Source organism: Myxine glutinosa, chromosome 4, assembly GCF_964187855.1.
Source record: "Myxine glutinosa chromosome 4, kmMyxGlut1.1, whole genome shotgun sequence".
Lineage (NCBI taxonomy): Eukaryota > Metazoa > Chordata > Myxini > Myxiniformes > Myxinidae > Myxine > Myxine glutinosa.
In genome coordinates this window covers 88627131-88771309 of record NC_136264.1, presented here as the reverse complement: position 1 = coordinate 88771309, position 144179 = coordinate 88627131, and the positions used below count along the sequence as shown (strand labels likewise).

The 144179-nt window shown below is 46.0% G+C and overlaps 2 protein-coding genes across 2 annotated transcripts in view; both read right to left on the bottom strand.

The window, feature by feature from the left end:
• The window catches only part of LOC137424963 (uncharacterized), a 33654-nt gene extending 1213 nt beyond the window's left edge, over positions 1-32441 (bottom strand). The window contains exons 1-6 of the mRNA XM_068112889.2: positions 32180-32441; positions 4324-4464; positions 3875-4196; positions 2865-2992; positions 2157-2361; positions 1-1165 (exon numbers count right to left, since the gene is read on the bottom strand). The exon at positions 1-1165 is cut by the window's left edge and continues 1213 nt beyond it. Coding sequence (XP_067968990.2) covers positions 2161-2361; positions 2865-2992; positions 3875-4196; positions 4324-4464; positions 32180-32404 — 1017 coding nt within the window. The 5' untranslated portion in view covers positions 32405-32441 and the 3' untranslated portion in view covers positions 1-1165; positions 2157-2160. The remainder of the gene's footprint in view (positions 1166-2156; positions 2362-2864; positions 2993-3874; positions 4197-4323; positions 4465-32179) is intronic.
• Positions 32442-72125: 39684 nt separating this feature from the next.
• MAB21L4 (mab-21 like 4) lies at positions 72126-141673 on the bottom strand. Its single transcript, XM_068112888.2, has 7 exons — positions 141438-141673; positions 104973-105319; positions 103010-103131; positions 99349-99580; positions 91831-91981; positions 84242-84625; positions 72126-72553 (listed from the first exon to the last, which is right to left on the bottom strand). The coding sequence occupies exons 1-7, from the start codon at positions 141552-141554 to the stop codon at positions 72449-72451; spliced, it is 1458 nt and encodes a 485-aa protein (XP_067968989.2). The 5' UTR covers positions 141555-141673; the 3' UTR covers positions 72126-72448.
• Between the last annotated feature and the right edge of the window lie 2506 nt (positions 141674-144179).

Here is a 144179-nt window from a genome sequence, read left to right as displayed (position 1 = left end):
ACAAAAGTTTTGTCGTCAGATATTTACCGAAATGTACAAAAAAGATCGAAAATTTACAACTTTAGATGCATCAAAATCACGATTACATAACAAGACTGTACCAGCCATAATCATTCCACCTTCGCAAGGACCATTCCTGGTTAATTGCACGGCACTTAAACTACAGCCCAAGACTAGACATAGAACGAACAGGTATTCTGCATTTACAGCATAAGATGAGATAACCGTTTAAACCATATTAGTCCTTTAGTCACAAAATCAAATCTGGGGTAATGATGCCAATTCCTTTTAGGATCAGGGTGAAGGTTATGCATTTCTTAAACCATACTCTATCCTAATACCCTACTTCATGCCACAAAACAAGAGGAAACTCGAACGTTGGTGTTCGAATTTGATGAATTTGACAAACCCAAGAAGTTAATGAATTGTAGTTTTACAGCTATTCAAAAAAAGGGGAAAAAAGAAATAAAGGAAGTGCTTATGGGTTATTTTTAAAAGTGCTGGTTAAAGGAGTGCTACATGCATCCCCTGTACATCCTGAAGGTACCATGTACACACCACTTGCTGTTTTGAAACAAAATGGCCACAAATTGCTTCGGCCAATTTCCCACAATTTCGACGAGTTATTTTATGAAAGCGATCCAAGAGCTACAAAGAAGACAATTTGAAACCATAACGACAGTACAGCCAATCCTGTGCATGCGGCAATATTTTGGGCCCCAAATGAACCGCTTTTTGGTTTTGACACACATGACGTTATTACATCACCAAAAATAAAATAAAAATTACACAAAACCAGATTAAATACATGATGCGTAGTAAACATGCATTTCATTTCACCATGTACAGCAGCTTGTGTCATAGATCAAGAAAAGAACGTAATGCAAAGCAAAGCGATGGCAACCGGTACACTGGTCGAAGGAAACAAAAGTATTTGTATTTTTGTTAAGATTAGAATACAGATCTGCACTCATTTCAGAGCAAGCAGAAACCTTGGCTCAAAGAGCCCCTCGTACTCAAATCGCCTTGCTCACTCGACTCGGACGACCTTCTCGGTATAAAAACCGGCCGGTTATTCCTCTCCCAACGCAGTCTTCGCCACAGAGAAGTCACGTCGAGCTCCGACGTCTCCTTTTTAAAATCGAAATGCAAGCACAGGATGTTTCTGTAGCAACACAAGTCGCACAAAGTTAGCGGACACTGAAAAGTCGCAAAGTTAGCAGACACTGAAGCGAGAGGGGCGGGCAAGCACATCGTCGAAGCGGAAACTCTCAAAATGCTCAGGTTTTTGAATACACCTTCGAAGTACTTTGCAATGTTCAAATTCACAAATAACTTTGGGGGACAGGGAAGGGGAGGTATCGAAAACATTTTAATATAATATATGATTAGCTTGTGTTTGAGCCTGGTGTTGGCTTAGCAGTTAGGGTGCTGTCTTGGGATCCCAAGATCCTGGGTTCAAATCCCAGTCGATCGCTGAATTATCAACAGGGGGGTTGACTCAGCCTGTCATCCTTCTGAAGTTGGCAAATTGAGTACCAGTTCCTTGGTAATTCCCTGTGTGTCGCAAGAGGCGACCAACAGGGTGGGCGGCAGGAAGAGCATCCGGCCATAAAACATAGCTTCAAAAAAGGGGACCAAGGTTCCCAAAAAGGCCAACCCCCACTCTGCAGGGAAAATGGCCTCTAAAAGTGGTTCTTTTCTTTTTTTAGTAACGATTTACAAAACAAGCAATTCGTTTATCAAAAACTTCACCATAAGCAATCCTATTGATGTAGAAAACTTTACACAGCAACATTTATTTTCCAACACAGGGCTTTAGCCATTCATTTAAATGGACAGAAGTCAGACAATACTCATTCCTGCGCATCACCTTTTACATCTGATAATTGAAGCATCACATTATTCACTATATCGGTAATGTTAGTCAGCATGATAACTGGATGAGCTAAACTCAAACATAAAGGTGAATCACCTATTGGTGCCAGGGTGAGACAACTCTATCCATACAGTCGTCTCGGGTTACCACGCTAGTGTTTGCCCGCACGAACTCGGCACTAGTAAATAAATTATACAGGCGACACAAGGCAAGGCGTACACCCACCACACATACAGCCGACAAATATAGCAGAACAATAGTTTCCTCCTCAGCATACCTGGTCATTCCTTCGACAGCTTGCGGTGGAGTTTTTTGAACATCATTTCACGTTTCCATTCCGGAATGGGTAAGCCTTTGTGGTCCACGGTGGGCACCTTGGTGATCAGTTCCTCGGGTTTCGTATGTGGTGCCAAATTGGACCCGTTGATCTCTGGTGATTGAGGCTGGGACCCGGGTTCCTGCTTCACAAAGCTCGACTGGCTCTGTTGGTCAGGCAAGCAGTCAAATAGTGAGAGTAGTCATTACGACTGTGCTATTGCAGAATAAACCCACTTGATTGAATTCTCCCAAACTATAAGTACATATTCCCCCCCTTCCAACCCTACCCACAACGCAGGGCAGCATGTACTTTGAAAGTGTGCAGTAAGAGTTGAAACAAAGTTGTAATTCAAATGTCACGAGGTAAATGACAGGTGTTAAACATTAAATTTGTATTAGGTGCTGCCAGGGTTTTGGGGTGGGGAGGAAAGGATGGGCCTTCATTCATCTACGTGCAATGTTTTTGGAATGCAGGAACACAGGATGTTGTCCAGGGACAATGTTAATGATCTACAATGACCATCCCAGAGCCCTTGTTAGAACTTAAATCAAAGCACTGAATTGTCATGTGATGCATTTTGTGGCTGGTATGACAGCAAGTTGGAGGGGCCGTGGACAAGGAACATGGGGATGGGGTGTCCATGGTAGCTCCAATTTCAAAGTTTACCTTGCGTCCACTTCCAGAGAATACTCTGGTAAAACCCTTGCTCTGTTGCGTTGGCTTTAACTTCCGCTTCGTCTTCAACTCCTCCAGAAGCTCGTGGTTTGACCCAGGATTAGCCATGTTGAAAACAGCTGTTCAGAAAAAGAAAAAAAAGACCACAAGGTCAAGCTCTATCGGACACGCACAATCGGACAATTTATACCTGAAGTTACCTGCAGTTGAAAAGTAGTTTTGAAAAATCAAGAAACAAGTTGCTCAAGTTTATACTCCACAACATTCCATACGAGGTGACAGTACCAACAGCAAATTTATTGTCAAGTCGTTCATTGGAGATTAAACAACAAACGAAGACGAGACATTTGGGAAGTGTTTAAAATGATTCCCAAACAGAACCACCTGGCAGGCAGGATAACCTACAGGTATGCACACTTGTATCTGAGCCTCGTTTTGAATCCTGACAGGGCCTAGCTACAAACTGGCAATGCAGGCAAATCCATTAACGTGGATGTTGTCCCTCGGATGTACGGTCAACTGTGTCACATGGCAAATTATACTACTCACAGCCAAGTGCTGCATACAAACAAAGAAGAAACAAGCATTCTGAGTATTGCGCTGCAATACATGTCCCCTACCGGCAGTCTGTCGTCCGGAAAACTGTTGGGGAAATTACCAAAGTTCAAAGTGCCATAACTTTGTCAAAAATGATCGAAACGTCGTGAAGTTCGAACTTGATCTGTAACTTATCATGAGGAAACCATGTACCAAGTTTGAAATCATTAGCATTAAGAGTTTAGTAAAAAATTCCATAAAACTGTTCTTTGCGTGACGGACTGACAGACGGAGGGACGGACGGAGTGCAAACCTGTAGTCCCCTCTGGTGTACACCGGTAGGGGACTAATAAAGGAGAGTTGACAGGTGTGCACGGATAATCAATCAGGAAATTGTTTTTCCTTCTACCAGCAAATGTACAGCAAGCAAATACAACGGTTCGATGAAAATAAGTTATACTCACAAGACACTGAAGACTGACGTGAGTGCTGCCTTGATGTTCCTCCATGTGGTGAAGACATGGAGCTATATGGCGAACCGACCCTATCTTCTGGAGAAGAAACATTGGCCCGGGATACACAATTGGGGGAGAAAACTGGCGAGGGTGAAAGCGAGGGAGATTGTGGCGGGGTAACCGACGGTGTTGAGCTGAGGGAAGACGGCAGCGAAGGTACCGTGGAATGCGGGGGTGAAACCCATTTTCTTGTACCATCGACGGAGTCTCTTGAGGGAAGCGTTCCACAATTAGTCCTTCTCTGTGGAGAATCTATAGGAACCGAATGATCCTGTTTACAATAAAAACAAAATACCGTACAGGTGAGGAGATTGTTCTGACACTGGTATGAGGACACCGTGATGGAATTACATTGATTACAGGGAAAAAAAAGGAAAACTTGAGGCAGACAGACACACCTGTCCATTTACGATATTCTCTTCCTCAGCCTGTGCTGCTAAACGGAGCTCTTTCAGTCCGGCAATCCTGCCCAGCGTTTTGGGTTTCTGGTAGTTTGGGATGCACCGAAGCCTCCCTGGATCGAGATCATCAGGATTCAGCTGCGGAGAATGCGCAAAAAAAAAAAAAATTCTCAGAAGTGCAAGGAGAACTTGAAATCAATATATAACCAAGGAGAACACAACTCAATACTGCAGCAATTGCAAGAGGAACCTCTGGTTTACATTTAAGCAGCAATTTTGATTTATCTTCCGAGCAAAGTACGTCACCTGCCTGATCCGACGTCCCACGAGCACCTCTGGTGGTCGTTGTTTGGTCAATAACCAGGATGGTAGGAAATCAAAGAAAGCCAAGTGGAACAAACTCCACTCTAACACTTACGATTAGCATTTGAAGCAGATATCTAATAGTTACCAAAGAGAAATTAAAAACTTTTTCGTGAGATTACAGCATTTGTCAGTACTTGGACTTTAACCCTTTGAATCCAATGCCACACAGGTCGTACACAAACATGCGACACACCAATAGCTCTTTAGCACTCTGTCATGCCCATTCTCACTTCAGTCCATAGCGAGGCAGCCAGATTCCATTTGTCATGCAAAGTACTTGGCAGCCGCGGATAAAACTAGCACCAAGGACAGGCTCGGCAGCAGAAAGGGCTGCAGAGCGGCAGATTTACAATACCACGAGCAATTCTGCTTACGTAGAGCAACCGTTAAAACGGAGAAATTTAGGCCCCAAAGCCTCAATCTACTGGAAAAAGACCAACCACAAAGAAGAAGAAGAAAAAAATTGCTTGCCAACAACTAGCGAACAATTTGGGGAAATTGGTATTGGAAGCACAAGATAATCTCCAATTGTGTCTTTGCAAAATGGTAGAGTACACAAGAAAATTCAACAAGTGGACGTGAATCTTTCCTCACAATCTTCGACCGAAAATGTGAAAATATGCAAATTGCTCATAAACAATCTTTCAATGTTTCAAACAAATTGATTTTCAAAGAAATTTCAAATCAATTTTCAACAAATTGATTTCAAACAATTTCAAATCAATTTTCAAACAAATTCAAATCAAACAAATTCAACAAAATTGAAAAAAAAATTCAAACAAATACAAAGATTATATAGCATCGTATTAAAAAAAGATTCTCATTCGCATCTTGGAAAAACATGAAGTTTGGACCCAACTTGCATTAAAGTAACCTTTCCTCATTTATTTGAATCAAATGCAACCCAAAAGACCCACAGTCCAGTGCAAAAATGATGACCGGCCACCAGTGGTGTCGAACATTGGTCCAGGGAGATCAAAGCACAAATCAGATCGGATACTGAAGGGTTGAAAACCAAAGTAATCATTCAATCGCTCCTGGCCTGTGAATCGTGATGCTCATTTCCCACTTTTGAAGATCGATTCCAATGCATTTGTTGCCACGTGTTCACATCAAGCTTAAGGAAAGCCTTTACACATCTCAAATACCATTAACATCATCATTAGTCTTTTTTTCCCCCCATAATTGTTTCTTCATAATTAAGACCTGGCAGTGCCAGAACCATTTTAGTTCTCAATATCTTTCATGAGCCATGCTCTAATGGGTCCTCAAAACTTCCAAGGTGACCAATACTGGCATCAATCAACCAGCAACCCTCTTCTGGTGAAATTGCCAAAATCAAGACTCTCTGCTCACCTTCACTCCTCCATTCCTCCATTCCTCTTTTCTCCCGCCTCTGGAACAAACTGCCTCACTCTCTTCAATCCCACTCATCCCTTCAGGTCTTTAAAGCAGCTGTTCATCACCATCTCTTATCTTCCCCCATCCAAAACCTTGATCTCTTCTACCCCCGTTAATTCACCCCAGATCCACTTTTTTGAAATACCAACTTCTTTCCTGGAAGTCCAAGCAGTGTCCATGTGTTTTATACCTCTCCCACCCCCACCACCACCACCACCACACGCCCCTTCCCATGCTTCCTCCCCCCAAGCCCTCTCCTTCCCACAGATCTCCCGATGTCCCTGTTCTCTGCTGTTGTACTTGTGTGCTTCCCTCTCCCCATCTTGTCTCCCGCTCCCTTTATTGTATGTTTTGTGTGTCAGTTTTTTTTTTGTGATTGATGTTAGCTCTTACACGAGCCTCGATGTTGTACACAAAAAAAAAAAAAAAATGTAACCAGGTCAGACTTGTTGAAGGTGAGCATTACCGCAACTCAAGCATATAGCCCTTGCGTATATGTGTCCTAAGATGCCATTTGGCCTGCACATTACCAACTGCCAAAGGGTTTTGACAAGTCATTCCCAAACTACTCCGATATTATTCCTGGAAAGTTTTACTCATCCCTTCACCTTTCACTTCTCTCGTGCTCTGGTCTCCACAAATCACCTTCATTCTTCTTTTCCACCCTTTCAAATCCTTCATCCTGGTCGAGTGGCCCTGGCAGCCTTTTTGTTGTTGTCGTTTTAAAAGTTGTTCAGCAGCAGGTTGCAGCCGGGTTTAGCACATTTTTACTCCAACTTCATCCATTTGTAAAACTAACAACGGTACCCGCCCTATGGGCGGGGCTTCAATTGGGAAGCCCAAATGAAAAGGCAAAATATCAGAAATTGAAGGCTTTTTTTATTTTAAACGATTCATACTAGTACCCGACTGCAAAGCCGCAATGAGCCGGCGAAGCCAAAGCCTCTTGCCACTATTTTACCCATCACTATGGCATCAGTAGGTTAGGTAGTTGGTAGTAGGTAGGTGTAGTAGGTACCGTACCTAGTTCAAAATGACACCATTTGCATTCTGGATGAGATTAAAATTTATAAAATTTCCTTCTTGATTAATTCGGTTTTTCCGTCTCAACTTCGGATATTTCCGGCCGTGAAAAACTATCCCCTACGGCCGCGAGATTTCTAAAAAATAATTCTTCGTCAATTTTAGAATATTTGACGCCGTTTTCAGTGTCCGAAATGTGGTAAAAAGCTTTTTTGAAATATGTTTTCAAATGCTCGAATCTCATTGGTTCCGGGGTTTGGTGACGATTTTCGTTGAAGATAACCAGGGCCCGTGTGGGCCTGGGGAACGAGGTTGGTCTTAAAGTATTTTAATTACAAATTAGAGGTGCATAAGATTGTGAATCAAACAAAGACGGGTGAAACAAACTCCTATTGAACTTTTTCGCAATTATTTTATGCATACTTCCGCATCCAGAAGATGGCGGCCTCCATTGAGCGATTTGGTTTTTGAAATATTTTTTCAAATGCTCGAATCTCATTGGTTCCAGTGTTTGGTGACGATTTTCGTTGAAGATAACCAGGCCCGTGCGGGCCGAGGTTGGTCTTAAGGTATTTTAATTACAAATTAGAGGTGCATAAGATTGTGAATCAAAAAAAGACAGGTGAAACAAACTCCTGTTGAACTTTTTCGCAATTTTTTTATGCATACTTCCGCATCCGGAAGATGGCGGCCTCCATTGAGTGATTTGGTTTTTGAAATATTTTTTCAAATACACGAATCTCATTGGTTCCGGTGTTTGGTGACGATTTTCGTTGAAGATAACCAGGCCCGTGCGGGCCAAGGTTGGTCTTAAAGTATTTTAATTACAAATTAGAGGTGCATAAGATTGTGAATCAAAAAAAGACAGGAGAAAAACTCATATTGAACTTTTTTCAATTTGTTATGCATACTTCCGCATCCGCAAGATGACGGCCTCCATTGAGCGATTTGGTGTGTCAAAGCTTCGAAATTCTCAAGGGATCCAGCAAAATCTGGCTTTTCAATATAATACGTACGTGTTCATTCACAACACCGGCTTCACCGGCTATAAACATCCGTTGAATCATATCACACGCAAATCATCAAAATCTAAACAGTACATGGCGCCCATTTTAAAAGAAGATTGAATTCTGCAAAACGGAAGCGGCCGCAACACGTCTTTCTCAGTCGCACGTTTATGTGTGAAGAGTGCGCACCGAATCTGTAACATGGAAGCGGCCGCTACACCTGTTTCTCAGTCGCTTTGCACACGCTGGCATGTTACTTCGGAGCCGCACGTTTATATCGGAAGAGTTAGTCAGGAGCCGATCTACTCTCTCCTGGTACGTAGAATAAACAGTATTTGTGGAATTTCAACTAAAGCCACATCACTGTTCATATCGGTAAATATTATTCCATAGTGTTTGGTAAAACTGGAAAATTTGGAAAAACAATATAGCCTATTTTACTCCCAGGGGTCCCAGGAATACCCACCCAAAATATCATTGCGATCGGTTCAGCCGTTTTTGCGGGATGTTCGAACGGACGGACGGACATTTCGTGAATTAAAGTAAGATAAAGGTTCCTCAATCTCCACCTTGCAGATTGACATGTAGCAAGCTTCAAATACTGTATGCAGAAAACCCCAAAAGTGACGAGTTTAAAAACTGTCCAATGCATTTTGATATCTACTTGCATCCAGTTGACTTTGTGCCGTACTGTACGGAACAACCGATACGGAGTGCAAGTGGTTTGGACTTGGATACAGGACTGATAGGAACAAAGATTATACGTAGCACGCCATCCAAAGGCACTAGAAACATGTCAGGCTCATCACATATATCATGTGACCGTGACATATTTTACCCTTTCTTTCAAAATGGTGTCCACAGCTCATCGGGTAGTTTATACAATATACATGCAGGACAAAGACATTAGGAGACTTACAGTGTAGATCTACATCAGCGGACAGGAAAGACAATGGATGAAATAAACATGACGTTGATCGGGTATGCAAACCACCATGGGAAGCTGATGTTCCAGGTGTTAACTTTTTATCTTTGCTCCAAGGAAGGTTTAACAGGAAATTCAACGGCATTCACCTATTCCACAACTCAACCCAATGTCGGGGCTCCATTTGACCACAGAAATGCATTCCGTGTTGAAGATAACCAGTGGGAATGTCATTCTGCACATCAATGAGCTCCAAGCAAACAGCCCACAAATATGGCCTGCACAACATTACAGAAACAATTTTTGCTTTCAAGAAAATGCAAAACCCACCAAAATAATTGTCCTTTAAAATTGATAAACCAAATGAAATAAACAACGTTATCAACAATCTGCTTGGCTTTGTTGGTTATATTGCTCTGGAATAGACCAATCAGACAAACCGATATTATGCACAGAGTTGTATTCCGTTGCCTACAAGAGGCAGGTAAACAAGAATCACGTGGGATATTAGCCGAGAGATCAAAGTACAACTGAAAATTTTAGTTTGCTCATCTACATCTCAAAAACACTATTGTTTATATGCTTGGAAAACCTTTACCATTCATGTCTGTGACAACAGCTACTCCATTATGACAATGTCATTATAGTCACCTAGTTCGGTCAAGTAGTGTCCGACTTCTGGTGACATCCATAATCGGATTTTTCCCAAACATCCATATGCTGAACTGCTTCCAAAAGCTCTGGCAAGAGACAGCTTCGTTGCAACCTTTACCCCATCCATCCAGCATAAACAAGTTCTGCCTATTCCTCTTCTTCTGAGCATGGTTGATTTCTCCAGACTTAAATTTTCTGTGCACATGTGTACAAAGTGCGACAGTTTCTGTTTTAGCATCAGCACTTATGTACATGATGGTCCATTTCTTCAAGGATTTGTTTTTTTTTACCTCTGCAATCAAGGTGGACGGAGGTTATGTTTTCACCACTACCTCTTTGTTGGTCTGTGAGCAGGATATCTAAAATACTTAGATGGATTCGGATGAAAATTTGTGGACGGGTTTGGTGTGTGGCAAGAACAAATCAATTAGAATTTGGTGAAGATCTGGATCCGGATACAATAATTGAATTTTTAAAGTGAGGTTTCATATTTGAGACATCGGGCTAAAAGTGATGTATAGCATGATGTTTCAAAACGTTATGGACAGATTATGACAAAACTTGGTGAATTCGTTGTGTAGGTGACAAGAACAAGTGATTCGATTTTGGTTCAGGTCCGGATTCAGATCCAGTCTATCAGTGGATACAAAACATTAAAATGTTTGGTATGTGCTCGAGGCGCATACCTCTGCTAGGTATGCCTAGCAGAGGTATGCGTTCTATTAAGTGATGTTCTTGTTGTTCTTACAGTCCATATAAATTTTAACATTTGTATCCAACACCACATTTCAAAACTGTCAATCTTCTTCCTTTCTTTTTCATTGTCAACAATTCACATCTATACTTTGCAACTGGAAATACCAGAGAATTCAGCAGCCTCCGCTTGGTTCGTTTTGTCACATCTGTTTTTCCAGGTCTTTGTCAATCCTGATTTTCCCCTCCCCCCCCCCCTTCGCCCCCCAACAAAAAAACTTCTATTAGTTTCTCCTCCACATTCTCCACTCACTTTAATGTTAGAATCCAGTCCAACGAAACTTTCCACTATTTCCACACAATCATCTCCCAATCTGAGTACGTCTATCTTCTCAGTTGACAAGATTTTGGTCTTTTTGAGGTTTAAATAAAGACAAGCTTTTTCACTTTCCCTCGACTGTCATCAGCAGATTTTTATGTTGAAGGCCTCAGTCACTGACTATATAGCCCTCAGAGGCCAGGCCTTAAATAAAAGAGAGGAAAAGTGTATGATGAAAAATGTGTGATGATTGTTTGCGAGAAAGAATAAAGCTAGCTGTAGTTTGAGTGAGACAAAGACCAGCAGTCCTGACATGGAGAGCACAAGGTGGTTCCGAGCACCGCTTTAACGCTCCCAATTCCGAACGGTAGTACTACCCTGGGTAGTTGCCGTCTACAACGTACTACCTAAACATTTGAGTTTCATCAAGCCATCTTTACTTTCTGCCAACAGAGTAGTGTCATCATCATATCTTAGATCGACACATCTTCCTCCAATCCTAGCTCCAACCTCGACGTCACCCAAGCCTGAGTCTCATTATGTACTCATGCAGATAGAACAAGCAAGGAGAGAGAAGGTAGCCCTATAGTCTGACCCGTTTTAGTCTCGCCCGAAGGGATGCGAGACTATTGTAATACCCTTGTGTCTGTCTGTGTCCGTATATTTTCGCTTTAAAAATGTTTTCCTCTGTAACTGCTTGTCTGATCGATACAAAAACTTTAAACATAGGAGGGACTCCCCATGGAGAATATTTTATTACCAATTATGCTGTCATATGTCACATGGTGACACATGGTATGTCACATGTCACATGGTATGTCACATGGTAGCCATATTGGATTAAAGCAATAGAAAATTGACATCATTTTCTCCGAAGCCTTTCAATGAAAATTATTTTTTTGGAAACTTGCCACATATAAACTCCCAATGGGTTATATAGAGTGATAATGACAACAATCGGTGAAGTGGTATTCCAGCCTTCATTGGATGAATTGAAATCTTCATCCAAAAAAATCTGAAACTTCATATATTTGATCTATGACCCAATGTGAGGAACCACCTTTAGAAGCCATTTTCCCCCGCAGAGCAGGGGTTGGCCTTTTTTGGGCACCGTGGTCCCCTTTTTGAAGCAATGTTTTATGGCTCTTGAGAGCAAAACCTTTGAGGAATTTTTCTTTTAACAAAAGGGACTTCAAACGAGTAACTTTTGGCACAGAGAGCGGTTCAAACTAGACCAACCATCAACAGACCTTATCATGCTTGTGCTCGACATGTTTGAGAGAAGTAGTTCAAATTTGTCAATAGCTAGAAATCTATCTATAATTCCAGTAATCTCTGTGTGTATGTATGTATGTATGTATGTATGTATGTATGTATGTCTGTTTGTCTGTGACCGCTGTTTCTCGACAACTACCGGTCCGATATACTTTAAACTTGCCAGGTATATTGCTGGGGACCCGAGGATGTGCCTTTTCAAGGTTTCATATTAATCGGAGAAGTAGTTACCGAGCTATGTCCAAAAAACGATTCAACCAATCAGAGAGCAGCGAGCTATCACGTGTGCCGAACGTGGCGAACAGACTCTGCCTCGGATGGCACATTTGAGAGCGTATTCATTTATTTCACGTTGGCAAACTATGTTGGCGTTCAACTATGTTTTAAAACTAATTAAAACTAATTTGCGATTCATCGTAACTGCGATATGCGACCTTCCGGACAGTGAAGACTGCACTTCCGGCAGCCAATCACAGAACACGTTGTTACATAGGCGTGGCCGATGTGAGAGCGAGCCGAGCCGAGCGCGTGCGCCATTACGGTTCGTAATTCGATTTCTTCCGGAGAAAATAATAATTTCTCGATTTCTTATGCGCATTATTTCTCCCAATTCAGTCAGAGCGAAGGGCGGAAGCGAAGAGCGTTGTTTTTTTTGTTTACGGGCGTACGGGCGTACGGGCGGGGTAGAGCGTACGGGTAGCGTTTTTTTTTTTTTTTGGCAAAGAACGGGCACCCACGTACGGGCATGCCCTAGTTTTAATAATAAAGTTTGACAGTTGTTCTGCAAAATCAAAAAAGCAGCTTGGAAATTTGAGAGAGCTCATACCATCTCCAAAAGGGCCAAATATCCCTTAATGCAACCTAACTAGATCTCCTGGTACTACATACGCTTGGAGCCAATTCCGTTGATCTTGGACCTTGATTTCTGCAACAGAATTTAAATTTTTAACACAACAGCGGAATATCATTGCAGTGTTTTGTCAGTCCCAAAATGTATGATATTGCAAGGCCAGGACCAAGGCAGATTTTACATTTTTGGGTAAGAAAAGGGTCATTAAAAAAATAGAATTAAAAAAAAAAACCCATTGAGGAAGCAATCCAGGCTCCAATTTATCAAATCAAGAGGCCACATTTGGGAGCAATCTCGTTTGTAATTCTCTTCCCAGGAGGGTAATCATACATCCAGGAGGCAAATATGGTGTACTCAAGTCACCCACCACCTCACACCCAATCCCACTCCATTGTGTCACAAACATCCCCTCCTAAGCCCAAGCCTCTATTTTAATCCCTCAATTTTTGTTCCCTCAAATATTCCTTTGAGTCTTGCAATGACAGTGCCTCGTGCTATGATCATGTCCCTCTCTTCCCCCAAACCAGCAGGTACATCAATGTTTTCTCAGTATATGCAAAGCCGATTATGATCGAGTGACAGGTTTCGTGACTTGCGAGGAAGGATATGTAATATTCATCTGGTCCATAATTCCCTTTGACGCACACAGTCCAACCAACACAATTCCCTATTGTGATTGAAGAGCTTCACAGATGGCTCTCGAATGACCATTTGTTGCAAGTACACCTGTTGGTATGACGTCAATTCACTTCCCAATGCAAAGCAACTGAAAAGTTCATTTCCGATCCAAAATTTGAATACCAGCCAATTTAAAATGATGTTGCTTTTGTTGCGGTGGGAATTAATTAATTAATTCAATTAATCACAATTGTGGTGGGATTAGTGTTGGCTGTGAAAGTCGGAGCAGTAGTCGAAGCAAAAATAATGAAGTAAACAAAAAATAAATTAACAACTCTGCAATTTAATTGCAACCTGTAAGTAGAGCACACCTGCAAGTAAATTAAAGTAGCACGTAAAGTAGAACACACCTGTAAATTGCACACCTGCATGTTACCAAAGTAACACCTCTTCACACATTTGTCCACCAAATAATCAATTGTACATCCTCAAAATACATCACCATAATTTGTGGATTGAAAACCCTGTCCAGATTCAAAAGTAGAGCATGACAGATCTATAGATTAAAAAAAACAAAAACATTATGCTTTGGACACTCACTAAGATTATAAAATATCCATCGCAGGTAATGTCAAAGTCAGTCAGGATTGATGATCCTTAGACAATGGGAAAGCCAAGTTAAAAAACCCCACAATTTACGACTCCTTTGCCCTTCAAGCTTGCGTGCTCGGCCATTGTTAACCTTTAACACTTTCGCTATTATTCCCCCCACATGGCTGGGTACTTCAGATATTAAATCCTCCAATGTGCTTCACCCACCCCCACTACCCAGTCATTTAAAAGGTAGTGGTCGTTTTAGAGTCTCCACCAAGTACTGTGATCTAGGTCTCGAGGGCTTCAGGAAGTTGTTACTTTCAGGGAGTTGTGAGAATGGCCTTGTGGAAAAGTCATCATAATGTTCATGACTAAGCTTAATTTAGAATTTAATTGTTTAGCTCTCGTCCTTTTAGACCGTCTCTTTCATGGCTTTGCTCTGCAAGGTCACAAGGACAATGCCATGTACATCTGGATGATTGCTCCAAGCATATTATCCCAGCAGGACTTGCTGGTGGATAGGTAGGGTTAGTGATCCACAGAACCAATATTACCAGGTGCCGTCCCATAGGTCCCATTGACTGAAATGGCACACTTGGCTGTAACTCACCCCATACAGTGCATTCGCACCCCTTGACTTTTTCAACATTTTGTTGTGTTACAGCCTGAATTTAAAATGAAATTGAATTTTAAAAAAATTGTTACCGATCTACACATAATACCCCTGTAATGTCAAAGCAGAGTTTGTTTTTTTAAGAAAATTTTACAAAATAATTATTAAAAATGAAATACAGAAATATCCAATTTAAATAAGTATTCAACCCCCCCCAGTCAATACTTTGTAGAAGTGCCTTCGGCAGTGACTACAGCTTTCTAGTCTTCTTGGGTATGTCTGTATCAGCTTTGCACATCTGGATTTGGAAACTTTATCCCTTTATTCCTTGCAGATTTGCTCAAGTTCTGTCCAGTTTCTATGGGGAGTGTCAGTTAACAGCTCATTGCCCTTTTGGAACATAAATATTTGCCACAGCCTTTGGTCTTTTTCACTCTGAAGCAGGTTCTCCTCAAGGATTTGCCTGTATCTGGGTCCATTCATTGTTCCCTCTATTCTTACAAGTCTTCAAGTCCCTGCTGCTGAAAAGCATCCCCATTGCATGATGCTGCCACCACCATGCTTCACGGTAGGGATGTTGTTAGATGGGTGATGAGCTCTGCTCGGTTTATGCCAGACGTAGCACTTTACATTCAGGCCAAAGAGTTCAATTTTTTTTGCCTCATGCTCAGTCTTTCTCGTGCCTTTTTGAAACTCCATGCGTGCTGTCGTGTCTTTTTCTCAGGAGTGGCTTCCGTATGGCCACTCGCCCATACAGTCTATATTTGTGAAGTGCCGTAGAGACTGTTGGCCTTCCGGCAGGTTCTCCCATCTCAGCCAAGGAACTCTAGTTCTGTCAGTGTGGTCATGGTATTTCTTTGTCACCTCCCTGACCAAAGTCCTTCTTGCCTAGTTGCTCAGTTTGGTCGAACGGCCAGCTCTAGGAAGAGATTGGGTAGTTCTATATTCTTTCCATTTCCAAATGATGGAGTTCAATGTGCTCTTTGGAACTTTCACCACGATAATTTTTTTAAACCCTTCCCCAGATCTATGCTCCTCAATTATATCTCGGAGTTCTACGGACAAGTTCCTTGGACTTCGTGGTAGAGTTTCTGCTCTGACATGCACTGCCAACTATGGGACCTAATGTGGAAAGGTGCGTTTCTTTCAAAATCATGAACAAATCAAATTGATTACTCCAATCAAGTTGTAGACATCTCAAGGATGATCAAAGGAAACTGGATGCACCTGGGCTTAATTTGGAGTGTCGTAGCAAAAGGGTTGAATACTTGCTGACTCAATACATTTCAGCTTTTCATTTTAAATTATTTTGTTTAAAAAAAAAATCCACGTTGACATTATGGGGTAATATATGTAGTTCAGTGACAAAAAATTTTTAAAAGCTCAATTCAATACATTTTAAATTCAGGTTGCAATAACAAAATGTGCAAATAAGTGAAGGTGTGAATACTTTCTGAAGGCACTGTACATATTATAATCAGCTGGCATAAAAATGTGAGTCTACAGCTGTGAAGGACGAGGTTCTTTGCAGAACAATAAAATAAAATTTGCAATGTCAGCACAAACTGTCAGTGATGTGGCCGACTCAGCAGCATCTGCTACCCTAATGCTGTCTGCAGTATAAACCAGTCATTATAAACACCTTGTCTTCGAGCCTTAATAAAGAACATTCCAGATTAAATTAGACCAGCACAATTCAGTTCTTACGCATTGAATCGCCCTTTCGACATAGCAATTTATCAACTGCGATGGGAAGGAAGGCAAGGGAGCAGGTTCGAGCGGTGACATTTTACTAAAGTGTGCAGAAGTGGCATTTTGCATGCACATCACAACCTGGCCTTACCTGTATTCTTGTGCTACCTACGTCAATCGCACAAGGCACTTGGGATTTCGGAACCTTTTCCAATTTACCGCCATGCGTTACAAACGATGCCACTGCGGACAAGTGGTAGTATATTTTAGCTACTGAAAAACTCATTACAACAAACTTGCAAAACAGAAATTATCCTTCAAGATCACAGGAAGACCAGGAAGATAAATTTAAATGTCAAATAAATAAGTAATTATAACTAGAAAGCATCTGAAAATGCAAAGCCCATCCACGTCTGTTTGTATTCAGATTTCTTCTTCCGTATGCTCTAAATAACGTAAACAGTTTAAACGAAATACAAAATGAAAATTTATGATTTTATGCAGCCTTGACCTTTGAGCTTGAGAACTTAACAAAAAAACCCCCAAAAAAAACAAAAAAATAAACCACAGCTTCTAGCCTTTTTATTGGTGAACCAACTCAATGTCCCAATATGCAAATTCTTAAAATTTCAGGTCAATCGGATGAAAATTCACGATTTTATGTGATGCTGACCTTTGACCTGTCGACCAAATTATTAATTTGCCTTCTCAATATTCTCATAATAAATCTTTGGTGAAAATTTGATGACAAAACTCAAATGGTTAAAAAAAAAAAGAAGTTGTGGCAGAAAGACAAGACAAGACAAACACACACGATTGTAAAACCCTGTCTCCTGCTGCGCAGAGGACGGGCTAGTAATAAAAAGACAAAATTGAATCAATGTCTAGTAGTCTAGTAGGAAGACTAGGTCCCCCTGCACCCCCCGGAGATATACTTCTAATCAGTGTTTCTAGATTGGAAAAAATGTGTAGAAAATGACTAGCTATGGCCCCAAGCTGAAATAATGTCCCACATACCATTTTATGCAAATTACTGCTGCCATTATCAAAAAAAGACCAGGTCCCCCTGCACCCCGCGGAGATATACTTCTAATCAGTGTTTCTAGATTGGAAAAAATGTGTAGAAAATGACTAGCTATGGCCCCAAGCTGAAAAAATGTCCCACATACCATTTGTATGCAAATTACTGCTGCCATTATCAAAAAAAGACTAGGTCCCCCTGCACCCCCCGGAGATATACTTCTAATCAGTGTTTCTAGATTGTAAAAAATGTGTAGAAAATGACTAGCTATGGCCCCAAGCTGAAAAGATGTCCCACATACCATTTTTATGCAAATTACTGCTGCCATTATCAAAAAAAGACTAGGTCCCCCTGCACCCCCCGGAGATATACTGAAACTGGCAGTGACTGGTGATTGAAATGCGGTGCCTTTTTGTGTTTCAGGTCGAGGTACGTGAACTCCCCACGATCTACAGCAACCAGGAAGAGACTGATACCAGGGTGGTTCTGTACCTCCATCATGCTGCTACCATCGGATACAAGAACGCTGTAGTCAGAACACCGGACACAGACATCCTCCTGATCCTGCTCCACCATGCCCACAACATCAAGCTGACGGTGTACCTGGATACAGGGTCAGGGAAGCATCGCCAACTTGTCAACGTCTCTGAGCTGGCAGAATCCCTGGGAGAGGACTACTGTGCCACTCTCCTGAGGTACTATGTGTTCAGCGGAGAAGACTGCACCAGTGCCTTCAAAGGGAAGGGAAAAGTCGGGCCCTTGAAAAAGCTGGAGAAGAATCCCAGGTTTCACAGGGCATTCGGTGAATTTCACAGGGTATTTAGAAAAATAAAACTTTGTGTTAACGTCTGTGTAGACGGACCTTAATATGAGTCTATTATTTCGTAAAACTGTGATTATTTTGTAAATAAAGCACTAATTAGCATACTAGTATACCATAGACACATGTAATCATGTTATGAATAGTTCTATCATGATCTATGCCCTTCAAAACATGGGTCTAGACACCTTCATTTTTCAATTATCTGCAATATTGGCTGAGATATGTCAAAAATCGTTTTTTTGATAATGGCAGCAGTAATTTGCATAAAAATGGTATGTGGGACATTTTTTCAGCTTGGGGCCATAGCTAGTCATTTTCTACACATTTTTTCCAATCTAGAAACACTGATTAGAAGTATATCTCCGGGGGGGTGCAGGGGGACCTAGTCTTTTTTTGATAATGGCAGCAGTAATTTGCATAAAAATGGTATGTGGGACATTTTTTCAGCTTGGGGCCATAGCTAGTCATTTTCTACACATTTTGTCCAATCTAGAAACACTGATTAGAAGTATATCTCCGGGGGGTGCAGGGGGACCTAGCCTTCCTACTAGACTATAGCAATCGCTCAAATCACCATGTTGATCAAAAGCCAGTATGAAGTTGTTTTCCAGGAATCATCTCATTTGTTATCAGTATGGCGTGCACCAACATTTAGAAAACATGGAAAGGCCCACAAATCCATGCAAGTTTTTTTTTTTTAACTATCCATTCGTACTGCGTTCATGACAAAACACAAAAATGTATCCACAGTTTCACGTTTGAAAGGCACTTTAGCCAATGAAAGTTTGAGGTCAAACAGGATGGTGCAGAGGTGGCGGGGATGGGGGGGGGGGGGGGTACTTGCCTCACACAGAGTTTGATTCCCAGCTATAAACCGTCAGATCGGTGCTTCACAGGTTGCAATACACTGTGCCGTCCCGATGATGGATGGTAACCTCAGTGACCCATGTGATAGTATTATTTGGTGGCCGTTAAATATCCCATGTGTCTAGCTAAGAGTAGAGTTATCTCTAGCATCTTTAAAAATTGACAAATTTTTGCCCAAACAACCATCAGCAAACACCAGGCCTATTTATTTATTTATTTATTTATTTATTTATTTACCTGGTCGACCTCAAAAATGGTGTTATCAAGTTTAAAATTTGATAGCAATACAGCCAACGAAAGGTACAACACTCCGCAACAACAGTAATGTCGTTCGACCCCGACAGAGAATTTGGTCATAGGACAAGCCCAGAGGTGTATTTTTATGAAGATCCCATAGATCTTAAGCATTTGTATAGCAAAAGGAATGATCAATTTAAAAGTCTCCATCAAAGGAGGGAGCAATCTGTGATCTATAACTCGTACAAGAGTTTGGGCTGAAATCAGGATATTATGGAAATTGAGCTCCGAGTTAAGATGGTCAACCTGGTGGCATCAAATTTCAAGCCAGTTCACTATAATCCAAATTAGTGTTATATTATCCACCATGACGTCATAACAAATACGTCATAGCCATAGGACAAGAGATAACATTTCTAATACATACAAGCAAAGCGAGACATCACTTAGCAACACAAGGCAGTTGGGAAAGTAAAGACATTACATGATGCTTTGCAGCACGCTTCCATAGGAGGAAAAAAAAAATATGCGTCTTTGTGATGCAGATGTCAGCTCTATAAAGTAATTGGTTGATCCAAAACATGCCAGAGGGTTGTAAATAAACACCCAAATGGAGAAATATAAAAACTGGAAGGATAATCTGAGATACATAGAAAAACAAGAAAGAGCAATCAGATTGCACACCCTTGCCAGGATGAATTTTCAGTGGTTAAGGCTTTTGTTTTAAAACAAATATGGCGGCCGAACCACGTGACCGATGACATTATTTTTTCTCCACCAATTTATGCTGACACGATGCTCAATAAATTTCATCTTGATAGGATGAAGTTTTGTACTTGTCGATTATGACGTCATAATGGAGGCACCAATGACATCATTAACATATTTTATTCCTCATGGAGAGTTCTTTACAATGTGCCATGTCTCAATTTTTTTCTATTCAGAGTTTTCGGAGATATGGAGGTGCAAAGTTTTTCGATTTTTCCAAGATGGCGGTGGAACAACGTGACCTATAACATCATAATTACATTAAAAAATATACAGGCGGAGTTGCACCTATGGTGAAAATTTCCTGTCAATCGGACCAATGGTTGCAGAGAAAATCATATTTATTCTGTGCGGACAAACAGACAGACAAACGGACTCAAATGCAATACCCTCTCCTCAGATGAGGGTAACAATGCAAATTCTCAAAGTAAAAACTTAAATCTGGCATTTCGAGCAATGAGGTCTGCAATGGGAATCCGCAACGATCCAAGAAACCAACTACAGCTCCACCAAGGATGGCACAAGAGTCGGGTCTGATGAGAGGAAAGGGAACAGATCTCCACAGGGCTGACAACCACTCAAAAGAGGGTGGCGGTGTGCAATGGTCACCCGGATTTGCAAAACTTTATAAGCCCGGTTTTAAATTGGTGTTGGTTGCAATACAATGGCTGAACCAACGCTTGAACAGGAAAAGATTTGACACCACAAAGGCTGAAGGACACAGCCAAAGCAAGGATGATGAAATTGCAAAACCGACTGGCAGATAGATACAAGGGAGTATAAAACCACCTTTAGAGGCCATTTTTCCCTACAGAGTGGGGGTTGGCCTTTTTCGGGCACTGTGGCCCCCTTTTTTGAAGCAATGTTTTATGGCCGGATGCCCTTCCTGCCGCCAACCCTGTTAGTCGCCTTTGCGACACACAGGGAATTATCAGTGAACTGGTACTCAATTTGCCAACCTCGGAAGGATGACAGGCTGAGTCAACCCCCCTGGCGTTAATTCAGCGATCGACCGGGATTCGAACCCAGGGTCCCAAGCCGGCACCCTAACCGCTAAGCCAACAACACCAGGGTCTGATACAGGGGAGTATGAAAGGACAAAAAGAGTGGAAGACATGGACGTTACATGTGATTAGCATAATGACCAAATAAACGAAGACTCGTCTGGTGTTAGATGGTCTCTGCATGACAGACTCGTCTGGTCTCTCCAACCACCATGTATGTGACATAAACCGGGGGTCAAATCCAAAAAATCGTTGCACCTTTCATAGGTCTCCCAATGTTGATTACATATACTGTGCAAAGTTCGATTTAAAAAGTTTTAAAATGTGCCCATAATTGAATTTTTAGTATTTCACCTTTTGACCACAATGCTCTTGCACCTTTGTGCCATGTGGGGATCATAATTACCAAGTTTGGTGAATTGCTGCCCCATCGTTTTGAAGACAGATTGACGACTGGGCGAACAGACAGATAGACAGGGTTACAATATCCCTTACCACCGCACGTTTTTGTTCAAGTGTCGGGATAACAAGTGGTTACCCTCCAGGTCCTCATCTGAAATCAAACCTTGCAGCTTCAGGATCCACATGTTGTTTGGTACCCTTCAAGTGTCTGCATCCCTTACACCTGTTGACAACCTAACCATATCTGTATGTCAACAAAAAGGGCTGATAGTGTAGTTCAGAGGCGACACCCGACCTGAGGATAAACTGCCAGATTGGTAGTTTGTTAGCGGATCATTGCATCACAAAGTGTACCATTCATCGGATGGACGCTAAGCCGGGTGTCCTATGTGATAGCATTAGTTGGTAGATGTTAATTATCCCAAAATGGCTTTCGTGAAGAGTTGATTTGAGGGGCACCATTTTCAAATATCGTGCGGGGGGTGTGGGGGGGGGGGCACGGCTATGACCAAGCTTTAGCAATGATTCAACCAACAGACAGCGAGTCAGCAATCACACCACCCTGAACAAATTTGTTCCAGAAGGATTTTTCACAAATATTTTGCGACAAATAGGATCAACTGTCGGACGACGGCTAAGATATCAAAACCCTACCAACAAAATGTAAAATATTTCAGAGACGTGACTCGGGTCACATAGGGGACTTTGCCAGCTTAGCGATTATGTGGGGGCACCGTCATCAGCACTCGTGCCTCAGAAGCTGCAACCAACACCTAGGCCACAAGGTAATACAGAGGACCAATAAAAGCAACACCTTGTGCAGCTCAACCACAATCCAGCGCTCAATATGTTTACCTCCTATGGGGAAGGAATAATCAAAATCTGATGCCAGGAAAGTACCTGGATGAAGGAATAATCAAAACCCGATGCCACGAAAGTACCTGGATGAAGGAATAATCAAAATCTGATGCCAGGAAAGTACCTGGATGAAGGAATAATCAAAACCTGATGCCAGGAAAGTACCTGGATGAAGGAATAATCAAAATCCGATGCCAGGAAACTACTTGGATGAAGGAATAATCAAAACCCGATGCCAGGAAAGTACCTGGATGAAGGAATAATCAACACCTGATGCCAGGAAAGTACCTGGATGAAGGAATAATCAAAACCTGATGCCAGGAAAGTACCTGGATGAAGGAATAATCAAAACCTGATGCCAGGAAAGTACCTGGATGAAGGAATAATCAAAACCTGATGCCAGGAAAGTACCTGGATGAAGGAATAATCAAAACCTGATGCCAGGAAAGTACCTGGATGAAGGAATAATCAAAACCTGATGCCAGGAAAGTACCTGGATGGAGGAATAATCAAAACCTGATGCCAGGAAAGTACCTGGATGAAGGAATAATCAAAATCTGATGCCAGGAAAGTACCTGGATGAAGGAATAATCAAAACCCGATGCCACGAAAGTACCTGGATGGAGGAATAATCAAAACCTGATGCCAGGAAAGTACCTGGATGAAGGAATAATCAAAACCAGATGCCAGGAAAGTACCTGGATGAAGAAATAGTCAAAACCTGATGCCAGGAAAGTACCTGGATAGAGGAATCATCAAAACCTGATGCCAGGAAAGTACCTGGATGAATAAATAATCAAAACCTGATGCCAGGAAAGTACCTGGATGAAGAAAGAATCACACCCCGATGCCAGGAAAGTACCTGGATGAAGGAATAATCAAAACCTGATGCCAGGAAAGTACCTGGATGAAGGAATAATCAAAACCTGATGCCAGGAAAGTACCTGGATGAAGGAATAATCAAAACCTGATGCCAGGAAAGTACCTGGATGAAGGAATAATCAAAATCTGATGCCAGGAAAGTACCTGGATGAATGAATAATCAAAATCTGATGCCAGGAAAGTACCTGGATGAAGGAATAATCAAAATCTGATGCCAGGAAAGTACCTGGATGAAGGAATAATCAAAACCCGATGCTAGGAAAGTACCTGGATGAAGCAATAATCAAAATCTGATGCCAGGAAAGTACCTGGATGAAGGAATAATCAAAATCTGATGCCAGGAAAGTACCTGGATGAAGGAATAACAAAACCCGATGCCAGGAAAGTACCTTGATGAAGGAATAATCAAAACCTGATGCCAGGAAAGTACCTGGATGAAGGAATAATCAAAACCTGATGCCAGGAAAGTACCTGGATGAATAAATAATCAAAACCTGATGCCAGGAAAGTACCTGGATGAAGAAAGAATCACACCCCGATGCCAGGAAAGTACCTGGATGAAGGAATAATCAAAACCTGATGCCAGGAAAGTACCTGGATGAAGGAATAATCAAAACCTGATGCCAGGAAAGTACCTGGATGAAGGAATAATCAAAACCTGATGCCAGGAAATTACCTGGATGAAGGAATAATCAAAATCTGATGCCAGGAAAGTACCTGGATGAATGAATAATCAAAATCTGATGCCAGGAAAGTACCTGGATGAAGGAATAATCAAAATCTGATGCCAGGAAAGTACCTGGATGAAGGAATAATCAAAACCCGATGCTAGGAAAGTACCTGGATGAAGCAATAATCAAAATCTGATGCCAGGAAAGTACCTGGATGAAGGAATAATCAAAATCTGATGCCAGGAAAGTACCTGGATGAAGGAATAACAAAACCCGATGCCAGGAAAGTACCTTGATGAAGGAATAATCAACACCTGATGCCAGGAAAGTACCTGGATGAAGGAATAATCAAAACCTGATGTCAGGAAAGTACCTGGATGAAGGAATAATCAAAACCTGATGCCAGGAAAGTACCTGGATGAAGGAATAATCAAAACCTGATGCCAGGAAAGTACCTGGATGAAGGAATAATCAAAACCTGATGCCAGGAAAGTACCTGGATGGAGGAATAATCAAAACCTGATGCCAGGAAAGTACCTGGAAGAAGGAATAATCAAAACCTGATGCCAGGAAAGTAGCTGGATGACGGAATAATCAAAACCTGAAGCCAGGAAAGTACCTGGATGAAGAAATAGTCAAAACCTGATGCCAGGAAAGTACCTGGATAGAGGAATCATCAAAACCTGATGCCAGGAAAGTACCTGGATGAATAAATAATCAAAACCTGATGCCAGGAAAGTACCTGGATGAAGAAAGAATCACACCCCGATGCCAGGAAAGTACCTGGATGAAGGAATAATCAAAACCTGATGCCAGGAAAGTACCTGGATGAAGGAATAATCAAAACCTGATGCCAGGAAAGTACCTGGATGAAGAAATAATCAAAACCTGATGCCAGGAAAAAAGTACTTAGATGAAGGAATAATCAAAACCTGATGCCAGGAAAGTACCTGGATGAAGGAATAATCAAAACCTGATGCCAGGAAAGTACCTGGATGAAGGAATAATCAAAATCTGATGCCAGGAAAGTACCTGGATGAATGAATAATCAAAATCTGATGCCAGGAAAGTACCTGGATGAAGGAATAATCAAAATCTGATGCCAGGAAAGTACCTGGATGAAGGAATAATCAAAACCCGATGCCAGGAAAGTACCTGGATGAAGGAATAATCAAAATCTGATGCCAGGAAAGTACCTGGATGAAGGAATAATCAAAATCTGATGCCAGGAAAGTACCTGGATGAAGGAATAACAAAACCCGATGCCAGGAAAGTACCTTGATGAAGGAATAATCAACACCTGATGCCAGGAAAGTACCTGGATGAAGGAATAATCAAAACCCGATGCCAGGAAAGTACCTGGATGAAGGAATAATCAAAACCTGATGCCAGGAAAGTACTTTGATGAAGGAATAATCAAAACCTGATGCCAGGAAAGTAGCTGGATGAAGGAATAATCAAAACCTGAAGCCAGGAAAGTACCTGGATGAAGAAATAGTCAAAACCTGATGCCAGGAAAGTAGCTGGATGAAGGAATAATCAAAACCTGAAGCCAGGAAAGTACCTGGATGAAGGAATAATCAAAACCTGATGCCAGGAAAGTACTTAGATGAAGGAATAATCAAAACCTGATGCCAGGAAAGTACTTAGATGAAGGAATAATCAAAACCTGATGCCAGGAAAGTACCTGGATGAAGAAATAGTCAAAACCTGATGCCAGGAAAGTAGCTGGATGAAGGAATAATCAAAACCTGATGCCAGGAAAGTACTTAGATGAAGGAATAATCAAAACCTGATGCCAGGAAAGTACTTAGATGAAGGAATAATCAAAACCTGATGCCAGGAAAGTACTTAGATGAAGGAATAATCAAAACCTGATGCCAGGAAAGTACTTAGATGAAGGAATAATCAAAACCTGATGCCAGGAAAGTACTTTGATGAAGGAATAATCAAAACCTGATGCCAGGAAAAAAGTACTTAGATGAAGGAATAATCAAAACCTGATGCCAGGAAAGTACCTGGATGAAGGAATAATCAAAACCTGATGCCAGGAAAGTACTTAGATGAAGGAATAATCAAAACCTGATGCCAGGAAAGTACTTAGATGAAGGAATAATCAAAACCTGATGCCAGGAAAGTACTTAGATGAAGGAATAATCAAAACCTGATGCCAGGAAAGTACTTAGATGAAGGAATAATCAAAACCTGATGCCAGGAAAGTACTTAGATGAAGGAATAATCAAAACCTGATGCCAGGAAAGTACTTAGATGAAGGAATAATCAAAACCTGATGCCAGGAAAGTACTTAGATGAAGGAATAATCAAAACCTGATGCCAGGAAAGTACTTTGATGAAGGAATAATCAAAACCTGATGCCAGGAAAAAAGTACTTAGATGAAGGAATAATCAAAACCTGATGCCAGGAAAGTACCTGGATGAAGAAATAGTCAAAACCTGATGCCAGGAAAGTAGCTGGATGAAGGAATAATCAAAACCTGATGCCAGGAAAGTACTTAGATGAAGGAATAATCAAAACCTGATGCCAGGAAAGTACTTAGATGAAGGAATAATCAAAACCTGATGCCAGGAAAGTACTTAGATGAAGGAATAATCAAAACCTGATGCCAGGAAAGTACTTAGATGAAGGAATAATCAAAACCTGATGCCAGGAAAGTACTTTGATGAAGGAATAATCAAAACCTGATGCCAGGAAAAAAGTACTTTGATGAAGGAATAATATAATCAAAACCTGATGCCAGGAAAGTACCTGGACGAAGGAATAATCAAAACCTGATGCCAGGAAAGTACTTTGATGAAGGAATAATCAAAACCTGATGCCAGGAAAAAAGTACTTTGATGAAGGAATAATATAATCAAAACCTGATGCCAGGAAAGTACTTGGATGAAGGAATAATCAAAACCTGATGCCAGGAAAGTACTTAGATGAAGGAATAATCAAAACCTGATGCCAGGAAAGTACTTAGATGAAAGAATAATCAAAACCTGATGCCAGGAAAGTACTTGGATGAAGGAATAATCAAAACCTGATGCCAGGAAAGTAGCTGGATGAAGGAATAATCAAAACCTGATGCCAGGAAAGTACTTGGATGAAGGAATAATCAAAACCTGATGCCAGGAAAGTACTTGGATGAAGGAATAATCAAGACCTGATGCCAGGAAAGTACTTGGATGAAGGAATAATCAAAACCTGATGCCAGGAAAGTACTTGGATGAAGGATAACGATTCCAAAACAGGTTTTCTTCCTCTTATCAAGGTATGGCTGTAAATTGATCAGTCCTGCTGGGGTTATTACCTCCACCACCGAAGGTCCACACCTTTTTTGCGATATCGTGCTGTACATAGGTTTTGGCCCTCCCTCTCAATGGTGAAGAATCACCAAAATTCTCATATTCTGCTCTTCACCAAAATCTAATCAATTATTCCTCGTCACATCCAACCACCTGCCCACCAAATTTCATCCGAATCCATCCATAGCTTTTTGAGACATCCTGCTCAGACAGATAAACGAGAAAACATAACCTCCGTCCACCTTTTGTGGTTAAGGTAATAAAATGGCTGCCACAGACCAAATTTGGCCCTTTCATCGACATCAGGAAATCGATGGACTTCTATGGAGAAACAAAGACATTTTAAAAGTTACCGGCGATTAAGATTCAAATACTTGTGACCATATCCTACAAATATTTATCCCAAGTTTCCTCAAACATTCTGTAGAAACCAAGGCAGCAACGACTATTTCGACAACGGCAGCTTTGTATCTGTTTCCATCGTTTTGTCGATTTTAAGTAATACTACATTGGGAGGTGTCTTGTGATCCCTTCAACCCGGCTCTATGTATTGCTGCTTGGAAATCGTAATGGTTGCTATGAAACTCTAGTTCAGCTTTTGTTATTGTAATTTGGACAGAACCTTGCTCCTCCAGCTCTCTCTGCGCTCTGTCCCCCAAATATTCCGACAGGTCGCACAAGATCTGCCTAAAACCCTCTTCAGGTGAAACTGCCAAAATCTAGGCTCTCTGCTCACCTTCACTCCTTCATTCCCCATTTCTCCCACCTCTGGAACAAACTCCTTCACTCTCTTCAATCCCACTGCACCCTCCAGGTCTTTAAAACAGCTGTTCACCACCATCTCTTATCTTCCCCCATCCAAAACCTTGATCTTTTCTACCCCCGCTAATTCACCGCAGATCCACTTTTCTGAAATACCGACTTCTTTCCTGGAAGTCCCAACTGTGTCCATGTTTTTTTTATTTCTCCCACCCCTTCCCGTGCCACCTCCTTCCCCCAAGCCCTCTCCCTCCCACATATCTTCCGATGTCCCTGCTCTCAAATGTTTCCTTCCTTCTCTGTTCTGTTTGCTTCCCTCTCTCTCCCCATCTTGTCTCCAGCTCCCTTTATATTGTGTTTATGTGTCAGCTTGTCTTTTTGTGATTAATGCTCTTACACGAGCCTCGATCTTGTATACAAATAAAAGAAATTATTTAATTTTAAAAAAACCAGACTTGCAAAACTTATTTTCAAATATGGCCAAAAAACTACAACAACAAATGATTGTTTAGTAAACAAATGGCAAGAAAAGCCGAGTTTAAAAAAGCTTTTCAATAATACCAACTCCAAGCAGCATTGGCACAGTGTGTTGTATAAACGGCGAACAGCTGCTTAGGGATTTCGGAGGAACCCACGAGTCGGGCTCGGGTATCTCATCTCACAGCGCTTTGTGTCTATTATTCAAATTTAAATATTCATGGCACAATGCACGATTGCACGTTGCCTGAACAAACTTGGATAAATAACAACATGAGGACGACTGCGGTGTGCTCCATTACCAATCAGCTTGTAGAGCGTTCACCAAGTGGGCTTAAGCACTGAAGCAACAAAATGGTTCATAAGGAACGGCCAATTGGTAATGGAACACACACCTGGTTCAAGGTTCGAATCCTCAGGAGTTAAAAAGCAACTTCTACAAACTCAATCTCAGCAAGGTAGGGGTGGAGGTACAGTGGGTACTGTACACCTGTGCGTATAATGAAGTCATCTGCACTTGTTCTACAAACAAGGTCTAAATTCAGAAATGAATACGATCTACAGTTGCCAAGCAACGAGCATCCCAATAGCTTGCAGGTGACAACATCTGCTGTGCCGAAATAAGGTAAAAAACGGTTCGCAAACATCATCCTTGAATTGTCAAGACTTGAGAAACAAGTTTCCAATTATTGGTCTTCAGGGATACATTTGGTTCACTTGATGATGTGTTCACAGGTTCACCTGCGCCTGTGAAACACCAGGACGGGAGTTTATAGCTGGGTTCGGATTCGAACCTTGATCATATGGATTGTAAATAGGGTTCACGTCAATTTGATCGTCGTGCAATTCATGAATCTCTCTACTAAATATGAAACGAGCAAACACGAGGCCGTGGCCTTCATGAACCTCTCGGCGCGAAACCACCTTGAACCTTGACTCGGTTGGGACGCGCACAGGTCCTCCAATGATTAGATTTGCCATTACAGGAGCACAACAGCTTGTTTTGCGGCAGATCGTGGCCATGTCCGTGTCCATGTCCATGGGTTGCAGACGAGTCTGAAACAAAACTCGCTAATAGCATTTGCCCATCATGTTTACACCTTAAGGTGCACGCGCTGGCTCGCGTGATTATAGGTATGCATGGCCATCACGTGGTTACGGGGAAACAAAGGTATTATAAATGTCATAATAGGTGGTCCATAGCAACCGTTCACGATCGGAAGGTTGTTCTACCAAACGGTGGATACAAATTAGGGACATTCGATACAAACTCCCATTCCAATGTTTTGATCTCATGCGAAAACAATAACAAGTTTATAACCTATAATTAGACATATTTTATTTTATTCCTTCTAATGCTCCAGGTAAAAAGGTAACGAATTGGCTTTGGGGCCACAAGTTGGTTCAAGCAAAGGAATGAACGAAGGAAGGAAAGAATTACTGTGACCTGCAAGTGGATCACGAGTTATGGCGGCTAATAGGGGTAGATGAGCTTGGTGAAGGGAACAGGGCACACCTTGGTCACATCACGGGGTCACGCCACGACGTCATGCCACATGTCACAAAGCCGAGTTTAAAACACCACGATGTCACAAAGCCGAGTTTAAAACACCACGATGTCACAAAGCCAAGATAAAAACACCACGATGTCACAAAGCCGAGATTAAAACACCACGATGTCACAAACCAGAGTTTAAAACACCACGATGTCACAAGCAGAGTTTAAAACACCACGATGTCACAAGCAGAGTTTAAAACACCACGATGTCACAAAGCCGAGATTAAAACACCACGATGTCACAAGCAGAGTTTAAAACACCACGATGTCACAAAGCCGAGTTTAAAACACCACGATGTCACAAGCAGAGTTTAAAACACCACGATGTCACAAACCAGAGTTTAAAACACCACGATGTCACAAAGCCGAGATTAAAACACCACGATGTCACAAGCAGAGTTTAAAACACCACGATGTCACAAAGCCGAGATTAAAACACCACGATGTCACAAGCAGAGTTTAAAACACCACGATGTCACAAACCAGAGTTTAAAACACCACGATGTCACAAAGCCGAGATTAAAACACCACGATGTCACAAACCAGAGTTTAAAACACCACGATGTCACAAGCAGAGTTTAAAACACCACGATGTCACAAAGCCAAGATAAAAACACCACGATGTCACAAAGCCGAGATTAAAACACCACGATGTCACAAACCAGAGTTTAAAACACCACGATGTCACAAGCAGAGTTTAAAACACCACGATGTCACAAGCAGAGTTTAAAACACCACGATGTCACAAAGCCGAGTTTAAAACACCACGATGTCACAAACCAGAGTTTAAAACACCACGATGTCACAAGCAGAGTTTAAAACACCACGATGTCACAAAGCCGAGTTTAAAACACCACGATGTCACAAACCAGAGTTTAAAACACCACGATGTCACAAGCAGAGTTTAAAACACCACGATGTCACACCAAATCAAAGGATGAAACCACGTTGGTGACAATCTCAGAATTCCTGTTTGAACGTGAATACATCACACTATTGGTATTGAGTTGTGGCGCGTCGTACATACTTTGTGACGTCATACATATTGTTCCAATGACGTTTCTATAAAAAATAAAAAGAGGGTCAGCTCATGCTTTACATAGTTTCGGAGTTGCATACCTGTTTCGTTAATCAGCATATCTGACATACCTGACAAACAAAGGACAACCGTCTGAATAAACCAAGTGTGCCGAGTTTTCGGTTTAATATAAACTCGTTGTATCGCACCTTGCTCTTAAATAAATAACAATAATAGGATACCTGCTATCCCTCAATCAAGCATTTTTTAAAAAAGAAGTAAGTATTGCAGCAGCTCACCTGTGGCCTATCGCAATCTGCATGTACTGTACATCAATATTCCCACGTACAAGTATGATAAAATAAATAAATGTAACCCGCAAACATTTCATTCCCTTTGTACCTGCCATCGAGAATTGGAATCACCTTTGGATTTACCAGGGATTGACAGAGAACAAATGGACAATCATTTTTTAAAAAGGTCGACCCATCATACTCCATTAATCATGATGTCATACGAAAGCGTTAACCTCCACATCTCAATATGGTGTAACAATGTAACACAATCTTCAAAACCCGACATCATTGTTGAGGTGATGAATGAACATTACTATATACCTGCATATAGACGAAAAGGTAAATGGGGATAGAGTTCGCAGGTTCAGATGGAATCATGATGCGAGGTGCGAGATCAGGGTGGGCGAGACCAGGGTATGCAAGGTGCGAGACCAGAGAATGCAAGGTGCGAGACCAGGGTATGCAAGGGCGAGACCAGGGTATGCAAGGTGCGAGACCAGGGTATGCAAGGTGCGAGACCAGGGTATGCAAGGTGCGAGACCAGGGTATGCAAGGTGCGAGACCAGGGTATGCAAGGTGCGAGACCAGGGTATGCAAGGTGCGAGACCAGGGTATGCAAGGTGCGAGACCAGGGTATGCAAGTGCGAGGTCAGGGTGAGCGAGGTCAGGGTGAGTGAGGTCAGGGTGAGTGAGGTCAGGGTGAGTGAGGTCAGGGTGAGTGAGGTCAGGGTGAGCGAGGTCAGGGTGAGTGAGGTCAGGGTGAGCGAGGTCAGGGTGAGCAAGGTCAGGGTGAGCGAGGTCAGGGTGAGCGAGGTCAGGGTGAGCGAGGTGCGAGACCATGGCGAGTGAGATGCCGATCGAGGGAATTCTCACCTTGAATCCGTTGCTGTTCGCGGAACGCATCATTTTCGCACTTTGATCGGCACAAAATAAAGCAGCCGAATCGTAGAAAACAAGAGAAATCTGTGCTAAAACGCAGCGGGAACGAAAACCTAACAAATCGAACCACCGTCCATGAAACCGCTCGATTCTAGCTCGACCATTAAATGCACCTGATAACCGAAACAGGATTACCCCGCAGTTACCGACATTATTCATAAACACCTCAGCCACGCCCTCCTACATTATTCAAATTGAGCTCCGCCCCTTTGGAAACGTCACGACAGCGTGACGTTTTAAAGGGACACGGTATGTACCTTTTCTGCAAGGAGGTCCGTGTAAATCTCCGATCTTGGGGCTCATAAAATTTCCTTGAGACGTCTATCGAGAAAGAGACATTTTTTCGCTCATGTTTTGTATGTTACCTGTCTGTAGCAACCTGGCAACGATGTTCATGAGCTTTGTTTTGTTATTAACAAGGGAAAAATGACCACAGTGTGGTCACCAGCTGCGACGTGTAGAATCATGAGGATATCCGTTGCAATATGCGCTACCAAATTCGACCAGTCATTAAATTATACGCATGCACTAGCGTCCGAGTGTATGCGCGTGCGCTATTCAATAATTACACCTAATAGTCAGGTTCACTATGTTTTTTCGTTCAAAATGTTGGTAGATTAGCAAAACTATACATTTTTGGAATATTCAGAGCAGGAGGAATCCAAAAATTAATGTTTACATTTGCGTAGACACCTTTGCGAAAATGACACTCAGGACAGTGATGAAGATCTGTAAAAGCATATTCCTGAACGGTATAGACCTCGTAGATCCTGTGTATAGGACTTATAGTTCAATCTGATACTACCTATAACTTCCTATAACAACCTATAACTTCAAAGGACTTGCAATATCATGTATTATGTAATACAGTTATATCACAAATATAAAGCCAATGGTTTTCAATTACCTTTGTTTGTTGCTTTTCTATAATCCTGAGCACTATTTTCAGGCCTTTATTGGATTCCTTGACCCAGAAAACATAGGATTAGCATATTTAATTAAGTCTCTAGGTTGACTAGAAGCCGAGATCGCGCAAAATATGTATTTTATGGCGACCATTTTCAAAATCCAAAATGGCGGCCATGCAGGTGTCTGTGCAAATGCCAACATTGATTTTCAGATTCTCCATGCTCTGAAGATTCCAAAAATGTACAGGTTTGCTAATCCCAAAATTTTGAAAGAAATTATATTTGTTAACATAGTGAACCTGACTATCTTCATCACTGTCCTGAGTGTCATTTTCGTAAAGGTGTCTACGCAAATGTAAACATTAATTTTTGGATTCCTCATGCTCTGAATATTCCAAAAATGTATAGTTTTGCTAATCTACCAACATTTTGAACGCAATTATATTTGTTAACATAGTGAACCTGACTATAATTTGTGTCAAGTTCTGTGAAGGTTGTCTTAAAGAGGGGTCTTAAACCCTTTTTAAATTGGAGGGTCTTAAAGAGGTCTTTGGGGGGTCTTAAAGAGGTCTTTGGGGGGGGCCTTAAAGAGATATTTGGGGGGGGGGTCTTAAAGAGGTCTTTATGGGTCTTCAAAGAGGTCTTTGGGGGGGTCTTAAAGAGGTCTTTGGGGGGGGGTCTTAAAGAGGTCTTTGGGGGGGGTCTTAAAGAGGTCTATGGGGATCATAAAGAGGTCTATGTGGCTCTTAAAGAGGTCCATGGGGGCTCTTAAAGAGGTCTATGGGGCCACATAGACCTCTTTAAGAGCCACATAGACCTCCTTAAGAGCCGCATAGACCTCTTTAAGAGCCGCATAGACCTCTTTAAGAGCCTCATAGACCTCCTTAAGAGCCGCATAGACCTCTTTAAGAGCCCCATAGACCTCCTTAAGAGCCGCATATACCTCTTTAATAGCCCCCATAGACCTCTTTAAGAGCCCCATATACCTCTTTAAGAGCCCCCCATAGACCTCTTTAAGATCTGCATAGACCTCTTTAAGAGCCCCCCCATAGACCTCCTTAAGAGGCGCATAGACCTCTTTAAGAGTCGCATAGACCTCTTTAAGAGCCGCATAGACCTCCGTAAGAGCCGCATAGACCTCTTTAAGAGCCCCGTAGACCTCCTTAAGAGCCGCACAGACCTGTTTAAGAGCCCCCATAGACCTCCTTAAGAGCCGCATAGACCTGTTTAAGAGCCCCCATAGACCTCTTTAAGAGCCCCATATACCTCTTTAAGAGCCCCCCATAGACCTCTTTAAGAGCCCCATAGACATCTGTATGACCCACATAGACCTCTTTAAGAGCCGCATAGACCTCCTTAAGAGCCGCATAGACCTCTTTAAGAGCCCCCCCCCATAGACCTCCTTAAGAGCCGCATAGACCTCTTTAAGAGCCCCCATATACCTTTTTAAGAGCCGCATAGACCTCTTTAAGAGCCCCATAGACCTCCTTAAGAGCCGCATAGACCTGTTTAAGAGCCCCCATAGACCTCCTTAAGAGCCGCATAGACCTGTTTAAGAGCCCCCATAGACCTCTTTAAGAGCCCCATATACCTCTTTAAGAGCCCCCCATATACCTCTTTAAGAGCCCCATATACCTCTTTAAGAGCCCCCCATAGACCTCTTTAAGAGCCGCATAGACCTCTTTAAGAGCCACCTAGACCTCTTTAAGAGCCCCATAGACCTCTTTAAGATCTGCATAGACCTCATTAATAGCCCCATATACCTCTTTAAGAGCCGCAAATACCTCTTTAAGAGCCCCATAGACCTCCTTAGGAGCCCCAAAGACCTCTTTAAGAGCCGCATAGACCTCTTTAAGAGCCCCAGAGACCTCTTTAAGAGCCCCATATACCTTTTAAAGAGCCGCATAGACCTCTTTAAGAGTCCCATAGACCTCCTTAAGAGCCGCATAGACCTCGTTAAGAGCCGCATAGACCTCTTTAAGAGTCCCGAAAGACATCCTTAAGAGACCCATAGGCCTCTTTAAGAGCCGCATGGAGCTCTTTAAGAGCCACATAGACCTCTTTAAGAGCCCCATAGACCCCTTTAAGAGCTGCATAGACCTCTTTAAGAGCCGCATAGACGTCTTTATGAGCTGCATAGACCTCTTTAAGAGCCCCATAGACCACTTTAAGAGCCCCATATACCTCTTTAAGAGCCCCCCATAGACCTCTTTAAGAGCCCCATAGACATCTGTATGAGCCACATAGACCTCTTTAAGAGCCGCATAGACCTCCTTAAGAGCCGCATAGACCTCTTTAAGAGCCCCCCATAGACCTCCTTAAGAGCCGCATAGACCTCTTTAAGAGCCCCATATACCTTTTTAAGAGCCGCATAGACCTCTTTAAGAGCCCCATAGACCTCCTTAAGAGCCGCATAGACCTGTTTAAGAGCCCCCATAGACCTCCTTAAGAGCCGCATAGACCTGTTTAAGAGCCCCATAGACCTCTTTAAGAGCCCCATATACCTCTTTAAGAGCCCCCCATATACCTCTTTAAGAGCCCCATATACCTCTTTAAGAGCCCCCCATAGAACTCTTTAAGAGCCGCATAGACCTCTTTAAGAGCCACCTAGACCTCTTTAAGAGCCCCCATAGACCTCTTTAAGATCTGCATAGACCTCTTTAATAGCCCCATATACCTCTTTAAGAGCCGCAAATACCTCTTTAAGAGCCCCATAGACCTCCTTAGGAGCCCCAAAGACCTCTTTAAGAGCCGCATAGACCTCTTTAAGAGCCCCAGAGACCTCTTTAAGAGCCCCATATACCTTTTAAAGAGCCGCATAGACCTCTTTATGAGTCCCATACATCTCCTTAAGAGCCGCATAGACCTCGTTAAGAGCCGCATAGACCTCTTTAAGAGTCCCCAAAGACATCCTTAAGAGACCCATAGGCCTCTTTAAGAGCCGCATGGAGCTCTTTAAGAGCCACATAGACCTCTTTAAGAGCCCCATAGACCCCTTTAAGAGCTGCATAGACCTCTTTAAGAGCCGCATAGACGTCTTTATGAGCTGCATAGACCTCTTTAAGAGCCCCATAGACCACTCTAAGAGCCCCCCAAGGACCTCTTTAAGAGCCGCATAGACCTCTTTAAGAGCCCCATGGACCTCTTTAACAGCCACATAGACCACTTTAAGAGCCGCATAGACCATTTTAAGAGCCCCATAGACCTCCTTACGAGCCGCATATACCTCTTTAAGAGCCCCCAAGGACCTCTTTAAGAGCCGCATAGACCTCTTTAAGAGCCCCATGGACCTCTTTAACAGCCACATAGACCACTTTAAGAGCCGCATAGACCATTTTAAGAGCCCCATAGACCTCCTTACGAGCCGCATATACCTCTTTAAGAGCCCCCAAGGACCTCTTTAAGAGCCCCATAGATCTCTTTAAGAGCCCCATAGACCTCTTTAAGAGCCGCATAGACCTCTTTAAGAGCCCCCCATCGACCTCTTTAAGAGCCCCCCATAGACCTCCTTAAGAGCCACATAGACCTCTTTAAGAGCATCATAGACCTCTTTAAGAGCCCCATAGACCTCATTAAAAGCCACCTAGACCTCTTTAAGAGCATCATAGACCTCTTTTAGAGCCCCCATATACCTCTTTAAGATCCGCATAGATTTCTTTAATAGCCCCATATACCTCTTTAAGAGCCCCATAGACCTCTTTAAGAGTCGCATATACCTCTTTAAGAGCCCCCAGAGACCTCTTTAAGAGCATCATAGACCTCTTTAAGAGCCGCACAGACCTCTTTAAGAGTCCCATAGACCTCTTTAAGATCTGCATAGACCTCTTTAATAGCCCCATATACCTCTTTAAGAGCCGCAAATACCTCTTTAAGAGCCCCATAGACCTCCTTAGGAGCCCCAAAGACCTCTTTAACAGCCACATAGACCACTTTAAGAGCCGCATAGACCTCTTTAAGAGTCCCATAGACCTCTTTAAGATCTGCATAGACCTCTTTAATAGCCCCATATACCTCTTCAAGAGCCGCATCGACCTCTTTAAGAGCCCCATAGACCTCTTTAAGAGCCGCATAGACCTCTTTAAGAGCCCCCCATCGACCTCTTTAAGAGCCCCCCATAGACCTCCTTAACATAGACCTCTTTAAGAGCATCATAGACCTCTTTAAGAGCCCCATAGACCTCATTAAGAGCCACCTAGACCTCTTTAAGAGCATCATAGACCTCTTTAAGAGCCCCCATATACCTCTTTAAGATCCGCATAGACTTCTTTAATAGCCCCATATACCTCTTTAAGAGCCGCATCGACCTCTTTAAGAGCCCCATAGACCTCTTTAAGAGCCGCATAGACCTCTTTAAGAGCCCCCCATCGACCTCTTTAAGAGCCCCCCATATACCTCCTTAACATAGACCTCTTTAAGAGCCCCATAGACCTCTTTAAGAGTCGCATATACCTCTTTAAGAGCCCCCCAGAGACCTCTTTAAGAGCCGCATAGACCTCTTTAAGAGTCCCATAGACCTCTTTAAGATCTGCATAGACCTCTTTAATAGCCCCATATACCTCTATAAGAGCCGCAAATACCTCTTTAAGAGCCCCATAGACCTCCTTAGGAGCCCCAAAGACCTCTTTAAGAGCCGCATAGACCTCTTTAAGAGCCCCAGAGACATCTTTAAGAGCCCCATAGACCTTTTAAAGAGCCGCATGGACCTCTTTAAGAGTCCCAAAAAACCTCCTTAAGAGCCACATGGACCTCTTTAAGAGCCCCATAGACCTTTTAAAGAGCCGCATGGACCTCTTTAAGAGCCGCATAGACCACTTTAAGAGCCCCATAGACCTCCTTACGAGCCACATATACCTCTTTAAGAGCCCCCAAGGACCTCTTTAAGAGCTGCATAGACCTCTTTAAGAGCCCCATGGACCTCTTTAAGATCCGCATAGACCACTTTAAGAGCCGCATAGACCACTTTAAGAGCCCATATAGACCTCCTTACGAGCCGCATATACCTCTTTAAGAGCCCGCAAGGACCTCTTTAAGAGCCGCATATACCTCTTTAAGAGCCCCCATCAACCTCTTTAAGAGCCGCATAGACCTCTTTAAGAGTCCCCAAAGACCTCCTTAAGAGACCCATAGACCTCTTTAAGAGCCGCATGGAGCTCTTTAAGAGCCGCATAGACCTCTTTAAGAGCCACACAGACCCCTTTAAGAGCTGCATAGACCTCTTTAAGAGCCGCATAGACGTCTTTAAGAGCTGCGTAGACCTCTTTAAGAGCCCCAGAGACCACTTTAAGAGCCCCAAGGACCTCTTTAAGAGCCGCATAGACCTCTTTAAGAGCCCCATGGACCTCTTTAACAGCCGCATAGACCACTTTAAGAGCCGCATAGACCACTTTAAGAGCCCCATAGACCTCCTTACGAGCCGCATATACCTCTTTAAGAGCCCCCAAGGACCTCTTTAAGAGCCGCATAGACCTCTTTAAGAGCCCCCATAGACCTCCTTAAGAGCCACATATACCTCTTTAAGAGCATCATAGACCTCTTTAAGAGCCCCATAGACCTCATTAAGAGCCACCCAGACCTCTTTAAGAGCATCATAGACCTCTTTAAGAGCCCCCCTATACCTCTTTAAGATCCGCATAGACTTCTTTAATAGCCCCATATACCTCTTTAAGAGCCCCCCAAAGACCTCCTTAAGAGACCCATAGGCCTCTTTAAGAGCCGCATGGAGCTCTTTAAGAGCCGCATAGACCTCTTTAAGAGCCCCCATAGACCCCTTTAAGAGCTGCATAGACCTCTTTAAGAGCCGCATAGACGTCTTTAAGAGCTGCACAGACCTCTTTAAGAGCCCCCCATAGACCACTTTATGAGGTCCCAAGGACCTCTTTAAGACCCGCATAGACCTCTTTAAGAGCCCCATGGACCTCTTTAAGAGCCGCATAGACCACTTTAAGAGCCGCATAGACCACTTTAAGAGCCCCATAGACCTCCTTACGAGCCGCATATACCTTTTTAAGAGCCCCCCAAGGACCTCTTAGAGCCGCATAGACTTCTTTAAGAGTCCCATAGATCTCTTTAAGAGCATCATATACCTCTTTAAGAGCCCCCATAGACCTCCTTAAGAGCCCCATAGACCTCTTTAAGAGCCCCATAGATCTCTTTAAGAGCCCCATATACCTCTTTAAGAGCCGCATAGACCTCTTTAAGAGCCCCCATCGACCTCTTTAAGAGCCCCATATACCTCCTTAAGAGCCGCATAGACCTCTTTAAGAACCCCCATATACCTCTTTAAGAGCCCCATAGACCTCCTTAAGAGCCGCATATACTCTTTAAGTTGTTCGGGTTAGGGTTAGGGTTAATTTTGGCTGAATCTTTAAGAGGTCTTAAAGAGGTCTTTGGGGGTCTTTTGGGTCTTAAAGCGGACTTTGAGGGTGTTAAAAAAGTCTTAAAGAGATCTTTGGGGGTCTTAAAGAGGTCTTTGGGGGTCTTAAAGAGGTCTTAAAGAGGTCTTTGAGGGTCTTTGGGGGGTCTTAAAGGGGTCTTCAAAGTTCTTAAAGAACTCAAAGGGTCTTCAAAGGTAGAAGGGGTATAAGCAGTCGAAAGAGTTAAAAGGTGCATTTCAATCGCGCGTAATACGTAATTAATTAATACACGTACGTAATTAATAGACAAAAAAAACTATGCCACACACACACACACACACACACACACACACACACACACACACACACACACACACACACACACACACACACACACACACACACACACACACCATCCATTTACATGTATAGGCCGCCGTGCCGGGGGAGGGGGGGGGGGGGGGGGGATTCGGACGAAACCTCGTTGGCAGGTTGGATGTATGGCAAGGAAAAATTAATTAGATTTTGCTGAAGTTCGGAATCCAGATCCCGATACTATAATTTTTTAAGGGATTCTTCACCATCAAGTGATAGGGCCAAAACGATGTTTCGCATGATATCTCAAAAAGTTATGGATAGATTGTGACAAAACCTGGTGGGTGAGTTGAGTAGGTGACAAGAACAAGCCGATTAAATTTTGGTTAAGGATCTTCAACGACTGCCACACCGCCCGGTGGGTATGGGACACCAAGGTCTGTCTCTCTGGCTGCCGTGCCTGGTTGGTATGGGACACCAAGGCCTGTCTCTCTGACCACCGTGCTTGGTGGGTATGGGACACCAAGGTCTGTCTCTCTGGCCGCCGTGCCTGGTGGGTGTGAGACACCAAGGTCTTTCTCTCTGGCTGCCGTGCCTGGTGGGTTGAGACACCAACGTCTGTCTCTCTGACCACCATGCTTGGTGGGTATGAGACACGAAGGTCTGTGTCTCTGGCCACCGTGCCCGATGGGTATGGGACACCAATGTCTATCTCTTTGGTCGCAGTGCCTGGTGGGTATGGCGTATGGGACATCAAGGTCTGTGTCTCTGGCCGCCGTGCCCAGTGGGTATGGCGTATGGGACATAAAGGTCCGTCTCTCTGGCCGCTGTGCCCAGTGGGTATGGCGTATGGGACACAAAGGTCCGTCTCTCTGGCCGCCGTGCCCGGTAGGTATGGCATATGGGACACAAAGGTCCGTCTCTCTGGCCGCCATGCCCAGTGGGTATGGCGTATGGGACACAAAGGTCCATCTCTCTGGCCACCGTGCCCGGTGGGTATGGGACGCCAAGGTCTGTCTCTCTGGCCGCCGTGCCCGGTGGGTATGGGACAGCAAGGTCTGTCTCTTTGGCCGCTGTTCTTGGTGGGTATGACACACCAAGGTCTGTCTCTCTGGCCGCCGTGCCTGGTCGGTATGGGACACCAAGGTCTGTCTCTCTGGCCACCACGTCCGGTGGGTACGGGACACCAAGGTCTGTCTCTCTGGCCGCTGTGCCCAGTGGGTATGAGACACCAAGGCCAGTCTCTCTGACCACTGTGCTTGGTGGTTTTGATCATTACCAATTTTCATCATTGCACTTGATTTAATGTAAGCTTTTGTGGACATACCGTACTTGGTTAACCACAGTTATTTTTTCAGAGGTTATTGCATCATTCCTTGGAAGATCTCGCGAGATCTTGGAGACGGTGGCGGGGGTTTTCGACGGTCCACACGGTCTCCACGTTTTTCAAAGTTAAGTCTGTTCACAATTGTATTTTGTCGAAACTGTATTTATCGTTCGGTGTGTGAACTTATAGTGTCCCCCTTGGAAGTTTCTCGGTGTTCATCTTTCATAAATTAATCGTTTGTTTGCCGTGTCACGAGCAAGGCCTTGCAGCCTCAGCTTCCCCCGTCGAAGGTTGTTCCTTCCTTCGCTGTTTTGCTAGCTTTTTTGATTTCCCCTTCTCCACCAAGCTTCACCAAACATCTACTATTTGTCTAACGTTGTAACCCCCCCCCCCCCCAAAACAAACAAAAAAACAAACAAAAAAAACTTTTATTTCCCTTTCTCCTCGTGTGCTTTTGCCTCTGCCCACATGAGCTGTCTCGCCCCGCCCCCATTTTCCCCTTGCCTTCCACCTTTTGCCCTGTTCAAGTGACTCATGGTCGTCGCTCTAGGCTTCCTCTCCCCATTGGTATTTTTGTGAATATAAGATTGTTCTTCACAGTTCTGTTTAAATATGTTTCAACAATCCCCTTCAGTGTTTTATTCAGTGGTTTATTACAACACGCTGTTTTTCTTCTTATTTAAAAGGCTCCTTTCAATTTCCTCTTCAACTCATTCCATTTCAAAAAAATATTCAATCTCTTATGATTCCAAATCACTCCATGCTCTAAATTCTCATTCATTCCATCCCTCCTCCATCGTTCTTAAACGAATCGCTAACTTGAAAATCACAACAAACCCAATTTGTTATACATGTTCATCTTTCATTAATCATCCACTTTCTAAACTCCCCCCTTGCCCCTCCCCTTCAAATCTCCCCCCCCCAACCATCCCTCCCAAATTCTCCCTCCTCCCACCTCCTTCTCAAAGCTGCCTCCTCCCCACTTCCTCTCCCTCCAATGTCATACCTCCACCTACCCCAACCTTCTACTTTCCTCTGCCCCCCCTCAAACAAACTCTCACTGTGCCTCATTCCATCACCATCAAACCTTTCGTCCTCCTCATCCTTCCCTTTCTTGTAACTCTTCTGTAATCTCTGACACACTATCAACTGTTCTTCCTACATCCCCCTCTCACCCTTCATCTGACCCTACCCCTCCCCTCCCCTGTCCTGCACCCGATGCTCCCCCTCTCTCCTCACTAACGGTATGGACCTCAAACATCCGGGGCCTTCGCTCAAACCTGATTGATCTCTCCCTTCAGGTTGCTTCTGAAAATCCAGACTTGATCTGCTTAACAGAAACTTTCCTCCTTCAAGATGTCTCTGATTCCTTAACATCTCTTCCTGGTTACTCCCTCCTCCGGTACGATAGACCTGATCCTCGTCCTGGTGGTGGGGTGGCTATCTTTATCAAAAACTCTCTTCCTCACTCTCCCTGCACTGCCCTCTCTCCACCCCACCCACAGGAGTACCTCTGGCTATGGCTTCCTCTCCGCTCCCACCTTTTGTTCATATGTGTTCTGTACCGTCCTCCAAACAGTGATGACTCCATTTACATTTCTCTGTCGGACAACATGGACCAACTTCTATCAACTCATCCAAACTCTCTCTTCCTCATATGTGGCGACTTCAACTGTCATCATGCCAGCTGGCTGGGTGTGGGTTCATCTCTCACCAGCCATGGCACCTCAGCAAAGGACTTCTGCGACTCATTGGGACTGACACAATCTGTCAATTTCCCGACCCGGATCTCAGTCAATGGAGTATCTTCTCTTCTGGACTTGGTTATGACTAACTTCCCTGCAAATGTCTGCTGTTCTTCTTCTGCTCCAATCGGTTCTTCTGATCATGTGCTTGTTAAAGTGGACATCTCACTGGCCATTCTCAGAGAGCCTCCTCAGCGCCGACGAGTCTGGCATTTCACTCAGGCTGACTGGCACGGTCTGCAAGCAGCCATCAATCAACTGGACTGGTCTCCCATCTCTAATGCCTCTGACATCAATTCTTCCTGGGAATTCTTCCAAAGCAAACTGCTCTCTCTCATACACAGATTTATCCCATCTCGTCTTCAGTTCTCTTACCCTTCCTCCCGTCCATGGTACACTGAATCTTGTGGTGAGGCAGTTGCCCTGAAACAACTTGCCTTTGCGTCTTGGAAGGCAAATCCAACTGAAGGCAATCTCAGTTCCTTCCACCAAGCTCGAAACAAGTGTGTTTCTACCCTCAGGAGTGCCAGGAAGCACTATCTCTCCACACTCAAGATTGAACTCTCAAACCTGTCTCCTTCCTCCAAATCCTGGTGGCGTCTGGTCAAATCCGTTTCTGGTGTTTGTTCCCCCTCCATCCCCTCCCTTACCTCAAATGGCTACACAGTTGACACTGCACGTGACAAAGCCGAATGCCTCAACTCTGTGTTTGCCTCAAAATCTTGTGTCCCAAACCCATCTCTCTCTGTTCCCACCTTTCCCAGTCGAACCCAACTGCTCCTGGACTCTGTGTCCTTCTCTCCTGACAAGGTGGAGAAGTTTTCTTTATCAAACCTCGACTCTGATTCTGCAACTGGACCAGATGGCATCAGCCCTCGGGTCCTAAAATCCTGCTCTGCCGCTCTATCTCACCCTCTCTCTGTTCTTTTCACCCTCTCTTTTGCTCAAGGTCATCTGCCAGCATCTTGGAAATCAGCAAACATTACCGCTTTACACAAAAAGGTGCAAAAACAGATCCTTGCAACTACAGACCAATCAGCCTGCTCCCAATTATCAGCAAAGTCATGGAATCCATCATTGCTTCAGATATCAAATCCTTCTTCTTCTCCAATGGCTTGATCTCTGATCATCAATTTGGATTCAGACCAGGTCATTCTACTCTGGACATGTTGCTTCTGCTGTCTCAACAATGGATGGAGGTCCTCAATGCCAAACAGGAAATCAGAGCTGTCTCACTTGACATATCACGTGCCTTCGATACGGTCTGGCACCCAGCTCTGCTCACCAAACTCACCTCCTGTGGTATTCAGGGAAATCTCCACTCATGGCTTGCGGATTTCCTCTCTGGTCATAGGCAACGTGTGGCCCTAAATGGATTTCTCTCATCTTCCCTTCCTGTTCTGGCTGGAGTTCCCCAAGGTAGTGTTCTGGGCCCTGTGCTATTTCTGGTCTTCATCAATGACCTCTCCGACTCTCTGGAAAATCCTCTCTATCCCTTTGCTGATGACTCCACTATCTGCCGCTCCATTCCTCATCCCTCAGACCGGCAGTCTGCAGCCTCCTCACTCTCTGCAGACCTGGACAAAATCACAGACTGGTCAAACAAGTGGAACATGTCTTTCAATCCTGACAAATCTCACACTCTTACAATGTCTCTCCGAAAGGACCGACTGGACAACCCTCCCATCTACTTTCTCAACAATCCTCTCCAAGAAGTTCTGTCGCTCAAGCTTTTGGGTCTCACTATCTGCCATGATCTTTCTTGGGAAAACCACATTTCCAAGCTGGCCTCCAAAGCCAGTCGCCGACTGGGCATCCTCCGTCGTGCGAAGTCCTTCCTTGGCACACCTGAGCTCCTCACCACATACAAGGCTTTCATCCGCAGCGCAATGGAATACTGTTCCCCCCTCTGGGCTGGTGCTCCTACCTCACACCTTGCTCGGCTTCACGCTGTTGAGGCCAAAGCTTTCAGAATCATTGGAATCTCCTGCGATGTAGTCAACTCCGAGGGCCTTTCACTCACTCACCGCAGGCAGGTTGGTGGTCTTTCTGTCTTCTACCGACTCCTCTCCGGCCTTGCTCCCCCAGCTCTCTCTGTGCTCTGTCCCCCCAATATTCCTTCAGGTCGCACAAGATCTGCCTGCAACCCTCTTACGGTTAAACTGCCAAAGTCTAGGCCCTCTGCTCACCTTCACTCTTTCATTCCCCTTTTCTCCCGCCTCTGGAACAAACTCCCCCACTCCCTTCAATCCCACTCCTCCCTCCAGGTCTTTAAAACAGCTGTTCACCACCATCTCTTATCTTCCCCCATCGAAAACCTTGATCTTTTCTACCCCCGGTAATTCATCCCAGAGTCCTTGCAGTGTTCATATGTTTTATTCCTCTCCCACCTCCCCCCAAGTCCTCCCGATGTCCCTGCTCTCAAAGGTTGTGTTTTTGTCCTTCCCCCTCTCTCCCCATCTTGTCTGCCGCTCCCCTTGTTTTTTGTGTTTTGTGTGTCGGTTTGTCTTTTTGTGTGATTAATGTTAGCTCTTTCACGAGCCTCGATCTTGTATACAACAAAAAAAAAAAAAAAAAAAAGTAAAAACTTTATTTCATCATTTCTGGTCTTTGGGTGTTCTGTACCTATCTATCCCTGTACTTGAAAAAATAATGTTTTAAAAGTTAAAATGAACTTTTTCTAATAGCAGTTCCAACTGCAGTATCATAAAAATAGATATATTTAACGTAATTTGACCTTGACCATGACCTAAATGCATATCCTTGAGTTCTGGCGATCTCAAAAGTATTACCAAATGAATGGGCATCCCCAATTTAGTTGGAAATGACACCTATAATGTTTTTCTACACTGTTTGGTTCCAAAATTAAGCGCGTTTGAACATTAGACCCGGTGGACTGGCGTCCATTTTGGATTTGACCTCTCACGGTCCTCAGAGGTCAAATCTGACTTCCCTCCACATCTGAAAATAAACCTTATGGTATGCACTAACTATGTTAGAAATTTCATGCTTTTCTCATAAAATGCACAATTGTTATAATATGAGAGCTTATCCGCCGTACTACTGTCCCAGACGGCATTGCCCTACAGGCTACGTCATAAAAATTACTCTTCCTTATGAAAGTTGGTGGCGATCTGCATTAGCAGACAGGTAGAACAAGCGTAGAGATCAACAGAACGTTGTTTGAACTAAGCTAATCCTTGTGGGAAGCAAGCACCAATTGGATCTGTAGCTGGGTGTCCCATGTGCCAACATTAGTTTGTGTAAGTTAAATATCCAAAGGCGTCACTCATGAAGAGGGGTCGAGTTTTTGTGGACACCCTGAACAAATTTAAAAGTCTTACCCGAATCCCCTTCAATCCAATTCCAGCATCATGTCCCACGGTTAACCGCTAATTCCTGAAACACCGGACAAAAACACAAAACCTTTCCTCGGCAGACCTCACTGAAGGCAGAGAGAGAGAGAGAGAGAGAGAGAGAGAGAGAGAGAGAGAGAGAGAGAGAGAGAGAGAGAGAGAAAGAGAAAGAGAAAGAGAAAGAGAAAGAGAAAGAGAAAAGGGCCGGCCCATGGGGACCGATCGGCACTCTGACCATGACTGCGGTGCCCTGCTGAATCCTGGCATCAGGGAAGAATGGGGAAGATTTGGCCCCCAATTTGGGTTTGGGGGCGGGGGGGGGGGGGTATAACCACCATGAGGAGGCGACCCCGATAGTTGCCCGGAATTTTATTGGTCTGGACGCCATAATTATTATTGGGACGCCATAATAAAATGCCAGGGGCATCGAAAAGGGCCCTTTATATAAGGGTATGTGCAATATGGTAAAGTATAGAAAAGAAGGAACATTCCATAGCTTGTAGAAAATGCCAAACAATACAAAATAAGGAGCATTCAATAAATCTCGTGTGCATGCTGTACTACCCTTGTGTTCTGAGGAGGAACCAAGTAATGCTCTAGAAATGGTCATGTAAAGGGGCGCCAATTTGATTCATTCATCGCGAGCAGTTGCATTCACTTTCTCTGTCCTGGGGCGTCGGTGGAAGTGGCCACATATTTTCCCTCTCTTTGGTGATGTCTTCCTGACGGCTGTGCTTCGTGCCATGTGCGCCTGAGAGGAACATTGGAGCTTTGGGAGCGTTGGACAATTGAAGGAGGAGGGAGTTTGGCCATCGCTCCGCGGTTCGGTGGTTGCTCTGGGTGCCACTGCAAGCCATCTTGTGCGGTCATGGCGGTTCCGAGTCCGGTCAAGGACGCGAGGTGGAGTATCAGCCAACGCACCACACTACACATATATTTTTGCTTTTATCATTCCCTTGTGTTGTATACAAGTCAATATGGAGGGTCCCTCAATATAGGAATTCGATTTTACCATACATTTCTTTGTTAATATCCTGGCATTTCTTTTCATTAAACCATTATTTGTTACATTTTCAATTTCTTGTGTTCTACGTTTATTCATCCGTGGATTTGCGGAATAAACCCCGGTCGCGTCCGTCCGTACAGGTATGGACATCGCTACCCTCCACCACCCCCGTGTGTGCAAAAGGAACTGCCATAGTTGGGTTTACGCCTCGGAGTTAAAGCTCGTTTGGTCATCTGACGCCCTGAGGTCTTCACTACAGGGTAGATGCGACAGTATTTTCAGGCCCCATGCTAAAGCTGCATACAGAGAAACGATCTCTTATATAAAGGGAGGAACGCTTTGCGCCTCCCTTTGATTGTATGAATCAGTTATAGTAAGGAGAGAGGGTTTGTTGAAAATGGTATGAGATTCTTAACTTGGCATCGGCCACAGGTCTAGCCTGGCGTTGGATTAACGGTTAAGGTGGCTGTCTTGAGATCTTCGGGTCCTGAGTTTGAGCCCCTGTCAAAACATTGAATTTACACCACGTGGGTTGACTCAGCCTATCATCCTTCCGAGGTCGACAAAATAACTACCAGCTTACTGGTAATGGGGCATTGCATTCTGAAATTTGTGACCTGGTCTGAAACCAAATTGATGATCAGAGATCAAGCCATTGGAGAAGAGGAAGGATTTGATATCCGAAGCAATGATGGATTCCATGACTTTGCTGATAATTGGGAGCAGGCTGATTGGTCTGTAGTTGCAAGGATCTGTTTTTGCACCTTTTTGTGTATTTTTGTTGTTGTGCATACATACACTCCGCCTAGCATCCTTCCGAGGTCGACAAAATAACTACCAGCTTACTGGTGTTGATGATCTGGTGTTGATTGCGGAAAGTATGGATGGACTGAAGGAAAAGATGAACAAGTGGAAGGAATGTATGGAGACAAAAGGTCTGAAGGTGAATATCGGAAAGACGAAGGTGATGGCAAGTGGTAAAGCATGTGGTGAGGTGGAAAGAACTGGGAATTGGCCGTGTGCTGTGTGCAGGAAGGGTGTCGGAGTGCACTCCATTCAATGTACAATGTGCGCTGAGTGGGTTCATCAAAAATGTAGTGGTCTGAGAGGGTCATTTACCAGTGTGGCAGCTACATTCAAATGTAAGGTGTGCACAGAGGGAGCTGCAGATGGAGGAAATGTTGAGTTGGATCTTGGAGACGGCGTGAAGCTGGAAGGTGTGAAAACATTTTGCTACCTCGGAGACATGCTGAATGGAGAAGGTGGATCAGACTCGGCAACGGTTGCTAGAGTGAGATGTGCATGGAAGAAGTTTCGGGAACTGAGTGGCGTGCTGATGAGGAGGAGAGTGTCGCTGAAGCTGAAGGGAAAGGTGTATGCTGCATGTGTGAGAAGTGTTATGATTTATGGGAGCGAGACATGGGTAATGAACGTAGAGCAGCAACGAAGGCTGGAAAGGGTGGAAATGCGAATGGTTCGATGGATGTGCGGAGTATCGTTGAGAGAGAGGAAGACAAATGATGAATTGCGAAAGATGATGGGAATATTGCCTGTGATTGATGCTGTGAAGAGGAACAGGTTGAGATGGTTTGGTCATGTTTTGAGGAAGGATGAAAGTGACTGGTTGAGAAGAGTGATGGAAATTAATGTAGAAGGGAGTAGAGGACGGGGAAGACCGAGAAAGACTTGGCTAAAGATGGTGGAAGAAGAAATGCGGGCAAGGGGGTTAACAAGGAGAGATGCAGAAAATAGGGCAAAATGGAGAAGATTGTCATGGGGACCGCAAGGCTAACCCCCGCTCTAGCAGGGAAAATGGCCTTAAAATGCATGTTGTTACTGGTAATGGGGCATTGCATAAGCGGCACAGCTGCACCCCCCAGAGGATGATGCAACCAGCACCACAGACCACAGCTCTCTTCCACCAAGAAAGATGACAAAGTTTATACACGCCCTTCATCTTTTCTACCCCCGTTAACTCACTCCAAGACCAGTTCTTTCTAACTTTCCTGTTTGACTTTCCTTTCCTTTAAAGGTCCCATGTAATTCAAAAGTTTCTGGTTATTTATATATTAACTTGACCTTCTTAGTGAAGAAATCACCCATGTTTCTTTTTTAAAATCAACAATGGGATAATTAGACCAATATTTTGAACATTTGTAGTGTTTTTCACAACTAGCTATGCCCCGCCCCTCAAAAAAAAGTGGAGTTCAGCGAACCGCAGGTCACGTGACCGGTGACCTCATCTCCAGAACGAAGTCCATGCCATCTCGATTCGCTATGTTTCGGCCCGCGATCCGTTCCGTGTAATTTGTACGTACTCTACTTTCGATTTGCTTGATCTTGATCTGAGGTATGCTGAGACACATGTGTGTCATGCCTCGCCTCGTTGATAAGCCCGCAAGGTCGCTCCGTGGAGCAGCCTGCACGAATTCAACTATGGGTGAATTATATAATTAACAACTCACGGTCTGAGGTAACTCGGCTAAAAATTATCCGATTTGCACCAAATAAAGTTTATGAATGGTTGCACAGACCCCTACTTCTCACTAAAAGTGGAAACAGAATGTAAATCGGAGTTAAAATAAGTGTTTGATTTGTATCAAGCAAATGCACATGGAGCCTGCTTGCGAGCGAGCTGCGTTCTGGAGGTGACGTCACATGGATTACGTCATCGGCTTTGAGGTATGGGGCAGAATTTTTAGGGGCGTTCCCAAGTGGTTCGGTTTTCTTTCATTTTTTATGTTTCAGAGTGAATATAACAAAAAATCAATGCCATATTTGAATTCACCAAAAAAAGACATTTGGATGACATCAAATGCATTTTGAGTGAGATTCCGTGTCTGTGGACCTTTAATGGGTTGAAAGGTATAAAACACATCTACACTGATAGGACTTCCAGGAAAGAAGTGGATCTGGGGGATCTGGGGTGAATTAACGGGGGTAGAAAATATCAAGGTTTTGGATGGAGTAAGATATGAGATGGTAGTGAACAGCTGTTTTTAAAGATCTAGAGGGAGGAGTGGGATTGAAGAGAGTGAGGGACTTTGTTCCAGAGGCGGGAGTAAATAGGAATGAAAGAGTGAAGGTGAACAGAGAGCCTAGATTTTGGCAATTTCACCAGAAGAGGGATGCTGGCAGATCTTGTGCGACCTGCAGGAATATTTGGGGCCAGAGCACAGATAGAGCTGGGGAAGCTAGGCCAGATAGGAGTCGGTAGAAGACAGAAAGACCACCTACCTGTGGTGAGTGAGTTTAAGGCCCTCAGAGTTAGCTTCATCAAGGGAGATTCCAATTATTCTGAAAGCTTTGGTTTCAACAGCGTGAAGCCGAGCTAAATGTGAGGCAGGAGCACCAGTGCAGACGGGAAAGCAGTATTCCATTGAGCTGCGGGTGAAAGCCTTGTATGGGGTGAGGAGCTCAGGTGTGCCAAGGAAGGACTTCACATGACGGAGGATGCCCAGTCGGCGACTGGCTTTGGAGGCCAGCTTGGAAATGTGGTTTTCCCAGGAAAGATCATGGCAGATAGTGAGATCCAAAAGCTTGAGTGACAGAACTTCTTGGAGAGGATTTTAGAGAAAGTAGATGTGAGGGTTGTCCAGTCGGTCTTTTTGGAGAGACAAAGTAAGAGTGTGAGATTTGTCAGGATCGAAAGACATGTTCCACTTGTTTGACCAGTCTGTGATTTTGTCCAGGTCTGCAGAGAGTGAGGAGGCTGCAGACTGCCGATCTGAGGGATGAGGAATGGAGCGGCAGAGAGTGGGGTCATCAGCAAAGAGATAGAGAGGATTTTCCAGAGAGTCTGAGAGATCATTGATGAAGACCAGAAAAAGCACAGGGCCCAAAACACTGCCTTGGGGAACTCCAGCCTGAACAGGAAGGGGAGATGAGAGAAATCCATTCAGGGCCACACATTGACTAAGACTAGAGAGGAAGTCCGCAAGCCATGCGTGGAGATTTCCATGGATACCATCGGAGGAGAGTTTGGTGAGCAGACCTGGGTGCCAGACCATATCGAAGGCACATGATATGTCAAGGGAGACAGCTCTAATTTCCTGTTTGGCATTGAGGACCTCCATCTATTGTTGAGACAGCAGAAGCAGCATGTCCAGAGTAGAGTGACCTGGTCTGAAACCAAATTGATGATCAGAGATCAAGCCATTGGAGAAGAGGAAAGATTTGATATCCGAAGCAATGATGGATTCCATGACTTTGCTGATAATTGGGAGCAGGCTGATTGGTCTGTAGTTGCAAGGATCTGTGTTTGCACCTTTTTGTGTATTTTTGTTGTTGTTGTGCATACATTTTGCTGTTGTGCATTTTCCTCTCTGCCGCTGTTCGGTTGTTCTGTTGCAGGCTGATCCGTTCTGTGTTCCTGCTCCTCCTTGAGCCTCGACTCTATTATTATTAAAAAATAATTATTGGATCCTCGGTTTCTCCAGTCACGTGCAGCGTTTGTTCAATTGCACTCTTCCCTACCGAGTTTCAAGGAAGTGCTCTACCACCAGAACTCATGTCTTCCCCCATACATGTCTGCATTATTTCATATCCCCATTAACCCTGAACAAACGCAGCTCTATTACTAGCAGGTACTGTGTTTCTCCTCTCTCCTCTTTTCTTGTTCATTCATTCCCTTTTTTGCTGAGTCCACATGTTGCGCCCAATTTCCCCACTGTCAGTACATTGTCATTTCTACGCTCTGCCACTTCACTCTTCCATGAGCCTAATCTTTGTACAGAGGGAGTATAAAAACAATAAAATAAATAAAGAGGAACAGAACCGGACCCAGCTTCTACTACTCTATTTGGAGAATATTGGAAGGGGAAACAGTCAAGACCACCCACCCCACACAGGTAGCATATTAAGAGAAGCACAAACAAGTCTCATGAGAGAAGTTGATTGGAGATCAATTAACACTAATTGTTTGTGTGACAGTATAACTAGGCCCCAAAGATTGGCACATATCCGAATTTGGGAGTAATGGGCCAAGATGCTGCAGAAAAGGGTAGAGTTTCAATACCGTATGAATAGGCCTACTGTAAGTACTCTCCCATTGTTTCGCTCGATGATGTCACAGTAGCCCAAATACCTAACCAGTAAGCAGCATGATTTAGTTTATCAATGCAGAACAAACTAAATGGTAATCATAGAATACTTACTCCTCTCAGTCTTGAGAAGGACTTGGTGCAAGCCAACTCTTCTGGGGTTTTTTCTGCGCTATATCAAATGGTCATGTAACATGTGGTAAAGCTTCAATTTCCTCCGTTGAACAGTTTTGCGCCACCTTTTGAACGGTTTTCCGAGCTTTTCACGAGGTCATGTAACATGTGGTAAAGTTTCAATTTTCTCCGTTGAACGGTTTTCGATGAGCGCTCTTAACAAAATGTAGACATGTACGTACGTACATAACCGATTGCTTAATCCTGCTTTTCACTTCCTGCACTGGGGGGTATAAGTCACTCATAGAGCGAAATAGCAGAACAGAACAAAGTAGAACGACACTTGGTAGTGCATACCTCCGCCAGGCTGAACAGTTCACGTTTTGTATCCCACTGATCCACAACTTTTTGGATAGTTTTTGGCCCTATTGCTCAAATTTAGAAATTAGGCCTATGTTGACCTTTTGACCTGCTAAATAATTGGTGATTGAATTCAGTGACCTGATATACCTCTTCCTCTTACTCTTCAAATCATCTACAAATTTCTTCAAATAAACTTCAAAGAAAAATACATCCTCTTCAAATTTCAAGTCAATCTGATAAAAATTAACAATTTTAGAAATGTGGCTATGTTGATCTTTCGGCCTGTGTTGACTTCAAAAGAGTGACCGCTGTATCAAATGGTCATATAACATGTGCTAAAGTTTCAACTTCCTCCACTGAACGGTTTTCAGTGTACACTCTTAACAATATGCAGACATGTACACACGTACGCACTTTTCGTGAGCGCAGTGTAAAAACCCCAGCTGGGATCATTACATTTAGAACTGCAATCATGCACAGGAAGCTCTTGGTAAAGATGGCTGAATGAATGAATGATCGTTTTAAGGCCATTTTCCCCGCTAGAGTGGGGGTTAGCCTTGCGGGCCCCATGACAATCATGGTTCCCTGTTTGACGCAATGTTTTTATGGCCGGATGCCCTTCCTGATGCCAACCCATAGTCGCCTCTTACGATGGATGCACAGGGATACGGTGTACCTATTCTAAACTGGGGTACACACCAGGATCATTCATCCCAGCAAGCTGGTACTCAATTTGCCGACCTCGGAAGGATGACAGGCTGAGTCAACCCCCCTGGTGTTAATTTAGCGATCGACCGGGATTCGAACCCAGGATCCCAAGCCGCACCCTAACCGCTAAGCCAACACCAGGCCAACACCATGGTATAGATGGCTGAATGAAAAAAAGAAAAAGAAAAAAAAAAAGCTTTAATCGTGTGAAGAATTTTTCAAAGTTGCTCGGATTGATTCATCTCTTTGTTTCGGATCCGTATGTCGAAAATAGAACACAACTCGTGTGGTTCCGCCCAGAGATCGAGTCAACTTTAGCGCATTCAGTGTTTGGGCTCGTCTATCTAATACGTACGCACATGTTTGATAGGGGGAGGGGTGGCTGAATTGAGAGAAATGGGGATATAAAAGTGAAGAATGGGAGGAGTGGGAGGGGGTGGTATAGGAGGTTTGAAGGAGGGATCGGAGTTGGAATTGCGTCTAAAATAGATGGTCCCTATTGTAGTTTGAGCACACCTTGCGTGCCTGGACTGTAACTTCATCTTCGGTCGAATGGTAATGGTATTGCATTCGTTGTGATGAAAAATTCCTACATTTGCCATTTCCGCTCACGCTCTGCGTGTTGTTTATTGCATTGTTGTCCCTCTTTGTTTTTAATGTGGTTTATTGTTTAAACATGGAGTGGTTGTGTATAGTGTGAGCGGGTGTGGGAGAGGGGTGGGATGAAACTCGGATGGTATAACCGTACGTCATAATAGAAACTCACATTTCTGTTGAGTATTTGTCTTGTCTCCTTTCTTAAGATATTGCTTATTTGACATGGTGTTTTAAAAAGTTCTTTTTACTTTGGTAAACTGTTCGCAAAACATGAAAGTTTGCCATATACCGTATTTTGTGCACTCCAATGTAGCACACTTATTCCGAGTACATTGGGACTAATTGTTTGTGTTACAATGATTGTTTAGGAGCAGAACTATCCCAATTTAACTACGTTACAATTGGATTCAGGAGTGGGATCAATGAAACCCAGATATTACAAAATCCGATTGGTCTGTAGGATACATTTTAATTTTTTTTAATTATAATTTTAAATCGAGCGGAAATTGGGTGCCAAATGTATTGTGTTTGGTCAATCGAGCATTAGGTGTTAATTTTTAGCACCCGTTGGACTTGATCCGAAACGGGGACTTATGGTTTGTGTCTGTCCGTCCATCCGTCCATAACCATATCTCAGAGATGTATGGACCAATTTTGTTCATACTTGACACAAAGACAATACATGATGGTATGCATATGCATATCATTATGTTTCATGATGCGATCAAAGATGGCCGACGGGCGGCCATTTTAGTTGTAAAAAAACCCGATGTTGAGCACGTCCTCAACCATTTCTCAGACATGCATTTGCTGATGTTGTTCAAACTTGGGAAACAGATAATGAATTATCACTTACATAGGCACATCAATAATTTTTCGAGATAATATCCAAGATGGCCGACTGGTGGCCATTTTGTTACTTTAATGTGACTCCAACAATTTCTCGGACAATCATGTTCCGATTTTGTTCAAACTTCGCACAAGCACAGTACGTACATGATGGCATACACGTGCACCTCACTTTATTTTGTGATCTGATCAAAGATGGTTGACTGGTGGCCATTTTAGTTGTAAAAAACCTGATATTGACCACATCCTCAATTATTTCTCGGACATGCATTTGCACCAATCATGTTCCCGATAAAAACCCGATATGCACCGATCATGTTGAAATTTGGCACACAGATAATGAATGATGGGTTACGGCTGACAGGATGGCCTGAAGAACAATAGGCTTCCAGCTGGTCACTACTTCTACCAGGTGGTGAAGTTTCATGAAGATCGGAGTAAAAATTGTGACCCGTAGGCGATGGACGTACAAACGGACACACAGACAGAAATAGAAGGGCACTCACCAGAGCGCATACATACTTGCGCCAGGCTGAACAGTGAACAGTTTACGTTTTGTTTCCCACTGATAGGCTGCAACTGCTGGCGTGATCCAAAATCGAATCAATTCTTCCTGGTCACACACCAACGTGTCCACCAAGCTTCGTCCACCAAGTGGTTTCACACAACAGAGCAGTTAAAATGGCGCCTGGCATGACTGCTTGCCGAGGTCACATGACTCTCCCACAATGCAACCCAAAAATGTTACAGCATGTTGTTATCTACACATCAAAGGGGATATTATTTGTAATTTAATAAGGAAGAATAAACAAAACTTGTTTTAGAAACAATAAATCTGCTTTGACTTTCATATACGATCATGTCACCAGATATTTGACTGAGATCTCTTAGAAAAAGGAGGGGAAGGGAGGCGAGAAAGCCAGGTCATGGATGGCACTCACATCAATTCCCTGACAAGGAACTTCAACCAGGAGGAAGCCCAACAAGCCTGTATAATGGTTGCCAACCTATAGATGTTTGTCTGTGCTCGATCCTTTTTAAATGCTGATCATCAGGCAAGGAAGCAGCACTACCATTTTAAAAGTCTTTGGGTCCGAGTCACCAGCATCCCAGACTCGATAACCATTGCACCACCGAGTATGGTTAAGGTATATAAAAAAAAACAACACCTTTAGAGGCCATTTTTCCCCGCAAGCGGGGGTTGGCCTTTTTCGGGGACCATGGTTGTTGTTGTTTTTTGGTCCCCTTTTTGAAGCAATGTTTTGCGGCCGGATGCCCTTCCTGCCGCCAACCCTTTTTGTCGCCTTTTTACGACAAACAGGGAATTACCAGTGAACTGGTACTCAATTTGCCGACCTCGGAAGGAATGTACAGGCTGAGTCAACCCCCCTGGCGTTAATTCAGCGATCGACCGGGATTCGAACCCAGGATCCTAGGATCCTAAGCTGGCACCCTAGCCGCTAGGCCAACACCAGATCCTAAGTTGGCACCCTAGCCGCTAGCCCAACACCAGATCCTAAGCTGGCAACACCAGCAAGTATGGTTAAGGTATAATGAAAGATAATGGGTAATGACCTGAAATAGTGGGATACTGAAGGAGCTGCGCTCCAACGCGAGTCGAAAGAATTGACGCGACCAAAGACGGAATTCGTCCGAGTTGCTTTATTGAAACAAAACAGCTCAGGTATTCTCAAAAGCCCGTTTATCGGGCAGCAATATATATACACATTTATGCCGGGGCGTTTGCCCGGGAAAACCGAGACCGGGCATGCCCGGGTGTCAAGGGCGAGTCCTGGAAAGGCGAGTCTGGACATGCCCGGGCGTCCTGGACGCGGCCTGGCAAGTCGAGGCTGGGCGTGCCCGAGCGCTCTGGGCGAGCCCTGGAAAGGCGAGAGCGGGCATGCCTGGACGCTCTGGGCGAGCCCTGGAAAGGCGAGTCTGGACATGCCCGGGCGTCCTGGACGCGGCCTGGCAAGTCGAGGCTGGGCGTGCCCGGGCGCTCTGGGTGAGCCCTGGACAGGCGAGAGCGGGCATGCCCGGGAAAGACGAGACCGGGCGTGCCCGGGAGGTTCGGGCGTGCCCGGGAACAGCGAGTCCGGGCATGCCCAGGAGAGGCGCGTCTGGGCCCGTCCGGACGAGCCCGGCGTGGCGATCGCGCCCTGGCCGCGTCCTGGCAGGTGCAAGGCGATTGTGTACATTCAGCGGGAACCGCTAAACACGCCCCTCCAGAATCGATCTGCACCAGCATGGTCAATTTAAGGGGGGTCCGGATGACCCGGCCGAAGCGACCCCTGGAGGGTCGTGGGGGGGGGGGGGGGGTCCGATCTGGTGGTGGGTGGTCGAGCGGGGGGAACTGTGGACGGGGGGCGGCCTCGCCGCGGAGGAAGGGCCAACCATGGTGGTCGGTCGACATCCACGTGCGCCGGTTTGAGGCGCTCCACAGAGATCCGGTCCGACCGGCCGCCGACGTCGATGATGAAGGACTTGTCGCCCCGTCGCAGGACCCGGAAGGGCCCGTCGTACGGCGGCCGTAGTGGCCCCCGGTGCGCGTCATGACGCACAAAGACGTACTCCGCTGTGCGAAGCGCCGGGGGGACGTAGGACTGGGGGCCACCATGGCGGGACGTTGGCACGGGGGCAAATCGTCGGGCGGCCACCTGGAGGTCCGAGCGCTGGTGTGCGGCGGACCAGGGACTGGTAGCATCGGGCACGAACTCGCCCGGGACGCGGAGCGGCTGGCCGTAGACGAGCTCGGCGGCGGACGCCCGGTGGTCCTCCTTGGGGGCCGTGCGGAGGCCCAAAAGGACCCACGGCAGCCGGTCGGTCCAACCGTCGTCCTGAAGGCCGGCCATGAGTGCGGCCTTCATGGAGCGGTGAAACCACTCGCACAACCCGTTGGCTTGGGGGTGGTAGGCCGAGGTGCGGTGCAGCGTGACCCCCAACGAGCGGGCGACCGCGCCCCAAAGTTCGGACGTGAACTGTGGGCCGCGGTCGGACGAGATGTCCGCCGGTGCGCCGAAGCGCGCGACCCAGGTGGCGATGAACGCCTGCGCCACGTCGGCGGTGGTGGTGGAGGTGAGGGGCACGGCCTCCGGCCACCTGGTGGTCCTGTCCACCATGGTGAGCAGGTGGGTGAACCCCCGCGATGGGGGCAGGGGACCCACCAGGTCCACGTGGACGTGGTCGAAATGCCGTGCAGGCACGGTGAAAGGTGCTAGCGGGGCCTGGGTGTGGCGGTGGACCTTGGCCCGCTGGCAGGCCGTGCAGGCGTTGGCCCAGTCGCGGACGTTCCGTCGAAGGCCGTGCCAGATGAAACGCGCCGACACCAGCTTCTGAGAAGCTTTCCGGCCCGGGTGAGAAAGGCCGTGGATGGAGGCGAAGATGCGGCGCTGCCAGGAAACGGGCACGATGGGGCGAGGCTGGCCCTGGGAGACGTCGCAGAGCAGGACGGTGCCCGCGAAGGGGATGTCGGCCAGGCGGAGGCCCGTGTCCGCCGCCCGGAGGGCCTGCACCGAGGTGTCGGTGGTCTGGTCGGCTGCCATGAGTGCGAAGTCCACGCCGAGGTGGACCGCGTTCGCGCTGGCCCGAGAAAGACAGTCGGCCACGGCGTTGTCTTTGCCGGCGACGTGCCGGATGTCCGTGGTGAATTCCGACACGGCGGAGAGGTGGCGCTGCTGGCGGGCCGACCACGGCTCCGTGACTTTGGCCATTGCGTAGACCAACGGCTTGTGGTCGCCGAAAGCCGTGAACGGGCGGCCCTCCAGGAGGTGTCGGAAATGGCGAACGGCCAGGAATAGACCGAGCAGCTCGCGGTCGAACGTGCTGTGTTTTAACTCGTTCGGCCGGAGTTGCCGGCTGAAAAAAGCGAGTGGCTGCCAAACCCCGTCCACCCATTGTTCATGGACGGCGCCCACAGCGTAGTTGGAGGCGTCCGTAGTGAGGGTGATGGGCGCGTTGAGCACCGGGTGAGCCAGCAGCGTTGCGTCGGCGAGGGCCTGTTTTGCGCTCGCGAAGGCCGCGTCCATGGCCGCGGACCAAACGATGTCATGGTTGGCCGGCTTGCCCCGGAGGGCCTCGTAAAGGGGCCGCATGAGCTGAGCAGCGCGGGGCACGAATCGGTGATAAAAATTCACCATGCCAAGGAACTCTTGTAGGGCCTTGATGGAACGGGGACGCGGGAACGTGATGATGGCCTCGACCTTGGTCGGCAGTGGCACGGCCCCGGTCTTGGTGATGCGGTGGCCCAAAAAGTCAACGGTTGTTGTGCCGAAGTGGCATTTGGCTGGGTTGACAATTAAGCCGTGCTCGCTGAGGCGACCGAACAGTGTTCGGAGGTGGAGGAGGTGCTCGGCGCGGGACGTGCTGGCGACGAGGATGTCGTCCAGATAGACGAAAAGAAATGGCAGGTCGCGCAGCACGCCGTCCATTAAGCGCTGGAACGCCTGGGCTGCGTTCTTGAGGCCAAACGGCATCCTCAAAAATTCGAACAGGCCGAACGGCGTGATGACGGCCGTCTTCGGGACGTCGGCCGCCCGGACAGGTACCTGGTGGTATCCCCGTATCAGGTCAATTTTGGAAAATATGACCCGTCCCGCCAAACGGGCGGAAAAGTCCTGGATGTGCGGGATCGGGTACCTGTCGGGGGTGGTAGCGTCGTTGAGGCAGCGGTAGTCACCACACGGGCGCCATCCGCCCCCCGGCTTTGGCACGATGTGCAGTGGTGAGGCCCACGCGCTATTGGAGTGCCGCATGATGCCGAGGTGCTCCAACGCGTCGTACTCGGCCTTTGCCACGGCGAGCTTGGCCGGGTCGAGGCGGCGGGCCCTGGCATAGACCGGCGGGCCCGTAGTGGGTATGTGGTGCTCGATCCCATGCCGCACTGCGACGGCCGAAAACGTCGGCCGCGTGAGGGCCGGGAATTCCGCGAGCAGGCGAGCGAACTCGTTCGCCGTCGGGAGGGCGCACGCCAGTTCGGTCGGCGCGGAGCTGCTCATCGTGCACGCCAGGGAGCTGAAGGTCTCGGCGTTGACAAGGCGACGTCGTTTGACGTCGACCAGCAGCCCGTGCGCGCAGAGGAAGTCAGCGCCCAGCAAAGCCATGGGGACGCAGGCGGTCACAAAGGTCCACTGAAAGCGCTGGCTGCTGAAGCAGAGGGTGACGTCGCGCGGGCCGAAAGTGCGTATGGCCGAGCCATTAGCAGCGACCAAAGAGGGGCCGCAAACGGCGTCCCGCCTGTCCTGCTCGGAGGCGGGTATGACGCTCAGTTGGGTGCCGGTGTCACAAAGGAAACGCCGCCCGGACGCTTTGTCCCGAATAAAAAGCAAGTTGCCCGAGTGGCCGGCGCTCATGGCTGGGAATGAACGCCGGCCTGGCCGTTTCCCGACTTGCCGAAAGTGCACGGGGGTCGGCACGTCCGAGCCTTGTGTCCGAACCTGGCGTGGTAATAACACCACGCCTGGTCAGGTGGAGGCCCCGGCCGTCGTGTCGGAAGCGGTCGGCGCGGCGTGGCGGCCGCCAGTTGCACCGGCAGTTCGGCCTCCAACCGCGCAGGGCGCTCGGGCGTCGCCTCGGACGGCGGCAGGCTCCAGGTAGCCGCGCCGATGTGTTGGCCGGCCGAGGAGATCTTATCGGCTTCCCTGGCGAGGGCGCGGGGATCGGTGATCGACGTGCCAGCCAGGGCGAGGCGTACCGGGTGAGGCAGCTGGCGAAGGAACAGCTCGCGGAACAGAAAATCCGGAGAGTGCTCACCGAGCAACGAGAGCATATAGTCCATGCGCTCGGACGGGCGCGTGTCGCCGAGCTCGGGCAGGTCGAGCAGGCGCCATGCGCGTGCCGCCGGTGAGAGGGCGAAAGCGTCGAGGAGGAGCATCTTCAGCACGTCATACTTGTCAGCAGCCAGCGGGTGCTCGAGGAGGCTCAGGGCGCGGGCCGCGGTGGCGGAACCGAGCGCTGCCACGACATGGTGGAAGCGGTGTCGTCCGCGGTGATGCCTCGCAGGGCGAACTGGGAGTCCGCTTGGGCGAAACAAACAGCCGCGTGAGCCTCCCAGAAGGTAGGCAGTTTAAGAGTCACTGCCGTGTCCATGTCGGTAGGTCACCAGTGAAGGAGCTGCGCTCCAACGCGAGTCGAAATAATTGACGCGACCAAAGACGGAATTCGTCCGAGTTGCTTTATTGAAACAAAACAGCTCAGGTATTCTCAAAAGCCCGTTTATCGGGCAGCAATATATATACACATTTATGCCGGGGCATTTGCACGGGAAAACCGAGACCGGGCATGCCCGGGTGTCAAGGGCGAGTCCTGGAAAGGCGAGTCTGGACATGCCCGGGCGTCCTGGGCGTGGCCTGGCAAGTCGAGGCTGGGCGTGCCCGAGCGCTCTGGGCGAGCCCTGGAAAGGCGAGAGCGGGCATGCCCGGACGCTCTGGGCGAGCCCTGGAACGGCGAGTCTGGACATGCCTGGGCGTCCTGGACGCGGCCTGGCAAGTCGAGGCTGGGCGTGCCCGGGCGCTCTGGGCGAGCCCTGGAAAGGCGAGAGCCGGCATGCCCGGGAAAGACGAGACCGGGCGTGCCCGGGAGGTTCGGGCATGCCCGGGAACAGCGAGTCCGGGCATGCCCAGGAGAGGCGCGTCTGGGCCCGTCCGGACGAGCCCGGCGTGGCGATCGCGCCCTGGCCGCGTCCTGGCAGGTGCAAGGCGATTGTGTACATTCAGCGGGAACCGCTACAATACTACCAACTTCAATCATTGGTGGGAAGAGTGGGATTGGACACCCTCAGGAAGGAATAGTTGAGGTGTGAAGTTAGCCTGGATTTTGGAAGTTTAACCAGGAGAGTTGAGCTGCAACGATGCAATGGCCCCTGTAGGTTAGGGAAGGAATTTGGAACTTGGCCAGGGTGCCGGCACTATTGGATGAACTCGCGAAGGACACCATTGGATGTTTAACCGGCCACAAATTAATTTCTGGCAGACGGGGCACCGAGTTTAACATCAATCCGAGGGACGGCACACACACTGATGAATCATCCTGCCTTCGAGAAACCAGGATGGTAATTTGTAGCTGGGCCGAGAGATTTGAACCCAGACTAGATGGCTCAGAGGGGAGCGTGCGTACCTCTAGGGCCCTAGGCCATTCTGCCAGCCCAACAGGATGGTGGAGAAGTATCCCACTTATGTTTGAGCTGTCTCATCTGAGTTTGATTCCCTACTTTGGCTATAAACTGTCAGATGCCTTTTAGTTATTGTTGAGTTGTTTGGTTATATCTGTTTGCCTGCCTGGCAGTCAGACGAAAATGAAAATTATTCTAGACAAGAAACTTATTGTTTTTAAGGATGGAATATACTACAAAGGACACAAACAACAGGCACAAACAACTAATGCAACGTGCTAGATATGGTGCTGCAATAGATGCTGAGTAAAACGGTGGTGAAACATGGAATTAATTTATTTATACGCCTTTAAACCTCTTTGAACCTTTATTTAAATGGAACTACATATTAGAACACTGAACTATTGAAATATACCGTACAAATACTTATACTTCACAAACACTTCCAGTAATCTCTGTCTGTACGTTTGTACGTTTGTACGTTTGTCTGTTTGTCTGTGACCGCTGTTTCTCGACAACTACCGGTCCGATATACTTGAAACTTGCCAGGTATATTGCTGGGGACCCGAGGATGTGCCTTTTCAAGGTTTGAAATTAATCGGACAAGTACTTACCGAGCTATGGCGATTTAGCCGTTCGCCGTTCGCTTTGCCGTTGCGAATGGACCAAACCATTCATGTAAATAGAGGGGGGGGGGGGGGGTTCTGTGGTCGTTCGCTTTGGCTTTGCGAATGGACCAAACCATTCATGTAAATAGAGGGGGGGGTTCTGTGGTCGTTCGCTTTGGCTTTGCGAATGGACCAAACCATTCATGTAAATAGAGGGGGGGGTTCTGTGGTCGTTGCGAATGGACCAAACCATTCACATCGAATCATCGAATCACATCGAATGGACCAAACCGTTCGCTTTGGACCAAACCATTGCATGTAAATAGAGGGGGGGGGGGTTCTGTGGTCGTTGCGAATGGACCAAACCATTCATGTTTTTTTTTTTTTTTTTTTTGGCAAGGAACGGGCACCCACGTACGGGCACGTCCTAGCTTATATATAGTACGGGCATGCCCTAGTATCGATAAATAGCATGAGAGGGTGTGGCATGTGAGAAGTATGGACTGAAGAGGATGCCGATTGAGACTGTGTTTGATGGTGATCAATGAGGCCTTCATCTCCTAAACTGTGACTCAACACTGTCTTAGTACAGTGTATAAGGGTAATGTTTTTGTATGCATATAGTCAAAGCTCATGGAAGAGCTAGTACACCGAATGGATCAGGTCGTAACGGGACAAAAGGAACAGTAGAGAGAGGGGGTACACCAACGGAAGATTTGAAGGCCAAGATAGAGGGGGCCTTGGACAAACAAATGGTGTGGGGAGGAATGGAGGAGGGCCGGCAAGGGGGGGGGGGGGGGGCAGGAAAGGACAGGATGGATAAAGAAGGAAGCTCACAGGAGGGGAAAACTGGAAGTTTGGAAGGAGAAGTGCTTGCGGTTTGGCTTGCGGTTAGCGAGGGTAGGAAAGATCATGGTTTTGGATTGGCGATGATATGAGATAGTGGTGAACAGCTGTCTTGAAGACCTGGAAGGAAGAATGATATTGAAGAAAATGAGGAAGTTAGTTCCACAGGTGGTTTTAAAAAAGAGCAACAAATGCGTGGAGATGAGCCATGATCCTAAATTTAGGTACTTTCACCATAAGGGGGTTGATGGTGGACCGTGCAGTGAGGAGACAGTATAAGACAGAGAGACCACCGACCTGTCTGCGATGGCTAAGTGATCGGACAGCATCAGCGCAGGAGATTCCAATGATTTTAAAGGCCTTAGTTTCCACGGCTTCAACCTGAGCAAGGTGCATGGCAGGGGAGCCAGCCTAGAGGGGAGAGCAGTACTCCATGAAGCTGTGGATGAAAGCCTTGTAGATGGATAGGAGTTCAGTTTTGCCAAGGAAGGACTTTGCATGACGGAGTTGCCTAGTCCGTGACTGGCTCTTGGAGGCCAACTTTTAAATGTAGTTTGCCCAAGAAAGATATTGGGATCGTGGTTGATGGTGAGTTCCAGGAGATCGAGTGATGAAGGTTTGGATTGTTAATACATTTGATGCGAGGTTTTGCCTCATGGTCCTTTTGGAGAGACATAGTGAGAGTGTGAGTTTTGTCAGGATTGAAAGACATGTTCCAAGTGTTTGATCAGCTTGTGATTTTTTTCAAGGTCTGAATAGAGGGAAGAGGCTGCAGCCCACCTGGACACAGACTGGAGCCTCAGCATTGTCAATCAACTGTTTGAATAGGCGCCCGCGGAACTACGTAACTTCCGGTTAGTGCACCCTTCGCGACAAGTCACGTGATTGGATACGTTGAAAACAAACCACAAAAGGGCACGTGTTACAGCCGGAAATTATCGAAACGGTGTAGGTTATTTGATCATAACTTGCTTAATTCTTGTCTGATCTTTTAAATTTTAACTTTCCGACAAGCTAGAAGTAATTCTCTTTCCAACAATATAAAGTTTTATGAAAAATAATACGAAATGTTTGTATAGCCGCCCACGGAACTACGTAACTTCCGGTTAGTGCACCCTTCGCGACAACAGTCACGTGATTGGATACGTTGAAAACAAACCACAAAAGGGCACGTGTTACAGCTTACTTCCGGTAGTCTCGCCCTCACCTATACCCCTTGGACCCCGCTATTCGCAGAGGATACGTTCCTGGAAAATCCGAGAATAGCAAAACCCATGAATAGTGGGGGATTGTTTCAATGGAAAAAGGGGGGGATAGGTTCCCGAGTTGCGAAAAACCACAAATAGAGAGGTACAAACCGCGAATGGTGAGGCAAAATCTGCGAATGGTGAGGCAAATCCCGAGAATGTCGACAATAATCCGCGAAGGTTGATGAAAGTCCCGGAAATGGCGAGACAACACCGACAGTCACGTGAAAAAGTAAGTGCACCCCATGTAAAGTTTTGACTTTTTCAACATATTTCAACATACAGCTATTTGATCTTCATTTCAACAATATTGATAGATAAAGGTGATATAATATAACAAATACCATGAAACATTCACATTTTGTAGTCAATTGTATAATTTAAATAAACATAAATGCAAATTTCGCAAGTGGAAAAAGTAAGTACACCCTTGGCTCTAATCGGTGGTATTGCCCCCTTTGGCAGAAACAACCTCAAGTAGGCATTTCTTATAACTGTCTATCAGTCTCTGACATCGACTGGGAGAAATTTTTGCCCACTCCTCCATGCAGAATTCTTTCAGCTGTGCGATGTTTGAGGGGTTTCTTGCATGCACAGCTCATTTCAAATCCCCCCACAACATCTCGATGGGATTTAGGTCCGGGCTTTGACTTAGCCATTCCAGAACCCTCTATTTCTTTCTTTTCAGCCATTCCTTGGTGGATTTACTGGTATGTTTAGGGTTATTGTCATGTCACAATGTCCACCTTCGGTTGAGCTTCAACTTTCCGACAGATGGCCTCACATTATCCTCAAGCACCCTCTGGTACAATGAAGAATTCATAGTGGATTATAGGATGGTGAGCTGCCCAGGCCCTGATGCAGCAAAGCTGCCCCAAACCATAATATTTCCACCACCATGCTTTACAGTTGGTATCAGGTCCTTGTGGTCAAACGCTGTCTTTGGTTTTCGCCAAACATGTCTTCTGGTACTGTGGCCAAATAGTTCTACCGTTGACTAATCTGTCCAGAGCACATTGTTCCAGAAGTGCTGGTCTTTGCCTAGGTGTTCATTGGCAAACTTTAGTCTTGCCCTGATGTTCTTTCTGGACAGCAAAGTTTTCCTCCAGGCACACCTCCCATGTAGATCAAATTTGTGCAGCCTCCTTCTAATGGTCGACTCGTGCACTTTGACATCAACAGTGGCAAGAGCTACCTGTAGGTACCGTGATGACATTCTGGGGTTCTTAGAGACTTCTTTCAGCATCTTGCGGTCTGCTCTCAGGCTGAACTTGCTGGGGTGGCCTGGCCTGAACAAGTTGGCAGTTGTTTGGAATCTTCTCCACTTGTAGATGATCTTCTGGACAGTCGAATGATTGATTTCAAATTGTTTGGAGATCTTTCTAAATCCCTTCCCAGACTCGTAGGCATCTATAACCTTCTTTCTGAAGGCCTCAGAGAGCTCTTTTGATCTAGGAATGGTGATGCCGCACACTTCAACAACAAAGAGCAAACCAAACTAAATGTCTGAGGTTTAAATGAGACAGGTTCCTCCAAGATCCTCTCTAACGATGTTCTAATCATTTGCACCAGAGCTGGTGCACCTGATTCTAATTTTAGGTGTTTGAAGGAGTGATAAATGTAGGGGTGTACTTACTTTTTCCACATGCGAAATTTGCATTGATGTTTATTTAAATTATACAATGGACTACAAAATGTAAATGTTTCATGATATTTGTTATATTATATCACCTTTATCTATCAATATTGTTGAAATGAAGATCAAATAGCTGTATGTTGAAATATGTTGAAAAAGTCAAAACTTTACATGGGGTGTACTTACTTTTTCACGTGACTGTAGAAATGTCGACGAAAATCCGAGAAAGTCAATAAACATCCCGTAAATGTATGCCGCGGCATTGTTTCAATGAGGGAAAGGGGGATACATTGTAGGTTCCCAGCGGTTCCTGATTCATAGACGAAAGTTTTTAAAGTTTAAAATGTTTTCGACCGCAAATGCACATGATTACAGTTTCACAAAAAATGCGTACAAAAAAAAAAAAAAATACGACAACACCAGGTACCATTTCCAATTTACTGAAGGAATGCACTTACAATTTATTAATAGTGCTTAACCATACTGTACCGTGAAAGTAAAAAAAAAAACACAACACCATCATGTGCAGTTTAAAATTTTTATTTTACAAACACACGCAACTTTCAAATGATGATGATGATGGTGGTGGTGATGACGATGATGGTGGTGATGATGATGGTGATGATGGTGATGAATTAAAATCCCATTAATTCCTCGAACTTTGAGGGTGACCCAAATGATGGTGCAGCAAAATCGTGCACCAAGGGAGAGTTAGGAGAGGTAAGAGAAGGTGAGGACACTGGTGAGGATGCTGAGAGGAAGGCAGGAGAGGGCGGTGGAGTGGCGTTGCCATGCAAGTTTGTGATGCGACCGGCGGCAGCCATCATCGGCGGTGCCCTGGCCTGGTTTCCTGTCCGTTTTCTTCCAAAGTTCTTGTCAGGGAAGGGAATTTAATTACTGTGTGCACTACAGGGCCTGTCTAAGTGTTTATATGGGTATGCATTGCCATAAGGGACAAAGGTTTGGCTACCAAGTTTGACACACAGGGGTTTATCTTGATCCCTATAACTACCAAGCACACTAACATGCTGGTAAGTTCACAGGCACACTCCTTAACCGACAAACCGGACTAAACACAGAACCTATTACAGGTAGATTCCCTATCGCGACAGACGAAGCATGTTACCTATTCAGATCTACCTGACTCTAGATATTGCTCTACCCTACCGACATACCAATACTCATACACCAGCCGGTTAATGCGAAGTTTCAGTCTGCCAGTGACATCAATCCGCCAAGTTGTGAACTAGTTTGAGTGTTCCCTGAAGGGCCTTATTACGTGCAGGTGCCTTATCCTTTAGTAATAGGCCAGGTAAAGTTAAGTAAACAGATATAATAGGTTTTGGATAGGAGACAGATTTGTTGGGGGAATTTTCACTTAGTTGACTTCAATTTAGGTTGTGGAACAGTCCTTTCATGAGGCACCATTGGAGTTGTGGTGAAGGTAAGTTCACATATTGAGCCAGCAAGATCCACTGTGGTGCACCAGCTGGCAATATGAGCAATTTTTATTGAGAGAAGGCCCAGGGCCCTGGGTGATTCGTTCAGGTACAGTGCAAAAGCCACAGAACAGGTTTAGCAGAACTGCCATTTCCACTTTATTTACTTTGTCTGTTGTTTCTTCTACGAAAATGCTTTTGTGTTTATCATTGGCTTGTTTGAAAACGACTTCAGGGTGATAAATGAGGATGTCCTGCATTTTTTAACTACAAAGACAAATAAAGAATGCTGTAAGTATATTTAACCCATTACTTCCTGAGTGTAATGATTAAACTGCTGGTTGAGTTCAATGTAATTATTAAACCTGGGTCCAAGAACCTATAACGAGGATTTCATGCCTCAGATAATGGCACTGTAATAAGTTCAGTAAATGGGGTCATTAAACGGTAGGATTTGAAGTAGATGCAAGCCTCACCTCGATGAAAATTACCGAATATTTTGTTTCCAGTCTCGTAATCCACCCGAGTCCTTCACGAGTGCTGCCCATGGTCATCTCATGATTTTTCTGACCCCTTCAACCCTTCGCCCCAACCGTTTCCTTTCCAGCACTCATCCACTCATGCGCGGTCTTTGTCTTTCTGTTCTTCTTTGATCCTCTGTCAGTCAATCCATGAACATCCTGCCCTCTGTCGTTACAGCTCCTTCATGAGCTATGCTGTATTCCAAAAGAAGAAATAAGTAAATCAAACAAATTTGTCTCTAAAATAAAATGGTCGTAATTGTAATCTGCAGACAGTGTATTCACACTTTTTGAAAATTACATTAAAGACAGTGAATTTAAAAGGTATTTTCATGATATGTAGAAAGCTGATAAGCAAGTCCGTGGCCTAACTTTGAAAAAGAAAAATGAAATAAATGAGATTGTTCAGGTAATTGGCCTATTACATTTGGTTTACTATCGCCCTTTCCGATAGAACATCCATCCTAGTCAATATTGTGATCAAATTTAAACAAAGATCTATTATGAGAATACGAAGGCAAACTAATAATCTGGTCAAAAGGTCAACGGTCAGTGTCACATAAAATCATCAATTTCCTGAAATTTTAAGAATTTGTACATTGGGTCACTCAATTGGTTTATCAATCAAAAGCTGAAAGCCAAATGTTTTTTTTAAGAAAAAAAGGTCAAAGGTCAAGGTTGTATAAAATCGTCAATATTCATCCTATTGACCTGAAATTTTAGCAGGGTTTGCCAATTCGTTCACTGACGCATATTGCTTTTGAGGTCAAAAGGTCAAGATCGCATAAAATCGTCAATATATTTTTTTTTCTGCTGTTTTTTTATTGTCCGCGATAAGCTGTTTTCGTCATGTTTAGCATATGGAAGAATAAGTCTGAATTTAAAGCGAATGCAGATGGGCTTTGCATTTTCAGATGCTTTCTAGTTTTTATTTTGTTCCGGGGCCACAAAACAAAGTACTGTAAATTAGATTTTTGCATTTATTGGTGAAAGTAGAAGTGTGTGTGTGTGTGTGTGTGTGTGTGTGTGTGTGTGTGTGTGTGTGTGTGTGTGTGTGTGTGTGTGTTGTAACTACTCCTGCCACGAGCTAATTGTATTAACAGGAAATGATACGAACCCAAGTCCTCTCATCCACAGATATTTCATGTATTTGCTATATTTCTGTGAGTCCAATTTGCATTCAGGAACAGAACAACTATGGTTAACCATTTTTAAATTGCCACTCTTTCATCTAAATGCTGAAAATTATGTTTAAAAGATGATTTGATTTATGCACCCGGTGAGCAGAACCGTGTCGCTGACGATGCACGCATGCTCAAAAGGCCTCAATTAGCATTCATACATCGTTTTGAAAGTCGCGTATTCATAGTCATTTTGAAAACCTACTCATTAGATAAATGGTAATATAACATCGGCTAGCAACAGGACAAGGGGGTGTCTAAATAATTGTGTTATGTTGATGTGGTAGTGATATGTAGAGCAGATAGATCTGAGTAGGTAACATGCTTCGTGTGTCGCGGTAAGGAAAACTACCTGTAATAAGTTCTTCATGTGTAGGCGTTTGTCGGGTTAAGATGTAAACTTGTGAATCTACCAGGAGGTTTGTGTGTTAAGTAGAGTTAGGGATTAAAGAGTAGCGCCCTTGTATGTCTCACCTGGTCAGCCAAACCTTTGTCCATTTTGGCACCGCAACGACATAGACATTCCGACAGGTCCTTAGCGCAACACGAAGTAACGCCCTTCCCTGACATGACTGTGAAAGAGAACCGGCAAAAGGAAACCAGGCCGGGACACCACAGATAATGGCCGCCGCCATTTACACCTCCGACAGGCCTAACCAGATCGAGTGCCACGTGCTATGACCACACCACAGGCCTGTGATTCGGTGGAGACCACTGATTGGGTGGCGCGCCAGAGCTGACGTCACCGCCGCGGAGTGATACGAGGGGTGGCAGGACTTTTGAGAGTGAGTCAGTTGGCAAGCAGAGATCAGCGAGCGCCGAACGCGATTGTGGAGTCTGGCAGTGGGTCATGCGCCAAGTGAGTCTTGAGAGAGTTGCTTCTGGCAGTGAGTCTTGAGACGCAGTAGAGTGAGTGAGTTGACAAGCAGAGGAGTTGGCCAGCAGTTGGTTCGAGAGAGATGAGAGAAAGACACGAGAGTTGGATTGAGTTCGAGAAGGAGAGGGAGAGACAGAGTAGTTGACCAGTAGTTGAGTTGCTCTCTTGGTGTTTGGACATCTACGCTCGTGCTCTGGCAGTCTCTAGCGGCGCTCGGTCTTCTTCGTCTTGCGCAGCTCGAGTTGGGTCGTGGCCCGGGTGGAGTTCACTTGCTTTTGACCTCGTTTGGAGTCGCCAGCCTGCGTTGGACATGCGGTGCTTTTGCTGGTGCTTGGAGCGGTGCTTGGTGCTGTGCAGTTTGGAGTGAGGGACCTCGCGGTGTGCGATCGGCACTTGTGGAGCTTGGAGCGAGGCCTCGTGGGTGCATCGGGGCCGAACAGAGCCGTGTCGGACGGCGGACAAGATGAGGGACAGATAAGGCTGCATGCACCATTTTACACACCACGACGAGACAATTCCTTTCGTAATTCATCCTCCTTTGTTCGTTTCTGTGTCCGGTGTGTGTGGGATCCCAATTTAGTCACCTTATTTTATTATCGGCGCGTATTTTCCTGTCCTTGCTTTTATTTTTTAATGAACCCTTGTATTATTTTGCATCCCCTGTTATACCTGTGCCCGTGTCGATTTAATTTTCCTTGCAGGATCGAAGCTGCCGTCGGCGCGATCCAGGTAAGCTTTTGCCGCAGCCTCCCATTTTCCTTCTTCCTCCCGCACGGCCATAGTAAAATCCGGTTTGGTTGTTGCCTCCGAGTAGACCGTTTAGGCTATCCGCGACTCTGAGGTTAACTGGAGTTGCACGAAAATATGTACGTAAAACGATGCTGGGTCAGGGTTCATTGAGAAAAGGAAAATATAGAAAAGGAAAGGGAAAGCTCACAGATAAATAGGGCAGATATTTGGGAAGGAGCAGATAGGGATAAAGGAAGGAGACAAATCCTGCCGTCAGCATTGATTTCAAAGGATATGGAACAGCACAAATAAGGGAAAACAGTGTCTGTGGGAGGTTCAAAAAGGCAGCAATTTTTTGTGTACATATTATGTAGATGTCCATCTATCTATAATTCCAGTAATCTCTGTGTGTGTGTGTGTGTGTGTCTGTGTGTCTGTGTGTCTGTGTGTGTGTTTGTTTGTTTGTCTGTGACCGCTGTTTCTCGACAACCACGGGTCCGATATACTTGCAACTTGCCAGGTATATTGCTGGGGACCCGAGGATGTGCCTTTTCAAGGTTTGAAATTAATCGGACAAGTAGTTACCGAGCTATGTCCAAAAAACGATTCAACCAATCAGAGAGCAGCGAGCTATCACGTGTGCCGAACGTGGCGAACAGACTCTGCCTCGGACGGCACATTTGAGAGCGTATTCATTTATTTCACGTTGGCAAACTATGTTGGCGTTAAACTATGTTTTAAAACTAATTAAAACTAATTTGCGATTCTTTCGCTTTCCTGCGCGTTTGTGCACGCTATGGCGATTTCTTTACCAAACTCCGCAAGCCGTTCGCTTTGGACCAAACCATTTCATGTAAATAGAGGGGGGGGGGATTGTCACCGTACTCGCAAGCCGTTCGCTTTGGACCAAACCATTTCATGTAAATAGAGGGGGGGGGGGATATAATTTTAGATATAGATATAGTACGGGCATGCCCTAGTAATCTTAAATTAGTATAGGACTCACAATTTGCTTTTTCACATTTTGTATTTTTCACATTTTCAATGAGATATTCCACACGAAAAGAAATCATTTTACTTCGATTTTAAATCCCAACATGGTATGGCAATGATGAGAAATAAACAATTTTTTCAAAATAATACTTCAAATAGTGAAGATACATATAACGTAGAGTATAATAAAATATCTATTGGAAAAGGCATGAACACTGACGTTAATATTTTTTCATTGCCTCGACATTAATGTGATTATCCAAGTACTGCCTACTCATCTCATCTGAAATCTGCTGCACTTGTCTTTTAGGTGAAACTTGCAAGACGTGTCCATCCACTCAAGATGGACTCATCGGCACATCAGGAAGCAAAATTGTTACTTCTTGCCATGTTGCTTGCAGCGCTGCAATTCTGCTGCTGTCCTGAATCTCAAGCATCCGAGACTACATACAGACAAGGGAAACAAAAGTTAAAGTGCAGGGTCATAATGTTATTGACATGTCACATAAGCCAACTTCATTGATTGTTCAACTATTGATCATGGTCCGTCATTTGTGTTCAAAAAGTCGTTTGTGAAATTGTCAATTTTTATTTATTTGGAACTAGCAGGGGTATCCGGCGTTGCCCGGTGATTTTTTTTTTTTTTTTTGTATACAAGATCGAGGCTCGTGAAAGAGCGAACATTAATCACACAGAAAGACAAACAGACACACAAAACAAATAACATCGGCAGCGGTAGACAAGATGGGGAGAGAGGGGGAAGGACACAACACAACATTTGAGAGCAGGGACCGAGAGACATGGAGACATCGAGAGAACTGTGGGAGGGAGAGGGCTTTGGGGGGGAGGCATGGGAAGGGGGGGGGGGGGTGGGAGAGGTATAAAACATATGGACACTGCCAAGACTTCCAGGAAAGAAGTTGGAATTTCAAACAAGGTGGATCTGGGGTGAATTAGTGGGGGGTAGAAAAGATCAAGATTTTGGATGGGGGAAGATAAGAGATGGTGGTGAACAGCTGTTTTGAAGACCTGGAGGGAGGAGTGTGATTGAAGTGAGTGTGGGAGTTTGTTCCAGAGGCGGGAGAAAAGAGGAATGAAAGAGTGAAGGTGAGCAGAGAGCCGAGATTTCGGCAGTTTAACCATCAGAGGGTGGCTGGCAGATCTTGTGCGACCTGTAGGAATATTTGGGGGACAGAGCACAGAGAGAGCTGGGGGAGCAAGGCCGGAGAGGAGTCGGTAGAAGACAGAAAGACCACCTACCTGCCTGCGGTGAGTGAGTGAAAGGCCCTCAGAGATAGCTTCATCGCGGGAGATTCCAATGATTCTGAAAGCTTTGGATTCAACAGCGTGAAGCCGAGCCAGGTGTGAGGCAGGAGCACCAGCCCATAGGGGAGAACAGTATTCCATTGAGCTGCGGATGAAAGCCTTGTATGTGGTGAGGAGCTCAGGTGTGCCTAGGAAGGACTTCGCACGACGGAGGATGCCCAGTCGGCGACTGGCTTTGGAGGCCAGCTTGGAAATGTGGTTTTCCCAAGAAAGATCATGGCAGATGGTGAGACCCAAAAGCTTGAGCGACAGAACTTCTTGGAGAGGATTGTTGAGAAAGTAGATGGGAGGGTTGTCCAGTCGATCTTTTTGGAGAGACATAGTAAGAGTGTGAGATTTGTCAGGATTGAAAGACATGTTCCACATGTTTGACCAGTCTGTGATTTTGTCCAGGTCTTCAGAGAGTGAGGAGGCTGCAGACTGCCGATCTGAGGGAAGAGGAATGGAGCGGCAGAGAGTGGAGTCATCAGCAAAGAGATACAGAGGATTTTCCAGAGAGTCGGAGAGATCATTGATAAAGACCAGAAAAAGCACAGGGCCCAGCACACTGCCTTGGGGAACTCCAGCCTGAACGGGAAGGGGAGATGAGAGAAATCCATTCAGGGCCACACGTTGACTACGACCAGAGAGGAAGTCCGCAAGCCATGCATGGAGATTTCCATGGATACCATAGGAGGAGAGTTTGGTGAGCAGAGCTGGGTGCCAGACCGTATCGAAGGCACGTGATATGTCAAGGGAGACAGCTCTGATTTCCTGTTTGGCATTGAGGACCTCCATCCATTGTTGAGACAGCAGAAGCAGCATGTCCAGAGTAGAGTGACCTGGTCTGAAACCAAATTGATGATCAGAGATCAAGCCATTGGAGAAGAGGAAAGATTTCATATCCGAAGCAATGATGGATTCCATGACTTTGCTGATAATTGGGAGCAGGCTGATTGGTCTGTAGTTGCAAGGATCTGTTTTTGCACCTTTTTTGTGTAAAGCGGTAATGTTTGCTGATTTCCAGGATGCTGGCAGATGACCTTGAGCAAAGGATAGGGTGAAAAGAACAGAGAGAGGGTGAGATAGAGCGGCAGAGCATGATTTTAGGACCCGTGGGCTGATGCCATCTGGTCCAGTTGCAGAATCAGAGTCGAGGTTTGACAAAAACTCCTCCACCTTGTCAGGAGAGAAGGTCACAGAGTCCAGGAGCAGTTTGGTTCGACTGGGAAAGGTGGGAACAGAGAGAGATGGGTTTGGGACTAAGGATTTTGAGGCAAACACAGAGTTGAGGCATTCGGCTTTGTCACGTGCGATGTCAACTGTGTGGCCATTTGAGGTAAGGGAGGGGATGGAGGGGGAACAAACACCAGAAACGGATTTGACCAGACGCCACCAGGATTTGGAGGAAGGAGACAGGTTTGAGAGTTCATTCTTGAGTGAGGAGAGATAGTGCTTCCTGGCACTCCTGAGGGTAGACACACACTTGTTCCGAGCTTGGTGATGTTCTAATCCTGTTGGCATTTTGAAGAAGTCAATTTTTTTTTAATCCTATTTTTGTGGGGGCCTAAACATTTCCCTACAGTCCCTACACCCACAAATGAATTGGGTCAGGGTTCATTTATTATTACCTTCCACATAGCTAAAAAGGCAGAGGCACGACAGAGCAAAAAAAAACTAGAGCAATGCCTCCACATATTCCCTGGCCGTGACAACTGGTAAATGCCCTCATTCACTGTCCTAAAAATAAACAAGTTTGATTTAAATCCCTTGAGCTGTTTTCAAGTATCACATTTTCACCAGCCATGATAGGTTTTACATCGATCGGTGACACGGTTTCAGAGAAGGGATTCTTTTAAATTATCGGCTTTCAAGCTAATATCGCTGCCACACCACGTGACATATGACCTTAAAAATAAATGTACACTCTGCATATGTATGGGTAGGGGATCACGTTTGTGAAGTTTCGTGTTGATCGGATAAGGTTCGTTTTTCTATCCAAGATGACTGCCAAAGCACGTGGCCTATGACATCATCATTTTCAAACTATATGCAACAATGTCGTTAGATGATATTTGTAAAATTTCGTATCGAAAGGGTAAGCGGCTTCAGAAATATAATAATTTAATCATTTCCTTCAATCCAATATGGTTGCTGCACCATGTGACCAATGATGTTTTAGTGGTCATCTTTTAATCCACATGCCTAGTCAATGACACGTAAAGTTTCAAGCCAATCGATTTGGTGGTTTAGGAGGAGATGCTTTTTTAAGGTTTCGGTTAAATCCAATGTGGCTGCCAAACCATGTGACCTATGATGTCATAAGTTTAATATTTCAATACAAATGGGTCATGGATCATGTGCATGCAATTTTAGGTTTTTAGAATAAGGAATTCGATTAAAACATTTTTGGCTGGTACACCACTTCACCTATGATGTAATCATTATCATGCTTTTGTTCTCCATTGGGAGTACTTGACGATGTGCCAAGTGAAAAAAATTTCCATACAGCGGTTTCCGATAATTTTTTATTTCTTATTATTTGCGTTTACTCCAATATGGCTGCCATACCACATCACCTATGACGTCACTTATCATAAAAAAACATTCTGCATGGGTGTCACTCCTACCCTGAAAGTTTCGTCTCAATTGGACATGTGGTTGCTGAGAAAAACGAGGTTTAGCCCATACCATCGGACGGAAGGACGGACGGACAACCCAAAAACATAATGCCTCTGGCCACCTTCGGGGGCGGAGGCATAAAAAAACAACTTTTTTTTTTTCAAAATTATTATTTTTTGCCTAAAACACTTCGAGTTGAAACTTTGACCAATCACAGTATGTCACTTGATTGGATGCATATCCTAATTATGACGTCATAGGTCACTTGACATGGCGGCGATTTTGGATTTTATGAAAACCTAGTACATGGGCTTATGTATATTTGTGGACCGTTTTGCTAGATTCTTGGCAACTAGGCTTAAATCACTCTAAATAGCATATACAACACAACACAACATGCATTTTAAGGCCATGTTCCCTGCTAGAGCGGGGGTTAGCCTTGCGGTCCCCATGACAATCTTCTCCATTTTGCCCTATTTTCTGCATCTCTCCTTGTTAACCCCCTTGCCCGCATTTCTTCTTCCACCATCTTTAGCCAAGTCTTTCTCGGTCTTCCCCGTCCTCTACTTCCTTCTACATTAACTTCCATCACTCTTCTCAACCAGTCACTTTCATCCTTCCTCAATACATGACCAAACCATCTCAACCTGTTCCTCTTCACAGCATCAATCACAGGCAATATTCCCATCATCTTTCGCAATTCATCATTTGTCTTCCTCTCTCTCAACGATACTCCGCACATCCATCGAACCATTCGCATTTCCACCCTTTCCAGCCTTCGTTGCTGCTCTACGTTCATTACCCATGTCTCGCTCCCATAAATCATAACACTTCTCACACATGCAGCATACACCTTTCCCTTCAGCTTCAGCGACACTCTCCTCCTCATCAGCACGCCACTCAGTTCCCGAAACTTCTTCCATGCACATCTCACTCGAGCAACCGTTGCCGAGTCTGATCCACCTTCTCCATTCAGCATGTCTCCGAGGTAGCAAAATGTTTTCACACCTTCCAGCTTCACGCCGTCTCCAAGATCCAACTCAACATTTCCTCCATCTGCAGCTCCCTCTGTGCACACCTTACATTTGAATGTAGCTGCCACACTGGTTAATGACCCTCTCAGACCACTACATTTTTGATGAACCCACTCAGCACACATTGTACATTGAATGGAGTTCACTCCGACACCCTTCCTACACACAGCACACGGCCACTTCCCAGTTCTTTCCACCTCACCACATGCTTTACCACTTGCCATCACCTTTGTCTTTCCGATATTCACCTTCAGACCTTTTGTCTCCATACATTCCTTCCACTTGTTCATCTTTTCCTTCAGTCCATCCATACTTTCCGCAATCAACACCAGATCATCTGCATACAACAACTCCCACGGTAAACCCTCCTTTACGGTCTGAGCCAGCACCTCCATCACAGCTACAAATAGTAGTGGACTTAGTACCGACCCCTGATGCACTCCCACCTTCACCTCAAACTCACCACTGTTCCCGTCCTTCGTCCTTACAGCTGTGCGTGCTCTTTTGTACATTGCCATCACTACTCTGATCAACCATTCCTCCACTCCTAACTTCCTCAATGGGTTGAATGCCCATGTCAATACTTTGCGTGGAACCCTATCGAATGCTTTCTCCAGATCAACAAACCCAAAAAACAACTTCTTCCTCTTATCCATGTACTTCTCCTGCAACTGCCTCACAATGAAAAGCGCATCTGTCGTTCCTCTTCCTGGCATAAATCCAAACTGCATTTCGTCGATCTTCACTTTCTTCCTTATCCTCCTCTCCAACACCCTTTCCAATACCTTCATTCCATGCTCCAATAACTTTATCGCTCGGTACGAGCCACACTCCAGAGGGTCACCTTTCCCCTTGTATAGAGGGACGAGGGTACTCAGTTCCCAATCCACTGGAATGCGGCCTTCTTTCACCACCAAATTACAGATCTCTGTCATTCTCTTCACACCCCAACTTCCTGCTGCCTTCAACACATCTCCCACAACTCCCGTCGGCCCTCCCGCTTTTCCACTCTTCATTGCTTTTATCGCTTCCTCAACTTCCTTCTCAGTTATCTTCTCTGCCGGTCCTAAAACTGGGTTACTCTCTATGTTGCCATCCCATTCATTCTCTGTATTCAACAGCATTTCCATATATCTTTTCCATCTTCCATTAATTCCATCTGGGTCGACAACGATTTGTCCCACTTCATCCTTCAAGCAACTCACCCCCATCACATCACACCTCTCTTTCGCTATCTGCTTTGCAATCCTGAATACTGCTTTCTGACCCTCTTCCGAATCCAAGCGTTCTCCGAACATTTTCCTACATGCCTCCTGCGCCTTTGCTACCTCTTTCTTTGCAGCCTTCCTGGCTGCCTTATAACTTTCATGCTCTGCTGTTTCTGCTCCCGTACCCTTCGCCTTCTGCCACTCTTTGAACTTCTTCCTCTTCTCGTCAATCCTCTTTCCAACCTCAACATCCCACCACCATGTTTCCGAGTGCCTCGGTGGTCCTTTTGTCCATCCACATACCTCACCAACGGCTCCCAACAGACTAGCTTTCATTGACATCCAACCACTTTCAAGCTCAACCACATCATCCTCTACCCTACTCAGCCTCTCTTTTAATGCCTCCCTTACTGTCACCTCTTTCAACCTCCACACCTTCATTCTCGGTTGGTACTTCACCTGCCGAGCTCTCCTCGCACCTTTCACCCTTATGTCGCAGACAACCAAGTGGTGCTGTGAAACAGCCTCCTCCCCCGGGATCACCTTTGTGTCCCGGAGGTGCCCCCTATCTCGCCGACGCACCATCAGGTAGTCAACGGTTGTCGTCGACCCACCTGACGTGTATGTAACAAGCTTATTGTCCTCTTTCTGGAACTGAGTATTACAAATCAACAAATCAGCTCCATCAGCAAACTCCAAAATCCTTTCACCTTCTCCATTTCTCACACCATATCCGTAACCCCCATGAACTCCCTCAAAACCATCCATACTCCTTCCCACATGTCCATTCAGGTCTCCTCCCACCACAACAACTTCCTCATCTTTCACGTTTTCCATCAGCTTCTCTATCGCACACCAGAACTTGTCCTTCTCTTCATCGCTTCGACCAACCTGCGGAGCATATCCCGAGATGACGTTCACCAAGAGCTTTCGAATCATCATTTTCACCATCATCAACCTATCACTCACTCTAGTCACACTCACCACACTGTCTACAAACTCCTCAGAAAACAGGACACCAACACCATTCACGCCCTCCGGGCACCCTTGCCACACAAACTTGTATTTCTGTCCCTGCCTACCCTTCACCATTCTCACACCACTTCCCTTCCATCTCGTCTCTTGCACACAACATATGTCCACTCTTCTTCTGACCAATACTTCCACCACTTCTCCTGATCTCCCTGTCATTGTCCCTACATTCCATGTCCCAAACCTCAGAAACAGATCTCCACTTCGGGCTGCACCCTGCCCATATGTACTTGTGATTGTCATGGTTCTCTTTTTGAGGCAATGTTTTTATGGCCGGATGCCCTTCCTGACGCCAACCCTCTTAGTCGTCTCTTACGACACGCAGGGATACGGTGTACCTATTCTGACCAGGGTACATACACCAGGGTACATTCTGACCAGGCTCTAAATAGCATATAAAATAAAAAAATTGCTGTTGCCAAATTTTCACGACATCTTCATGGCGGCCATCTTGGATTTCAAGATGGCCACCATTTCGGACCTATTTTGCCTTATATCTCACTTATTAATCAAGGTATCAGCACAAGAATAGTGTCCTTACCCACATTTTCGGGGTCAAGGAAGACAATGGTAATAATCAAATTTCAGCTGGATGGCCAACATCTTTATAATTTCAAGATGGCCACCATTTTTTAATCTAGTTTTGCCCAAACTCCAGGTCAAAGCCATACTTTAAAAGGTTTTCATGTATATCAGGTTTAAATATAAATGTGCCGGTATTGAATCTATTTATTTTTACTCACAGGTACTTACATTTTTAGATAATGGTTAGGATTGGATTGGGAGGGGGTGGATAGGAGGTGGGGGGACAGGGGAGTTCTTCTGCCAGATCCACACCCAAATATTATCTAAAGAATCAAGCTACCGTACATCTACTTTTAGTCAAATATTATTCCTGAAACTGTGTTGGATGACTTTTTAACAATCTTTATTCTTTTCAGATGTGCAGCAGACGACCTTGAGAAGTTGCATTCTTGGATAACTGTGGAGGAAGAACGACTGCCGGCATCATGACCACGCCAGAGGAACCTGCTGCTAAAAAGAAGCCCATTGACTTCAGTCTTTGTTTGCTATGCCAAGGGAAGAAATACATAAAAAGGAAAGTGCTTGAGCCTTTAAGCACACCACAGGCAGATACATATGAGACATTTTTGCGAAATCTCACCAAACGAGATACATACACGAATCCGACATATGTGGCCATAAATCAAAGACTGCAAGGCTTATCCGCTGGTGATCTGATGTCAAGAAAAGCATTATGGCATCGGAGACACATATACAGCATATTGAACGTGATAAAGGACGATATGAACAAGCCACAAGTCAAATGGACACTCGTGTTCTGACCGGAGGTAAGAAACGAGGAAGACCATCAACAACTCCTATTCCAGAGGAAGCCTCCTGTTCAGCACCAGCAGAAAGGCAGACACAGTCGACAGTACCATCATTCTGCCGGAATATGTGCTTTTTCTGTCAGACTGTGAAACAGGACAAAAAGACTGGGACAGAAGAGATACGCTGTGAGTGTAGAAGCAAAGATATTGGTAGGTCAGTTAAACAGATTGTGGAAAACAGTGACAACAGTGTCTGGAAACTCAACCTTGCGGACTTTCTCGTTGAGGGAGATTTTCTTGCAAGGGACATAACCTACCATAAGAGCTGTTTGACCTCCAACTGGAGTCGCTACGTGCAAATGCCACAGCGCAAAAATTGTGCAGGTGACCAAAGTGGTGATGGGGACTTAGGACAGAGAGAGAGATTTGTATCAGCTGAAATTGAGTTCTTCGCTGAATTACAGGATTGCATCGATGATGGACAGTTTGTCTCAACACCTGAGGCTGATGAGGTCTACAGTAACATGATGCGGGACTATGGTATTCAGAATCACAGCATCACCAGGGGCAGGCTGTTACAGAAGATCCGTGAGAACATTTGTTGTGATATTACCGATGGTCAAGGCCAAAAACCTTCTGTCATTCATGGCAAAAAGGCAAGAAGGACAGCAATAGATGCTGCAATAAAGGAGAAAAATATCAAAGAAGACATGTTGCAGATATTCAAATGTGCAAAGTGTGTACGACAATCCATTCTTCACTCTAGAGATGTTGAAAAGGCATGGACATTTCAGGGATCTTTACTGGACTACAATGATTCGGATATTCCATGTGAGTTGTTCACTCTCATCCGATGGATAATTCAGGGAGCACAAGCTGCTACAACTGCATCACGAGCCGATGAACTACGGAAAACATGCATGATAATATCGCAGACTGTGGTTCGAGAATGCAAGTCACCTCGAAAGGTTTCACTCGTGCCAAAAACGCCAGAGTCGTCATTTCGGCAAATGCCATCTTGGAATTCGGTTGGCAAAGACCTGTTGGTGAAAACTGGTAGTGAGGTAGTGGCACTGAAAGTGACGACATCCCTGTTTGCTCGACTACTAGTCATTGCAAGGTCATCGAGGGAAGCAGTGGATCTAGAGGAAGTGGTAGGGGCACATGAACTGTCCAATACCAATAGAACTCTTCTCCAGCCAAATGGAATGGTCCACCCCACCACCGACAAGAGCAAGATCATATCACTCCTGGAGGGTCTTGTGAAATCCAGTGATGACACAAACTCAAGTGACCATGCTGAAGAACTTGCAGAACACCCTGAGAATGTGCAAGAAAGACCCAGGACATGCTTAATTGTTGATGGAATGGCGCTATTGCAAGAATTAATGAGTGTCAAGAAATTTCAGAACTGCAAGGAGCTTGGCACAGCGTATGTACAGCTAGCCGAATGCAGAGGACGTGCTTATGAGCAGCTTCGGGTTGTGTTTGACAATTACACAATTGATGCATCATTGAAGGAAGGAACAAGGGAACGTCGTAGAGGCAAGACCAAGGCAGTGAAAAACTATATTGTTGATGAGCAAACCAAAATCAAGGACACCAAGTCATTCCTTGCTAGTAATGTCACAAAGGATTCACTGACACTCTTCCTGGCAAATAGATTGATCAACAGTAGATCCTCCATGCAGATTGTAACGGTGACAAGGAGAAGTGTCCAGAGCAATTTTGAATGTGAAATTGCTAAAGAGGTCAGTAGCCAGGAGGAAGCTGACACACTCATGATTTTGCATGCAGTGCAACTTGTGAAAACAGGATTCATTGTGAGTATCTATTCCCCAGACACAGATGTGTTGTTACTTGCTCTACGTCGAAGTGATGACCTAGGAAGTGATGCTGCAGTTATCATGGGCACTGGAAAAAACCGTCGGAAAATCTTACTAAGGCCAATCTATGAACAGCTTGGTGCTCAGAGGGCAAAAGCACTTGTTAATTGGCATGCTCTCACCGGCTGTGACACCACTGGCCACATTCAGGGCAAGAGTAAAACAACTTGCTTCAAGGCATTCACTGAAAGTAGTCAAACAGTAGTGTCAGCAATTGCTCAGCTTGGAGAGGGTGATAAACCATCTGATGCTGTCCTAGAAGGATGTGAAGAGTATTTCTGTCGCCTCTTCTGTCCGAAAGGTGTCACAATAAGAAGTGCTGCTGAACTACGATCACCTATTCCGCCAGCTGAAGGCTGATCAGGGAGTCGAGAAACTAACACCAACTGCTGGTGCCTGGAAAGAGCATGTCCAGCGTGCTCATTTGCAAGCACACACGTGGGCACAAGATCTAACTCTAAATCCAACTGTGATCGACCCAAACACCTTGGGATGGGAAACTGATGGAGGCAAATTGAGACCAGTCCTGACGCAGGTTGCAATTGCTCCAGCCTCAATTCTCCAACTTGTTCGCTGTGGCTGTGGACGAGCTGCAAAGAGTCCTAGCAAATTGTGTTCACGCAGGTGTTCATGCAAAGCTAGGAATGTAGTCTGTACCGAATTGTGTAGCTGTGATGCTGATTTGGAGAAATGCTGCAACACTGATGCCCAGCCTATTGGGAATGACATTGTGTTTGATCAGTAGAGAGCCCGTCGTTTGGATTTTTGATAGGAGTTGTTTGATGAAACAAACTGATTAACAAACTGTAGCATTGCTTTCAGAAAAGGCTTAAGTCTATGATGGTTGCTAGCCACCACAACTAGTCTTCATCAATTGTCTCAGACTAAGACACTAGGCTATGTTTGCTCATACTTTGATTAAAAATGGCGGCCATCTTGAAATTATAAAGATGTTGGCCATCCAGCTGAAATTTGATTATCACCATTGTCGTCCTTGACCCCGAAAATGTGGGTAAGGACACTATTCTTGTGCTGATACCTTGATTAATAAGTGAGATATAAGGCAAAATAGGTCCGAAATGGTGGCCATCTTGAAATCCAAGATGGCCGCCATGAAGATGTCGTGAAAATTTGGCAACAGCAATTTATTTTTTTTTATATGCTATTTAGAGTGATTTAAGCCTAGTTGCCAAGAATCTAGCAAAACGGTCCACAAACTTTGGTTTCCCAACATAAGCCCATGTACTCTGAAAATTGGTGACACACAGCCATAAAGACCGACACACAGATAATCAACTCTCTTATAGTATAGATGTATAAGTCAAAAGTCTCATGAAAGGTCTAAAAGCCAAAGGGCAGCAGGTTAACAGACTGGCAGAGGATCAAAGAAGGACATCACACTTGAGCACATGGATGATGCAGAGGAAGGTTGGAAAAGGGTCAGTCGCAGTATGAGAGAGCCGGGGTAGGTACAGGGAGAAGCGACTATGGACAGCACTTTTGAAGGACAGGAGGTTTGGGCACGAGACAACAGATACAGTAGTCGGTTAGCTGCACGCCATCCTCACCCGCTCCCCCACATCCCACTCCTTGTGACAATGTAATAAATAGCTATTTGCCCCAATTAAATAAGAAAATAGACTTGAAATAAATTGCCAGTTCTTGGCAGTTGTTGCTGAGGGTTAATAATATGTCGCAGTGACAGCGGACCTCTCTCAGCAGAAGATCGAAATAGGCTTGTTTCCATAAGGTGCGTCCATCCCGAGTGAACCCTGGGAGATGCAAAAGGCGGCGGAGTGGTGCGCAGAGATTCTCCTTTAGACGCGGAGGGATCTGCGATGCGTGAATGATCAAAAAATGTTCAGGAGTGGTTGCAAAATTCTGCAGCAACCCGTAGAGGCGGTGCATGTCCTCCTTCTGAAGAGGGGAGGTCGAGCCAGCTGTGAAAACATTGACACCTGGCAGAAAAAAGTCAGGGAGGGTTTGAAGATTTGCAGCTCGGAGAAGAATCACAACAAGGCGATAAACTGAAGATCCCAAGTCTTCCCAATCTTCGAATGAGGGGAAAAATGCCATCGCCCAAAGCAGCGCCGTCTGTGGACAGAAAGAAAACACACTTACAGTGCATTCAGAAAGTATTCAGACCCCTTCACTTTTTTCACATTTTGTTGTGTTGCAGCCTTATGCTGAAATCGTTTAAATTCATTTTTTCCCTCATCAATCTACACTCAATACCCCATAATGACAAAGAGACAACAGGATTTTAGAAAGTTTTGCAAATTTATTAAAAAGAAAAAACTGAAATATCACATTGACATAAGTATTCATACCCTTTGCTATGACACTTGAAATTTAGCTCAGGTGCCTCCCATTTCTCTTGATCATCTTTGAGATGTTTCTACACCTTGATTGGAGTCCACCTGTGGTAAATTCAATTGATTGGACATGATTTGGAAAGGCACACACCTGTCTAGATAAGGTCTCACAGCTGACAATGCATATCAGAGCAAAAACCAAGCCATGAGGTCAAAGGAACTGCCTGCCGAGCTCAGAGACAGGATTGTGTCGAGGCACAGATCTGGGGAAGCCTACAAAAAAAATTCTGCTGCATTGAAGGTTCTCAAGAGCACAGTGGCCTCCATAATTCTTAAATGGAAGAAGTTTGGGACAACCAGGACTCTTCCTAGAGCTGACCGCCCGGCCAAACTGAGCAATCGGGGGAGAAGGGCCTTGGTAAGAGAGGTGACCAAGAACCCGATGGTCACTCTGGCTGAGCTCCAGAGATCCTGTGTGGAGATGGGAGAAACTTCCAGAAGGACAACCAATAAAACCATCACTGCAACACTCCACCGATCTGGGCTTTATGGCAGAGTGGTCAGACGGAAGCCTCTCCTCAGTGAAAGACACATGAAAGCCCACAGAATCTTGTTTCTCACAGTCTGAGAGTCCTTTAGGTGCTTTTTTGCAAACTCCCAGCAGGCTTTCATGTGTCTAACACATAAAATAAAAATACAAAACACTAATAACTTCTCGGAAGGTGTTATTAGAAACATCTAAAATTAAACACTCACTGAGAAAGAAAACACACTAATAACACATAAAACTAGAACGGGCACTCGGTAGAGCGCATACCTTCGCCGCAGCTACTGTTCTGTACTTGGTAAAAATACGATTTTGACCTTTTCGTGACCTTGACCTTGACCTTTGACCCGATTGCTCCCAAAATCTAATCAAATGTGTCCCGTATAATAACCAATCATCCCACCAAATTTCATGCAATTCGGTTGAATACTTTTTGAGTTATGCGAATAACATACACACACACACACACAGACATACAAATAAATACACAGCGATCAAAACATAACCTTCCGCTTTTGCGAAGGTAATAAAAATACAAAACACTAATAACTTCTCGGAAGGTGTTATTAGAAACATCTAAATATAAATATTCATTGAGAAAGAAAACACACAAATAACACATAACATAAAAATACAAAATACTAACAACATCTAGTGAGGTGTAATTAGAAACAACAAGAAAAAAAACTCACTGGGAAAGAAAACACACTAACATATATATGAACTAGAATCCGGGCACTCGGTAGAGCGCATACCTTCGCCGCAGCTACTGTTCTGTACTTGGCATGGGAGTGTATGCGATGTGAAACTTTATGTGAAATGCGATCGATTTTTAAAAATCAGAATTTGAGCAAATCTGTTTCATTCGTCTGTTAATATGCCTCCCCGATTGACAAATCTGCAATTTGAATTTCATTTGAGGTTGAAATGATTGCGGGAGATCGCGTTATAGTGATGACGTCTTGGATGGACATCCTCTTCTTCAGTCGCTCATAACTTTGAGTGAAATACGATCGAGTTAAAAATAGTCAGAATTTGAGCAAATCTGTTTCATTCGTTTGTTAATATGCCTCATCTCTTGACAAATCTGCAATTATAATTTTTTTTGAGGTTGAAATGATCGCGGGAGATTGCGTTATAGTGATGACGTCCTGGATGGACATCTTCTTCTTCAGTCGCGCATAACTTTGAGTGAAATACGATCGAGTTAAAAATAGTCAGAATTTGAGCAAATCTGTTTCATTCGTTTGTTAATATGCCTCATCTATTGTCAAATCTGCAATTATAATTTTTTTTGAGGTTGAAATGATCGCGGGAGATCGCGTTATAGTGATGACGTCCTGGATGGACATCTTCTTCTTCAGTCGCTCATAACTTTGAGTGAAATACGATCGAGTTAAAAATAGTCAGAATTTGAGCAAATCTGTTTCCCAAAATCTAATCAAATGTGTCCCGTATAATAACCAATCATCCCACCAAATTTCATGCAATTCGGTTGAATACTTTTTGAGTTATGCGATTAACATACACACACACAGACATACAAATAAATACACAGCGATCAAAACATAACCTTCCGCTTTTGCGAAGGTAATGATCGTTTTAAGGCCATTTTCCCCGCTAGAGAGGGGGTTAGCCTTGCGGGTCCCATGACAATCATGGTTCCCTGTTTGAGGCAATGTTTTTATGGCCGGATGCCCTTCCTGATGCCAACCCTTGGTCACGCTCTTACGATGCGCAGGGATATGGTGTACCTATTCTAAACCGGGGTACACACCGGGATCATTCATCCCAGCAAGCTGGTACTCAATTTGCCGACCTCGGAAGGATGACAGGCTGAGTCAACCCCCCTGGCGTTAATTCAGCGATCGACCGGGATTCGAACCCAGGATCCTAGGATCCCAAGCCGGCACCCTAACCGCTAAGCCAACACCAACAAAACTACTAATGACACATAAAATAAAAATACAAAACACTAATAACTTCTTGGAAGGTGTAAATTGAAACATCTAAAAACAAACACTCACTGAGATAGACAACACACTTATAACACATAAAATAAAAATACAAAACACGAAAACATCTGGTAAGGTGTAAATAGAAACAGTAACTGAGAAAGAAAACATGAATAACACAAAATGAAAATGCAACACACTAATAACTTTTTGGAAGGTGTTATATAAACACCTAAAATTAAACACTCACTGAGAAAGAAAACACTCGAATATGACTGAAAAAAAAATACAAAACACAAATAACATCTCGTAAGATGTTACTAGAAACACTCACTGACAAAGAAAACAATTGTAACACCTAAAAATGAAAAAAATAATACGCTACATTCACCTGGTGAAACGTTACTAGAAAAACTAATAAATAAACACTCAATGAGAAAGAAAACACCGTCTTAACACCAAAAAAACAACAACAAAAAAACGAGTCATTGATTTTTTTCAAATTTGTGCAAGGAAACCACAAAGTAGGGATGGTGGGGCTAGTTGGAATGGGAGATTCATTGAAACATTGTAGTTTTCAAAGAAACCAAGGATGATGTCTAGATGGTGCTGCCATGTAGTGGTAGATAATGGCGTTACCCTTCCACCATATTGTTTTCAATAAACATGACCGAAAGGCTAACAGAGGCGTAGTTGGGCTTGTTTCATACTTTAGTTTAACCTGGGTGGAGTTACCAGTACTTACCAGATACCAGTTAGCAAATAATGTAAGTGTTAAATTATTTTGAAGTACCATAAGTCTCTAAGCTGTCTGTCACCATGGGAAGTGAAGAGATTGTATTGAGACAGTGATATTTTGCGAAGCAATATAAAAATATATAAAACTACACAGAAAAAACCCACAAACAACAACAACCACAGCCACGATAACAATCGAGTGTTATAAATGATCCTTATTAGTCCCCTACCGGTGTACACCGGAGGGGACTATAGGTTTGCACGCCGTCCCTCCCTCCGTCTGTCTGTCTGTCTGTCCGTCTGTCCGTCCATCCGTCCGTCCGTCAGTCAGTCAGTCCGTCACGCAAAGAACAGTTTTCCGGACTTTTTTTCTAAACGCTTAACGCTAATGATTTCAAACTTGGTACATGGTTTCCTCATGATAAGTTACAGATCAAGTTCGAACTTCACGACGTTTCGATCATTTTTGACAAAGTTATGGCACTTTGAACTTTGGGAATTCTGATAATTCTGATTATCCTTAACTCAGTGCCATTTTAAGTTTTAATTTCCTTTAAAAAAAGATTTTCTCTGCAATAATAGGACCGATTGAGATCAAATTTTCACTGTAGGGGGGATTCGGTCTGTAGAATATTTTAATGGTAATTATGACGTCACAGGTCACGTGGTTCGGCCGCCATATTGTTTTTAGTAAAAACAAGAAAACCCCTTTTTCTCTGCAACGGCTGAACAGATCGAGGCCAAACTTTGCAGGCAGAATCGCATACCCATGACGAACAAAAAAGTCAGCGAGCATGACGTCATGCGTCACATGGTTTCAGAGTTATGACGTTTTTAAGCATGAACCTTTAAAACCGAGCCGCTCCCTCATTTTTGATCCAATCGAGGGGAAACTTCACAGATCTGTTCAGCATGTCAGCCTACTAAAATGTCCTTTTGGAATTTGCGATAGGGCACGTGGTTTGGCAGATATTGTTAATTAAACGAAAATATTTTTTTTTTAATGGACATCTCTTGTTTATTCTAGAGTTCTTCTCAAGCCGCACCGTGTGCCCTCAGCCTCGTCTGCGAACGTCAAAAGTGCGACACAGCGCGTGCTTTCGGGAGGGGCGGAGCCAAGCCGAGCAACATATATATATATATATATATATATATATATATATATATATATATATACACATCGATCATTGATCGTGAACCAGAAAATATAATAAATTACTGATATTTAGCGACTCGAAAGGTTCTTTATCAACAACCTTTTTTGTCGTGCTTCTGCTGACCTGTCTGCAAGGTGTATAAATCGAAGTCCCGAGTGCGAATCACAGGTGAGCCCGTCCTGAGGTAATTAGCGATTGGGAACGATTCAGAACCTGTGTATAAATAACCCTTGGTAATTTCCCTAACAGTTTTCTGGACGACAGTCTGCCGGTTGGGGACATGTATTGCAGCGCAATACTCAGAATGCTTGTTTTCACGTGTTTTACTTCCTGTGTTTCACGTGTTTGTTTGTGTTTCACACTGAATGAAAAACGTAAAGGTAGAGCATGCAGATTGTGATACATGAAAGGTTCAATATGCCCGGTCTGAACCACTGATCTCTATACTAACTCATTGGTCTGAACGGGAAAGGAATCAAAATGGCGATGTGTGGAGTCAGCCGCCGTACGCCGTAATGACATCACATCACCGCTGTCATGTGACCAGATCGTCAGCTCTGATTGGTGTACGTTTGAGGGGACATACATACATACATACATATATACAGACAGACAAACACTGTTCTAGATGGCTTTGCCCTATGAGCTACTGCGTAAAAAGGAAAGGAATTGTTCTGAAGAGAAAGTTATGTACGATTTTTGCAATGCTTACCAAGGCAAAGGCTTAACGCCCTACATTTTTATTCCCTGACCGTGACGAAGTTGAAGAGTGTCTTCAGCAACACAAAGACATTGTAATAGAACTACTTGTACCATACAAAAGTGGTGGTACAAAGCATTGCTCGCAAAAACTTGTCTTCCCAGTAGATTTGGCTGCCTACAACCCAGAGTAGTTGTATTAAAACCAATTGTAATCAACATATTTATCTGAGAATAATAATTCATTATTCTTTGCTTTAAAGGCTTAACCTAAACCTCAGCCACACTAATGATTATTATTATTCATGTGACTGAAGTTTATGCCTAAGTCACACATAGGCGGATTTGTCGGCGACTACTGGCGACTGGAAAAATCGCCACCACCCGCCGACAATCGTAATGAAACCGTAATGGACGGTCGCCTATAGTCGTGGTTATCCTCCCCAGGTCGGCTGCAGTCGGCAAGAGCCGCAAAGGGGCCAAATATTTTTTTTAATGTTTAAAAACGGCGCGCTCAGTCGCACTCGAAAAAAATCCGCCATGCTGTCGCGATGGAACCGCCATGCTGTCGTCGGTATCCGTAAAAAGAGCGTAAAGCGGCCGCAACCCAGTCGCTCATAGTCTTCCGCAATCGCCCCACCAGCCAGCACGGCGGAGATGCGAATGCCATACGGCCTTCCTGCGGCATCTTCCCGACAACGGGCCGACACTGTTGCGGCTGCATATCGACTACAGAAGAACTGCCACGTCTCCCCTGCGGCTATGGGAGACTGACGACGACAGCAGTAGGACTAGTGGCGGCCGAGTTACGGCCATTGGCGACAAAGATACGACTGCCTGGCGACTGCATTACGACATACCACGATTCCATGGCAAGACAGGATGGTGTGAGGGTCTCCGTGGAGTGAGGTCCTGTGGTGCCGACAAGGATATGGCTTTATTGTTTGGACTTGGGACTTTTGGGAACTTTATTTTTGGGACTTTGGTCCTTTGGAAACTTTATTTATGGGACTTGGGACCAGTGGAAAAAATTTGTTGGACTTTATTTCCATTCTCTCTCCCTGCAGAAAAGTTTGATTATTACATTACAATGATACATCTTTATTAACTTTCTTATTGTACATCAAACATCTTTATGCTTCATGTCATACATCATTGAAATGAATAAAGTGAAATGTAAAATAGAGAAATAAAGATTTAAAAAGTTGTGTGAATCGTCCCCAATCGCCGGCGGTCTTATTGCAGTCTTGCGGACGTCGGAGTAAACCGCCACCCGGCCCCAATGCAGTCGCCGCGATCCGCCATAGGTCGTAATCTAGCCGCCAGACTGTCGCCATGCTGCCGCCGTGCATCCGCAATGCAATCGTCGTCGATCTTCAACAGTCGCCATCCCACTCGGGGCGTCGTCGCAATGCAGTCGCAATGTGGCTGCCTGCAGTCGCCATACTGCCACCTGACCATATTTGACCGCCCGAAATCGCCAGTAGTCGCCAAAATATCCGCCTATGTGTGACGTAGGCGTTAGGTTAAGCCTGTAAAACCATCGAATAATGAATGTTCCAACTAACCCCATGGTCGTGGTTAGTTGGAACACATGATACATGGACATTAAACGGGGCGTCCCATCCACCAGCATTAGTTGGTGTATGTTAACGATCCCACAGTGTCCTTCGCGAAGAGTAGGCGAGCACCCTGACCAAGTCACCAGCGCCCTGGCCAAATTACAAACGCACACATCCACACCCTCAGCAAATAATGCTTATGCCAATGATGCCAATAATGTACCCACAGCCCTGTGCTGCATATGAAAGAAGAAGAAGAAGAGGTTCATCAACAAATCTACATGTTTGAGTTGTAACATAAATGTGTAAAGTACATCGACCAACACCTGTATATGGTAGACATTTAGTAGAGGCATCCCATTCCATCTCTGCCAGTGGATCTTGTTGACGCTGTCCAAAATGGTGAGGGCATCAAAAATGTGACCACCATGCCTCTGTGCTTCCAGTATGACTTGCACTGCCTGTGATAAGCACACACTAACAACAAACTCAATTGTTTCTTCCATTGAAAGTGAAAGATTGTTGAACTTTTTTTTATATATACTGAATCGAGGCTCGTGAAAGAGCTAACATTTACTCCACAAACAAATCAACCAGACAAACAAAACATACAAAAAGAGGGAGCGGAAGACAAGATGGGGAGAGGAGGGGAAGCACACAAACACAACACCTGAGAGCAGGGAGAAGCGCAGGAGGGAGAGGGCCTGGGGGGAGGAGGCGTGGGAAGGGGGGGGGGGAGAGGTATAAAACACAAGGAGACCAAAGACTTCCAGGACAGAAGTTGGTATTTCAAAAAAGTGTAGGATTTGGGGTGAAATTAGCGGGGGTAGAAAAGATCAAGGTTTTTGGATGGGGGAAGATAAGATAAGAGATAAGAGATAAGAGAACTTATTAAAGGATCACTTCTTTCATTACAATAGTTGGATATAATGGGCATTTATAACATAATTCAGCATTAGTATTTCCACGTATTAATACGTTTATGCATGTACAGACTTATTAATTATTTTTTGACTTGTAAGTGTTTGAATTGTAATTTACTACTTGAACAGAGGATGGAATTTTACGACCTTGTTCATTAATCTCAGCATTCCATAATCCCATATGGCCATACTTTTTTGTCCAATTATATTTTAAATATTAGCAGAGCACTTAATCGAAATATTAACATAGGTAAATTGCAAAATAGTCGAAACAGAATAAGAAGAAGAGAAAGAATTTTATTTGAATGAAATTGAATCACATTGTCCCAATTTAGTCTAGTCTATTGAAAACCATCCTAATTTAATCATAGACAGCAAAGTATCAACAAAGGGTATAACATTGCAGGAACATTACAAGCCTAGGCCATAGAAGAAGAAGAAGCAAAACACGAAAAAGAAGCAAAATAATAAAATAATAATTAATTACACAAGCAGTAAAGTATTGTGGCGGACACGAAAGCACTCACGTGGTGACATCACCCCGCACACCGAGTGGGGGTGGGCCACGCCCGGGAGAGAGGTGTGGCCTCACGATATACACGGGGCGCGCAGCCCTGAGAGTTCAGTGTTACAGTGAGCTCTTGAAGAAAGACTCTTACAAATTACCGCGTTGTCCGCTTCCTCCTTGTTTACAAACAGCGCGCGTAACACCGCGCTTTACTGGTGACCCTCGACGTTGGATCTGCCGTAGTGATCCTTCCAAACACGACGCCATTGCCATGGCCAACAACGCGATGTCGATTAAACTTCCCGAATTTTGGGAGGCCCAGGCCGAAGTTTGGTTCGTCCAAGCCGAAGCCCAGTTTCAGCTTCGGCGCCTCACCCACGACGACACGCGCTACTGCCACGTCGTCGCCTCCCTCGGGCCCAGCACGGCCGCTCGAGTTGTGTCCGTCCTTCGCCACCCACCGGACGGCCACAAGTACGAGGCACTCAAGCGGCTGCTCCTAGCCACGTTCGGCCTCACGGAGGACGCACGGGCCGACCGCCTCCTGGATCTCCCCGAGCTCGGCGACACGCGCCCGTCGGTCCGAATGGACCATATGCTGTCACTGTTGGGCGACGAAGCCCCTGGTTCTCTATTCCGGGCGCTTTTCCGTCGCCAACTTCCAGCACAGGTACGCCTCGCATTGGCCGGGACCGTGCTAACGGAACCCCGAGCATTGGCCGCCGCGGCGGACAGGTACTTCGTGGCTTCGGACACGCGGGCGAGAGTCGGTGCGGCCGTCACGGACCTCGAGGCTGATGCTGCTGATGATGCTGATCCACAGCATCAGCTTACACAGCATACGCAGCATGCTGATACGCACCTCGTGGCCGCCGCCACGCCCCGCCCACCGCCGCGGCGAAAACCACCACCGCGGGGAACACCGCCAACTCCGCCGGCCTGGCAGAGCCAGCCGCATTCCTCCAGCTCCACCACCTGGTGCTGGCTCCACGCCAAGTTCGGCCACGAGGCTCGACAGTGTCATCCGCCATGCTCCTTCAACAGGTCGGGAAACGCCCGGGCCGGCGCTCGATAGTGGCAATGAGCGCCGGCCGTTCGAACAGCCTGCTGTTCATCACGGACACCTTATCCGGGCGCCGTTACCTGTGCGACACAGGAGCGCAGGTGAGTGTCGTTCCTGCCGGTACGTCGGACAAGCACGCCGCGGGCGGGGGCCCCGCGCTGCTTGCCGCAAACGGGACGCCCATCCGTACGTATGGAAAACGCTGCCTCTCTCTGCGGTTCGGAGGGCAGGTTTTCCGATGGTCGTTCGTCACCGCCGACATGCCCATGGCATTGCTTGGCGCGGACTTCCTGTGCGCAAATGGGCTCCTGGTCGACGTAAAGCACAGACGTCTTGTCCAGGCCGAGATGTTCAGCTCGCTCGCTTGTGCGCTGCCCAGCTCGTCGAGCAGCCCACTGAGCGGCTCACCGAGCGGCTTGCCAAGCGGCTTGCTGAACGGTTCGGTTCCGGCCACGTTGATCTGTACGCTTCCGGCAGCGGACGAATTCACCCGCCTCCTCGCCGGCTTCCCGGCGCTCACGCGGCCCACCTTCTCGGCGGGGGCCGTCAAGCACGGGGTGGCCCATCACATCCCGACCGTCGGGCCACCGGTCTACGCCCGGGCACGCCGCCTCGAGCCGACGAAGCTGGCGGTAGCAAAAGCGGAGTTCGCTACCCTGGAGCGACTCGGCATCGTTCGGTGCTCGGAGAGTGCTTGGGCGTCACCGCTGCACATCGTGCCGAAGCCCGGCGGGGGATGGCGACCGTGCGGGGACTATCGCCGTCTCAATGACGCCACCACCCCCGACCGCTACCCCGTCCCCCACATTCAGGACTTTTCCGCCCGTTTGGCGGGCATGTCCTTCTTCTCGAAGGTGGACCTCATACGCGGTTACCATCAGGTCCCCGTCAGGCCGGAGGACGTCCCGAAGATGGCGGTCATCACGCCGTTCGGACTCTTCGAATTCCTGCGGATGCCCTTCGGTCTGAAGAATGCGGCTCAGGCGTTCCAGCGGCTGATGGACAGCGTCCTGCGCGACTTGGATTTTGTATAAGTCTACCTGGACGATATCCTCGTCGCCAGCGCGTCCCGCGAAGAGCACCTACACCACCTCCGCACGCTCTTCGAACGCCTGGGCCAGCATGGCCTGATTGTGAACCCCGCAAAGTGCCGGTTCGGCGTCGCCGAACTCGATTTTCTGGGGCACCGCGTCACCAGGCACGGAGCCGTCCCCCTGCCGGCCAAGGTGGAGGCGGTGAAGGGGTTTCCGCGCCCCCGCACTATCAGGGGGCTGCAGGAGTTCCTGGGCATGGTGAACTTTTACCATCGGTTCCTGCCCCGTATCGCCCAGCTCCTGCGCCCCCTGCACGAAGCTCTCCGAGGTAAGCCGGGCAAAGGCGACGTCACCTGGACCGAGCAGATGGACGCGGCGTTCACGGGCGCGAAGCTCGCCTTGGCTAATGCCACCATGCTCGCGCACCCGGCGCCCGATGCGCCGATCGCCCTCACCACCGACGCCTCGGACTACGCGGTGGGCGCGGTGCACGAGCAATGGGTGCGTGGAGCTTGGCAACCGCTGGCGTTCTTTAGCCGGCAGCTTCGCCCGCCCGAACGCCGTTACAGTACCTTCGACCGCGAGTTGCTCGGGCTTCACTTGGCGGTCAGGCACTTCCGCCATCTGCTCGAGGGCCGTGCATTCACGGCCTTCGTCGACCACAAGCCGCTGGTCTTCGTGATGGGCAAGGTCACCGAGCCGTGGTCGGCCCAGCAGCAGCGTCACCTCTCGGCCGTGTCCGAGTACACGACGGACATCCGGCACGTCGCGGGGAAGGACAACCTGGTGGCGGATTGCCTTTCCCGGGCCGTCGCCCACGCAGTCCACCTCGGCATCGACTATGCCCGGATGGCAGCGGACCAGGCCGCTGACCCCGACGTCCAGGCCTTGCGGACCTCCGTCACGGGCCTCCGCGTCACTGAGGTGCCGTTCGATGGCGCGGGCGCGGCCCTCTTGTGCGACGTCTCCCTCGGGCGGCCTCGCCCCATCGTGCCCGCGGGCTGGCAGCGCCAGGTGTTTGACGCCATCCACGGCCTGTCCCACCCGGGCGCGAGGGCCTCCCAAAGGTTGATCGCCGACAAATTCGTCTGGCATGGCCTCCGGAAGGCCGTCCGCGGCTGGGCCAGGACGTGCCTCGCGTGCCAGCGCGCCAAGGTGCACCGGCACACCCAGGCCCCGTTGGCCCCGTTTACGGTGCCGGAACGCCGGTTTGACCACGTCCACATGGACCTGGTGGGACCTCTGCCCCCCTCGCGGGGTTTCACCCACGTCCTCACCATGGTGGACCGCACCACCCGGTGGCCGGAGGCCGTGCCCTTGGCATCGACGACGGACATCACGCAGGCTTTCATCGCCACCTGGGTCGCCCGGTTCGGCGCCCCCTCAGACATCTCGTCCGACCGCGGCCCCCAGTTCACCTCGGAGCTCTGGGGGGCGGTCGCGCAGGGGCTCGGGGTCCGGCTGCACCGAACCACGGCCTACCACCCCCAGGCTAACGGCCTGTGTGAGCGATTTCACCGCTCATTGAAGGCCGCGCTCCGGGCCACCCTCCGCGACGGCCGCTGGGTCGACAGGCTCCCCTGGGTCCTGCTGGGCCTCCGGACGGCGCCCAAGGAGGACCTGCGTGCATCCGCGGCGGAGTTGGTCTTCGGGCAACCGCTGCGGGTGCCCGGCGAGTTCCTCCCCGACTCCACGGCACCATGGTCCGCGGCACAGCAGCGCTCCGCTCTGCAGGAGACCGCCCAGAGGTTCGCCCCGGTGCCAACGGCACGCCACGGGCACCCACCGACGCACGTCGCCCCGGAGCTTCGCACGGCGGAGTACGTCTTCGTCCGCCACGATGCCCACCGGACACCACTGCGGCCCCCATACGATGGGCCTTTCCGCGTGCTGGAGACCGGGGTGAAGCACTTCACCCTGGACATCGGCGGTACTCCTGACCGCGTTTCTGTGGACCGCCTCAAGCCGGCCCACCTCGACGTGGACCATCCACCGCCAGTGGCCCGACCCCCGCGTCGGGGCCGCCCCCCTGCGGGCGGACCCCCGGCACCGCCCAGCCCCGCCGCCGCACCGCCCAGCCCCGCCGCCCCCCGGTCCTGCACCCATCCCAGGGGCAGCCGGAGGCATCCCAGATGACATCCCTGCATCCCAGACGCCGCCAGTCGCAAGGGGGCGCTTCGGCCGGGTCATCCGTTTGCCCCGCAAACTGGCCCTTCAGGTGCGCGGGGATTCTGGGGGGGCGCGTGTGGCGGACACAAAAGCACTGACGTGGTGACATCACCCCGCACACCGAGTGGGGGTGGGCCACGCCCAGGAGAGAGGCGTGGCCTCACGATATACACGGGGCGCGCAGCCCTGAGAGTTCAGTGTTACAGTGAGCTCTTGAATAAAGACTCTTACAAATTACCGCGTTGTCCGCTTCCTCCTTGTTTACAAACAGCGCGCGTAACACCGCGCTTTAGTATCAACAAAGGGTATAACATTGCAGGAACTTTACAAGCCTAGGCCATAGAGGAAGAAGAAGAAGCAAAACTCGAAAAAGAAGCAAAATAATAAAATAATAATTAATTACACAAGCAGCAAAGTATCAACAAAGGGTATAACATTGCAGGAACATTACAAGCCTAGGCCATAGAGGAAGAAGAAGCAAAACACGAAAAAGAAGCAAAATAATAAAATAATAATTAATTACACAAGCAGTAAAGTATCAACAAAGGGTATAACATTGCAGGAACATTACAAGCCTAGGCCATAGAAGAAGAAGAAGCAAAACACGAAAAAGAAGCAAAATAATAAAATAATAATTAATTACACAAGCAGCAAAGTATCAACAAAGGGTATAACATTGCAGGAACATTACAAGCCTAGGCCATAGAGGAAGAAGAAGCAAAACACGAAAAAGAAGCAAAATAATAAAATAATAATTAATTACACAAGCAGTAAAGTATCAACAAAGGGAACAGAAAATTGCAGGCAAGAAGAACAAGTCCAGGCCAGAGATGAAGAAGGAAAAGAGAAGGAGGAGGAAGAAAGTAAAGAAGGAAAAGAGGAAGAAGAGGGTTAAAAGAAAGTGGAATAAGAAGGGAAAGAGGAAGAAGAAACTACCACAATCTCTTATCTACTACTAATCTCTAATCTCTTATCTACCCCCAATCCAAAACCTTGATCTTTTCTACCCCCATTAATTTATCCCAAAGCCACTTTTTTCAAATTCCATTTTCTTTCCTGAAAGCCCCTGTAGTGTTCATCTTGTTTATCCCATGTACCCTGCCCCAGCCCTCTCCCTTCCACAGATCTCCTGATATCCCTGTTCTCTACTGTTGATGTGCTTCCCTCTCCTCCCTCTCTCTCCCCCCTCTTGTCTCCTGCTCCCTTTATTATATGTCTTATGTGTGTTTCTGTTTATGTTTTCATGTGTTTAATGTGTTAGCTCTTACACGAGCTTCGACTTTATTTTTATAAAAAGAAGCAAAAGAAAGACAAAAATAAACATCAAAAGAAGAAGACAAAAAAGATTCTGTTATGAAAGAGGCAGCAATTGGATATAAACAAAGACAGAAACGTCCCTTCATTGATACTTTGATCACCAGGCGAAGTCACGAAAAGAGGAAGAATAAAAGTTTTATTGAATCGCAGACTATGAAAAAAATGGATCTTTGTAAACTCCATTAACAGATGTTAACTAGAACGGGCACTTACATTTTGTGTCCCACTGATAGGCCGCGGATCTGCATCCGGACATGAACCAAAATCGAATCGGCTTGTTCTTGTCACCTAACCAACTCTTCCACCTAGTTTTGTCATACCTCGTCCACAATTTCTTGAAATATCATGTTATTTATCGTTTTTGGCCCCATCCCTCAATGGTGGAGAATCACTTCGGGATAAAAAAAAATGCTCATATCTGGATCCGGATCTTGATCAAAACCTGATCAATTCGTCCTTGTCGCATACCCAATCTCTCCACCAAATTTCGTCCAAATAAGATCACAACTTTTTGAAATATCTTGTTCACAAACAGACAACCAGACAGGGGTGAAAGCATAACTTGTCCGCCCACATTCGGTGGCGGAGGTCAATATGCAAGGTGTCCCAAAAGTATTGTAATGATTTTGATTTTGAATATTTTGTAAATGCTCATGCCCAACAATGTGATTTTTTTCCAGATTGATGCTCGAACCCTGGAGATTTACCATGAATAGATAGACACATCAAGAAAGTGCCGAAATGTAAATGCAGTATTGTTCAAGCGCAGTGAGCATATAGACAGATCATTACTGTACAACGGTACGTAGTACAACATGCAGTCACAATACCTCCAATGGTAAAATGTTTGGGCTTGAAGGTCCAGCATTAGAGTTTGAAGATTTCTTTCAATCCTTGGTTGCCGTTCTGCAATTATTTGACCGGGCCATTGTTTGGGCAGCCATTCCCGCTTGATTTCCTTCACTAATGGTACCAGGCGGATCTTCTGGTACCGAACGCCATGTTTTACAAGCAGCATCACTATGGGGCTCTCAAGAAAGAGCAGAGAAGCATCCATGGACTCTGTGGAAGAGATTTTTAAAATGCCTCTACTCACACAAATAGGTACGGAGAGTGAATTGACCAAATAAACCTCCCATCACAGGAGTAACAAGTTAAACTAGAGAGTTCATAGAACATGATACCATGCACAGCTTTCATGTATAATATTGTACTTCAATTTCATTAAAATATTGATTTTTAAAGATCAGAGCCTGGTGTTGGCTTCGCGGTTAGGGTGCTGGCTTGGGATCCTAGGATCCTGGGTTCGAATCCCGGTCGATCGCTGAATTAACGCCAGGGGGGTTGACTCAGCCTGTCATCCTTCTGAGGTCGGCAAATTGAGTCCTAGCTTGCTGGGATGAATGCCAGCTTGCTGGGGCGTATCCTGATTTAGAATAGGTACACTGTATCCCTGCGCATTGTAAGAGGCGACTAAGGGTTGGCATCAGGAAGGGCATCCGGCCATTAAAACATTGCTTCAAAAAGGGAACCATGAGGTCATGGGGCCCGCAAGGCTAACCCCCACTCTAGTGAGGAAAAATGGCCTTAAAACGATCATTCATTCAATGATTTTAAAGATCATTTTTTTAAAAACTTGAAAGTTTAACGTTAAAGTTCTAAAAAAAGTTTAGCGATACTCAAGCAGTCTTATAGACATCACCCTTCTACCCTCATGAACCTCCCTCCTCCCTCCAAATATCCCGTTTTTCCTCCTGAGAGCTTCCTTCTGTATCCATTCTGTCCACTCCATGCATCCCTGTGCATCCTCTCCAGCCCCTCATCACAATCAAAATAAATATGTAAAATAAATATAAGCCGACTTTACGACGAAATCTCCTGCTCCGTTGAAGCAGACTAAATGTTCAGGAGCAATTCAACTTGCCCCCTCGCCCCACCATTCATCCCCTATTAATCTCTTCAAGCATTTTTCGTTGTAATCTGTCGAAGTGTTTCTCTTATAAATCGTTATGCAGCTACATAAACCAGCAAATAAATAAAATTAAAAGAATCCCTTTTGTCAATCTTTTTTACACTGCGGTGCCATTCCATTATTAACGGTGTGTGAAAACTTTGTGGTACGAGATAACCATCACAACTCAGCTCAAACACCATGATTTGTCGAAATTAAGCCCCACAATAACTAAATTAGTACATAAAGAGGTTGCCCACAATTGGGTAAAACCATGATATTCAAGCTCAGTGATATTTAAAGGGTTTACTACTACTATAAATACTGTTATGTGAGGGGGGTTGGGGTGGATCCATAGTTAGAAGGTAGTAAGATTATAGTATGGTTTCACTTAGCGTAGATTTACTCTTATAGGCCATCAGCTGAAGTGTCAGTCGTTTCATCCCATTCCACCATGAGCGGGACAACAAAATGACTCCACTATCATTTCAGGAGTTGGTAACTTGTGCTTGAATCAAAAGTTTGAAATCCGTAACGTGCCAGTTTAAAAGTTTGACATCAAATTATTACCTCCGCCACCAAATGTGGATGGAGGTTATGCTTTCACCCCTGTCTGTCTGTTTGTCTGTTTGCTTGTCTGTTTGCTTGTCTGTTTGCTTGTCTGTTTGTGAACAAGATATCTCAAAAAGTTGTGGACGGATTCGGCCGAAATTTGGCAGAGAGGTAGTATTTATGACAAGGACGAAATTATTCGATTTTGTTGAAGATCCGGATTCGGATCTGGCTCGTAGAATTTTAAAAGTGATTCTTCACCATTATGTGATCGGGCTAAAAACGATAAATAGCAGGATATCTCAAAAAGTTATGGACGGATTTGGACGAAATTTGGTGGACCGGTTGGGTGTGTGACAAGGACAAACTATTCGATTTTGGTGAAGATCTGAATATGGATTCAGATACGATAATTATTTAATTTTTAAGTAATTATTCACCAGTGAGAGATCAGGCGAAAAGCGATATGACATGATATTTTAAAAAGTTATGGACGAGTTATGACTAAACTTGGTGGATGAGTTGGTTAGGTGACAAGAACAAGCCGATTCGATTTTGGTTAAGGTCCCAATCCAGATCCGGCCTATCAGTGGGCTACAAAACATAAACTGTTCAGCCTGGCGGAGGTATGCTCTCTACCAAGTGCCGTTCTAATTTTGCACTATTTCTAGGCTGCACTTTGGCTGACCACAGCACTCATATCGTGATTCAAACAACGGACGAATCAAATCCCTTGATTTCATCATGTGACTAGTCAAAATGGCAGCGCTCATGGATTTGTGATTTCAGCTGGAGGTGTCAGTATGTCGGGAGAAAAATCCGGTTTAAGATGCTTAATACACTACGATTTCATCAAGAATGACAGTGTACATTCTTTCACGGTCCAGAAAGTAGGTCCAGAGATTCTGTGTACAAGCGAGTCGTGTTATTTACAATTGAATTGTGCTGTGTATGACTCAATCAGATGATTTCTTTGCCACTATCAAAGCAAACAAGTTGAAGACATTCATGCATGCAACTAAGTCTATGACTACGTCTGTGAAGGAGGTAGTGCCACGAAATGACTCACAATTTCTCGTAAGGATGATTAATTATTATCGCTCAGACCAGAGGGCTCGACCTACGCTCAGTTTTGTGTTATTCCCCATCTACCGTGTCCATGCCGAATGCCACGGTTGATGGATGTCGGACAACAGCTCGGGTCCATTGTTAGCAATCAAAAACCATCAAGGAATAGTATTCCCCCAGATGGTGGAACGGATCTCATTTTATAGCCACTTCTGGAGCTTCAGCTGACGGCCTATTGTGAACAGGGAAATTGTCAGGGTACGTCGTCTTGCTAAAGGTGATGCTGAGGAGACAGTGTGTGTAATTTATAGACAGTATAGCTATGGATAAGATTGTATGTGTGAAAACCTCCTGTTAGTGGGCGGGGCCAAGTAATGACTTGCGGCCACAAAATGGAGCAATGGTAGTACTTTGTGCTTCAATGGACCGGTTAGGAACTGTTCGGCCATTGTGAGCAAGCCATGGTGATGATATGGTAAGAACACTAGGCTGGCAGGTATGTGACCAAGCTATTGACAGGTATGCTCCTTCCATGCCGCTTACTATAAATCACCCATAACCTTTCGAGAAATCATGATATATATAGTTTTTTGTCCTATCACTCAATGGTGAAGAATCATTTTTAAAAATTATAAAATTCTAAATTCTAGTACCTGGATCCGGATCTTCACCAAAATCTAGTCATTCCGTTCTTGTCACGCACCCAACCTGCCCACCAATTTTTGTCTCAATCCTTCCCCAACTTTTTGAGATATCTTGTTCCCAGACAGACAGTGTTGAAAACAACCTTCTGTGGCAGAGGTAATTAGAGATTAAAACCCCCAGAAGCTGCTTAAGTTTATGAAAGATTGAGACATATTTTATTTGGAGTTAAGAGTATTTGGCGAATGGAGTTCAAGGACAAACAAACAGCAGCATACTGTAGGGGATGATTTTGTTCTGTTCGCAGAAGCCGACGGCATCCTTGAGTCGAACCTTAAGCAGGCCGATGATCCGACCTGGTATGACATGGGCCGTACATCCATCCCCAGTGCTGTGGATCCTGCGAGTAGTACACAGCCAGCACACCTCATTGCCAATGACTTACAGGAAACAATATTGCCTCGCACCACTATATGCATGTATAGTTCAACTGCACAAAATATATATGGCTCCTGACATCCATTATGTGTACAGTGCATTCAGAAAATATTCAGACCCCTTCACTTTTTTCACATTTTGCTCTGTTGCAGCCTTATGCTGAAATCGTTTAAATTCATTTTTTCCCTCATCAATCTACACTCAATACCCCATAATGACAAAGAGAAAACAGGATTTTAGAAAGTTTTGCAAATTGATTAAAAAGAAAAAACTGAAATATCACATTGACATAAGTATTCATACCCTAAACTCAGTACTCAGTTGAAGCACCTTTGGCAGTGATTACAGCCTCGCGTCTTCTTGGGTATGTCATGACAAGCTTTGCACACCTGGATTTGGGGATTTTCTGCCATTCTTCTCTGCAGATCCTCTCAAGCGCTGTCAAGTTGGATGGGGACCGTCGGTAGACAGCCATTTTCAGGTCTCTCCAGAGATGTTCGATTGGTTCAAGTCAGGGCTCTGGTTGGGCCACTCGAGGACCTTCACGGAGTTGTCCCTAAGCCACTCCTGCATTGTCTTGGCTGTGTGCTTAGGGTCATTGTCCTGTTGGAAGGTGAACCTTCAGCCCAGTCTGAGGTCCTGAGCGCTCTGTTTCAGGTTTTCATTAAGGATATCTCTGTACCTTGCTCCGTTCATTGTTCCCTCAACCCTGACCAGTGACCAGTCCCCCAGTCCCTGCTGCTGAAAAACACCCCCACAGCATGATGCTGCCACAACCATGCTTCACCGTTGGGATGGTATTGGGCAGGTAATGAGCGGTGCCTGGTTTCCTCCAGACATGACGCTTAGAATTGAGGCCAAACAGTTCAATCTTTGTTTCATCAGACCACAGAATCTTGTTTCTCACAGTCTGAGAGTCCTTTAGGTGCTTTTTTGCAAACTCCAAGCGGGCTTTCATGTGTCTTTCACTGAGGAGAGGCTTCCGTCTGGCCACTCTGCCATAAAGCCCAGATCGGTGGAGTGTTGCAGTGATGGTTGTCCTTCTGGAAGTTTCTCCCATCTCCACACAGGATCTCTGGAGCTCAGCCAGAGTGACCATCGGGTTCTTGGTCACCTCTCTTACAAAGGCCCTTCTCCCCCGGTGGCTCAGTTTGGACGGGCGGCCAGCTCTAGGAAGAGTCCTGGTTGTTCCAAACTTCTTCCATTTAAGAATTATGGAGGCCACTGTGCTCTTGGGAACCTTCAATGTAGCAGATTTTTTTTTGGAGGCTTCCCCAGATCTGTGCCTCGACACAATCCTGTCTCTGAGCTCTGTAGGCAGTTCCTTTGACCTCATGGCTTGGTTTTTGCTCTGATATGCTTTGTCAGCTGTGAGACCTTATATAGACAGGTGTGTGCCTTTCCAAATCATGTCCAATCAATTGAATTTACCACAGGTGGACTCCAATCAAGGTGTAGAAACACCTCAAAAATGATCAAGAGAAATGGGAGGCACCTGAGCTAAATTTCAAGTGTCATTGCAAAGGGTCTGAATACTTATGTCAATGTGATATTTCAGTTTTTTCTTTTTTATAAATTTTCAAAACTTTCTAAAATCCTGTTTTCTCTTTGTCATTATGGGGTTTGGGGTATTGAGTGAAGATTGATGAGGGAAAAAATTAATTTAAACGATTTCAGCATAAAGCTGCAACATAACAAAATGTGAAAAAAGTGAAGGGGTCTGAATACTTTCTGAATGCACTGTACATTTGAAGAAACCGTATTTATGGGACAATTCGCATGAGCTGAACATACTGTACTCACACTGAGTGGTGGTTGATGTGTCGTTTGTCATGTGAAACGGCTGTTTTCAGGGACTGCAAGGCCCCTGATTCGGACCAGATTGTGTCATGAGGCTCAGAGTCCTTCAAGCCAAGGTAGCATTGTGTGGCGGCTTCTGGCTCCACGTGTTTATAGCCATCCAACTCATACAGGAGTGGCGATTCGGATGTTACCTTGGCGACCATACCACTTAGGGACACAGGCACGTTGAGGTGTAGCTCTGTGAGTTCTGGCCTTGTCACCAACGTCAGGTTGCCTGGCAGCCCGGTGGGTAGATGAGGCGTTGGAGGCAGAAAGCAGGGGTCTATGTCGGACACACGCTGCAGTACCTGGAGTGGGGTTTGGAAGTAACTGGCATCATAAAAAACACTTAATTAACCGCTCGAGCCCATACATTTATTATGTACACACTTTGGTGGAAAAAGGTGGGAGGGGAGGAGGATGCATGGTGAGATTGGGATGGGTTAAACATTCAATCATAATTGCTTATGTAATAAATTTACCTATATTCAGTACACAACTACCCGAGTAACAAATACGCTTGTATCAGGTTTTCAAATTCTCTTCTTGTTGGCCAAACAACAAGGTTTGATGGTGTTTGTTTTTGACAAGTTTCAGCCTCATCATCATCGCATTCCACCATCGTGTTCACTCTAACCTTTTGGAAGCAGGTAATGACGAAATCATAAAAACATACACCGGTTTCTCTGAAACTCCTGCACCCCTCCCATTTCCCGAAAGCATATGTAATTTAGAGATGATGTCACAAACGAGTTTCTCTGAAAGTCCCCTGTTACGTTATTATTTAATTCTGATTATTAAAGCCACGCCTGCATTTCAAATAAATGTAATATTTGGAATTTTAATTTAGTTTTATCGTGTATTAAAGTATTTCCTTTATTTTATGTTGTGTATGGTGATAAAGCCACGTCTTACCACCAGTGGATGGTGCGATGCTGTGGCATGGTATGATGTACGTGGGTTGGTGCGTGCGTGGAGGACAATTCAGACAATGGTTTAAATCCAGACAATTTTGCCTAACCCAGACAATGGTTTGAATCCAGATCATTTCGTCCAATCCAGAAAACGGTTTAAATGCAGACAATTTGGCTAACCCAGCCAATGGTTTAAATCCAGATCATTTTGTCCAATCCAGAAAATGGTTTAAATGCAGACAATTTGGCTAACCCAGCCAATGGTTTAAATCCAGACAATTTTGTCCAATACAGAAAATGGTTTAAATGCAGACAATTTGGCTAACCCAGACATTGGTTTAAATCCAGATCATTTTGTCCAATACAGAAAATGGTTTAAATGCAGACAATTTGGCTAACCCAGCCAATGGTTTAAATCCAGATCATTTTGTCCAATCCAGAAAATGGTTTAAATGCAGACAATTTGGCTAACCCAGCCAATGGTTTAAATCCAGATCATTTTGTCCAATACAGAAAATGGTTTAAATCCAGACAATTTTGGCTAACCCAGACATTGGTTTAAATCCAGACAATTTTGTCCAATCCAGACAATGGTTTGAATCCAGATCATTTTGTCCAATCCAGACAATGGTTTAAATGCAGACAGTTTTGGCTAACCCAGACAATGGTTTCAATCCAGACAATTTTGTCCAATCCAGACAATGGTTTAAATCCAGACAATCTTGGCCAACCCAGACAATGGTTTGAATCCAGATCATTTCGTCCAATCCAGAAAACGGTTTAAATCCAGACAATCTCGGCTAACCCAGACAATGGTTTGAATTCAGATAATTTTGTCCAATCCAGACAATGGTTCGAATCCAGACAATTTTGTCTAACCCAGACAATGGTTTCAATCCAGACAATTTTGGCTAACCTAGACAATGGTTTCAATCCAGACAATTTTGGCTAACCCAGACATTGGTTTGAATCCAGAAATTTTGTCCAACTCAGACGATAGTTTGAATCCAGATCATTTTGTCCAATCCAGACAATGGTTTGAATCCAGAATTTTCTACCATCATTATCTCCCTATACCCGTCCTCCCCCAAGCCCACCTCTTTCTGGGTCCCTCCTCCCCATGCCCCTCTTAAAATTTTTGTTCCATTTCTGCTCCTTTCACAGTTTTTCCCTCCACTTCTGTAAGAGTTTGCACCTGTATCTGCCTTGCTCACCACCTGTTCAGCCTGGTGTTGCCTTAACGCTTAAGGTGACAGGCTTAAGATGTAAGGGTCTTAAGTCATCTTCTACCGACTCCTCTCTGGCCTTGCCCCCCCATCTCTCTCTGGGCTCTGTCCCCCAAATATTCCTACAGGTCGCACAAGATCTGCCTGCAACCCTCTTATGGTTAAACTGCCAAAATCAAGACTTTCTGCTCACCTTCACTCCTTCATTCCTCTTTTCTCCCGCCTCTGGAACAAACTCCCTCACTCTCTTCAATCCCACTCCACCCTCCAGGTCTTTAAAACAGCTGTTCACCACCATCTCTTATCCTCCCCCATCCAAAACCTTGATCTTTTCTACCCCCGCTAATTTCGGTTCCCTTGTGTTTTATACCTCCCCCCCCCCCCCCCCCCTTCCCACGCCTCCTGCCCCCAAGCCCTCTCCCTCCCACACTTCTCCCTGCTCTCAAATGTTGTGGTTGTGTGCTTCCCCTTCTCTCCCCATCTTGTCTTCCGCTCCCTCTTTTTGTATATTTTGTTTGTCTGATTTGTTTGTGAAATAAATGTTAGCTTTCACGAGCCTCGATTCAGTATACAAAAAAAAAAAAAGAAAAAAAAAAAGGGTCTTGAGTTTGAACCCCTGTTGTGACGTTGAAACAACACCAGGTGAGTTCACTCAGCCTGTCGTCCTTCCAAGGCTGGCAAAATGAGTACCAGCTTACTGATAACAGTGGCACTGCATGAGAGTAACTGCCACGCTTCCAGAAAATGATCCACAGGCCGCATCCGAAACAACAACTGTTTGTCTCCCTCTCCCTTTGCTCTCATTTCCCCCATTTTCTTTTTGGTGTTTTTTTTTGTATACAAGATCGAGGCTCGTGTAAGAGCTAACATTAATGACAAAAAAAAACCGGACACATAAGACGAAATAAAGGGAGCGGGAGACAAGATGGGGAGAGAGGGGGGAAGCACATAAGTACAACATTTGAGAGCAGGGACATCGGGAGATCTGAAGGAGGTAGAGGGCTTGGGGGGGGGGGGGCGGAGGCATGGGAAGGGGAATGGGGGAGTAGAAGAGGTAAAAAAAAAAAAAAGCACATGGACACAGCGAGGACTTCCAGGAAAGAAGTCGGTATTTCACAAATGTGGATCTGGGGGTGAATTAACAGGGGTAGAAAAGATCAAGGTTTTGGATGGGGGGAAGATAAGAGATGGTGGTTGAACAGCTGTTTTAAAGACCTGGAGGATGAGTGGGATTGAAGAGAGTGAGGGAGTTTGTTCCAGAGGCGGGAGAAAAGAGGAATGAAAGAGTGAAGTGAGGTGGCAGAGAGTCTTGATTTTGGCAGTTTCACCAGAAGAGGGTTGCATGCAGATCTTGTGCGACCTGTAGGAGTATTTGGGGGGACAGAGCACAGACAGGGCTAGGGGGGGGGGGGGGGCAAGGCCAGAGAGGAGTCGGTAGAAGACTTTATTCAAGTCGGTAGAAGATGCCATGTCCTTTATCCCTCGACCTTACTGTTGATGTGTCCCCATCCACACCCTTCTTTCAACTGTCTTTTTGTTATGCTCTGTCCTTGTCCACTCTATGGTTTATCTCCTACATAAGCATTCACTCTGTATATAAAAAAAACAGGAAAAGGGGAGTGCGAGAGAGAGAGAAGAGAGAAGAGGAGAGAAGAGAGAAGGAGAGAAGAGAGAAGAGAGAGAGAGAGAGAGAGAGAGAGAGAGAAGAGAGAGAGAGAGAGAGAGAGAGAGAGAGAGAGAGAGAGAGAGAGAGAGAGATAGAGAGAGAGAGAGAGAGAGAGAGAGAGAGAGAGAGAGAGAGAGAGAGAGAGAGATAGAGAGAGATAGAGAGAGATAGAGAGAGAGAGAGAGAGAGAATTGAATTTGCAACACCATTTATTTTCACAAAAAAACACACCAGGTCAAGTTACATTTTTACAGGAGAGAAAAAAAATAGAAAAAAACAACAGTTCTTAATGTTAAAAAGAAAAGCACAAATTCGATTCATTCACAACACATAAGGCTTCATTGATACACCATTTGCATTCAAAGAGTTTGACATTTTCATTCGCCACATAATAATCAAACTCTAACCTTATTCTTGCAGACACCAGCCCTTTAAACATAGGTACAAACATCGAACCCATGCCCATTATCAATTTTAATTTTCCTCGATTTATATTATTGAGAGTATTTTGCTACAGCAGCTAAGAAGTTTAGGAGGACACCAGAGTCCTTGCAGGAGGGTCTGAAAGATACACCAAAAAATAAAAGAATGTGAAGTAAAAGGAAAAGACAACTGATCAAAAAGGTGTGTGAGAATCAAGAAAAGAGGTATTAGTCTTTCGCATTTCACATAGGCATGAAAGAGATCCTCCTTCTGTACACAGAAGGGGCATGCTACTGGCACTGAGCTGTCAAGGTGATGAACAAAGGTGTTCGTAGGGAGAGCCCAATGTGCTAGTCTCCACTGGATATCTGCGAGGAACCCGTAAATAGGTAATTTTGTACATATTAGGCCACAGTGGCGTGGGCAGGAGACCCTGGCCCTAACCTTTCGGACCACAAGGCCACTCTTGTTACTCCGGAGAAGGGTGATGCTTGGTTTTCTCGAAGGAGCTTGTGAATACCAGCCTTTGTTGCCAAATGAAAAGGAGAGACAAGTTCACCATTCGACTGGAGAGCTGGGAGCACCTTAATTTCAGGGAAAGACAGCCGAACATCCTCGACATTGTTTATACCTTCCCAGCCAATATTTAACTCCTTAAACTTCCTCTTGACGATGCGTATAATTTGGCTGACAATACGCACGGATCTTAAACCAAGAATGGCCGCCACCCCTGCCAGCAGACATCCATTTTGTCCCAGATGTATCCCTCAGGTCACAAACTTTGCCAATTCCTCCTTGAGTAAATTTCCTAATCAAAGTCGGACTATGAGGAATGCATGGAAAAAAAACCGTTATAGAAAATAGGCTCTTGGATAAACATCCGGCAATTATAAGCCTCAAGGCATACGATAAACCCCAAAACCTTTCCAAACTCTCAGCAAAACCCTGATAAAAAGTTGGGATTGAAACTAAGCTGACACGGTCAAGGTTCACCAGGAACAAGTGCCTATCATAACACAGGCCTCCCGCTTGTTGCAAACAAGAAAAAACGCAAATGAGCGCCAGGGCAGCTCTTCAGCATACAACAGACGTTGCACAGACTGTAGGCGAAAAGCCATAAGCCGGGTGGACACCTCCACAATTCCATGTCCACCCTCCTTCCGAGGATGGTACAGTATTTGCGGCCGAAGCCAGTACCCGCTGGATGGCTGGTATCAACTCCTTGGGTGGCTGCAAGGCAATTAGTTTATGCCATAATCTTGCTGCTATCAAGTTATTTATAACAAGAGAGCGGCCTTTATAAGAAAGAGATCGTAGCAGTCCTTCCCATCGTTTCAACCGGTGTGTAATTTGTTCAATCATTCCTTCCCAGTTCTTCGTTTCTACTTCCTGGTTGCCGAGATAGACACCAAGATATTTGACTCCATCTGTTTTCCACTCTAGATTATGTGGGAGTGACGGTGGCAGTGTTAAAGAAAGGTTATCTGAACCGCACCATAAGGCTACACTCTTGCCCCAATTTACTTCGGCGGAAGAGGCCGCAGAGTAGTCTTTAAAGCAACGCTGCACCGCAGCAACACTACTTGGGCCCTTAATCAGAACACATACATCATCAGCATAAGCTGTGACCACAAATCTTGAACCAAAAACGGCTCCCACATCCTGAGTTATTCGCTGCCTGATGGATGCTAAGAGTGGTTCAAGGGCAATTATATACAGAAGTCCAGAAAGGGGACACCCTTGACGGATACCCCGACGGAAAGGAAAAGGGGGACATAAACTGTTGTTTACTTTCATCATGCAGAAGGTGTTAGTGTATAACAGCTTGACATAGGAAATGAAAGTTTCGCCAAAACCCATCCGCTCCAGAACAGAAAACAAATATGTATGATCAACACGATCAAAAGCCTTTGTTTGGTCAAGAAACAACAACCCAAAACTGGCACGCACGTACTTATTACAAGAAATAATATCCCTTATCAGAAAAATATTGTCATAAATTGACCTTCCTGGTACACAGTAGGTCTGGTCAGGGTGCACAATAGAGCTGATCACAGTTCCCAAACGGTTTGCTAAGGCCTTCGACAAAAGCTTGTAATCCGCACACAGCAATGAGACAGGCCGCCAGTTCTCGACTAGTTGAGTGTCCCCAGCCTTTGGCAACAGGCAAATGACTGCTCTTCTGCAGGACAGGGGAAGCTCTCCAACATGAAGGCATTCATCAAATACCTCAAGCAGGTCAGGTCCCACAAGTTTCCAAAAAGTCTTATAGAACTCTCCGGGCAAACCATCAATCCCAGAGGCTTTACCATCCTTCAAGCTCCGCATAGCAGTTTCAAGTTCAGCAGCCGAAACTGACATGTTCAATGTGCGTTGCTGGTCTTCCTCAAGTCTTGGAAGCCCGGTAGTCAGCTCCTGCAAGGTCTCATTACTTATGCTCTGGGGGGAGTACAAGTTTGTATAAAAAACCTTCAAAACAGACTTAATCTCCTGTTGGGAGGTCACTATTGGCCCATTAGCAGCACGTAGCCCATGAATCTGTTGTGATTTTTTAACAGAGTTCTCCAAACCAAACAAGGCCTTATTTGGCATATCCAACGTTAAATAACTCATTCTCATGCGTACCAGGGTGCCCATTGCTCGCTGCCGTACCAGTTCAGTCAACATTGCCTTTTTAGTCCATAGCAGCCGGTCACCTGTAGTGTCTTTCCCAGCCGTATTAATGTTTTCCTCCAGGGCTGCAATTTCAGCCTTTAATGAATCAATCGAGAGATTTTGCAATTTAGTGGCATAAAGACTATATTGTTGACAGAACGATTTGACCTGACCCTTTGCGAGGTCCCACCACAGTCGAAGGTTAGCATGTTCAAATTTGGAGGACCGAATTCTTTCCCACACGGCTCGAAAAGCCTCTTTGAATCTCATATCATTCAGCAGGTGGGTATTAAGTGACCAATACGCACTACCCCCTGAGGTCAGAGGCAAATTAAAACCCATTGAAACCAGGTAATGGTCTGTGAAACCAGTTGGGAGTATCTGGGTTGTGGCCATCACATTTAGCATTGGCTTATTCACGTAGAATCTGTCTAGCCTTGCCATTGATATCCTCCCATCATGGCATCTGCACCACGTATAGCACCGTGAAGTTGGGTGTTGCAACCTCCAAACATCTTTCAAATGCTGATTTTTGATGATGTTCTCCAAAATCCTCATAGAAGCTGGATGGGGTTCATGACCGGTCCTGTCTACGGAAGGATTGATAGTGCAATTGAAATCACCAGCAACACAGATGAAAGCGGTTGTATCCAGTCCTTTTACAAAGTCATGCAGAGTGGAAAAGAACACTCTTCTTTCCATGGGCTCACTCGGTGCATATACGTTCACAATGATGATCCTTTGCGTGTTGCAATAGAAATCCACCGCTATCAGATGTCCCTTATAAATTTCCTTAAAGACAATCTTCCGAGCAGGGATTCTATCACTCAAGGCGATGGCAACACCAGCTTTGGGTGTGGTAAAACCACTCAGCCACCACTGCCCTCGATAAAGTTTTCCCCATTCAGCAACCAGGGTGTTCGTAGCATGAGTCTCCTGTATCAGGATGATGTCGGCTTTCACCCTCTCCATCGCCTGAATTGTCTGAATTTTTCGTAAGGGGGTACAACCCCCATTGATATTCAGGGATGCGATACATATCTTTCGCAAAGCCATTTACAAAGGTAACTCACCCTCCGCCTGCAATTCCTTATTCGCCTTTGTGACCGCTTTCCGAAGACGCTGAAATTGGGCCTCCGAGATTTCCATTGGGTCATTTCTTTGCAGGAGGGGTCTTGCAGCCCTGATGAAAGTTTTCACATCGGGAAAATGGTCTTTGATCACAACGTAGCGTTGCCTAAACGTCTCGTTTAGGAAACTGATGACGTTTTCCTTTGTTGCTTCCATCTGTTCTTCTCCCTGATGATCATTCACAGACACAAGGCTTTGAGCTTCCTCATCCAGCTCCCTAACCACATCAACGTTGAAACTCCTTTGTTGTGTGTCAGGAGCAGGCACACCTTCTGTGTCATCACCACTGCAGTCTTCTTGTTGCATCACAAGGGGCACATCTGTGCCACCACTGCTGCCTATTATAGGTCTGCTTGGACCATCATCCTTGGTCGTTTCAACCGGATGTGAGCAACAACCGTTGTCACTCAGGCCCTGGGACTGCTCGTTGTCACAAGGGACAATGGTGCCATCATCACAACCAATACTGCTGCATTGATTTTCTTCAACAAGAGCAAGGGATGAAGTCCTACTCTCCTCTGTTTCGTCACCACCCTGCCCAGCTTGCTGAGAATCATCAGGATAGTCTGAGATACTGTTTGTTTGTACGAGTATCACTTTGCTACCTTTGTCTTCCACCTCGGCGCTCAAAAAGGTACGTTTTAGGTTCCTCTTAGCCTCGGTGCCTTTCATCAATACCTCCTCAAAGACCATATTCTCTTGAGGTTGCAGCCTCTTGTCCTCATCGACTGGGTGCACCCCTGCTGCACTAACCTCAGCAACACCGCCACCACTTTCCACACCCTGGTCTTCTGGTGTGGGCGTCTGTACTCCACCAGGCTCATGAACGGGGGGCACTGCATCAGTTACAGGGGGGGCCGACCCAGCTGCTGTAGCGTACGTCTTCTTGGCGTCTGGGCAATACTGCTTAGTGTGTCCGTGTGCTCCACATCCGTAGCAGATCAAGGTCTCGGTCGCCATGAAGATTCTATATTCATGCTCGCCTACTTTAAAGGTGTGGGAGGTGTTCAACTGCTTCGCTGCGTCTTTTAGAACAACAAAACAAAAACGTCTAAACGATTGTACGTGCTTCAACCTGCCGTTTCTCGTACGTAGAGGAACCCTAATGATTCGAGAGACGACAGTGCCAAACTCACCTAGCTTGTGTAGGATTTCCTCGTTACCTAGGAAAGGCGGAACATTGCTCAGAATGACTTTAACTGCCGGCGTGTCCATCGACGACACAGGAACAAACAGATCGTTTCCCAAGGTCAAACCATTCTGCACAACAATATCGGCCAGACTTATTTGCGAAACAAAAACCACAATTTTGTGATTCATACGAGACGCGGCACGAATGTTACTCACGTCGATCAAATCCCCAATCGCAAGCAAAATGTCATCCATTTCAACTCCCTACGGTGGGACAAGGCACAGCCCGTGCTTACGCGATAAACCCTCATCGGTAACACGATCGGCAGGCCTTTGGCTACTCCTATTAGCCATATCGTCAAAGGAGAAACGAAGTGAAAGCAAATAGATTTGTATAATCCCAAAAAAAAAAAAGAATAGAAAAAAAATATATATATTAAGTAACTAGAAACGAAAGCACGGTTTAAACCACGTTAGGAAAAAACGTGGTTCAAACAAACCCTTACCGTGCTGGCTCTCCCTCTCTCTGTCTCGAAGGAGGAGAAAAAAAACGAGGGACAGGTGGTAACGAAGCAGGAAGGGAGGAAAAAGGTCAACATACACGACAAGAGTACAAAAGGAAAAAACCAAAGGAAGGGGAAAGGTAAAAAGGTTGGTGGGGAGAGGATGAAAAACAACACGAGCCAGGAGCTACAACACACAAGCACGAGCACGCGCCATCTTGCCACGCCCAACACACGAAACGGCCAGCAGGGGGCGAGAGCGAGCGAGAGAGAGAGAGAGAGAGAGAGTGAGAGAGAGAGAGTGAGAGAGAGAGAGTGAGAGAGAGAGAGAGAGAGAGAGAGAGAGAGAGAGAGAGAAAGAGAGAGAGAGAGAGAGAGAGAGAGAGAGAGAGAGAGAGAGAGAGAGAGATAGATAGATAGAGATAGATAGAGAGATAGAGAGAGATATAAGGAAAAGGAACAGACCAGAGTAACCTGCAAGTAAGACTGTAGGAGGGTGAGGTTAGGTAGGGTCATTGGGGGTAGAAAAGGTCACTGGTACATATGGGAAATGACATGTGCACAGCTTGTTTGAACCTCTGGAGGAAAGAGTGCGAGTGAACAGTCTCTGAAGGCAGGGCCACAAACAAGAGAAGAGAGGTGCAAAAGAGTGGAGGGTGCAAAAGAGTGGAGGGTGCAAAAGAGTGGAGTGTGCAGTAAGTTTGGATTTTGGGAGTTTAATCAGGCGGTGGCTGCTGAAAAAGCAGATGCATCCTGGATGAGCTAGTTGGGGCTGGAGGGCTGAGACAGCAAAGGGAGCTAGACCAAAAGAGGTGGTACAAAATAGAGAGGTGACCGACCCTTCTGTGATGTGAGACCAACAGGCCTTTACTTTGGCGTCATACAGTCTCGTGAAAAAGTAAGTACACCCCATGTAAAGTTTTGACTTTTTCAACATATTTCAACATACAGCTAATTGATCTTCATTTCAACAATATTAATAGATAAAGGTGATATAATATAACAAATATCATGAAACATTTACATTTTGTAGTCCATTGTATAATTTAAATAAACATAAATGCAAATTTCGCATGTGGAAAAAGTAAGTACACCCCTACATTTATCACTAATTCAAATACCTAATATTAGAATCAGGTGCACCAGCTCAGGTGCAAATGATTAGAACATCGTTAGAGAGGATCTTGGAGGAACCTGTCTCATTTAAACCTCAGACATTTCGTTTGGTTTTCCCTTTGTTGTTGAAGTGTGCGGCGTCACCATGCCGAGATCAAAAGAGCTCTCTGAGGCCTTCAGAAAGAAGGTTATAGATGCCGACGAGTCTGGGAAGGGATTTATAAAGATCTCCAAACAATTTGACATCAATCATTCGACTGTCCGGAAGATCATCTACAAGTGGAGAAGATTCCAAACAACTGCCAACTTGTTCAGGCCAGGCCGCCCCAACAAGTTCAGCCCGAGAGCAGACCACAAGATGCTGAAAGAAGTCTCTAAGAACCTCAGAATGTCATCACGGGACCTACAGGTAGCTCTTGCCACAGTTGATGTCAAAGTGCACGAGTCTACCATTAGAAAGAGACTGCACAAATTTGATCTACATGGGAGGTGTGCCAGGAGGAAACCTTTGCTGTCCAGAAAGAACATCAGGGCAAGACTAAAGTTTTCCAATGAACACCGAGGCAAAGACCAGCACTTCTGGAACAATGTGCTCTTGACAGATGAGTCAAAGGTAGAGATATTTGGCCACAGTACCAGAATACATGTTTGGCGAAAACCAAAGACAGCATTTGACCACAAGAACCTGATACCAACTGTAAAGCATGGTGGTGGAAATATTATGGTTTGGGGCAGCTTTGCTGCATCAGGGCCTGGGCAGCTCACCATCATAGAATCCACTATGAATTCTTCATTGTACCAGAGGGTGCTTGAGGATAATGTGAGGCCATCTGTTGGAAAGTTGAAGCTCAACCAAAGGTAGACCTTGCAACATGACAATGACCCCTAAACATACCAGTAAATCCACCAAGGAATGCTGAAAAGAAAGAAATGGAGGGTTCTGGAATGGCCAAGTCAAAGCCCGGATCTAAATCCCATCGAGATGTTGTGGGGGGGATTTGAAACGAGCTGTGCATGCAAGAAACCCCTCAAACATCGCACAGCTGAAAGAATTCTGCATGGAGGAGTGGGCAAAAATTTCTCCCAGTCGATGTCAGAGACTGGTAGACAGTTATAAGAAACGCCTACTTCAGGTTGTTTCTGCCAAAGGGGGCAATACCACCTATTAGAGCCAAGGGTGTACTTACTTTTTCCACATGCGAAATTTGCATTTATGTTTATTTAAATTATACAATGGACTACAAAATGTAAATGTTTCATGATATTTGTTATATTATATCACCTTTATCTATCAATATTGTTGAAATGAAAATCAAATAGCTGTATGTTGAAATATGTTGAAAAAGTCAAAACTTTACAAGGGGTGTACTTACTTTTTCATGTGACTGTATGGGCGGGAGAAGCCAATAATGTTGACGACTTTAGATTCTACGGTATGCAGGAGAGACACATGTGATTCAGTGGTCCCAGCCCATAGGAGAGAGCAGTACTCCATTGAAGTACTGCAAAAGACCTTGCAGGCTGTTAATAGTTTTGATTTTGAAACGAATGACTTGGAACGATGAAAGATGCCGAGTCTGCAACTGGTTTTGAACGCCAACTATCTTATATATTAGGCCCAGTTGAGGTCATATTTGAAGTTCTGGAGATTGAACTTCTTCTAGTGGCTCATCATGGAAATAGATAGGTGGATTCATTTGATGTTCGTTCAGGAGTGACAAGGATTTTAATCTGCTCTGTATCCTCAATCAATTACGTAGGGAAGTGGAGAATTCATGGAACACCTTACCCCTCGGTGTCTTGAAAAAAACAATGACATGGGCGGAGTCTAGAGCGGCAAATTTGATTGGTCGTAATGACATAAACTGCAGTAATATTTTGTCTAAGGACAAGTACTGGTAAACAGACGGATTTTGAAAGTGGCAATGAGGCAATTTGTGTTCTACAATGATCAATTATATAATTCAATTTAAATAAAATAATGAATTTAAAGATCTTGGAAAAATTAATTCGGAAGTTTACCGCCATTGATGCAGCGTCTATTACACCACCCGAGTTGACATGTTACATCAGTTCTTCGTGCCTGTTGTTTGCATCCTTTATGACGTCCTTAAAAACAGTAGGTTTCCTGTCTGGAATGATTTTCAATTTGGTTTGATTGCCTGCAGACAGGCGGACAGTGTAAAAAACATTATCTCGCTCTCCGCACGTGCGCGGTCGGGACAAATTCAGAGCCAAGGTACTGCTAAACTGCAGGTTTGATTTCTGATTCATGTTCAAAATACTGCATAACATTCAATCTAAATCAAGTTATTCCTCAATCATAAACTGACGACGTTTGTAGACAGAAAGACAGACAGACAGAAATTGAACCAAATGCTTAACCCTACTTTTTGCTTCGCTTGCACAGCATAAACCACATTTCAAATCTGGCCTCCAAAGCCAGTCGCCGACTGGGCATCCTCCGTCGTGCGAAGTCCTTCCTTGGCACACCTGAGCTCCTCACCACATACAAAACTTTCATCCGCAGCTCAATGGAATACTGCTCTCCCCTCTGGGCCGGTGCGCCTGCCTCACACCTAGCTCGTCTTCATGCTGTTGAAACCAAAGCGTTCAGAATCATTGGAATCTCCCGCGATGAAGCTAACTCCAAGGGCCTTTCACTCACTCACCGCAGGCAGGTTGGTGGTCTTTCCGTCTTCTACCGACTCATCTCCGGCTTTGCCCCCCCAGCTCTCTCTGGGCTCTGTCCCCCAAATATTCCTACAGGTCGCACAAGATCTGCCTGCAACCCTCTTATGGTTAAACTGCCAAAATCAAGACTGTCTGCTCACCTTCACTCCTTCATTCCTCTTTTCTCCCACCTCTGGAACAAACTCCCTCACTCTCTTCAATCCCACTCCTCCCTCCAGGTCTTTAAAACAGCTGTTCACCACCATCTCTTATCTTCCCCCATCCAAAACCTTGATCTTTTCTACCCCCACTAATTTCACCCCAAATCCACTTTTTTGAAATACCAACTTCTTTCCTGGAAGTCCTTGGTGTCCTTGTGTTTTATACTTCTCCCACCCCCCCCCCCCCTTCCCACGCCTCCTCCCCCCAAGCCCTCTCCCTCCCACACATCTCGCGATGTCCCTGCTCTCAAATGTTGTGTTTGTGTGCTTCCCCTTCTCTCCCCATCTTGTCTACCGCTCCCTCTTTTTATATATTTTGTTTGTCTGTTTGATTTGTTTGTGTGATAAATGTTAGCTCTTTCACGAGCCTCGATTCTGTATACAAAAAAAAACAAGTACAAAAAGTTTTAATTAAAACAAAAGCCGCGTCGATGTTACACAATGCCTAGATGCAGCGTTGCCTATAACGTTGATGTTATAGGCACAGGACATTCCTATTGATTCGATTACTTGATGTTATTTTTGTGCAAAGTGAAAATATATCTCGGCAATTTCCCGTGTGTGGCGAATAATTTTTAATATATCTCGGCATTTTCCCGTCTGTTATTTCAGGCGGTGTATGACTGACCATGCCACGATTTAAAAAATATATATCTCAGCAATTTCCCGTGTGTGGCGACACGTGAACGAAGCTATGCTCCTCTCTCCATATTATTGTGACGACGTATAAATTAAATATTTCATCGTGACGATTGTCATCAAATGGACGAATTTTTAATATATCTCGGCATTTTCCCGTCTGTTATTTCGGGCGGTGTATGACTGACCATGCCGCGATTTAAACAAAATATATATATCTCGGCATTTTCCCGTCTCTTATTTCGGGCGGTGTATGACTGACCATGCCGCGATTAAAAAAAAAAAAATCTCAATGGACTTGAAGTTACAGGCCTTTGAGAATTCATTTCGTTCTATAAAGGGCAACTTTCATCGGATTTTCTTCCAGTTTTTTTTCAACCGAGTCTAAAACTATGTTAGCGACTGTGAAAAATGAAATGATATATCGAATTTGATTTGAAATAAAACTGTGTGAGAGGAAGACACCACGGGCCTACAAAACAGGCCTCAAAGCTATGCGAGTTAATAAAATGGTGGATATTTGTTTATATGAAGGCTCTCCCAGAATGGGTGGAGCTATGGTTCCCAGAATGGGTGGAGCTTTGAGGTTTTGTCTTCTCTGCAAGAACAAGAAGAAGAAGAACAACAACAACAACAGCAGAGGGCACTCTATGAGCAGCGTCTGTGACGCGGCTAAAAAAAAAATGGCGGACATTTTGGCTCCTCTGCATTCACACCATTGTGTTTCCTTTCTCCCCGCTCCACCCAATTCCCATCCCAAGGTAAGTTAATGGATAGCCACTTATCTCCTCAATGTCATGGCGATTTCTAATGTTCTCGATCGAAGGTAAATAGTGTGATTTTGGACATAGCCCCCATCGACAAAATACGATATTGTACAAGTCTTTTTTGAAAGTTGTTAACAATAAATGGGAATGATGCCACACAATTGCAGAAGGCACACACAGATGACAGGTGTATAAAATTTGCACCACACCGTACAATGCTTTTGTAAAGCTCGTGTCCCTTGTCAATGTCCTGGGCGTACGAGCCAATATATATGTTTTAGGGGGGTTGGCTACACATTTGCCCGAATGATGGTTACGTTGCGCGAATGTACATTTCACTGGTACACAGATGTACTACAGGAAGTAATGTCACTTCCCCCAAGCTCAGTGGCTGTATGTGTATGTTATTCATCTGTTTGTCCATCTGTTAAAGGTGTGAGGTGTGGGGTGTGCGTCTGTGTGTGTTAGCTCCATTATAAGCTAACAGTACGAGTACGAGTCGAAAAAAGTCACTTAAATCACAACAATGATATACAACAAACAACAACATGCATTTTAAGGCCATTTTCCCTGCTAGAGCAGGGGTTAGCCTTGCGGTCCCCATGACAATCTTCTCCATCTTGCCCTATTTTCTGCATCTCTCCTTGTTAACCCCCTTGCCCGCATTTCTTCTTCCACCATCTTTAGCCAAGTCTTTCTCGGTCTGCCCCGTCCTCTACTTCCTTCTACATTAATTTCCATCACTCTTCTCAACCAGTCACTTTCATCCTTCCTCAACACATGACCAAACCATCTCAACCTGTTCCTCTTCACAGCATCCATCAAATCACAAGAATGATATATAGTCACAAAATTTAAAACAAGATTTAACAAAGGGAATTTATCCTTTAGAAGGAGGATTAACTATTCTTCCTGCGACCAAATATGTCAATAATCCTTTTCATGTGATTTTCAATTGTTCTGTTTGAATGGGCATGTTTGATATTGTATGGGAAATAATGTCGAGGCGTATATGGTGGTACAAGTACTGTTTATACAGTTTGGTCTGAGGTTTTACTTCATTTCCCATGGCGGTGCGGAGATATATGTTTTCACACGTCTTAATGTACTGAAGGCTCTCTGCTGTGCATGTTGTGGCTGGAATTGTAGCTGGAGTCGTTGCAGCTCTGCATAGCTCATGGTAAAACCTCCTGGAGCTTGTTTTGGTGGTGACCTTTACAGCCATTGCTGCATTTGTCATATCTGAATCCGATGGGTTTTATGGAGGAAATTATTGAATATCATTTTCTCATTTTTGAGAAGTTCTCCGTCCATTGTGTAAAATGAGGAGATAATTTCGAGGCTGTTCATTGATGGTGCTGTGCTCACAATTTCCCTATCATCAGCCATTTGTGGTGTCAGCATATGCGTCATACGCATTCTAGGATGGAAATGTCATTTTGAAGGTGCTTGAGTGTGGGTCGGCAATCGAACATCTGTCATCTCGTGATATTTTATTATCTCACGATATTTTGTCATCCTGATATTTTTATGCCTCCGGCCCCGAAGGTGGCCGGAGGCATTATGTTGTCCGGATGTCCGTCCGTCCGTCCGTCCATACGGGCTGAACCTCGTTTTCCTCAGCAACCACATGTTCAATTGAGACGAAACTTTCAGGGTAGGAGTGACACCTACGCAGAATGTTTTTATGATAATTGTGATGTCATAGGTCACGTGGTATGGCAGCCATCTTGGATTAAACGCAAATAATTAAAAAATTATTTATCGGAAACTGCTGAATGGAAAAATTTGAAACTGGGCACATTGTCAAGTACTTCCAATAGGGAACAAAAGCATGATAATGAGGACATCATAGGTGAAGTGGTATACCAGCCAAAAATGTTGTAATCGAATTCCTTATCCTAAAAATCTGAAATTGCATGCACATGATCTTTAACTTTTTGTATTGAAATAGTAAATTTATGACATCATAGGTCACATGGTTTGGCGGCCATATTGGATTTAACCCAAAACCTTTAAAAAAACATCTTCTCCCAAACCACCAAATCGATTGACTCAAAACTTTACATGTGTTATTGACTAGGCATGTCGATTAAAGTTGATCACGAAAATATCATTGGTCACATGGTGTGGCAGACATATTGGATTGAAGGAAATATTAAATAATTATATCTCTGAAACTGCTTACCCTATCGATGCTAAATTTTACAAATATCATCGAACACCATTGTTGCATAAAGTTTGAAAATGATGACATCGTAGGTCATGTGGTTTGGCAGCCATCTCGGATAGAAAAACGAACCTTATCCGATCAACACTAAATTTCACAAATGTGATCCCCGACATATACATATGCAGTGTATACATTTTTTAGGTCATATGTCACGTGGTGTGGCAGTCATATTAGCTTGAAAGCCAATATTTAAAAAAAATACTTCTCTGAAACCACTTCACCGATCTTTGTGAAACCTGTCATGGCTGGTGAAAATGTGATACTTGAAAACAGCTGAAGGGATTTAAATCAAACTTGTTTATTTTTAGGACAGTGAACGAAGGCATCTACCCATTGTGGGACGATGCGGAGGCATATTGGTGACACAGTCACAGTCACATTTTTTTTTTTTTGTTTTGTTTTGTATACAAGATCGAGGCTCGTGAAAGAGCGAACATTAATCACACAGAAAGACAAACCGACACAAAAACATATAACATCGGGAGCGGTAGACAAGATGGGGAGAGAGGGGGAAGGACACAAACACAACATTTCAGAGCAGGGACCGAGAGACATGGAGACATCGAGAGATCTGAGAGAGGGCGAGGGCTTTGGGGGGTGGGGGGGGGGGGGCATGGGAAGGGAGGGGGGTGGGAGAGGTATAAAACATATGGACACGGCCAGGACTTCCAGGAAAGAAGTTGGAATTTCAAACAAGGTGGATCTGGGGTGAATTAGCGGGGGTAGAAAAGATCAAGGTTTTGGATGGGGGAAGATAAGAGATGGTGGTGACCAGCTGTTTTAAAGACCTGGAGGGAGGAGTGGGATTGAAGGGAGTGAGGGAGTTTGTTCCAGAGGCGGGAGAAAAGAGGAATGAAAGAGTGAAGGTTATTTTTATTTTTATTTTTTTTGCCGAGAGCCGAGGTGAGCAGAGAGCCGAGATTTCGGCAGTTTAACCATCAGAGGGTTGCTGGCAGATCTTGTGCGACCTGTAGGAATATTTGGGGGACAGAGCACAGAGAGAGCTGGGGGTGCAAGGCCGGAGAGGAGTCGGTAGAAGACAGAAAGACCACCTACCTGCCTGCGGTGAGTGAGTGAAAGGCCCTCAGAGAGAGCTTCAAAGCGGGAGATTCCAATAATTCTGAAAGCTTTGGTTTCAACAGCGTGAAGCCGAGCTAGGTGTGAGGCAGGAGCACCGGCCCATAGGGGAGAACAGTATTCCATTGAGCTGCAGATGAAAGCCTTGTATGTGGTGAGGAGCTCAGGTGTGCCGAGGAAGGACTTCGCACGACGGAGGATGCCCAGTCGGCGACTGGCTTTGGAGGCCAGCTTGGAAATGTGGTTTTCCCAAGAAAGATCATGGCAGATACTGAGACCCAAAAGCTTGAGCGACAGAACTTCTTGGAGAGGATTGTTGAGAAAGTAGATGGGAGGGTTGTCCAGTCGATCTTTTCGGAGAGACATAGTAAGAGTGTGAGATTTGTCAGGATTGAAAGACATGTTCCACTTGTTTGACCAGTCTGTGATTTTGTCCAAGTCTTCAGAGAGTGAGGAGGCTGCAGACTGCCGATCTGAGGGAAGAGGAATGGAGCGGCAGAGAGGGGAGTCATCAGCAAAGAGATAGAGAGGATTTTCAAGAGTCAGAGAGATCATTGATACAACAACAACAACATGCATTTTAAAGGCCATTTTCCTTGCTAGAGCGGGGGTTAGCCTTGCAGTCCCCGTGACAATCTTCTCCATTTTGCCCTATTTTCTGCATCTCTCCTTGTTAACCCCCTTGCCCGCATTTCTTCTTCCACCATCTTTAGCCAAGTCTTTCTCGGTCTTCCCCGTCTTCTACTTCGTTCTACATTCATTTCCATCACTCTTCTCAACCAGTCACTTTCATCCTTCCTCAACACATGACCAAACCATCTCAACCTGTTCCTTTTCACAGCATCAATCACAGGCTCTATTCCCATCATCTTTCGCAATTCATCATTTGTCTTCCTCTCTCTCAACGATACTCCGCACATCCGTCGAACCATTCGCATTTCCACCCTTTCCAACCTTCGTTGCTGCTCTACGTTCATTACCCATGTCTCGCTCCCATAAATCATAACACTTCTCACACATGCAGCATACACCTTTCCCTTCAGCTTCAACGACACTCCCCTCATCATCAGCATGCCACACAATTCCCGAAACTTCTTCCATGCACATCTCACTCGAGCAACCGTTGCCGAGTCTGATCCACCTTCTCCATTCAGCATGTCTCCGAGGTAGCAAAATGTTTTCACACCTTCCAGCTTCACGCCGTCTCCAAGATCCAACTCAACATTTCCTCCATCTGCAGCTCCCTCTGTGCACACCTTACATTTGAATATAGCTGCCACACTGGTTAATGACCCTCTCAGACCACTACATTTTTGATGAACCCACTCAGCGCACATTGTACACTGAATGGAGTTCACTCCGACACCCTTCCTACACACAGCACAGGGCCACTTCCCAGTTCTTTCCACCTCACCACATGCTATACCACTTGCCATCACCTTCGTCTTTCCGATATTCACCTTCAGACCTTTTGTCTCCATACATTCCTTCCACGTGTTCATCTTTTCCTTCAGTCCATCCATACTTTCCGCAATCAACACCAGATCATCTGCATACAACAACTCCCACGGTAAACCCTCCTTTACGTTCTGAGCCAGCACCTCAATCACAGCTACAAATAGTAGTGGACTTAGTACCGACCCCGATGCACTCCCACCTTCACCTCAAACTCACCACTGTTCCCGTCCTTCGTCCTTACAGCTGTGCGCGCTCTTTTGTACATTGCCATCACTACTCTGATCAACCATTCCTCCACTCCTAACTTCCTCAATGCCCATGTCAATACTTTGAGTGGAACCCGATCGAATGCTTTCTCCAGATCAACAAACCCAAGAAACAACTTCCTCCTCTTCTCCATGTACTTCTCCTGCAACTGCCTCACAATGAAAAGCACGTCTGTCGTTCCTCTTCCTGGCATAAATCCAAACTGCATTTCATCGATCTTCACTTTCTTCCTTATCCTCCTCTCCAACACCCTTTCCAATACCTTCATTCCATGCTCCAATAACTTTATCGCTCGGTACGAGCCACTCTCCAGAGGGTCACCTTTCCCCTTTTATATAGGGACGAGGGTACTCAGTTCCCAATCCACTGGAATGCAGCCTTCTTTCACCACCAGATTACAGATCTCTGTCATTCTCTTCACACCCCAACTTCCTGCTGCCTTCAACATATCTCCCACAACTCCTGTCAGCCCTCCCGCTTTTCTACCCTTCATTGCTTTTATCGCTTCCTCAACTTCCTTCTCAGTTATCTTCTCTGCCGGTCCTAAAACTGGGTTACTCTCTATGTTGCCATCCCATTCATTCTCTGTATTCAACAGCATTTCCATATATCTTTTCCATCTTCCTTTAATTCCATCTGGGTCGACAACGATTTGTCCCACTTCATCCTTCAAGCAACTCACCCCCATCACATCACACCTCTCTTTCGCTATCTGCTTTGCAATCCTGAATACTGCTTTCTGACCCTCTTCCGAATCCAAGCGTTCTCCGAACATTTTCCTACATGCCTCCTGCGCCTTTGCTACCTCTTTCTTTGCAGCCTTCCTGGCTGCCTTATAACTTTCATGCTCTGCTGTTTCTGCTCCCGTACCCTTCGCCTTCTGCCACTCCTTGAACTTCTTCCTCTTCTCGTCAATCCTCTTTCCAACTTCATCATCCCACCACCATGTTTCCGAGTGCCTCGGCGGTCCTTTTGTCCATCCACATACCTCACCAACGGCTCCCAACAGACTAGCTTTCATTGACATCCAACCACTATCAAGCTCAACCACATCATCCTCTACCCTACTCAGCCTCTTTTTTAATGCCTCCCTCACTGTCACCTCTTTCAACCTCCACACCTTCATTCTCGGTTGGTACTTCACCCGCCGAGCTCTCCTCGCACCTTTCACCCTTACGTCGCAGACAACCAAGTGGTGCTGTGAAACAGCCTCCTCCCCCAGGATCACCTTTGTGTCTCGGAGGTGCCCCCTATCTCGCCTACGCACCATCAGGTAGCCAACGGTTGTCGTCGACCCACCTGACGTGTATGTAACAAGCTTATTATCCTCTTTCTGGAACTGAGTATTACAAATCAACAAATCAGCTCCATCAGCAAACTCCAAAATCCTTTCACCTTAATCCATTTCTCACACCATATCGGTAACCCCCATGAACTCCGTCAAAACCATCCATACTCCTTCCCACATGTCCATTTAGGTCTCCTCCTACCACAACAACTTCCTCATCTTTCACGTTTTCCATCAGCTTCTCTATCGCACACCAGAACTTGTCCTTCTCTTCATCGCTTCAACCAACCTGCGGAGCATATCCCGAGATGACGTTCACCAAGAGCTTTCCAATCATCATTTTCACCATCATCAACCTATCACTCACTCTAGTCACACTCACCACACTGTCTACAAACTCCTCAGAAAACAGGACACCAACACCATTCACGCCCTCCAGGCACCCTTGCCACACAAACTTGTATTTCTGTCCCTGCCGACCCTTCACCATTCTCACACCACTTCCCTTCCATCTCGTCTCTTGCACACAACATATGTCCACTCTTCTTCTGACCAATACTTCCACCACTTCTCCTGATCTCCCTGTCATTGTCCCTACATTCCATGTCCCAAACCTCAGAAACCGAACGCCACTTCGGGCTGTACCCTGCCCACATGTAGTTGTAATTGTCATGGTTCTCTTTTTGAGGCAATGTTTTTATGGCCGGATGCCCTTCCTGACGCCAAAGAGAGATCATTGATGAAGACCAGAAAAAGCACAGGGCCCAGAACACTGCCTTGGGGAACTCCAGCCTGAACAGGAAGAGGAGATGAGAGAAACCCATTCAGGGCCACACGTTGACGACGACTAGAGAGGAAGTCAGCCAGCCATGCGTGGAGATTTCCATGGATACCAAAGGAGGAGAGTTTGGTGAGCAGAGCGGGGTGCCAGACCGTATCGAAGGCACGTGATATGTCGAGGGAGACAGCTCTAATTTCCTGTTTGGCACTGAGGACCTCCATCCATTGTTGAGACAGCAGAAGCAGCATGTCCAGAGTAGAGTGACCCGGTCTGAAACCAAATTGATGCTCAGAGATCAAGCCATTGGAGAAGAGGAAAGATTTCATATCCGAAGCAATGATGGATTCCATGACTTTGCTGATAATTGGGAGAAGGCTGATTGGTCTGTAGTTGCTAGGATCTGTTTTTGCACCTTTTTGTGCAAAGCAGTGATGTTGGCTGATTTCCAAGCAGATGGCAGTTGACCTTGAGCAAAAGAGAGGGTGAAGAGAACAGAGAGAGGGTGAGATAGAGCGGCAGAGCAGGATTTTAGGACCCGTGGGCTGATGCTGTCGGGTCCAGTTGCAGAATCAGAGTCGAGGGTTGACAGAAACTTTTCCACCTTGTCAGGAGGAAAGGACACGGAGTCCAGGAGCAGCTGGGTACGACTGGGTATGATGGGTCCAGAGAGGGATGGGTTTGGGTCACAAGATTTAGAGGCAAACACAGAGTTGAGGCATTCAGCTTTTTCACGTGCGGAGTCAGCTGTGTAGCCGTTTGAGGTAAGGGAGGGGATGGAGGGGGAACAAACACCAGAAACGGATTTGACCAGACGCCACCAGGATTTGGAAGAGGGAGACAGATAAGAGAGTTCGGTCTTGAGAACAGAGAGATATTGTTTCCTGGCTCTCCTGAGGGTGGACACACACTTGTTTCGGGCTTTGTGAAAGGAAATGAGATTTCCTTCTATTGGATTTGCTTTCCAGGAGACGAAGGCAAGTTGTTTCTGGGCAACAGCCTCACCACAAGATTCCGTGTACCATGGACGGGAGGAAGGGTATGACAACTGAAGACGAGATGGGATAAATCTGTGCATGAGGGAGAGCAATTTACTTTGGAAGAATTCCCAGGATGAGTTGCTGTCAGAGGTGGTAGAGATGGGAGACCAGTCTAGATGATTGATGGCTGCTTGAAGACCGTGCCAGTTGGCCTGAGTGAAATGCCAGACTCGTCGACGCTGAGCAGGCTCCCTGAGAATGGTCAGAGAGATGTCCACTTTAACAAGGACATGATCAGATGATCCGATTGGCGCAGAAGAAGAGCAGCAGACATTTTCAGGGAAGTTAGTCATAACCAAGTCCAGAAGAGAAGATGCTCCGTTGACTGAGATCCGGGTCAGGAAATTGACAGATTGTGTCAGTCCCAGTGAGTCGCAGAAGTCCTTTGCTGAGGAGCCATGGCTGGTGAGGGAGGTACCCACACCCAGCCAACTGGCATGATGACAGTTGAAATCACCACAGATGAGGAAGAGAGAGTTGGGATGAGTAGATAGAAGTTGGTCCATATTATCAGACAGCGAGATGTAGATGGAGTCATCACTGTTTGGTGGACGGTACAACACACATATGAACAAGAGGTGGGAGCGAAGGGGAAGCCGTAGCCAGAAGTATTCCTGGGGGTGAGGTGGAGAGAGTACAGTGCAGGGCGAGTGAGGAAGAGAGTTTTTGATAAAGATAGCAACCCCACCTCCAGGATGAGGCTCAGGTCTATCATACCGGAGGAGGGAGTAACCCGGGAGAGATACTAAGGAATCAGAGACATCATGAAGGAGGAAAATTTCTGTTAAGCAGATCACGTCTGGTTTGACAGAAGCAACCTGTACGGAGAGATCAGTTAAGTTTGAACGAAGGCCCCGGATGTTTGAGGTCCATACCGTTAATGAAGAGGAAGGGAGAGCATCGGATACAGAACAGGGGGGAGGAGGGGCAGGGTAAGATGTGGAAGAGGTGGAAGAGGTAGGGAGAGCTGTTGAAGGTGTGTCAGAGATTTCAGAATAGCTCGGAGAAAGGGAAGGATGGGGCGGACAAAAGGTTTGATGGTGATTGGGTGAGGCACAATGAGGTGTTATTTGAGGAGGGGGAAGAGCGAGGCAGAAGGTTGGGGGAGATGGAGGTGAGAGTTGGAAGGGGGAAGAAGCGGGGAGGACGCTTTGAGGAGGGGAGTGAGAGGGGGGAAATTGAGAAGAAATGAGGGTGGGGAGATTTGAAGGGGAGGGGCGAGGGGGGAGTTTGGGAGGGAAGGGACAAGGGGAGGGATTTGAAAGGGATGGGATATGGGGGAGATTTGGAGGGGAGGGGTGAGGGATGAGTCTAGGAGGGGAGGGGCGAGGGGGAGTCTTGGAGGGGAGGGGTGAGGGGGTAGTTTAGGAGGGAGGGGCAAGGGGGGAGATTTGAAAGGGATGGGTGATGGGGAGGATTAGGAGGGGAGGGGAAAGGGGGAAGATTTGAAAGGGATGGGTGATGGGGAAGATTTGGAGGGGAGGGGTGATGGGGAAGATTTGGAGGGGAGGGGTTATGGGGAAGATTTGGAGGGGAGGGGTGAGATTTGATTTTAGAAAGTGTACGATTAATGGGAAACGAACATTTATTGCAAAATGAGTTTCTTGTGACCTTCGAGTCAAAAATACGTTTAAGGACGCTGGATGGAGGATGGAGTACAGGAGAGTTTAGGGAATGTATAAAAAGGCACTATAAGAGATGGAATTTTTTTTTGGGATGAATAGATTTGGTGAGCAAGTCGAAAGCAGCCTTTTAAAGAAGAAGAAGAAAAGGGTGTTATAATATATGACGGAATACATAACTTGAGGGGAAAGTGTAAACATTGAAGGTTAATAACAGTGAAAACTATTTGGGGAAATGGGGGAGAAACACGTGGTCGAAGAACGAACGAACGAATAAGAATGAATAACGAATGAGAACAGAGAAGGCAATGGGTTTTTTTTGGTTTTTTTGAGTTGAGATTTACACAAGGAAGTAGGCTATGGGGTGAAAAGACTGGGAAAACAGAGAACGAAAGTTATTGGATCACAAACGACGGACCGCTGAGAGAAAAACAAAGCCTCAAGGTTGTACAGTGTACACTGTACAAGGCCTCAAGACACGACACGAATTAACACGATTTTCAATACAGGTATGAAGGATTTGCACCGAAAATCTTCCTCGGGACACAATATACGTACGTACACACCATAAAATAAATACAGTTATAACGAAAATACAAATGGGAACAATTACTTAACTTCGATTTCAAATCGCTCGCGACGCGGCAAAGGCCTTGCTCGCGACGCGGCAAACAGACGATTAATTTATGAAAGATAAACACCGAGGGTGTAGTTATGTCTGAAATATAGAAGCTATGCTAGCTTTTGGGGGATAATTTGCTCCTCCTGACCTCCTTCTCCCCTCCCGCCCCCTTCCGGTTGGTCACAGTGGATGATTTCTCAATGTGAAACTAGAAGAAAATTGCACCAGTATTTCATATTCAGCAATTACGCATGGGTTATTATGGAATAAACAGATAAAGCTTATAGATGTTTAAAACGAGGAGGCTACATCATAATATAAAGCAACTAAAAAGCATCTCAAAATGCAAAGCCTATCCATGTGCAAAGCTTTATTATCGAACTAAACTTGATGATAACACCAGCAAAATAATTTTTAAAATTTCATTAATTGCTGCTCTTCATATTCTCAAAAACCAGCCTCGGTGGTGTAATAATAATAATAATAATAATAATAATAATAATAACTAGCCGAAACCCGTGGAACATCCACGGAAGGGAGGATGTGGTGTATGGGTAGAGTGTACCATTATGGATGGCATAGGGGATTTGCTTGTCCGAGTAAGAGTTAGGAAGAAAGATGAAAATGAAGAGTGCATATATGAACAACGATCGTCGACACCGGCACAAATGCATGCTCTGGATTGTCCACTCAGTGGATGGCTTGCTTTCGCCTTCGCCTGTCCAATCAGCGGACGGCTTGCTTCGCCTTCGCCCAGCAGACGCCAATACGATGGCGTCGTATCGGCAGTTAATCGGATGCTTTTGGGCCCCAACGTCGGCTAATTCAGATTTTTCGAGTATGGCTGTACGTGCTAAACAAAGAGCGCGGTTCGTAGATCGTAAATCCATTAGTGCCGTGGGCATCGGGTCACTGGGTGCGGCGTAAAAGGGATAACAAAGTCGAGTCCTTACGCTATTATTATATAGATAATAATAATAAAGGAGTCTTATATAGCCCCATCAAGCAGAGTTAACGACCCTCGTGGTGCTTTACATTATCATGCGAACGCACACACACCGCACACACATACACAAACATACACACACACAGACACACCTTCACTCTTGCCCTATTCCTCTCCCTCCCCATTCAAAACCCACAGATGTGTACTCTCCCCTCCTCCTCCCACTCCCTCCCACACACACGTACACAGACTACTCTCGATCTCTGTCCCACCTCAAACCAAAGGGAAAACAGGACTTAGACTTTGAAAGACTTGTGAAACAGATAGGTTTTGAGGGAGGTTTTAAAGGCAGGAAGAGAGTCAACATGTCGAAAAGAGGAAGGCAAGTCATTCCAGAGCAGAGGTGCAGCAAATGAAAAGGATTTCTCGCCAAATTACTTGGTGCTGGTGCGCGGCAGTTCTAAGGGCACAGAGTCGTCGCTTGAACGAAGCTGTCGCCGAGGTACATAGAGAGTGAGCAAATCGGAGAGATAGTGAGGTCCCGCTCCACAATGATTTATACAATAGTGTGTAAATTTTGTATTGCACACGAGCAGAGAGGCAGCCAGTGTAAAGATTCAAGGAGCGGAGTAACATGGTCAGACTTCTTCGCCTTACAGACAAGACGAGCGGCAGCGTTTTGAAACTTTTGTAACTTATCCAAGAGAAACTGAGGGCAGCCAGCATACAAAGAATTACAGTAGTCCAGCCTTGAGAGGACAAGGGCACAGACCAGAGTTAGAGCAGCCTGAGGAGTAAGAAAGTGGTGAATGGATGCGATCTTTCGCAGCTGAAAGTATGCTGATTTGCAAGTTACAAGTACTTGCTTGGAAAATGTCATGTTACAGTCGAAAACCACACCAAGGTTCTTGGCCGACGAAACAAAGTTTACATCGGTTTCACCAACATGAATAGTGGTAGGAAGTAAACATTGTAGAGGACATCTGTGCGATCTTACAATCAAAGACTCTGTTTTAGCATCGTTCAGCTGAAGTTTGTTTTGGGTCATCCACGCCTTCACGTCGGCAATACAGCCTTCTAACACTTCAACAGTGGGCACGATTGGTTGAATCGTGCTTCCTTTGTACAGCTGATTGTCGTCCGCAAAGGCGTGGTGATCAACTGAATGTCTGGCAACAAGATCAAATAGAGGCTGAGTGTACAAAAGAAAGAGGATAGGTCCCAGGACTGAGCCCTGGGGAACGCCAAAGGAAAGCGGAGAAAGGGCTGATTTCTGGCCATTGACAACAACTGTTTGCACTCTATCAGTAAGATAGGACATCAGCCAAGAAAGGGGAGTACCAGTTATACCAAATGTGGGTTCAAGACGACGAATTAAGACACTATGGTCAATCGTGTCAAAGGCGGCAGAAAAGTCTAAAAGAGCAAGAGCGGAAACCTTACCACAGTCAAGAGAGGTCAGAAGATCATTGGTTATTCTTAGGAGAGCGGTCTCGGTGCTGTGGCCTGGTCTATATGCCGACTGGCGAGAATTGAAAAGATTATTTGAAACTAGATGGTCATTCATCTGTGATAGCACAATTATTTCTGTGATCTTTGACAGGAAAGACAGGTTGGAGATAGGACGGTAATTTTTCATGTCGTTAAGGTCAAGGGTGGGCTTTTTAAGAAGTGGTTTAACAAAAGTTTGCTTAAAGAGAGGCAGAAATGAACCCGTAGTCAGAGAATCATTGATAACTGCAGTAATAAATGGGAGGAGGGTGTCCAAACACTCAATGAAGAAATCGGTGGGAAGGGGGTCAAGATCACATGTTTTTGTGTTTGACTTGAGGATTGTACATTTGACAATTTCCTCAGTAACAGGAGTAAACGAACTAAGAGGTCGTCCGTGAAAGCAGTGTTCAGCATCATCGAAGGAAAGGAGTGACTGCTTGTCAAGATTGTTTCTTATTGACTGAATTTTATTGTGAAAGAAATGCAGGAAGCATTGGGGTAGTTCGTTTTGAGGAAATACAGTGGGAAGAACGGATTTATTTTTGGTGGCAAACAGGCGGTTGGTAATGCTGAACAGTTGCTTGCAGGAGGAGCTCCTAGTAATCCGCTCAGAAATATGTGACGTTTTTGCTTTCAGAATGATTTTTATGACGAGTCTTTTAGCTATGTTATACAACTGTTTATGGACTGTGAGGCCAGTCTTCAGCCACTGTCTCTCGGCACGTCGTCGTTCCTTTTTGGCAGCCCTGACTTCGTCGCTGACTGCGCTGAACCACGGAGTACTCCTGCATCTGGGAACGGCGCGCCGTGTCGCTGGAGCATGACAGTCCAACGCTGTGCGGAGGCAACAGTCGAGGTCTTCTGCAGTGACATAGGAACGGCCAGAGAGACGTGTGTGAAGGTCCTCTTTAAAGGCGGAACGGTCGATGGCGCGAATGTTGCGGGCAGTGATAAAGGTGGGCTGAAGACGAGGAACAGCAATACTCAGGTGGCTGGTGACACAGAAGTGGTCTGACGCAATAGCACAGGTCACTGATGTGGACTGCACCAACTGATCATCGCATCTGTGCACTAACCAATCCAGGATGTGTCCTTTAACATGTGTAGGTTGGGAGACAGACTGAGACAGACTAAAAGTAGAAAGGAGGTCAATGATCTTTGAAGTGAGAGGATGTTGTGGTTGGTCGTAGTGGACGTTGAAATCTACAAGAATAAAGACGAAACCAGGAAGAGTATTGCAGTGGTCGAGCAGATTAGGAATCTGGGTCACGAACATAGAGTCAGTAAGCTTGTTTTTCCGGTTAGGTGGAGGTCGGTAGAGGCAGAAGAAATGAAGAGTGTTTTCTGACAGAGTGAAGGTGACATGGGCTAGCTCGTAGGATGAATGGTCGAACGAAAAAGTGTGGTGAAGGAGACAAAGGGAGAGAAGTTGTCTCTGTAAATAACATCCACACCCCCACCCCTAGAGGAGCGAGGAAATGACTGCAGGGTGTATCCAGGTGGGGTGAGATCAGCACATCTCGCTTCGTCGCCACTGGGTCGGAGCCAAGTTTCGGTCAGAAAAAGCACGTCGATGTCGTTATCTTGAATAAAAGAGGTAATTTCGGTTCGCTTGTCAGGACTACTTACAGACTGAGCATTGAATAAGGCGAGAGACAGGTCAGAACGGTGTTGTTTTGGTGCTGTGTATGTTCTACAGGGATAGATGAGGTTATTGAAGTTGACAGGGGACACTTTTTCGCAGGAATTATTAAAATGTGGGCTGGGCCGTCGCTGGTCGCGAAGAGAAATCACAATCGGTATTTTTCTCTGCTTTCTCCTCCCGCCTCGCTTTGTGCGTTTTCTCGGGAGACCAATGCCGATTTCAAGTTCTCTGAGGCCTGAGACGAGTCCAGGAGTCAATCGAGTGGTGTTGTTCAAAGACAAAAGTTTTTGCCGAGTGTAGCGAATAAGCCTCGGGACAGAGGAGTTAGAGCGGATAGTCGAGCTTGGTACATGCAGCGCTGCGTTCCGGGGATGTGGTGAGCGGTTGGGCGAGCGGTGGGGCGAGCGGTGGGGCGAGCGATGGGTACTCACAGTTCGAAATTGTCAACTTTATGGGGAGTAAAAACCAAAGTACTGCAAATCTCACGGGCAGTCACGCCGCCAGAAGCCAGGAAACGAAACAGGGATCCATCACAGTCATTGACAAAGCACAACACAACAGCACACGCTAAATCCAACGGAATCAATCAAAAACACAAGACGACCGATTCAGCTCAGCCTGCTAGGCGAGTGATCCGGAAGCGGAGGCGTAATGACCTAGACCTAGAGTGTCCGCACCGATTCTTGGGAGGTCAGTGGTTCAAACCCTGATCGAATCATACCAAAGACTTCATTTAAAAAATACAAGACCGATAGTCAAACAACAGCGTAGCCGGGCTTGGATCTGCTGAGTGGAGGATCTACTGTCTCCCTGTCATGTGACCAGACCCTCAGCTCTGATTGGTGGATGCTTGTGAGGAACATACATACATACATACATACATACATACATACACTGGGCAGACAGGCAAACGCTGTTCAAGACAGCATTGACTACAGGCTACAGCGTAAAAATATGGCTGCCAAACCATGTGACCAATGACGTCATCAATTTTTCTTTTCTGAACCAATTTAGCCATAGATATAGAGTACTTTACAATGAACCACCTTTCAATTTTTTATATGGAGTGGTTTCGGAGATATAGAGGTGCAAAGTTTTACGGGTTTTTCCAAGATGGAGCCTATACCACGTGACATATGACGTCATAATTATTTTATAACTCTGCAGGAGGCACTCCTATGGTGAAAATTTCATGACAATCCGACCAATGGTTGCAGAAAAAATGAATTTTAAAGAGAATAAACCCACAAAATGCCGGCGGAAGGGACATACATACATAATACATAAAACCACCGTTTAGAGGCCATTTTTCCCCGCAAAGTGGGGGTTGGCCTTTTCGGGGACCGTGGTTGTTGTTGTTTTTTGGTCCCCTTTTTGAAGCAATGTTTTACGGCCGGATGCCCTTCCTGCCGCCAACCCTGTTTGTCGCCTTTTTACGATAAACAGGGAATTACCAGTGTACTGGTACTCAATTTGCCGACCTCGGAAGGATGACAGGCTGAGTCAACCCCCCTGGAATACATACATATGGACAGAAAAACGCTGTTCCAGACGGCATGGCACTTAGGGCTACTATACGCTGTAAAAATTGTGCGTACTGATTCCTTGCTTGATGCTCATCATTTAAGAGGATAGAGCATGGACAAACAGCGCTTGGAAGGCAATGGCAAACACCCAGTATACCCTTAGGCAAGAAACTGCTTTGGCAGCACCAATGCTCTGTAAAGAGTATGGTACAGCACGTCAACATCAAAAAAATGTTATTGTAGCGGCTACCGCTGGGTTTTCACAATCGCCTTGCACCTATCAAGGACGCGGAGCGATCACCATGCCGGGCTCGTCCAGGACGCCCGGGCAGGCCCGCGCTCAACTTGCCAGGCCTCGGTCGGGACGCCCGGGCATGCCCGGGCATGCCCGGGCAGGCTCGCCCTCAACTTGCCAGGCCGCAGCCAGGACGCTGGGCCACGCCCCCTCTCGCCTTTCCTGGGCAAACGCTCCGGGATAATATGTATATATATTGCTGCCCAATAAACGGGTTTTCAGAGTGCCTGAGTGTTTGGTTTGATTAAAGCAACTCGGATGAATTCCAGCTTTTTGTCGCGTCCATTCTTCCGATCGACGTGGGAGCCCCAGCTCCTTCATTGGTGACCTACCGACATGGACACGGCAGTCGCCCTTAAACTGCCTACCTTCTGGGAGGCTCACGCGGCGGTTTGGTTCGCACAGGCGGATTCCCTGTTCGCCCTGCGAGGCATCACGGCCGACGACACCCGCTTCCACCATGTGGTAGCAGCGCTCGGTTCGGCCACCGCGGCCTGTGCCCTGAGCCTCCTCGAGAGCCCGCCAGCCGCTGACAAATACGGCGCGATTAAGAAGCTTCTCCTCGACGCTTTCGCCCTCCCATCGGCGGAGCGCGCACGGCGCCTGCTCGACCTGCCCGAGCTCGGCGACACGCGCCCTTCCGAGCGAATGGACTACATGCTTTCACTGCTCGGCGAGCACTCTCCGGCATTCCTGTTCCGGGAGCTGTTCCTCCGTCAGCTGCCTAACCCGGTACGCCTCGCCCTGGCAAGCACGACGATCACAGATCCCCGGGCCCTTGCCAGAGAAGCCGACAAGATCTCCGCCGCAGGACAGCGCATCGCAGCGGCGACATGGGACCCACCGCCGTCCGACGCAACACCCATGGCGCCCGAGCACCCGGCACGGTCGACGACCGAACTGCCGACGCAATTGGCGGCCGCTACACCGAGCCGACCACCTCCAGCACGACGACCGGGGCCTCCACCTGACCAAGCGTGGTGTTACTATCATGCCAGGTTCGGACAGAAGGCCCGGACATGCCGACCCCCGTGCACCTTCGGCAGGCCGGGAAACGGCCGGGCCGGCGTTCATTACCAGCCATGAGCGCTGGCCACACGTGCAACTTACTGTTCATCACGGATAAAGCGTCCGGACGGCGCTTCCTGTGCGACACCGGCGCCCAACTGAGCGTCATACCCGCCTCTGACCAGGACAGGCAATCCGCGGTTTGCGGCCCCTCCTTGGTTGCGGCCAACGGATCGACCATCCGCACCTTCGGCCCGCGCAACGTCACCCTCTGCTTCGGCGGCCAACGCTTTGCTTGGACGTTTGTAACTGCAAACGTGCCCATGGCTCTGCTAGGCGCCGACTTCCTCTGCGCACACGGACTGCTGGTGGACGTCCAACGGCGTCGTTTAATCAACGCCGAAACCTTCAGCTCCCTGGTATGCACATTGAGCAGCTCCGCGCCGACCGAGCTGGCATGCGCCGTCCTGGCGGCGAACGAGTTTGCTCGCCTGCTCACGGAGTTCCCGGCCCTCACGCGGCCGACGTTTTCGGCCGTCGCAGTACGGCATGGGATCGAGCACCACATACCAACCACGGGCCCGCCGGTCTACGCCAGGGCCCGCCGCCTCGACCCAGCCAAGCTCGCCGTGGCAAAGGCCGAATTCGACGCATTGGAGCACCTCGGCATCGTGCGGCGCTCCGATAGCGCGTGGGCCTCGTCACTGCACATCGTGCCAAAGCCGGGGGGTGGATGGCGCCCGTGTGGCGACTACCACCGTCTCAATGACGCTACCACCCCCGACAGGTACCCGATCCCGCATATCCAAGACTTCTCCGCCCGTCTGGCGGGACGGGTCATTTTTTCGAAAATTGATCTCATACAGGGATATCACCATGTACCTGTCAGGGCGGCCGACGTCCCTAAAACGGCAGTCATCACGCCGTTCGGCTTATTCGAATTTTTGCGGATGCCGTTTGGTCTCAAGAACGTGGCTCAGGCGTTCCAGCGCTTGATGGACGGCGTGCTGCGTGACCTGCCGTTCCTTTTCGTTTACCTGGACGACATCCTCCTTGCCAGCACGTCCCGGGCCGAGCACCTCCTCCACCTCCGAACACTGTTCGGGCGCCTCAGCGAGCACAGCCTCATCGTCAACCCGGCCAAATGCCACTTCGGCACGACGGCCGTTGATTTTTTGGGCCACCACATCACCAAGAACGGGGCCGTGCCGCTGCCAACCAAGGTCGAGGCCATCACCACGTTCCCGCGTCCCCGCACCATAAAGGCCCTGCAGGAATTCCTGGGAATGGTGAATTTTTATCACCGCTTCGTGCCCCGCGCTGCTCAACTCATGCGGCCCCTCTACGAAGCCCTCCGGGGCAAGCCGGCCAAGCACGACATCGCCTGGTCCGCAGCAATGGATGCGGCCTTCCAAAGCTCAAAGCGGGCCCTCGCCGACGCAACACTGCTCGCTCACCCGGTGCTCAACGCTCCCATCGCCCTCACCACGGATGCCTCCGACTACGCGGTGGGCGCCGTACATGAGCAATGGGTGAACGGGGTTTGGCAGCCACTCGCTTTTTTCAGCCGGCAGCTCCGGCCGAACGAGCTCAAATACAGCACGTTTGACCGGGAGCTCCTCGGTCTACACCTGGCCGTCCGCCATTTCCGCCACCTCCTGGAGGGCCGACCTTTCACGGCGTTCGTCGACCACAAGCCGTTGGTTTACACCATGGCCAAGGTCACGGAGCCGTGGTCGGCCCGCCAACAGCGCCACCTCTCCGCCGTGTCGGAGTTTACCACGGACATCCGCCACGTCGCCGGCAAAAACAACGCCGTGGCCGACTGTCTTTCCCGGGCCAGCGCGAACGCGGTCCACCTGGGCGTGGACTTTGCGCTTATGGCGGCGGACCAAACCACCGACACCACGGTGCAAGCCCTCCGGGCGGCGGACACGGGCCTCCGCCTGGCCGACATCCCCTTCGCGGACACTGTCCTGCTCTGCGACGTCTCCCAAGGCCAGCCTCGCCCCATCGTGCCCGTCACCTGGCAACGCCGCATCTTCGCCTCCCTCCACGGCCTTTCCCACCCGGGCCGGAAAGCTTCCCAGAAGCTGGTGTCGGCGCGATTCGTCTGGCACGGCCTTCGTCGGGACGTCCGCGATTGGACCAGCACCTGCACGGCCTGCCAACGGGCCAAGGTCCACCGACACACCCAGGCCCCGCTGGCACCTTTCACCGTGCCCGAACGACGTTTCGACCACGTCAACGTGGATCTGGTGGGCCCCCTCCCCCCGTCACGGGGGTTCACACACCTGCTCACCATGGTGGACAGGACCACCAGGTGGCCGGAGGCCGTTCCCCTCGTCTCCACCACCACCGCCGACGTGGCGCAGGCTTTCATCGCCACCTGGGTCGCCCGCTTCGGCGCACCGGCCGACATCTCATCAGACCGCGGACCACAGTTCACCTCCGAGCTGTGGGGCGCGGTCGCCCGCAACCTGGGGGTCAAGCTCCACCGTACTACGGCCTACCACCCCCAAGCAAACGGGTTGTGCGAGCGATTCCACCGCTCCATGAAGGCCGCGCTCATGGCCGGCCTTCAAGACGGCGGTTGGGCCGACCGGCTGCCGTGGGTCCTTTTGGGCCTCCGCACGGCCCCCAAGGAGGACCTCCAGGCATCCACCGCCGAGCTTGTCTATGGCCAGGCGCTACGCGTCCCGGGCGAATTCGTGCCCGACGCTACCAGTCCCTGGTCCGCAGCTCACCAGCGCTCGGACCTCCAGGAGGCCGCCCAACGGTTTGCCCCCGTGCCAACATCCCACCACGGTGACCCCCAGTCCTACGTCCCCCCAGCACTTCGCACAGCGGAGTATGTTTTTGTGCGTCACGACGCACATCGGGGGCCACTCCGGCCGCCGTACGACGGGCCCTTCCGGGTGCTGCGACGGGACGACAAGTCGTTCGTCATCGACATCGGCGGCAGGTCGGACCGGATTGCGGTGGACCGCCTCAAGCCGGCGCACGTGGACGTCGACCACCCACCACGGGTGGCCCTTCCGCCGCGGCGAGGCCGCCCCCCGTCCACGGTGCCCCCCACTCGACCGCCCACCACCACACCGGACCCCCTCCCACGACCCGCCAGGGGTCGCTTCGGCCGGGTCATCAGGACCCCCCTCAAATTGACCCTGCCGGTGCAAGTCGATTCTGGGGGGACGTGTGTAGCGGCTACCGCTGGGTTTTCACAATCGCCTTGCACCTATCAAGGACGCGGAGCGATCACCATGCCGGGCTCGTCCAGGACGCCCGGGCAGGCCCGCGCTCAACTTGCCAGGCCTCGGTCGGGACGCCCGGGCATGCCCGGGCAGGCTCGCCCTCAACTTGCCAGGCCGCTGGGCCACGCCCCCTCTCGCCTTTCCTGGGCAAACGCTCCGGGATAATATGTATATATATTGCTGCCCGATAAACGGGCTTTTCAGAGTGCCTGAGTGTTTGGTTTGATTAAAGCAACTCGGATGAATTCCAGCTTTTTGTCGCGTCCATTCTTCCGATCGACGTGGGAGCCCCAGCTCCTTCATTATCATGATAAAGGTTTACAGCCTTATGTCCCAATTGGGATGAAGAGGATAAGTAAGTAAAGGTTTGTTGAAAATTTGATGACAAAACTCAAATTGTAAATATCAAAACACGGAAGTGATTACAAAACCCGGCCGTCTCGTGCTGAACAAAGGCGGACGGACTAATAATGCCTATTTCTACTTACTGTCACTTTGGCATTTGACATTTTGACACAATTATTAATTAGTGTTCTTGATATTCTCATAATAAAGGTTTGTTGAAAATTTGATGACAAAACTCAAATGAAAAAAAAAAGCACACACACACACACACACACACACACACACACACACACACACACACACACACACACACACACACACACACACACACACACACACACACACACACACACTTACAAACGCTCATCTCCCGCTACATGGCGGACGGGCTAATTCGCTCAAAAAGGAAGGGATTAAAGAAGTAATATGTAATGTACATGTGTATAAGAATGCTGGTATATACCTTGTCCACCAGAAGTATAATTTCCTCCATTTCTGTCATTGTCTCGCTCTGTCTTATCTGCACTGCTGCCAGGTATCGTCGAAACCATTTTTCCTTGTCCGTTTCTACAGCCCACATGTCGAGGTGAACTGGTGGACTGAGTCTTATGGACCAGTCCTTTACACCTGTTCGTCGAACTAGTGCGGATCCTGCTCTGAATCAGGAAAGAGAATTTTAACTTACAAGCTACCACACCCAGTAACAACACCTGGTTAACGTCATCAAGTGTCCCATAAAAAAAAAAAAATCAAATTCCCAAACAAATTCCATCTTTCAAGTTTGTTTTCACCTAAATTTAGAGCAGATTAACGTGTTTGGGGAGTCCTGGCGTTGTACTAGAAGTACAAAGTAGATAAGTAGATAAGACACAAAACATGTCTTCAACCATCCTGTGCTGGAGACATGGTGGATTTTGTTAACTTGTCAAAATTCCAACAAACATATCAAACCTTGGGCGCAGATGATTGATGCATGTAACCACTGCAAATTGGTGATGACGTCATTCAGATTTGTTATGTCATACATTGTCACGTCATTGGTCTGAAGGGGGAAAAAAGTGGAAAACGATTTTATATTTCACAAAGTTCGAATTCTTGCAACATCAACAAACTTTATGGAAAAATAACCAATATCGTATAGGACAACTTACATCTTTTACAATGTTCTGATGCTAGAGCTAGGTAGGCCTTGCCTTAAATAGGTGTCATGTGATTTGATCATCATTGTTTCTATCTGTGTGCACAACTTGCTGAGAATTTACAGTTTGGTTTGAAGTTTACACTTCGAGTGGAAACTTTCTTGGTCCCAAACACCAAAACTATTTCAAGGGTCAGCCATCATCGGAATAGCTTACGGCAAGTGTTTTATGACCTCGATGGTTCAAATGATGTGGATTTTCCTGAACGTGGGAGAACCATCAGTGCACATCACTAGATTGACGGTTCTTCTTCTTCTTCTTTAATATGCAGCAGCATGGCTGCGAGTGGCATGTGCCGATGATGCAGTGCCCCTTGTAGGTTAGCGCAGGAATTTGGAAATTGACCATGGTGCCGGAGATAGCTCATCGACTCTTCGCGAAGTACACCATAGGATTTTAAATGTTGGTTTGCCACCAACTGTAATTCTGGCAGACAATAGGACGCACACATTTATCTGCCTCGGACACTCAATTGGCAGATGGCGGACTTGTATGTTGTTTCAGTGTGTGATTATTTTGTATGGAAGGAAAAGACTTTCGAGGCGTTCAGAATCGGAGTCAATCCTTTATTTCCTCCGCCACCAAAGGTGGATGGAGGTTATGTTTTCACCGCTGTCTGTCTGTTTGTCCGTTTGTGAACAAAATATCTCAAAATGTTGTGGACGGATTCGGACGAAATTTGGCAGAGATGTAGCGTATGTGACAAGGACGAAATGATTAGATTTTGGTGAAGATCCGGATTCGGATACTAGAATTTTAAAAAGTGATTCTTCACAATTGGGAGATCGGGCCAAAAACAATACATAGCAGGATATCTCAAAAAGTTATTGATGGATTTGGACGAAACCTGGTGGATAGATTGGGTGTGCGACAAGGAAGAATCGTTTCAATTTGGGTGAAGATCCGGATCCGGATCTGGCTAGTATAATTTTTTAAGTGATTCTTCCCCATTGAGTGATATGGCCAACCAGGTGAAAGACGTGATTGGAGGAGAAGAAAGGAAGGATGCGCATGCGCAGAAGGGAGAAAATGCCGAAGAAGGAAAACCTCTTGATTCTCGTTCCTGTTGCTGTTTACGGAATCTACGGACACTACATTTGTACTAGTACCGACTGCAAAGCCGCAATGAGCCGGCGAAGCCAAAACCTCTTGCCACTATTTTACCCATCACTATGGCATCAGTAGGTTAGGTAGTTGGTAGTAGGTAGGTGTAGTAGGTACCGTACCTGGTAAGACTTGGTAAAAGAGAAGAGCAGACAGTCCTCCCCAATGGCAATACCTGCATACAATAAATGTCACAAGAAGCTTAAGGAAGTAACTATACGATGTGCTAGCTTAAGGCCTATTTTAAGAAATTTTAACTGGGCTTAACATACGTTTTCACAGTAAGTGTGTAGTCTTCTAACTTCAGTTGCTGTCAGGCGCCACGGCTGGTTCTCTGACCCTCCGGGCACGGCAGCTTCCTCCACCAGAAGATGTTAGCTTGCAGTGATTAATTCGGTGAATTCCGTCTCAACTTCGGATATTTCCGGCCGTGAAAAACTATCCGTATTTCTAAACTAAATATGTAAACCGCTTATACCATATTTCTGGCCGTGAAAAACTATCCCGTACGGCCGCAAGATTTCTAAAAAATAATTCTTCGTCAATGTTAGAATATTTGACGCCGTTTTCACCCTCCGAAATGCGTAATAATATTTTTTCAAATGCTCGAATCTGATTGGTTCTGGTGTTTGATGACGATTTTCGTTGAAGATAACGAGGTTGGTCTTAACGTATTTTAATTACTAATTAGAGGTTTCATTAGATTGTGAATCAAAGAACGACGGGTGAAACAAACTCCTATTGAATTTTTTCGCAATTGTTTTATGCAAACTTCCGCATCTGGTCGATGGCGGTCTCCATTGAGTGATTTCATTTTAGAAATATTTTTGCAAATGCTCGACTCTCATTGGGTCCGGTGTTTGGTGACGCGTTTTGTTGAAGATAACCAGGCCCGTGCGGGC

Coding starts and splice junctions, on each gene's coding strand:
- MAB21L4 (XM_068112888.2), bottom strand. CDS start 141,554: ATGTGGGCTGTAGAAACGGACAAGGAAAAATGGTTTCGACGATACCTG. Junction 105,320..141,437: donor TTATACTTCTGGTGGACAAG/GTATATACCAGC, acceptor ACCCCACTCCAG/GTACTGCAGCGTGTGTCCGA. Junction 99,581..103,009: donor GAACAAAATCATCCCCTACA/GTATGCTGCTGT, acceptor TCTCTTCCACAG/AGTCCATGGATGCTTCTCTG.